The following is a 121193-nucleotide window of genomic DNA, read 5'->3' as shown; positions in this document are numbered from 1 at the left end:
CGGGCGTGCACGATTCCAATTCATTTTGGTGGGGGCGTCACTAAAATGCTTCTCTGGAGATGATGTAAATAATACCAAAGGTGTTTAGTCTGCCTGTTGGTTCTCTATACAGCAATGTGGGAGTGAGAGAGGGAAGAAGAGAGTAAAACAGACTGCACTTTGACAGCCCATTTCTCACCACTGCAGTGCCAAAAATATAACATTTCCTTCCCAACACCCAAACTGGTGATCAGCTGTTCAGAGAATATATGAATATTTGTCCACAAAAACAGTTGAGTTTACAATGCTTCATTTTAATGTAAACAGGATAGCTTTTTTGTTGTTGATGGGGTTTTTTTTGAGAGGAAAAGACATCAGTAAGATGTGTGAGAATGTGGTTGGACTCCAGGAAATAGCAATAAGCCAGAGGGGCTTAAGCTGATCACCAGTTTGGGTGTTGGGAAGGAAATTTAATATTTTTGGCACTGCAGTGAGAAATGGGCTGTCAAAGTGCAGTCTGTTTTACTCTCTTCTTCGCTCTCTCACTTCCACATTGCTGTATAGAGAACCAATAGGCAGACTTTTGGTACTATTTACATCATCTCCGGAGGGGGCCACCTCATATGGCCCGATGCTCGCATGACCATAGTAAGCGGACTGATATCCTGATAATATTCTCTCTCAGAATTTAAGGAACAGCACCCGGCCCCTGTTTGATGACGGTTTTCTGCTGTTCCATGAACGGCTGCAAAAGGATTGTTTGAGTCCTCAGGCTTACAGAATGTGGTTACCATTCATGCTTCCTCTGTCTTCCGGCACATCATCAATGTTTCGTTTCCCATTTTGACTACTTCGGACACCCTAATTACGTCTCAAGGGGAAGTTGTTCTTTTACCAATAGTTAGTTTCTCCCAAAGAACATAACACTGTCACGCAGCAACACGTGCATTATTTTTTAACTTTGGGGGAGTCGGGGGTCAGCACTTACCCCCCCCCCCTGCTCCACCTCCCCATTTTGACGCACAACTTTTTTTTTTTTCCCTGTCCAGCTCTTTACATGTGAGGCGGGAGCCTCGGGACCCTCATTAAGGTCCCAGGTCTCCTGCCTCACATTGACCACATTTGAATAAGTGTTATTTTTTCACAGCTGACCACCTTCTCGGTCGACCTTGATATTTGCATCGGATTGCCTATTCATGATCTTCTTTGCATGCATTTGCATTCTTAATGCATGCAAAGAAGGTCATTGTAATAGGGGAGGGTTGAAGGGTGGGGAGATGCAAAATATAGCGTATATCGTGCGTTAGAGCACTATCGTGGCTCCATGCGATCCCAGTTGCTTTCCCAACTCTGAAGGTAATTTTTGAAGGCGTTACACACTTAAATGTGACATACGGTACTATAGTAGCAATTTTCAAAAGCCATTTGCTCAAATAAAGTGTACTTAAATGCATAAAACTCAATTTTAAATGTGTAAATGCTTTTTTAAAAAATCAGGCCCTTTGAGTAAAGAATCCCTTCCACTAAAGGAGGTGAAATCTGTTATCTCCCTTAGGTGTCTGACAAAACCCAGGGACTGTGAAAAGAGGACACACAAAAATGCTTAATTTAAAACATTGTCCATGAAAAAAAAAAAAAGCTTTATTAATTCAGAAATTTGGGATTTCCTTCCACCCGTTCCTGGCACGCAGTTTACATTCACTGGAATAACCAGTTCATTGAGCTAGGCGTACAGAGTTGAGGGATTAGGGTGCACATGGCCATGTGTCCAAGTCCTGCTTCCGCTGGAAATCAACGGCAAAGAAGTTTTCAGGGGGTCCAAGGCAAGAGCTCCATCATCAGCTGAGCAGTGGGTGTGGGCTGGGCCGACTGGAGAGGCCATAATGGCCATGTTTCTGCCAATGCCGACGGCTAGCGCATTGAGTCTCTTCCTCTCTGGCAGTAAATTTACTTTGTATGGAAAGGCCCAAAATGGACCCCCTTCCGGCCACGGAGCACCGAAGCAGACTCGCCCAAAATGTGCGTCTGTGGCAGGGCTGAGAAACATCTGAGTCCAGTTAATGGCTCTTTTATGCGCACACAGAAAGAAGAAAAGAAAAATATATAGAATTGATTGTGCACCGTGTCACATGTCCTAAAGTTACCATTATGGATTCATGTTTGAAAAAGGAACTTTTTATTTTTTTTTTTTAAACAAAGTTTACATACGATGGTCCGAAAATTGTTTCCTTTAATTGGGGCTAAGTGGCTCCGATTGTTTTTGAAGTAGCCTCAGGAAGGGATCCTTTGTATTGGGTTTATTTTCTATCCTTCTGAGAATTGGACTCTCTCTCTTTTTTTTTTTTTTAATGTATACATTTATGTTTCTACTACCATCAAGCCAATCTCTTCCCCGCAGTACAGCCTCATGGGTCCTGCACCCACTGCCTCTGAGCTGAGTCCTCCCCACTACCACAAACTCACGGCCCCACACTCAATTCTTACTGAGACCCTCCTCAGTCCTGTGGCCACATGGATTCCGCACTCAGCATCACTGAGCTGAGCCCGCCCCGGTATTACAGATTCACAGGTCCCACACCCTCTGCCCCAAGCTGACCCCCCTTCCCCGCACTACAGTCCCATGGCTCCCACACTCACTAGGCACTGAGTTGAATTGTCTTTCTACGTTTCACTTCACGTCCAAACCCTATGTGTTCATTCTTTGACCTTCACGTCCAATTTTCTTACTGTAAAAATCCAAATAGCTTTAAGGGCAATATTGACTTCAGACTGAGCCCTCGAGACATCATCAGAACTTCTAATGGTCACGGTCTGATGCCATCATAGGAAAGTTTATGGGGGTCACAGCGTGATGGGAGAAGGACTGATGTGCATCCGATGAACAGAGGCACATCCAAGCAGCCACTCCTGAAAGCCTTGGTGTTGTCCCAGTATCGGGGGCAATCTATAAGCCATGTATATCCCAAAGAGATATGTGTGCCACCGCCTCAGGTCTCCTGCCCAGATAGGGATTATGGGAAGGGCCTGTCAGGTGGATGATTGAAACTGGCATCAAGGAATATAGCCAGGGTGCCCAGACTAGTGAATATGATGAAAGTCCAGAGGAAGAGGCGGTCAACCACCATGGCCACATATTGCCAGTCCTCCTTCAACTGTAAGCGCAGAGAAGAAAAATATCAAACGATTATGCTCCATAACCCAGCACCTCTCACTACTAGTCCCTCCTCTTTTCTTGTCATCACTCCCAGCCCCTCGCTTTACCCCTCCCTCTTTCCAGCGTTCCTCCCTCTCTTAGCCTTTACGTGTCCCAAAGCTCACCGCATCATAGTCTTCCTGGTCTTGCAGCTGCTGGGCCACGTACTTGACTGCATCCATGGCGGACTTCAGCTCCGGCGGGAGGGTCAGGCACTGGCTAGGGCCGTCAATGAACTTCTGAAGATCTGTACCAAAGGAGTCCCAGTGGTACCTGAAGGAACAGGAAGGTGAATGGAAGAGACAAATTCCTCGAGGAAACCACCGGACCTCTGGCTTCCACATTCTGCTCTCCTCTAGCAGGTCTGAGTCCCAGAATACTCATGCGATATTGATATTTGGATTATGAACATGTTAATTTGTGTATTTTGGTCCCCCTGTTGGGGGTTCTTGAGAATTGAATTTAGGGAACCACCGTAGTACACCGAGATGGACATAATTTACCTTAGAGTAACCATCTGACCCCAGGTCACCAGGGACAGGCTCAGCCTGGCTGATCTGGCCCTCTTGTCCTATGGACATGACTCCAATACCGAGGATAAGCTTGCCGTGTCTGATGCGAGGCCAAGCTTCTGCACTGTCCACTATTTTGGGGTGCATCTAACTTTAGGTACCCAACTGGATGGTTAAGATGCTCAACTCATGCCTTACAGAATATGCATGAGAGTGTCTTTATGCAATACTTTTTCCTGTTGGAGAGAGTGTGGTTAAACGAGCCATCCGTGGAGGCACTGACAGGGAGTTCATGGGTTGTACAGGAAATAGCCGATATTTTGGACATCCCAATTCATCTTAGGCCATTGCTGGGCCTCTTGGGGTGGAGGGATGCTTCCAAGGTTCTGGTGAAATTTAGAGCCTTGACTGGGCCGCTGCTATTAGCGGCTCGATTCACTATTGCCACCTTCTGGAAATGTAACCTTTATTTGGACTATTGGTTGTGCCCAGGTGCGTGATACAGCTGAACTGGAAAACATAAAATATCTTACGGGGGGGAGACTTTTAAATATGACAAGGCATGGGATCCTTATCACCGGTATTACAATCTTATATAAAACGTATTGCACCTTCTTTTTCTCTCTGTGTACAGTGAGTTAGACATATTTCATGTCTTCTGTTTATTTGTGGTTCTTTTTCATTCTTATGGCACTCTCGTTATTATTTGCACTGCTTTTGTCTGCTGTCAATGAATGATTGGTTGTTGTATGCCATGAAAATTCTAAGATAAAGAGTTAAAAAAAAAAAAGTATGATTGTCTAAATATTCCCCTTTCTGTTTAAGACGGTGAGGAAGGGCCACAAGTTATACAGAACCGAAGTCTAGAACAGGAATGGAAGACGGCTTTCGGGGCAAAGTAAAGAGTCTGCAGAGGATCGCTAGCCTCCCAGGACTCACCTGTCCTGCTTGAAGAAGGTGAACTCGCTGGCCGGCTTGCGAATGAAGTACTCATCGTTGGCGCGGGCCGTCTTCACTGCAAAGTTGTCGTGCTTGACTCGTGGGAGCACTTGTAGCGGGGGCTCCGGTTTGGGCCTCTGCAACCTCAGGTATCTGGGAAGCACGTGGATAAAAATCTGCGTCCCCCCCAGCGGAGAAAGGAAGGTGGGGGAGAAAGACAGACAAAGAGAGAGCGAGAGGAAACGTTATGAAAAAAACCAGAAATTTAACAAAAGGCCATCCATCATGCCATGACTAGACAATGATCCATCGAGATCAGCGGTGACGGGAAGGAGGCGAGAGCGCCTTTTGTCGCTACCTAAACACTGAAGATTTAAAAGGCCAGGATACGCAGGGGCTACATTTACAAATTTAGCCCAGACTCTCTGTTGGGCATGCAGGTCCTTCCTCACTGGGAGAGTTTAGGTTTCAAGGCCGGACCGTGCAGGTTGTGGACCTGCTAAACGCACTTCTCTTGAATTAATGTCACAGCAACACAGGTTGGTTGTTCCCCAAACTGTTCTCTTTACATGAAAGGATGATCAGAAGCAGAGTTTTACAGGAGAGAAAAAAAAAAACCTGTTTGTCCTGCTAGGTACCAGGCTTAGCCAGAGAAACCATGGGGTTTAAAATTCTGCCGGTCTGACTTCTTTGGACTTCGTCGGCTAACCTTTTATCTGCCTGAAAGGCTGGGCAAAGACTGAGGAGAGAAGAGAAACAAGGTAACCAGGAACACTGTGTTGCTGTAAGAAGGAACTGTTACTGCTGTAAAGAGAGAGTTTCTGGCCTGTAATTCTGTTTCATTTCTGTATGCACCTGAACTGTCATTGTGTTGGATTTGGAAGATTCTGCAGTATTACTGTTTATTTTTTGGAGCACAACTCGAGTCTGGAGAGTGCTTTGCTTGTGTGGAGTGTTCTCAGCCTGGCACTGGCCCTGCAGGATATCCTGTCCCCAGCTCACGCCCCCCCCCCCCCGAGACTTGATCCCCCGCCTCGGGATATTAACCCTAATGCTTCCCGAGGCTGCGAAGGTGACACCAGGTGTACAGGGGGTTACACTCAGGTCCTTCTTCTATCTGTGCGAAGAACACAGAGGCAGCTTCGTGGGTGCTTTACAAACAGCTCGGATATGTGGGGGAAAAAAAACAAAACATGCGTGCATCATACGGTCCCTTTACTGGGGATGTTTGACGCAAATTTACGTGCCTAAGCTTGCTTGGAAAACACTCGGGTAATTGGCCTGACGCGTTGCGTTGCAGGGGGTTACACCTGCTCTTCAGAAGCTGTAACTACGATGTAATTTACGTGCTATCCTCTTTAAATTAGAACAAGCGTGCTCTCTCAGTTACATCCTGGAACTAGCTCCTCCTCATGGCTCGCTCCCTCACTTTCTCCCCTTACTGGCACATCTCATGTGTGCACCCATCCCAGGGATGCACTGGACTTTTGCTAGGAATTTTCTTTATTCTAATGAGGCTATGAGCCTTGCAGATAAGTGCTTAGTTACTTGTCTTAAGCAAGATTTAATTAGGTACTCTCTTTGTGTGTGCTGTATTCCTGCTTTACATGTTGCACGACCGCATATGCTATTGGGAATTTAGTCTGTGCGATGTGCTCTGGCGGTTACTGTTTTGAAATGGGAGTGAGATTAACATTCCTGAGTTCTAATCTCAGCTCTACCATTGACTCTTGGGTTGCCTAATGCTCAAGGAGCCCCCATGTGGCCAAACCCATTAGATCTAATGAATGAACATTCTTAATTCACCGTCTGCATGTTCCTACGGACCTTCTCTCCACGCCCCCCCCCCACCCTCTTTGTCCATCCTGTTCCCCAGCCCTGTCCTCCACATCCCAATCCCCTTCTCACCAGGCGCACCCACTGTGGCATCTCGTGGGTGTTCGGTGAGCGGTGGTGCAGGTTCAGGACCACCACGCTGAGGATGACCGAGAAGGTCACCAGTATCATGGTGAACATCAGATAGTTGACGATGATGGGCACCGCCTGGGAGGTCTCTGGCACTTTGTCAGCAAGCAGCAGCAGGAAGACAGTCAGGGTGAGGAGTGCAAAGATGGAAAGGGTCATCTTCTCACCTGAAAGGCAGAAGCACGTGTTTCTGAGGTAATAGGAGTCCAGTGGGAAGAGTATCGAAGATTTCTTTCCAGCATCAGGCTGGGAGCAGAGACTCCTGTGCTGTCCTTGAGCACAGGGTAAGGCCGGGAAAGGAGGAAACCTCGAGTTTCTCATCGGCGTGGCTCCAAGAGTGAGACTTCCTGAGATTCCTTACCAATGTGTGGATGGCATTGGCAGCACTGGGCACACAATGGGATTCCTGTGGTTCCCTGGGCACAAGATAGGACTTGGGGATGGAGACCTCTGCGGGGTGTCCCTGAGAAGAAAATGATTCCTTACTCGCTAATTTTCGTTCCTGTAGTACCACGGATCAGTCCAGACAGTGGGTTGTGTCCCCCTTCCAGTAGGTGGAGTCAGAGCAAAACTCAAAGGGTGGCCTCTTATAAGCTGGAGCGCCCTCTCTGTCCCTTCAGTATTAAGAATATCAAAGCAAGAGAACACGTTTGGATGGATCAAGAAACCGTAATTAAGTACTAAACATACCAACTGTGTAAGTAAGTACTGAACGTATGAACAGTGTAATAAATTTTGAAAGAAACATGCCAACATGCAAAAACTTGCAACGTGAACCACCTGGCATTAACAGTAGTAACAGCAGTGAAGCATATAGGAAAACCTGTGCTTGTAAATAGATCTGCTATCCCAAAGCCATGATTCTTAGGGTGGGCGTCTGGACTGATCCGTGGTATTACAGGAACGAAAATTAGCGGGTTAGGAATCATTTTCTTTCCCTGTATGTACCTGGATCAGTCCAGACAGTGGGATGTCCCAAAGCTTCCCTACGTAGAGTGGGCCCCGGATAGCCCGGCTCGAATGACCTGATCGCAAAAGAGCCAAAACTAGGAGATTGTAGATTCAAGCGATAGTGCCGTGCAAAGGTATGCAACGATTTCCACGTAGCAGCTCTACATATCTCCTGCGGCGAGACAGATCGACTCTTAGCCCAGGAGGTTGCTTGAGCATTGAGCGAATGAGACTTGATGCCATCCAGACGGCGACGGCCAACCCCAATATACGCTGAGGCAATGGCATCCTTCAACCAGCGCGCGATCGTGGTTTTGGACGCCTGGTGTCCGCACCTGGGACCGCTCCACAGAACAAACAGGTGGTCCAATAAGCGAAACTCATTGGTGACCTCCAGATAACGAAGAAGAACCTGCTTGACATCAAGCCTTTGAAGTTTCTCTCTGATCCTCGGCAGCGAAGGATGGAAGTTCCACAGGCTGATTCATATGAAACGGCGAAACCACCTTAGGCAAAAAGGAGGGCACTGTGGACAGGGACACCCCGGAGTCCGTAAAACAGAGAAAAGGTTCTCTGCAGGAAAGAGCCTGCAACTCCGAGATTCTGCGCGCAGAACAAATGGACACAAGGAAGGCTGCCTTGAGGGTGAGCTCCTTGAGAGATGCGCTCCGCAAGGGCTCAAATGGCGGTCCAGCGAGCACTTGAACGACCAAGTTGAGACTCCACAAAGGACATAAGGAGTGGACCGGTAGCTTGACATACTTTACTCCTCTTAAGAATCGGACTATATCCGGATGTGTAGAAAGAGGAGCTGCCTCCTGATTTATTTATTTATTTATTTAAAAGTTTTTATATACCGCACAAAGGGTAAATATATATCCGTCTAGGCGGTTTACATGTGGTCAGACATACATAATTTAAAATACAAACAATTGTTAATAGATTAATTAAAACATAATATTGTTCAAATTATTTAGAAAGCTTGGATAAATAAGTACATTTTCAGCGATTTTTTAAAGTCTTTACGGTTAGAAGTTAGTCGGATATAGTCAGGTAAAGCGTTCCACAAGGTTGGGCCTGCAACTGAAAAGGCACGTTTACGGATCAAAGATAAGCTTACAGATTTTACATTGGGAATTTCTAATAAGCATTTGTCAAAAGAGCGTAACTGTCTGGAAGGTTTATAAATTCGTAGTAGAGAACATAGCCAGATTGAGTCATTGCTGTAGATCAGATTGTGTATAGTGGATAAAATTTTGTATGCTATGCGGTATGATATTGGGAGCCAATGTAGTTGTTGTAGAATTGGAGAAATATGTTCACTTCGACGAATATTATATAACATGCGGGCAGTCGCGTTTTGAATTAGTTGAGGTGGATGAATTGTTGATTGAGGTAAGCCAAGGTATAAAGCGTTGCAATAGTCTAATGAAGACAAGACAAGGGTTTGAGTGATCAGACGGAAGTCGTTTGGGAGAAGTAATGGTTTTAATTGCTTGAGCAGAGTAGCAGAGCTAGGGGCTCTGATCCGTCATCCTGATGACGGATCAGAGCCCCTAGCGCTGCTACTTTAACCCTTAAGGAATTGTATGCCAAGCCCTTGTCCAGACCGCGCTGTAAAATAGATAAAACATGTGCTATGGAAGCACAACGTGGAGGAATATCCATTGAAGCGCACCAAGACTCAAAAACTTTCCAGATCCGGACATAGGAAATGGAAGTGGCGTCTTTCGTGCCTTGAGGAGCATGGAAATGACCGCTTCTGGATAGCCTCGTTTCCTCAGCCTTTGCCATTCAAAAGCCATGCCGCAAGACAGAAGCAATCTGCCCGGTCGAAAAATACTGGACCTTGACGTAGAAGGTTCGGGAGGTGCCCGAGGTGGAGGGGACTGTCGACCGCTAGGTTGACTAGGTCTGCAAACCATGGTCTTCATGGCTATTCCGGGGCCACCAGAATTACTGGCCCTTGATGAATCTCTATTCTGCGCAGCACCTTGCACACCAGGGGCCACGGCTGGAATACATAGAGAAGGAGACTTCTGGCCAAGGAAGGACGAGCGCATCTACGCCCTCTGCGCCGTGTTCCCTTTGTCGGCTGAAGAAGCGAGGAGCCTTCGCTTTCCGGAAGGTCGCCATCAGGTCCAGGTGTGGAGTCCCCCATCTGTTGAAGAGGAGCATCACCGCTTCCTCGGAGAGCTCCCACTCCCCTGGATCTATGTGTTGTCGGCTTAGAAAATCCACCTGAATATTGTCTACCCCCGCTATGTGGGATGCTGCAAGGCGAGACAGGTGAAGCTCCGCCCACGCCATCAGCTTGTCCGCTTCCCACGCGGCATGTTGGCTCTTCATCCCCCCTTGGCGATTCCTATATGCCACTGTGGTTGCATTGTCGGAGAGAATCCGCACCGCTTGACAATGAACCAATGGAAGGAATTGCAACACCAGATGGACAGCTCTGTTCTCCAGTCGTTGATTGGCCATGAGGACTGGACCGCCGTCCATTGTCCCTGAGCCAACTGCCTCTGGCACACTGTGCCCCAGCCGGAGACACTTGCATCCGTGGTGACGATCACCCACTGTGGAACCTCCAGATCCACTCCCTTCATCAAGTGGTCGAGGCTTAGCCACCAGCTCAGGCTGTGTCTGGCTAGGTCTGGCAGCGGTAGGAGGGCTTGAAAATCCTGAGACACTGGGTTCCAGCGGGAAAGTATTGCTCTCTGAAGGGGACGCATATGCACAAAAGCTCATGGCACTAAATCTATAGTAGAAGCCATCATGCCTAGGACTTGGAGGTAGTCCCATGCTATGGGACGTTAGAGACTCCAAAAGCGTTGTACCTGCGTTACAAGGGACCGAGCCCGATCCTGGTGAAGGAAGACTTTTCCCGTGTTGGTATCGAAAATGTGCTCCTAAGAAGTCTAGTGTTTGAGAAGGAGTAAGGTTGCTCTTGGCCAAATTGACGACCCATCCGAGGGAGCGGAGAAGGTTCAGAACTCGTTCCACCACTCAATGACATAGTTCTTTTGACTTCGCCCGAATGAGCCAGTCATCCAGGTAGGGATGGACTAAGATCCCTTCCCTTCGTAGAGCAGCTGCCACCACTACCATTATCTTGGTGAAGGTGCAGGGGGCAGTTGCCAACCAGAACAGTAGGGCCTGGAACTGGAACGCAGGAAGCGTTGGTGTACCTTGAGGATGGGGATGTGGAGATAAGCCTCCGTCAGGTCCAAGGAGGCCAAGAACTCCCCACAGTGTACTGCTGCCATTACTGATTGTAAGGTCTCCATACGAAAGTGGGGCACCTTTAGAGCCTTGTTGACCATCTTGAGGTCCAGGATGGGACGGATGGAGCCTTCCTTTTTGGGAACTATGAAGTAGACGTAATAATGGCCTAGTCCTTGCTCCATCAATGGCACTGGTAGGATGGTCCCCAGGACCAAGAGGTGGTCAGGTGTCTGTTGAACCATAGCCTGCTTCTGAAGGCTTCCGCAGGGGGAGAAGAGGAACCTGTCCCATAAGGACTGAGCAAACTCTAAAGCATAGCCCCGTCTCAGAATATCTAAGACCCATTGATCTGAAGTGATCTTGACCCACTCCTCGTAAAAGAGAGACAGGCATCCACCTATTCTGGGAATGGAAGAGTGGGTCAGCAAGCTCTCATTGGGAAGACTTGGAAGATGCCCCTTGAGGGAGGTTGTCTCGGACTCTCTCCAGCCTCGAAAGGAATGAGACGACTGCGAGCATGAGGAAGGTGGTCTCTGAGCTGGCGGCCTTGTCTGACGAAACCTTCGTTGTCCTTGGAAGCGAGTTCTTGAAAAGCTGAAGGTCCTAAATATCCGTGGACGATCCTCGGGTAGCTTATGAACTTTGTTTTCCCCGAGAGACTTGATCAGTTGTTCCAAATCCTCGCCAAACAGCAATTTTCCTTTGAATGGAAGAGATCCCAATTGCGACTTGGAAGACGAATCTGCCGACTAGTTGTGAAGTCAAAGCAGACGTCTAGCTGAGACCACTGAAACCATGGATCTGGCAAGGACCCACAGAAGATCATAGAGAGCATCCGCCCCATACGCAATGACTGCTTCTAGGCACTCAGCTTGCTGAGCTTCCTCGGGCTGTAAATCCTGGATGCTGAGCATTTGTTGGACCCAACGGAGCCCTGCTCGCTGCATGAGAGAGCTGCAGACGGTTACCCTGACCCCCAGAGCAGACACCTCAAAAATCCGTTTGAGGTAGACTTCCAGCTTGCAGTCCTGCAGATCCTTTAGGGCCGTTCCACCAGTAACTGAAATCATAGTTTGTTTCGTAACCGCCGACACAGACGCAGTTACTCTTCAGCAAGGGGTATAGCTTATCCATAGCTCTGCCCACCTTGAGAGAAGACTCCGGCAAATCCCATTCCCTAGTCAACAGCTGTAGGAGCATAGGATGGAAAGGGAAGGTTCTAGAAGGTGGACGCAGACCAGCTAGGACTGGGTCGCCCTTACGTGATGATGTAGTTGAAGCAGGTGGTTCTGGTGGGGTCTCTATGTCCAGCTCGGCCAGGACGTAAGGAATGAGGGGGTCCAACTCATCCCTTTGAAAGAGACGCAGGACCCTTGGGTCATCCCCCTCCATTTGTACAGAAGAAGAGAGGTCATCCGTGTCTGGATCATCCTGAGCGACCTTATCCTGGGAACTGGCTGCTGTCCCCCTGCACCAAGTGGAGCCGGGGGCTGAGTGGCTCCTAAGGACCCCACAGGCTGCGGGACCTCAATGTTATCCTGGGAGCCAAAGGTTTGACCACTTCCAGGATCTGACAAAAGAATCACCTTGGGAGGCACAGGCCCCGCAGCAGCGTCCTGCTGCTGGCTTATGCTGGCCAAATATGCACTATGTAACAGTAGTACAAAATCAGTGGAAAATGGACCAGGCAGAGAACCCAATGGAGGAAACACCGGGGGGAGGGGGGGGGGGTCCCATGGGCTGCACTGGAGTAGGATGAGGCTCTGGGGGAGTCACTGGAGAAAGATTCTGTGCTGATTCGGGGTCAGAGTCGGCGTCTGGCTGTGCAGGAGCTATCGGCCGTGATTCCAAAATGGCCGCCGTTCCTGCACTAGGCGGGAACGAGGCCAGCCTTGCCAAAAGATGCACTTGCGAGCGCGAATTAAGACGCCCAGCCGCCCGTGAGGAACCCTCCCTGCTGGGGAGACATCTCACACAAATACCCTCCTGGGAAAACCGTGATCCCGGCTCTCCACAGGCGCAGCAATGAGTCGGGTGTGGTATGGATTATCGGCGGAGCCGGCAAGCTGCAGACTTCAGGCTGTCAGGAGCGGGTAAGAGAAAACGTCCGCTGACAAAAGAATGACAAGGCTTTGCAAAGCCTGGAATCAGAGGAATAATGCTTCTCTGGTAACACTGCCCCGAGGAAACGACCTCTCAGGGCAGGGCACTATGTTGTTGTGGCCGGAGAGAGGCTGGACCACCAGCATTCACCCCTGAGCCCTTAGAGTCACTCCAGAAGAAATCGTGACTTGCAAGTGATAAAAAGGAACAGCACTTACCCTCAAAAAGGTACCACGGGCTCTGCTTGCAAGTTTTAGAACACAGAGCCTGAAATCTGAGGGGGACTGTCCCTGAAATTTACTTTTAACTGAATTTATTATTTACATTTTTTTTTTTAATATCTTTAATTAAAGTGATCCATCCAAAGTAAAGAAATACTTCAAGTGAAAATAAGAAAGACAAGAAAAATCTATCCTTTCTAAACCGAGTTAGGGGACCGAAGGCTCTGCCACCTTCCATCTGCTGAAGTCAGAGAAATACTGAAGGGACAGAGAGGGCACTCCAAGCTTGTAAGAGGCCACCCTTCGAGTTTTGCTCTGACTCCACCTGCTGGAAGGGGGACATAACCCACTGTCTGGACTGATCGGGGGATGGTACAAGGAACATGCACGCCCGGTGTTCCTCACCAGCATCAGGCGGGAGGTAGAAGACGGTGATAGCCAGGATGGTGATGAGGATGCAGGGTATGATGATGTTGACGATGAAGAAGAGTGGCTTGCGGCGAATGATGAGGTAAAACGTGATATCTTCATACAGCTCGTCCTCCGGGTTTGTGTTCCGGCAGGACGGCTTGTGCCAGATGTCCCACTGCCCATTCTCTACAGGTGGAAGAGGGAAGACAGACAAGGAAGGATGAGGAGGAAAGGCGGAAGACACGAGGAGGGGAAGAGAGAGAATGAGGGAGGATAGGAGAAATGGATGAGGAGACAGGGGGAGGAAGGGAGGGTAGGAGAAGGAAGTAAAAGCAAGGGAAGGCAGAAGGAAGAGATGAAGATGGAATGAATGAAGGCAGTAGGAAGAAGAGATGAGGTGGGAGAGCAGGAAGAATTGATGGCGACAGAGAATGAAGAGAAAAGATGAAGGGAGAGATTATTTTTACTTATGTGCATGTGTTGAGTTTCATCCATGTGTGTTATGTTGTGTGTGTCACACACATCTCAATTGTACATTCTGCGTATGCCTTGTAAGCCTTACATGCATGCCACAAATCACGTGCGTCCTGTCAGGTATGTGTTATACACATATGTGTCACCTGTGTGTCATGCATACCCACTCACCCTCCCCCCCCCCCCCAGTGTGGGCTCACCCATAAAAGAATTCTGAAAAATGACCACTTCTTTCACCTCCTGGCCCTTCTCGTCCAGGGCGGGCAGGAGGGAGATCTCCGAGGCGTCGTACGTGTAGGAGCGGAAGACCATGGTGCAGTTCTGCCAATCAAAAGGAAAGTACCTGACCTGTGGAGAGAGGAGGCAAAACTGAAGGACCACCCATCCACCTCTGACCTTGCACCTGCCAAGCTGAGGAAGGGTCAGGGTCAAAGGTTAGAAAAGCAGAATAGAATGACCCCCCCCCCCAACACACACAGCCAGAAAATCAGTGGGTCCATCTCTCCTCTCTCTGTCCCCCCGTCCGTCCCCCCCCCACCCCTCACGCTCACCTCAATGCTGCAGCTGCTCCGATACAGTGCGGGTGGCTGCCAGCTGACCGTGCCTTCGTAGGTCACCAAGACGTCCACAGACAGGGCCACGTCAAAATTACCATCATTACTATTCGAAAAAGGAGAGCAGGATGGGGGGGAGATAGGGGAAAGGGAGAATGAGAGAGACACAAGGGGAAAGGAAGAGGGAAGGCGAGAGAGTGCAATGAGGACTGAATTTTCGGTTCTATAAATCCAGGTTTTTGTTTTTTTTTAGCAAAACAGAAAAGATACCAGAATGCAATTAGTACATTAATGAAAGCCTTCTAAAGTGCAGCTGTGATTGGTTGGAGAGGAATAAGCAGGCAGAGGCAGTCAGGGTCCTCCCAGTAGCTCAGCTAGGGATGCTGCTCCTTTGTCTTGGTGGTCGAGTGCCTGGTTTGGAGACACCTAACTCTGGACTTGCACTTTGTGAAACATAGAAATGATGGCAGAAAAGGACCAAACGGTCCATCCAGTCTGCCCAGCAAGCTTATGGTGGCATGAGCCGCGCCTTACAGGTCATCCCCATATTTAGTTCTCCAGACCGTCAAAGTCAGGGCCCTTGTGGTTGCTCTCTGAGTCCAATTCCCCGTCACCTCTCGCTGTTGAAGCAGAGAGCCATGATGGAGTTGCATCAACAGTATCAAGGCTTATTGGGTAAGGGTAATAACAGCCGCACCCAGCAACTTACCTCCCTCCCCCCATGCTTATTTGTTTCCCCAGACCGTGCAATTCAATGTCCTTCTTGGTTGCTGTCTGAATCTAATTCCCCTTTTCCTCTTTTCCCACTGCCGTTGAAGCGGAGAGCCATGATGGAGTTGCATCAACAGTATCAAGGCTTATTGGGTAAGGGTGGTAACCGGCACACCAGCAAGTTATGTTTTATTTAGGCATTTTATATACCATCATTCCATGTAAAGATCACAACTGTTTACAAAAATAACATTCATAGCTATAAATCAGCAAATAATGACAGGTTACAGAGGCAGTATTCATAAACATGATTTAACAACCATCAAATGAAGTATTCCAATACATATTAACTAAAGATCTAGGTCATGAGACGTGAAGTACATAAAATAAAATAACAAATTTCACATGTTAGTATGTTTTGGTGAGATTCTTACAATTTCTCATTAAATTTGTTCCTCATGCATCAATTAGTTTCTCTTGTCCTTCTTGTTATTGTAGAGCTCTACGTTCTGATGTTTTTAAGTTATTTTATATGCATTTTTGACTAGCCATGTTTTTAGCTCACATTTAAATCTCTTTGTATCCGGGATCAAACGTAACGTCTCGGGTAGGGAATTCCAAAGATTTGGGCCTGCTAGGGAAAACACACGATCTCTCACATGCGTCAGGTGTGTGCTCCGTATTGTGGGGACAGTCAGTAGTCCTTTATTTTGAGATCTTAGTGTTCGCTGGGGTGTGGAGGTTGTAATGTCACGCCTATCATACCCGTGTTCCTAGAATGAATGATTTTGAATATTAACGTTAATACCTTAAAGTAGATTCAGGGTGGTACTGGCAGCCAGTGCAGTGAAATCAGCGAGGGTGTAATGTGATCGAATTTCCTAGATCCTAACAAATCTTACCCCCCTGCACTCTGTTCCTCATTTCCATTCTCCAGCCTTTAGGGATTTGCAGTGTTTATCCCTTGCCCCTTTGAGATCTTTCACTGTTTTTGTCTTCACCTCCTGTGCCTGGCATTTTCTGCACAGGAGGACGAGGACGGGCTTGCTGCATTCAGCTACCAATAAAAAGCGCCCATTTGGGAGGTCTCTGAAGAGCATCTCGTTAGGAGTCTGGGGGTCAGAGGAAGCCCCTGAATGGCATTTTTCATGATTACTTGGATTTTTGCTTTCTTTTGTGGACGGTACCAAATAAAAAAAAGGGGATTTTTTTTTTTTTGTCACATCATTCTCATTCCACAGGTACCCCCGTACATTTTTATTCTGGGAAAACCCTGTGTGTTAATTTTTTTTTTTTTATGGAAGGTATCTGAGGAGTTCAAAGCCTCATGGGTCCTGAGGCAAATCTTCCTTCCTTTCGGAAGAACCTGGGGGCCCTCATGGGGGTACACGAATGTCCCCCCAGCTCTAAGCTGTGCCCTTGTGTCTGAATGGCAGGCAGAGGAAAGGTGACCTGTTATATACATGGATTGCTGGGTCTGCTAAATGCAGCAGCGCTCATGGAAGGGAACCCTTATGTTGCGTTCGTGGCTGCTATTCGCCCTCGCTCCACCCTCTCTACCTATGTGGCGACTCCCTCCAGGCCTGACGGACAGCTTGCTGCCGCGGCGTCTCTATGCCGCTTCTCCCCGGCGTCCCCGGGCCAGCTCGACGCTGTGGATCCGCCATGTTCCTGATGGCGTAGGGCGCACACGCATGCGTGCTCCAAAGTATGTACCAGCAAGGGCGCGAACCTCAGGGCGTCCCCTTGTATTGACGTCATCCACTTCCAACATAAAAGGTCTTTACTTTTGCTAACAGATTTGAGTTAGCAAGGATTGATTGCGGGGATTCATCTGTAACCCTCTTCTCTCTACGCAACTCTGCCTCCTCGGACTTACCAGGGGTACCCGCTCCTCAGGGGCCTCGCTCTCTTTTCTCTATTTCAGATTGCAGATAGGAACCGGTACTCGCTCCTCGAGGGCCCATGTTCCTAAACACTTTGAAGATTCTCTACTGTCTAGAAGCTATCGCAGGTACAGACTATTGTGAGTTACCACCGCTCTCTCAGAGCTTTCCCTGGAACCAGGTACTCGCTCCTCGGGGGCCTAACCCTTTCCAGCTACTGAGCTTTCTCAAGACCTTATGTGAGTTATCATCTAAGTACTGGCTATGTATAACAGCATACCCTGTCTCTTCACTGTCTACAGTCTCTTTACAGCTCAGCAACCCTGGGATCGCAGTTCTAGTATCTGAAGGACTTCAGCCCTGCCGGGCACATCAGCTCACTACTGCCACCTCTGCTGGTTCTACTTCCTGTCTAATAAAAGAACTATCTGTGTTTGTCTCCATACTCCATCCTAGCCAGTGGTCCCTCTCAGGATTCCCTCCTGGGGGCGCTGTCATCTGCCATCAGCCCAAGGATTCACCTATTTACGTTCCTGTCCAGCTGAGCACCCTCTCTAGCACTCCGCTGGTACAGATTGCCAACTCAGCAGTCTATATCATAACAGATTGCCAGCTCCCTAGCAGATCCATAACAGATTGCTAGCTCCTCCCTTCCGGAGGAGTAGATCCTATCAGATTGCTCCTCCCATCAGCATAGCAAATCACAACACCTTACCTCAAGAGCTCTGAAATCTTGGGGGTTTTAAACTCTTTCTTAGCTCAATAAAGGCGCCGTCTCCCCTCAGCTTGCTGGGCACGGGGACCCCCCATCACTCACTTGTTCATGAGGACGATGTCCGGCTGCCAAACTTTGTCTGAAGCAATGCGCAGCATCTCAACCCCCTGGTGGTCAGCTGGGTTCCAGGACAGGCGATAGTCTTTCCATATCTCTCAGGGAGGCGGAGGCGGAGGCAGAGAGAGAGAGCGTGCAGGGGAAGGGGGTGAGACAAACAAAAGACAGAGCTAAAGAGAGGGGTGAGACAGCAGCATGGAAACAGGGAGAGCAATGAGCCCTCTGCATGGCCCCGAGGGAGTCAGTACTAATCCCTGGCTCTGTCACCGAGTCTCTCTCTCTGTGATCACGAGAGAGTCACTTGATCTCCTGGTGCCTGTCACTGACCCTGTATGCAGGGCTGATGCAAGGGTATTAGGCACCCTAGGCGAACCTCTTGCCTTGAGACCCCCTCCCCCTTGCCTCCCCCCCCCCCCCCGACCCCGACCCCGACCCCATTCACCGAGAAGCCACTTATGGCCCATCGAGTGTGTGCTTTTCTCTGCCGCGAGCAGCATGGGTGCCGCTTGTGGCCCCACATGGCTGCTCTTTGGCGCCCCCTAATGGTTGGCACCCTAGGCGACCGCCTAGTTCACCTAATAGGATGCACCGGCCCTGTCTGCATGTGACCTTCAGCCAGGGGAAGGGGGAAGTCACTTTATCTCCCTATGCCCTCAGTCCTAATCCCTGGCTCTGCCACTAACTTTAAAATAATCACTGTGCCCCTTCTCCTCTCTCCCTCCTGAAGCTTTTATGCTTTCCAGGCACAATAAATGTCTGCAGACTATCCACTCAGGAGGTGACTGCATGTATGTTTCACTGTTATTAAATTGCAAAGCACATTGGGACCCTGTTTGGATGAAAGGCATCGTATTAATCCAAATTACTACTTTTTAACATCATCGCTGCTTTTATTTCTAATCATAAGCTTACCAAACTCATGTAGACCTTAGTAGTCAGCTCCTCGTCTTTCTCTGTCTGCGGCAAGAATTGATACCAATGAGACAAAAGTTCAGGCAAGAGAAAAGAGGTGGAGATAAAGTTCTTAATCCACAAATTTTATATTATTTGTGTTTGTATACATAAATTTCTCGTTTCCCTCATCATTCATCCCCAGAGATTTTAATGGCATTACTCCCTTAAATATCTCTTCTCCACGTCATCCACCCTCAGAAACTCCAATGATGTCACCCCCTTAAATATCCCTTCTCCATGTCATCCACCCCTAGAGATTCCAATGGCGTCACCCCCTTAAATCTCTCTTCTCCACGTCATCCACCCCTAGAGATTCTAATGGCGTCACCCCTTAAATATCTCTTCTCCATGTCATCCACCATCAGAATCTCCAATGGCATCACCCCCTTAAATATCTCTTCTGCATGTCATCCACCATCAGAAACTCCAATGGCGTCACCCCCTTAAATATCTCTTCTGCATGTCATCCACCATCAGAAACTCCAATGGCGTCACCCCCTTAAATATCTCTTCTGCATGTCATCCACCACCAGAAACTCCAATGGCATCACCCCCTTAAATATCTCTTCTGCATGTCATCCACCACCAGAAACTCCAATGGCGTCACCCCCTTAAATATCTCTTCTGCATGTCATCCACCATCAGAAACTCCAATGGCGTCACCCCCTTAAATATCTCTTCTGCATGTCATCCACCATCAGAAACTCCAATGGCGTCACCCCCTTAAATATCTCTTCTGCATGTCATCCACCATCAGAATCTCCAATGGCATCACCCCCTTAAATATCTCTTCTGCATGTCATCCACCATCAGAAACTCCAATGGCGTCACCCCCTTAAATATCTCTTCTGCATGTCATCCACTACCAGAAACTCCAATGGCATCACCCCCTTAAATATCTCTTCTGCATGTCATCCACCACCAGAAACTCCAATGGCATCACCCCCTTAAATATCTCTTCTGCATGTCATCCACTACCAGAAACTCCAATGGCATCACCCCCTTAAATATCTCTTCTGCATGTCATCCACCACCAGAATCTCCAATGGCATGTTCCTTCCTTTCATCTGTCTCACTGTTTTGGCTTCTCCTTACCAGGCTGATGAACTGGGACAGGGTCATGCCTATCCTGACCTGCACCTTATCACCTGCCATCTTTGCTGGCCGGACTATGGGGTTATAGTCTTTTAACAGCTTTGCCACCAGTTGCCCCTCGACCTCTGACAGCCATGATCCTACAACAAAGAAAAAAGATGACAGGGAAAGATCATTACTTTCCCAGGACTCCATTCAGTTAACATAGATTCAAATCAATCAGTGATCTGATTTCTGACAGCATCAGGATCATCCTGGTGAACGTTTGGTTTGACTCTAATAGGTCTTGACATTTCTGACATTTTCTACAAGAAAGAAAGTTCCCGGTCAAGGGGACATGCTATGAGGCTATTACTTCATGGAAAAGATGGTGGATGTATTGCACAGCCAGTGGAGGTGGGGGTAGAAAAATCAGCAAGAGACTCTCAGGAAAGCCTGAGACGGGCAGAAGGTATTCTTAGTTACGAGGATGAACAAAAGCCTTAGACCTTGTAGGTCTTAGGCAATGGAGCAGACAGGATGGGTCTTACAGTCCTTATCTGCCCTCCTGTTTTCTGTTTCTATGAGATAATAGGAGCACCCACGATGGAGTTAGGTTTAGTTGGGCGCACATACCTATGCCACTTTCACAAGATATTGCAAACCTCCCAGCCTCTCAAATCCACCATCTGGTCTTCTGTGCCCGTGGAGGCGAGATGCTGGCGAACAAGCAGGCAGACAAACGTAAAGGGAGCTAAATGAGCTATGGTCAGTAAACCAACAAACAATAGCGGTACAGAATACAAAAAAAAAAGATAGCTAAAAATGACCATAAACAAACTTTAGAACAATAAATGCATATTGATAAAATATATGGCAAATAAAAGACAAGTATTCCACTATTATTCGTTGGTTTGTTCAACAAGCCAACAGGACAGGCCACAGTGGGCCCATCAAGGAGGGGGCTGAGAGGAACCTGGTTGGGGTCAGGGGGATGAGAGAGGGGAGGGAGACTCCGGGGGGGGGGGGGGGGGGGAGTAGAGCCTATCCCATAGGTGCCAGCTCTGTGGGTGCTATGTGTGTTCAAGCATCCCCCCCCCCAGTATCAGATCTGCCTCCCGCATCCCCTCTTCAATCTCTCCTCTCGGCTGCTGAGATTCCAGGAGACTGAAGAGGGGAATGCGGGAGGCAGTTCAATTAGATAATGGGGCTTGCTCCCACCCCTAGTATCTCGGCCTCATCCCCTGGGAAGAAGCCTTTTTTTTTTTTTTTTTTGCCAACGAGACAATCAAAGACTTTAATCAACCAGCCAGCCAGAGGTCATCACCAATCAGCTAAAGGATGGCCTCCACGCCCCATACTGCTCACAGGATACTCTTAATTCTCTAAGAGGGTCAGTTATGATTTTAAGTGGATTCGTTTCCTGGGATAATTATTGTCCTGGAGGAATCAGATGGTTCCCTGCTGGAAGGAGGGGAGGGGAGGGGCAGGAAGGCTGAATTTCCTCTATTACTGCAGGACACAACCATTAGGAGGCCGTCTGGTCCGTTATGGCTTACCTTGCTGGGCAGGAGCAGGGAGGCCCCTGGGTGTAGGGGTGGTTGTCTGAGCACCTATAACCATGTCAGTAGGTGCCTTTACAGGAGGATGTAAGGTCCGCGCAAGGCATGTCGCAGTCATCCTGACCGGGATTTCCTTTGTGCCTCCTAACAGTTCAGTTCTGCTCGCGATCCATCCCCGGCTTTTGGGGCTGGCACCACCCAACTGCCAGGGGGTCACGGGGGTCAGGCCGCATGCACAGGCTGAGTAAGGAGGCAGGGGAAGGACTGAATGGACCGTAAGCTGTGTGAGTTATTAAATGCACCTACTTTGGCCTCCAGCCTCGGTCCTGACTTCTGAAACTCCCTGGGTCACTACAGGTGCCTTCGCCTTTAAGGTATCTCGCGGTGTTGTTGAAGGCTTCGCACCTCCCCTAGGTCAGTGCAGATGGGCTGATCCAGTCTTGGTTCGGCCCACTGCATGCAGGGAGCTGTAGTTCTCATTTCCTCAAGAAAATAGAAACCAGGTTGCCCCCACCCCTGCATGCAAAGGAGCAGAACCGGGATTGGATCAGGGCTGACCTGGATGAGAGTGCAATCTTCAATTGTACGTTTGTTTTGGGTTTTTTTTACATTTTGCGGCTGTCTGCATCTTCCATAGCACCGCTATGTGCGTGTGGCATTTGCGGGTGTCCGTGGGGGGGTGTTACGTGCCCGTCTCCGTCTCCCGGCGCAGGCAGCGCACACGCCTCACCGCCTCAGCTAATTAAAGCTAACCTGTCCCTTGGCAAGACTCCCCCCCCCCCCCACACACAAACATAACCTCCCAGCCCAAAGGAACCCGGCTCATCTCACGGAGGGAAACGCACGCCGAAAGCGGGCGCCAACCTTACCCGTGACAGTGGAGAAGCAGAAAGCCAGGAGGAGGTAGCGAAGTCCAGCCATAGCCCAGCAGCTGTTCTCTCCTTCTCCCTCAGAAGTTCACGCGGAGGTGGTGGGGGGGGGGGCCAGTGACCCTTCCAACCTATCCCTCCACCCTTTCCTGCCTTCACGCTCCCCCGCGGATTGGCTGGCTCAGACGGAAATGCGCGTCTTGGCGGCGGGGGGGGGGGGGGGTGGGGTTTGATAGGAAATCCTCGTTGCTGTCACTACAGAGCGGAGGGAGGGAGGGAGGGGGGCAGCGCATGGAGTTTGGGAGGGGGAGGAGATATTAGGTTACAGATGCCAGAGATGGCTCTGGCACCTGTTTCTGAGAACGGCAGACAAGCGAAGCATTTTAATAACTTGCTGCCTTCAGGCTTGAGCAATCCAGGGCCTTGCGCAGGAAGGGGGTGGTAGGGATTGCTGTACCGGCCAGTGCATGGCTGGCCTGGCCACGTTTAGTAACGAGAGGCCGGCAGGACCTCTAAACTGGCAATGTAAATGTTTCTATTCTGCTGGCTGCAGGCCTCCATAGCTGCTGCTCACTGCTCCCCTCCACCACAGACCTGTCCTCCTCAGGGCCGGGCTGGGAACTGGTGCGCCCCTCTGCTCCCAGATTCTTCCCACTTCTAGTTTCTGCACGGGAAGCAGAGACACACACGCCGGCTCAATCTTAGCCCCCCCCCCCCCCCCCCCCCCCCCCCCGTGCATCTTCACCAGGGCCGGCTTTGTGAGTGTGCGACCCGTGTGGCTGCACAGGGCTGCACGGTGAAAGGGGCACCACTGCCCTCGTCCTTCCCCCGCCCTTCCATATGATGTTGGTAAGCAGAAGGAGACTCGGGAGCACTGTGCAGGAGGAAGGAGGATGCCGTCCCTGGTGGTAGGTAAAGGATCAGCCTGAAGGAAGGAGGAAGAGGGAGGCAAGAAGAAAAAGAAGGCGGATGCTGCTGGGCAGGAAAAGGGAGAGCTGAGGATGCGGGCGGGGGAGAGGGTGGACAGGGAGAAAGAGAGCCGAGCAGAGAGGGTACCGGTGCTGGGCAGAAGGCGAGGGAGGGGAGGGGAACACAGGAGAGCCACTGCCAGTGATGGAGGAAGTGCTGTGCCAGAGCTGCCGTCCGTGGTCTTCATTAGTGAAGGCTGGGGAGGGCTCAGCTTGGTGAGGCTGTCGGACTGAGGAGGACCCAATTTGATGGCAGCAAAGTGTGGAAGTTAAGTGAGTCTAGGCCTGGGGGGGGGGCTTAGCTGCCTTAGGAAGGGCACAGACAGAAGGCACAAAATGACACGCCGCAGGCCAGCCTTAGAATCATAAGAAAGGTTTATTCAACGGTACAAATAAATACGGTTCTGTACAGATGGTTTATTGGAGAGGTGGTAAATTGTATTGTTCACTCATGCACGCACCTTCCCAGCATGGTCTTGGGGTACTTTTTTTTTTTTGCTTTCATTTCTGGGTGTGGTGGTGGGTGAAGTTCCATTATACTCCCTTCCCCAGACCAGCGGCGGCTGCTGAGATATTAAACCGGGTAGGCAGAGTACATTTCTGGGGAGGGAGTGGGGGTGAGATATGTCCCTTCTGTCGTCCCCCCCTCCCCCCCGGCAGCCACCCCTCCCAGCCTCGGATTGCGAGGACAGCTATCGGGCGAGCCTCGCCGTTGTTCCCAGCTGAGGCAGCCTGCGGGTAGGGTGCCCTGCTGCGCGAGCCCTTCCTGTGCAGGCAGTCACGGTGGCAGTGGCCTGCCTTGTGGGTGGACTTACAGCAGGGGAGCAGAAAGCTGGCGCCATGTTTGTAGCCAGAGATAACCCAGGGTTGTACAGAAACATTTTTTTTTTTTTACTGAATTTTTTTTTCCCACCCTAATTTGGGAACCCTCGACAGACAGAATTCAATTTCAGTCCTGCGGTACACGTGACTGGCCCAGGGTCCCCCCCGATACCCAATCATTTGCCCAGCCACCCCCAGCCTCCCCCGGCATAGCAAGAGAGGCTGAGCAGAACCTGCTCCTGTCCTCTAAAATCTCGCCGCTGTGATAAAGACGGAGGAAATTCCCTGGGACAGGCATGAGCCCGCCTGGGCCGGTTAAAGAGCTGTTTTCCTGTAACCCTGTGCCTGGGGGTGGGGGCCCCAGCCCAGGGAAGGCGGGAAACCAGTTAGAAATCAGAAGTGGTTCCCACCACGGGATGGTCAGGCGGCCTGGTCTCGGGTATTAAGGCTTTTTAAAGATTCGCGGCCCACGTTTCTTGGCTGCAGAAGTGAACGGGCCTGGGAGGTGATCTAGCGAGTGACAAAGGAGGCTTCTGCCTTCCTTGACCAGCCCTCTCCTTTCCTCTCCGGGGTGGTGGGAACCGCTGATGCCCCCAAGAAGGTACTTAATACCCCGATCCCAACCTGGCTCGGGTAAGATCAGGCAGACTTTTCTCTGGGCGGGCAATAGTTCGTGCCATGGGGCATTAGTCCAGGCAACGACATCTTCGGCTGGTTTTTTTTTTCCCCTTCGGCTTCTGTGGGCAACCTAGTTGAACGCTGTTGCGTCACCAGAGGGCAGTACTGTCATCGCCCCACCCTCAGCCTCTCAGGCTAGTCCTTGTAAGCATCCTGGGTGGGGGGGGGACGACAAAAGAAGAGGAAGTCATCACGGTCACTATTGCCCTGTTAGTGTCTAACATTGATGTCATGTGATCCCACCCACGCCAACAGGAACTGCCATCACAAACCCCATGCCTCCGAAGCTTGTTACACTATACATACACAGTGAGATATGTATTTTATATATATATTTATATATATATTATAGTTATATGCACAGTGATCTTATCAGCTATTATGCAGTTTGATAACAAAAAATATAGATACTTTATAATATAGGAAGACTTTTTTTGTAAGTAACTCTGGTATGAAGAGGACCAGCAGGAGGTCTGGGCTCCTAATCCCCACCCCCTGGTATCTAAGAGGCATCCTTCATGGTGCCTGCGCCATTAGCCATTTGCAAGAAAAGCTGGAGAAATTCTTTCAGGCCTGGTGGCTTATGGACTCCAGAACCTCTGCTGGCTGCGAGATTGGCAGACCTGTGTTGTACCTGTGTTGGCTCGGAGATGCCCAGAATGCACCTCCTTTGGCTATAAGTTTCCTACAATGCACCTGTATTGACTATAAAACTCCAGGAGCGCAGCTCTGCTGGCTACACCACTCCCAGAATGCACCTCAGTCGACTATAAGACTCCCAGAATGCACCTCTCTTGTTGGCACTCCTGGGATGAATTCCCAGTTACCATGAGATCCCCAGACTGCATCGCAGTTTGGCTGTAAAATTTCCTGGGATGCCCCTGAAAGTGAACCAAAAAAGCCGTCAGCAGTGGCTCAGCTCTACAGTACCGCGTCGGAGGAGGGAGTGGAGGGGGGGAAGTGTTTCTGAGGACCGCAGGCAGCCATCTTTAATAGAGATCCACAGCTAATGAGAACCTCGACTGGCGAAGAACAAAAAAAAACCCCCAAACAAACAATAATAAGACTATGGAACAAAATGAAAAAAAGTAATAAAACAGACTACAAGTGACACTAAGCTTTAGGGTGGGCCGAGCAGGGGCCTGGCCTTAACCCGCCGTTACGCTTCTGGGACTTGTACTCCCAGTGTCGCCATAAAAAAACCACAACAAAACTACAAACGGTAAAAAACAGAGCTGACTCAGCCAGTCCCTGGTGTCCTGGAGCTGACTGCCCACCCTAGCTAGCAGCGCACTGTGAGAATCCTGTTTCACCAGCTTGTGTAGCCAGAGGAGAAATAGTTGCATATCAGGCACGGGTGACATACATTATTTGCTGAGAATTGCTGTGCTATTGGAAAAGACAATAAAATGATTCCTGTCTGCTGCCTCTGGTGACAGGGGAAGGCCTGCCTGACGCAGCGCCCCTCTGTGCGCAGTCATCGCGTCCACAGCGGGCAGCCGGCACTGCTGGCAAAGGAAAGAAAAGAAAAAAAAAAAACCAGACAAACCCCCACATCCTGGGCTTTGGATTCCATTGCCACTCTGCAGTAAGGGAGGACGGAAAGAGAGAGAGAAAAAAAAAAAAAAAGGTGATTTTGAGCAGAGCTGGAAAGCCAGCAGGGCACGACCCCGGAAGGGGGAGGGGGCTTGGAGAAGAATGAAGCCCTCGCCAGCAAAACTCACAATCAACCCATGGATTGTCCGCGACCTCGCCGATGAAAACATAAGGATGGCCGGACCTCTCACACTCCAGAGTCACGCCCTGGAAAAAGGCAGATTGTATTTTGTAGGAAGGTAAAAGGATTGTTTTGTTTTTTTTCTTCCTCTCCACATCACCCGCTTTCACATTCCTCTTGTTCTCTGCAGAGGACCCCCCCCCCTTGGCTGTCCTTTCAGGCAGAAGGGAAGTGGTGGAGGGGGGGGGGGGGGGGGTGCGGAAGGTCGCTCCCCCCTCCACCCCCACGTTGGAGGTTCCCTGGCAGTGTCTCCGGCGGCGTGGAAGTCATTGGAGGCGGGAGGGGGAAGCTGCGATAAGGTCCTTTCTCCCCTCGGCTACGTGGCATCTGTCTTGACGGGCTCTTTGGCAGCAGGTGGGCGGGCGTTGGGTCCAGTAGATTTGGTGCCCTTCGCCGGGAGAGACTTGTCCACCACGTTGTGAAGAGAAGGGTCGCGGTACATGGCCACTGTGGACACAGAATGCTCTGTCACTCCTCTGACTCTTTCGCCCAGGCCGTGGCCTCCCCTCACCCCGCTTCCAGCCTCGGATGGTAATCGCCATGGACACACAGCATTCCAACCCTCCTCTGACCCTTGCGCCTGGCCCCTGACCCTTTCTCTGACCCCGAGTCTAACCTTAGAATGCAATCGCCACGGACACAAAACATTCCATCCCTCCTCTGGCCCTTCCTTAGGCCAGGTCAAGACCTCCCTCTGAACCCCGATCCCATTTTGAAGCTTAGTATAATCATCGCTCCTGGCCCTTGACCTCCATCGTGGCCCTTCCTCTGCCTGAAATACTAACACTGCAAACGAGGCACAGGACACGGGCCAAGACCCCACTCCCCTCCCCGAGAGTCCAATTCCAATTTTCAGCTCACGGAGGCAGGGACAAATTCCCTTGCCACAAGCCGGCCTTCCAGGAAACGCAAGCCCTGGCTTTCCCCCGGCCTGGCTGAGATCAATGGCCGGAAACCGAGCTGGCGGGGACTGGAGGGCGCCCTTGGAGCATCCCCTCCACCTCTTACCTTCCATGAGCTTGGGCAGGAAATGTGCAGCTGCTTTGGTCTTCTTCACCCGATTCCCCTTCATGGCCTGTCCCTCCCTGTTAATCCCCAGGTACCAGGAGCGTCCCGACTCGCGCTGGCGGTACAGCGTGGAGGAATAGACCACATAGTAGTTTTCATACACGGACTCCTTAAAGCGGCATTCGGCAGTAAAGTGTGCCTGAGAGAGAGAGAGAGAGACAATTTAAAGAGGGAACAGAGGAGCCTGCAGGAAAAACAGAGAACGCTGGAGCAACATGAGAGCAGGCAGGACATATTTGGTTACCCGTCGTCTTGTTGTGCACCGCAAGATGAACTGCTATCAAAATAAAACAAGTCACAAATTCAGAGAAGTGCAAAACCGTCCCTTTTGTTTGCATCCCATAATCCCCACCATAAACCTTCACATAAACAGCCCTCACCTGTGAAAGAAAACTGACGCCGATCCAACGCTTGTGACTTGTGCTCGGGATAAAACCTCAAATAAAGACTCCAAAAAAAAAAAAAAAAGCAGTTGTAGGTTTCTTTCTGAATGAAAGATTATTTATGTATTTGTTTCATTTAGTGGGATTTACTGGCTGCTTTTTCACAAGTATACTTCCACCCAAGGCGGCGTGCGGCAAGGAAGTACATATAACAGTGTATTAGAATTGTTCAATAGGTAGGTGAGGAGTTCATTCAAAGTGTGAAGGACATACAGAGAATCATAAGTTATATGGAATCGTGATTATAAAAAGTCAACTGTAGGAAAGGCGACGTTATAGGCAGAGCTCAAACTTCACTTATTTACAGTGATTTGATCCTATATAAGTAGCTGTAATGACTCCAAGTGAACTCCAACTGAACCGAGATAAACAGAGTTGGAGGAAAATCCCTAAATGCTCCCAATTTAACCGGGGAAGACGATGGAAAGCACAGTTGCTTACCTGAAACAGGTGTTCTCTGGGGATAATAGGATGTCAGTCCTCACCCATGGGTGACATCATCAGATGGAGCCCGGCACGGAAAACTTAGGTCAAAGATTTTAGAACTTTGACTGAGCCTCTCTGAGCATGCTCAGTATGCCATTATACCACGCATTCACAGGGGGTCCCTTCAGTCTCATAATATAGCATTCAGGAATAAGCCATGAAGTGGAACCCCAGCTCTGCGGGGTAGCAGGCAGGTTTCCTGAGGACAGTCACCCTGCCGTCCTCAGAGAACATCCGTTACAGGTAAGCAATTCTGATTTCTATGAGGGACAAGCAGGATGGCAGTCCTCACACACGGGTGAATTCCTAGCCACAGACTGTCTCGCAACAAAAGGAAGACCAACAAAACACCACAATAAGTGCCAACAAGTACAACAGTAAACAGTGTTTTTGGTAACAAGGAGGGCAGCCCGAACAAAAACAAAGGGCCCTAAAAGGGTTCAACACCTCAAACAAGTTCCAAAGGTCAGATTGGAAAAACTGCTGACGCATTGGCCAGCCCTATCCAGACAATAATGCGATGTGAATGAGAGGATGGAAGTCCGTATTGCAGCCTTGCAGATCTCCTCCGTGGGAACTGCTCGCAAGTAGGCCACTGTTGCTGGCATGGCTTGAACAGAGTGAGCCTTGACATGATCCACAAGATGCAGTGCCGCCTGGGCACAACAGAAGAAGATGCAGTCTGCTAGCCAATGGGAAAGCATCTGATAATGGCGATACCCAGCCTGTTCTGGTCAAAAGAAATAAAAAGGTGGGTGGACGGTCTATGGGCTTGTGTCCACTCCAGACAGAAGGCTAAGGCTCTTTTGCAGTCCCAACTGTGCAGTGCTCGTTTGCCTTGGTGAGAATGGGGCCTGGGAAAGAATGTTGGCAGGATGATGGATTGGTTAAGATGGAAGTCCAAGACCACCCTAGGCAGGAACTTAGGGTATATACATAAGACCAGCCTATCATAAAAGTATAACTGGATAAGTCACTAAAGCCTGGAGCTCATTGACTCTGTGTGCTGAAGTGACCGCCATCAAAAATATGACCTTCCAAGTCATGGGAATGCAGAGGCTCAAAAGGAGCTTTCATCAGCTGGGCCAGAACATATTGAGGTCCCAGGACACAGCAGAAGGCCTTGGGGTAGGCAGACCACTATAAGCTGTACAGAGATGGGCTTACCCTCTACACTGTGATGATACGGGCCAATCACCCTCAGGTGAACCCTCACAGAGTTGGTTTTAAGAGCAGCTGCTGAAAGGTGTAGAAGGTAGTCAAGCAGTTTGTGCGTCAGGTAGGAGAATGGATCTAAAGCTTTTTGCTCACACAACATGGAGCACCTCCTTCACTTCAGTTCATATGATTTTCTAGTAGAAGGCTTTCTGGAAACCATCAGGACATGAGACACATCCTCTGAAAAATTGAGAGGTTGGAGAGTCATCCTCTCAACACCCAAGCTGTGAGCAACAGTGCCTGAAGGTTGGGATTATGCAACTTGCCCTGATCCTGTGTATGAGATCTTGAGAAGTTCCCAGTCTGGTTGGTTTCTGGGTGAATGTCTCCTGTAAAAGTGGAAACCAGACCTATCTCGGCTAATGAGGGGCTATTAGAATCATAATCCCCCTGTCCTCGCAAAGCCTCAACAAATTCTTTGCTTCCAGTGGAGCTGGAGGATATGCGTACAGAAATACCTTGCCTCAATGCAAGGCAAAGACATCTGAGGCTAGCTTGCTGTGAGTCCTATAGAGGGAGAAGAACTGAGGAACTTTCCTGTTCCAAAGTGTTGCAAATATATCCCTGTCTGGGCTTCCCCAGAGGCGGAAGATCTGATTCGCCACAACCTGATCCAGAGACCACTTGTGGGACCTGAAGCGTGACTCTGCCTGTCGGATAGTCTAGCGCATGGATGCCTTGGCTCCTGCCCGAGAGATGCTCTTGACTAGCCAATTGTCCAGACAGGGGAAAACATGGACCCCCAGCTTGGACTCCCAGCTTGCGTAAGTGTGCCATCACCATTAGGGATGTGAATCGTTTTAGGACGATTAAAATTATCGTCCGATAATTTTAATATCGTCTTAAACCGTTATGGAACACAATACAATAGAGATTCTAACGATTTATCGTTATAAATCGTTAGAATCGTGAGCCGGCACACTAAAACCCCCTAAAACCCACCCCCGACCCTTTAAATTAAATCCCCCACCCTCCCGAACCCCCCCCAAATGAGTTAAATAACCTGCGGGTCCAGCGGCGGTCCGGAACGGCAGCGGTCCGGAACGGGCTCCTGCTCCTCAATCTTGTTGTCTTCAGCCGGCGCCATTTTCCAAAATGGCGGCGAAAAATGGCGGCGGCCATAGATGAACACGATTGGACGGCAGGAGGTCCTTCCGGACCCCCGCTGGACTTTTGGCAAGTCTCGTGGGGGTCAGGAGGCCCCCCACAAGCTGGCCAAAAGTTCCTGGAGGTCCAGCGGGGGTCAGGGAGCGATTTCCCGCCGCGAATCGTTTTCGTACGGAAAATGGCGCCGGCAGGAGATCGACTGCAGGAGGTCGTTCAGCGAGGGTTCCGGCGCCTCGCTGAACGACCTCCTGCAGTCGATCTCCTGCCGGCGCCATTTTCCGTACGAAAACGATTCGCGGCGGGAAATCGCTCCCTGACCCCCGCTGGACCTCCAGGAACTTTTGGCCAGCTTGTGGGGGGCCTCCTGACCCCCACGAGACTTGCCAAAAGTCCAGCGGGGGTCCGGAAGGACCTCCTGCCATCCAATCGTGTTCGTCTATGGCCGCCGCCATTTTTTGCCGCCATTTTGGAAAATGGCGCCGGCTGAAGACAACAAGATTGAGGAGCAGGAGCCCGTTCCGGACCGCTGCCGTTCCGGACCGCCGCTGGACCCGCAGGTTATTTAAGTCATTTGGGGGGGGGTTCGGGAGGGTGGGGGATTTAATTTAAAGGGTCGGGGGTGGGTTTTAGGGGGTTTTAATGTGCCGGTTTTGCGATTTTTAGATTTTTAGATTTTTCACGATTTTTCACGATATTTTACCCCCCCAAACGGCAACAATACGATTCCCTCCCCCTCCCAGCCGAAATCGATCGTTAAGACGATCGAGGACACGATTCACATCCCTATGGCTAGGCATTTTGTGAAGATCCATGGGGTGGACGCTAGCCCAAATGGCAGTACATGGTACTGGAAGTGCTGAGTTCCCACCACAAATCGGAAATACTTCCGATGACTGGGGAAGATCTCGATATGGGTGTATGCATCATTCATCGAGAGAGCATAGCCAGTCCCCGTTTTGTAAGAAAGGGATTATGGTGCCCAGGGAAACCATCTTGAACTTTTTCCTTTTTCATAAATTTGTTCAAGGCCCTTAGGTCTAGGATGGGATGGAGTCCCTCTGTTTTCTTTGGTATAAGGGAAATACTGGGAATAAAATCCACATCCTCTATCCCCTGGTAGGACGGGTTTGACCGGTCTGGCCATTAAGGGGGAGGAGAGCTCCTCTACATGTACCTTCTGATGAGCTACTGGTCCCAAAAGGGACTCGGGGGGGGGGGGGCAATTTGGTGGAGCACTCAATAGATTTAATTTGTACTCATTGCGTACGATGCAAGTGCCCACTGGTCCGCGGTTATACTGGACCAGGTTTGCACAGAACCACAGCTTGCCTCTGACCAGAAGATCCTTTGCCACAGGTACAGCAGATGTGGCTATGCTCCCTGCAATCTAGCAAAATCCCATTCCCAGAGTTGACTGAGGCTCTGCCTGGAACTTTGGGGGGGCCCTCTGTTGCCTGGGGGGACTGAGAGGGGCCTGTGATTGCTGACGGGGTCGAGATGAAGGAGGGTAGTATTTCTTCGGGCAGAAGAAAGACTTCTCCCAACCTCAAAGGCCTCCTAGATGATGAGGATGGGTCCTGAGTGCCAGCAGAAAGTTGCTTGAGTGTAGCATGGTGGTCCCAAATTTGAAGAGATTATTTCCTGTGCATAGCACGTCTGCAAGTCATTCCTGCACCTCTGGTCGGAAGTCCAAGGCCCGCAGCCAGGCAAGTCTACAAGTGCCGATCCCCGCTGCAGAGACTCTCAATGCTATTTAGAAAACATTGTAGGTCGACCAGACCCAGTGCTTCCTGCACGCCAAGCCCTTGTGCGCCAGCAACTGGAACGTATCTTGCTGCTGTTGAGGCAGCTCCTCAGTTGCTTCCTGCATATACTGACCCATATAGAGCTGGTAGGTCTCTATGCAGACACTAAGTATAACTCCTTGCAAGACCTTTCTCCCAAGTGCATCCATTGCCCTCTGATCCTTCCCCAGAGGCGCTGAAGAATGGGTCCAAAGATGCTTGACGTTCTTGAAAGTGGATTCGACGACCACAGATTGGTGTGGTAGCTGATGCTTGTCAAATTAGAGAGCCTTTTGGATGAGATAAACCATGTCCGCCTTCCTCTTTATAGGAGGCATTGAGAGGAGGTGTTCCCACATCTTCATCAGCTGCTCCACGATTTCCTTGGGAGGATCCACGTACCGGAGGATATCCAGCATCTTGTGCCAAGTATCCTCCTCTGTCTCTTACTAAAGAGGATGGCTTCCACCATCAACCTAACAAACTCTGGGAAGGAGAAATCCTCCAGTGGAGACTTCCTTCTATCAGCTGGAGGAGAGGGATCCAAGGGGAGACCATCTGATGCATTGATGCTGGAAGCAACTGTCATCCCCCAGGGGTCATAAGGGGCATCGTCATCACCAGCCTCGACAGGCAATAGACCCTGAGACTGCCCTTTTCTCCTGGGGATCTTCTCCCTCTGGGGAATTGGGAATGACCACCGGATTAGCAGATGGTACCTTTGATGTCTCGCCGGGCAACGAAGCCACCCCAGGCTCTGGCACAGGCTGTGTTGGTAGCATGCCGATGAGCGCATGTAGAGACTCAAGAAGGGGCTCAAAGTAGGTCTGGGCTGGCCCTGGTGCCATCAGGGCCCCGATGCTGAGACTCCACACTTCCTGCTCCACAGCTGCTTGCATGTGCTTCATGAACATCACTGATGCCCAGACCGACTTGAAGCCAGGAGGAGTGGCCACATCCTCTTCAGACCTGAAAGGAGGATAGATGGTGGACATCTGGACTGATGGATGCCATGGTGAGCCCCTGGGCATCATGGAGGATTGGCTGTCCTCCCCACAGGCTCATTTTGGAAGTATCACAGCATCCGCCAATGCATCCCCGTGCATCAATGGGGACTGATGCCCATCCTTCTTTGGATTCCCTCGATGCTCTGATCGGTCTCGCCCCAGTGCCAAGGTCAATAACAACGAACCTGACGTCTTCAACCTAGGTGAATACCTGTCTCCAGCACCCCTATCAGCCTTCGACGTTGCTGATGTCAAGGACTCGATGGGCATCAGTGCAGCTCTGAGGTCCCTTCTCCAGGGCCTTCTTTAGTGAACACAGAACTGAAGTATTTGTTTAATATTTCTGCCATTTCTTAATCTCTCTCTACACCTTGTTCCTTGTCACCTTTCTATTTCACTCTACCGCTTTGGGCCTCCCTCCTTTCTCTGATGTATCTGAAAAATGTTTTGTCACCTCTCTTTACCTCTTCGGCAATCCTTTTTTCCGGTCGACCTTTTGCTTTCCTGATCCATTCCTCATCTCCCTCAGATACTCTTCCCTGTGTTCCTCTTTTTGGGATCCTTTATACTTCCTGAACGCTGTTCTTTTTGCCTTTATTTTTTTCAGCCACCTCCTTTGTGAACCAAATTGGTTTCTTTTTCCTTGTACATTTGTTTACTTTCCTAACATATGGATTTGTGCCTTCGTAATAGCTCCTTTTAATCTGGACTATTGTTGTTCCAACTCACCCATTTTCTCCCAGTCTTCTAGTTCTTTCTCCAGGTACATCCCCTATTTTTGAAATTCAGAACTCTGCTCTTCATGCGACTTCTCTGTAGCTTGTTTGCGATATCAGACCGTACCGTCTGACCGCTGTTGTTCAGGCGGGCACCTGTCCAGACATTATCCCCATTAGTGAACACTAGGCTGAGTATCACACCCGCTCTCGTGGGTTCCATTACTATTTGGTTGGGCAGAGCTCCTTGAAGGGCATCCACTGTCTCTCAATTTCTTGTAGACTCCGCAGAAGAGATACTGTTATCCACGATTGGCAGATTAAAATGTCCAGCTATCAACACTTCTCTCTTCTTTCCCACCTTTGGATGTTTTTCACCAGATCTCAATCCAGATCTTCAGTTTGGGTTAGAAGCCTGTAGACTATGCCAGTGTAAATGGAAGAACCATCATCTTGTTTTAGGATAGCCCATAATGCTGTCTCCCTACCCAACCCAACATCCCTTGCCTTTTGGTTGCATTGATATTGTTTTTGACATGTGGCCGACTGTCGGCTCCAGAGTACTGGCAGGTGACACAGACATTTCACTGTCACAATGTCCTCTAGGGCCTGCTAGCCCTGGTCATTTGGAAGCTTGTGTCTGAGCAATAGCTCTACAGCCCCAGTTTCTGCGTCTTTGGGGGCACAGTGCCCCCACACATCACGGCCCAGAGTACTGCAACCAATGGGGCTGACAGACAGATAGGACAGATGGACGGACGAACACAACAAGGGCATACAACATTTTCATGCAGAAAGAATGCCTAATAACCGAAGACACCTGGAGCTCCATCGATAACTGGCAGTCCAAATGGACTCCTAACTATGTACCACGTCCTTGAGTTTGAGTTCTGTTTCCAGAACAGATGGAAAGACAGTAAATAGTCTGTTTTGCTGCCTACTCCCACAGCATCTCCAGTTTAGTTGGATTTGATTTTAAGACATGCAATTCAAGCCAATTCACCACTTCTCAAAGGCTTGAATTTAGTCCTGAGACTTGATCATCTGTGGCTGAAAGTCATCAAGGGTCAAATGACATTTCACATGCTGGATGGCAGTCCACAATTTAGATGTGCGGTGGTATCACTCTGCCTTGTTGGGTTTCAGCACAGAACAGAAAGCAGGTGACACAGATTATACTGGGGGAGTGAGAGGAGAGAACAAGAGTCCTTGGGTACGCGGTGGGAAGACAGTGGGTGTGACGCAGATGATGCCGAGGGACTGGAGGAGTGCGCCGTGTGCTCCGGCAGAGTGAGGGGAGACAGTAGGTACGACGCAGATTATACTGAGGGTGAGAGGAGAAAACAGTTTACTCCGGTATAGAGGGCTCAGTGTGTCCCAGAACAGAACCCAGAGACAGTGAGTGTGACAGATTACACGGAGAGGCTGGAGGAGAGCACAGTTTGCTGCAGCAGAGAGCGGACGGACGGAGAATTGCCTGCAGGCTGGCCATCAATCCTGTCCTCCTTTGCAGGAAATCCATCTCTGACACAGGCACCCTGGAGGATCTGTACCAACCTTTAGCAGGTGGCCATGACTTTCATCTCAGGCTTTTAACTTTGGAGGGTTTTCAGCTTTCTCTGACCTATTTATTTCCCTCCTCTTGTGCAATGAAGGTTGCCTGGGTTTAGGGGGAGAGAGAGAACACAAAGACAGAGAGACGCAGACAGAGGCGAAAGAATGAAAAGAGGGAGAGACAGATAAAGCAAGGAGACAGGAAGGCTGAGGAGAGAGACGGACACAGGGAAAGCAGAAACAGAAGGCAGACAGAAATGTAGGAGAAAGAGAGGAAGAGGGAAAACAGGCAGAGAGATGAGAGGAAAGAGCCACTGAGATAGCGCCACGTGCAAGGAAGACATAGCGTACGCCAGAAGGTTTGCAAGGGAAGCTAACGCGCCAGATATATCTACTGCAAATCCTGAGCTCTAAAGCAGAATCTGGAAAAGACAAAGATTATGATATGACTGTCTATGAAAAGAAGAAACAATTCTCCAACACATGAGCAAGAAGCCCATCACATCCTGCACTAGAATACGCATCGCTTGGCCTGACATTAAATGCATCTGGGAGTTTTAAATTGGCTATAAAGTTGCTACAAAAAAAAAGCTCTAAGAGCCCTATACGAGGTATGAAACAAACCCCTGGCCAATTACAATCCTCCAGTAAAATTACTATTAAAATTATTTGACAGCGTCATTCAACCAACCCTCTTATACGGGAGCGAGGCCTAGCATCTATCGTTAACCCCAGACCCACTGATAAAATCCCAGCACGTTCGGTCCTGCAAACAGACACGCCGCATGCACAGAAATTCCCCCCGAGAGCACGGCTAGGACGCTTCCCCTTACTACTGCCCGACGACATCAGCTTTTAATTTGCCTTTTGATTATGTTATTCATTCTTTCTTCTCATACCTGCACTCTCGTTGCCCACCAGTTGGCTTTGTTTTCCCCTCCCTTATCTCCTTGTTTTATTGTATTTTCCGCTCATTTTGTTAAAATGTGAACCGGCATGATGTTTCTCACTAATGCCGGTATATAAAAGCTATTAAATAAATAACTGAGAGCTGTGAAGCCCAGGATTAGATGAATGGAGAATAAACAGTGGAGTGGAAAGTCCCCCAAGAATACAGGAATTTGGTTAGATTGGCTAAAGAAGCTTATGTTAATGATAACATTGGGGCAGCTTGGCATAGGCCCGGAGAATTATTTGTCGCAGAAACCAGGGTTGTCGGCCAGCCCTAAAAATGGAGTTTTCTGAAAGTGCATGTGACAAGTTTGCAGAATATTTTCAAATAAAGGTTACCCAGTTGTGCAAAAAATTTTCCAAGGTGAGAGAGGGAGGCCTAGATCAAGAATAGGTTAAGAATCCGTGATGGGATGTCCGTTGGTACTGAGTCCCCTTATGGCGAGTCACTGAATGGTAACTGAGCATTCTTTACGTTTTATTGGCTATACTTCCAAATCTGATGTGGTGGTGGTTGAGGCAAAGAGAGGGAAATGTTTGGGAGGATTTTGAACTGTCAACAGAACAGTTATGCATTTTCTCTCCAGGAGGGAGAGAAAATGTGATCTGGATCCTTGTCCAGCAGTATTGATAAAAAGTAGTATCCGGGGGGGCTCTTGGCGAGGTTACATTCGATTATCAATAAATCCCTGTTAGAGTGAATTTTTCCTGAGGCATGGTTTAGACCACTGTCAAAGAAATCATTGTTCAAGTCAAACGATTAAAGACATTCCTGCCAGCCTCTAATTTAGCTTTTCCAGGTGAAACCTTAGAAAAGGTGGTATCTGTCCGATTACTGGAATCTTCGGAAGAACAAAATGTACGTGAACGTATTTCAGTCGGGATTTCGGAAACGTTACAGCACTGAAACTGTGCTGGTTTCTTTTTTTAGATGCACTGCACCGTGTACGTGACAGCAATGACATAATGGTGGCGATCTTTTTGGACTTATGGGCTGCCTTTGACAGTCAGCCATAACCTTTTGGTTGACCGGCCAATGTGGTTGAGTCCTACAATGGTTTATTTTCTTATGGGACATACTCAGTATGTAGATATGAGTCAATGTTGGGAGTTGGAGTACCTCACGGGGCGATATTATCTCCCTATTTGTTTAATCTATTCAGGACTCCCCTTTGTATGGCAGACCATATGTATGCGGATGATATTCAAAGTTTTGTGCAGTTAAGGAGGATTTGACTGAGAAATTTAAAACATTTTTTGCAAGGATTGGAACATGGGGCCAAGTGGCTTTATGGTCAAAAGCTGTGTTTAAATATAGGGAGAACGGAAACTCTGTGGATTGGACGGGGAACTCTGCCAAGTTTTCAACTAACAGGAGGCGGGGAGGCGATTCCATGTCGAGAATCTCTTTGAAATCTGGAGGTGTTGTTCGATACCGATTTGACTTTCAGTACCCAGATCACATCTGCCTTAAAGTCATCTTCTGGCCCTTTAAATTGAATCTGGCAGCGGAAACCTCTTTTATTGTGGACTGATTTGGCTACGGTAACTCAGAATAAGGATCTTATCAAGGTTTGATCACTGCAGTGCCCTTCAGGTGGGTTGCCACGGGTTGGGATTACTACGCTATGATTAGCACGGAACGTGGCATCGAAATTTATGGAGGGGCTTGGGGTACTTGGCTCCCAGTAGAGTTCTGATGCAATTTCAGATGCTGGGTGTTAGCATTTAAAGCCAATCATCACCACAGCCCTGCAAACTCAGTGGCCATTTTGCACGTTTACATTCCATCCAGGAGTTTGCACTCCGCACAAATGAGTTACTGTGAGCTCTGAACGTGAAGGATATAAGGGCTGCAGCGGACCAGGGCTTGCATGGTGGCTCCATTATATATGGAGCTTACTGCCAGAAAGGATTAGGGCACAGATAGATTCTCAGAGCGACTGTCAGGAAGTTAAAACCTAGATGCTTGTAAATGCATTTGAATTAAGGAACTGAATGATAATGAGGATAAGTAACCATGATTTAGTTTTGTGTCCGAACAGTTTTGCTGAATATATGTTTTATGGTGTTAGATTAGAGGGGAGGTACTCTGATTAATAAAGAGACTGTAATATTTATTGTAAGGGAAGGAATGTGGCTTTAATGGTTATATTGTGTTATATTTTAAGTCGTTGTCTGTGGATGTGCTGATGGATATTATATATTTTGTTGTGAACTGCTTTGAGCATTTTGTAGAAGTGATGAATAAATTTAAATAAATGAAAAATGAAATGCCAAAAGAATATTCAAATCCTTGTGTCACCTCAGCAACAGTGGCACAAACTTTTTCCATTGCCCAGGCACCTCCGAGACAATAATGAAAAACCCTCCAAAAAGACGTGCCATGCCGTAAGAGCACTAACTGCCAGGACCTGCACAGCAATGACCCTACCTAGGAACAGGCAGCACTGCCACCATTACAGCGAGCCCCGGAACACCAATACACCTCCTAGTGGGGAAAACTGCTACAGGTGGGACACAGGAGCTACTCGCCAGCAGAATCCCTCCCCTCGGTCACACACACAGAATGCAGGCAGACCCTCTCCCAGTACCAAAGAAGGGACCATAAATCAGAAACAGGAATGTGCACGCAACAGGTGAACTGGAAACCCCAGAAACCAGACTCTGCTTGCAGTGCCCTGGAGGCACAGACAGAAAGGCATGCATTTATTTATTTTATTTAAATGTATTACTACATCCTCTATCCTGAAAAGCCCTAGGTGGTGCACAGATCAAATTAATAACAATCACGTGTAAACGCGTCAACAAAATACATCTCGCCCCCAAATTACTATCATTGTCCTAATCAAACAAAATCTGTGACAACAGGTCCAACAGCAGAAAACTAAAACCATCCTCCTAGACATCAGATAAACAAAAGGATAGAAATCCAAGCTAAATAAATACAATTTTCAGGATGTGCAGAGTCTAATGTAGTTCAATCGCAAGTTTTTAGGGAGGGAATTCCACAAGGCCGGAGCTGCACCCGTAACTGCCCATGGTGGAGTTTTCCCTCCTGCACTGTGCAAATCCCCGAGGCAGGAGAGGCGCACATTTCCCAGAGGGCGGGAGAAAATGGAAGAGACTCAAACCTCCATCTAACCCCCGGGGGGGGCGAGGGCAGCGAAGGATGTCGTCTCCCGTCCTTACCCCCTACTCTGAGCAGAGGCAGTCCTGAGAAGCGCCATCATCCGGGACGCCTGCTTGTTACTGTCCCTTTCTGTACTCTCTAACCTTACCTTGCTGTTCGTAAGTAGTCCTAGCCTTCTTTCCTTCTCTCTCTCTCCCCCTTAGTTTTCCAGATCGCTCTGGGTAACTATTTATTTTGGCACAAATGGCCAAGCCAATACAATTTCCTGAGATCTGTATCTGTAAAACTGACTGAGGACAGGAGACAAAGTGGCTCCCCTGAGGTCACACCCAACCGGTGACAGAGCCGGGGTTTAGAACCCAAGCACAGGGAGGCAAGGCAACTCAGCCCAAAGCCATACAAAGAGTCTCGCTGACGGAGCCGGGGATTAGAACCCGGAAAGCCTGAGGCCCGTGAAGGTGCTACTCACCGACGTGTAGAGGTAGCCCTCCGAGTTCATGGCCACGTAGTGCCCAGACTTGTTGCTCTGGATGGCGACGATGCGCAGTCCAACAGGGATGAGGTTAAAGAGACCTGGGGAGGCAGCAGGGAGAAGGGGGAGGTTACGGACCGAGCAAGCAACTGCAGGTGGGAGCAAGGGGTAATAAGGCCGGGTCTGTCCGGCAGGCTGCAAGCACAGCGACAGCACAGCGGTCCTAGTGGAAACGCAGGCGCTCGCATGGCCGGCTCTGGCTGGCAGGCCACGTGCAACGTATGGCGACAAGATCTGTGCGGCAGGGTTCCTGCCCAGGAAGGCCAAGAGGGACCTGGAAGGCCAGATTTTCAGGTGACAGCCGCACTGGTGCTGGGAGCCGTTTGGATTATTCTGGGAAGGGGGTGCTGGGTATGAACCATAGATCCTCTTGTCCAGGAGTGTGGAGGAAAAAAAAACTGCCCTGGGTACGGAGTGATGTCGTGGACGGGACTGACTGGATGGGTCAGTTGGTCTTTTTCCGTGGTGTATTGTCAGGTGCAATAACAGAGAGAACGGGAGGGTACAGGGAGAGAGAGACCATTCATGGCGAGGTACTAGGAGAGAGCTAAGAAATGCTGTGTGCGATTCTGGAGACCGCACCGTCAAAAAGGACATAAACAGGATGGAGGCGGACCAGGGGACGGCTGCCAAAACGGCCAGCGGTCTTCGTTCTGAAGCACCTGGGGACAGAGTTAAAGATCTGAACATGAATGCCATGGAGGAACGACGGGACAGAGGAGCTAGGACACAGGCGTTTAAACACCCCCGAGATAGTGAATGCCCAGCAGGCAGGAAAGAGGCTCCTGGGATGAGAGGGGAAAGGGGGTAGGCTCAGCAGCAACTGAAGGAAATAGTTCTTTACAGAGAGGGTGGTGGAGGCATGGAAGGGTCTCCCGTGGACGTGGTGGGGGAGAAGGACAGCGTCTCCATTCAGAAAGCATGGGATAAGGCCAGGGGCTGGTGTGGATGGGCAGGCTCAGATAGGCCGTACAGTCTCTTTCTGCCTCGTGTTCTGATGTTTCTAAATGAAGAGGTAAATGGTGAGATCCGGAGATTTAGATGAGCTACAGGTGATTTAGGGTAAGACAGGCCATACAGCTGAGATACAGACTTGTCATGGAGAATGAAGGGAGATATGATGGGGAGATACATGATTATTCAGGACCGCCTTCCTGGAAACTACCTCAAAACCCATAACATATACTTATGCCTCATGGCTTTACGTAATTCGCCTTGGGCTTATCTTTAGGAGAAGGCAGAAATGCTTATAAATAAATAAATATTACCACTTTAAGCAAGTCAAAGACCCTGATCCAGACTCGCCCCTGGACAAACCCTAAGCCAAACACCGTAGCACACGTCGGGACCAGCTAATAATACCCCCTCCCTAATTTCCCCCAACCTGGCAACTACATTAGCTTCCTCCCCCTTAACCGCCCCTGCTTTAAATGCTACCCCTTTAGTAGCTGTGTTATGGCCCCACTTCTATGGACTCGCTGTCACCATTTGTACTCGGTACATGCACTATTGCTATTGCACCCGTGTCATGAACCCACCTTAACCCCACTGTCCCCGTTCCATGTACTCATTTCTATCCAATTGTCATTGTGCCGGTCCTTGCTGTATGCGGCCGAGCATGCGTTTGATGAAGTGGCATTTAAAAACAATACATGCCAGCAGGTTGCAGTGAGATACGGGTAAGATTATGGGCGTGACATGGTGAGATACAGGCGAGATACTGAACTGATGGACAGGGCTGGATTTAGGCATGTCCCAGGGTGTCAAATTTCGAAGGTGCCTGAAGGCTAGGACTCCCCTGCTGATCTCTTATTTTCAGGGGAAAATACCGCCACCCAGAGGTGCCCTAATTTTAAATCTGAGCCTATCTGATGAGATGTGGGTTTCGGAAGGGAGATACAGAGGAGATAGGGGTTTGATATGGTAAGACAAAGGTGACATACGGTGAGATCATCTGAATCTGACATGGAGAAGACGGAGGTTGAGATATGGAAATCTTCAAGGGGAGACGCAGTGAAGTGTGGGGTAGGCCACCTCGTGAAGCTGGAAGACGTAGGCTCCCTAGGCCAGACTCCGTCAGAAGGCAGCAGCCTGGCACGCTGCAGGGGTGATGGGAAGGAAGAGAGCAGAAACACCTTCTCCTTTTCCCAGCACTGGACCAACAGCTTTTGTGGCTACCATGAAAACGGATGTAGTCCACCTCTCATCAGAAGGTGGACATGTGATCACCATGTTCCAGAGGGGTTTTTACCGCTGTGGTTACCTTACGCAATCCCCACCCTCCACCCATTGCAAGATATAACCGAGCCATGCCGGAAGAGTGGGGGGAGAATACTCACTGAAAGCGTTGCTATCCTCCTTCGTACCATCGATACGGCCATCTGGGTGCATCTGCAGGTAGAAGCCCTGGCTGCAGAACAGCTTGGTCACAATACCCTTCAACTGGGGCTCTGGGGAGGAGAGGAGGCAAGGCGCAGGGTAAGAGAAATAGGATCAGGGTTTATAGGGTAAAACAAGGGGGTGAGATAACACAGCAATATCCATGCAACAGGCACACGCGCACGCATGCCGCGGAATACCTGGCGGTGCCAGCTTGGGGTGTGTCGGAAGAGCTACGTGTGCGGGAGGGTCTCCGTGCAGGGCTGCCGCAGGGCAGACGTGAGGAGCATTGGCAGGGCTATGTCTGGTGGTGGTGGTGGTGGGGGGGTTCTGTGGGTTAGGACTGCGGCGCATTGCCTGTCAGATTTCTGTGGCGGCTTAAGGCATAGAGGAGGCCGCAGGTCGCGGTTCTGAAATGCTGAATGAACTGTTCACGTCCCTCAGCCCTGGCCGCCTCACGACACCTTCCCCGGCAGCTGTCCAAACCATGTGTAGCAGGCAGGGGAGAAAACACCTCAATAAAATATTAAATGCTCTCTGGACAGCTCTAGCTTTAATGATAATAAAAGGCTTGGCATTTTTATTGGTAGTGTGGTCCATGGCATCTCGTTAATTAGTAAAAAAAAAGAAAAAAACAAGCCGGGCGGCTTTAATTGGGACACCGGCTGGGACCCTGGGTCCGGGCATGACAGACCAGCAGCTGGGGGGCAATACCTGCGCTCCCCTCCCTCTCCCCCCGCCTAGAACTGGTGCTAGGAGGCTCCAGAGCAGGGAAAAAACAATAAATTCACCTCCGGAAGGAAAGGGGAAACGCCATCAGCTGAAACAGCAAATAGCGCTGGTTCCTTTCCTTTCACAAAATCGGGGCAGGGCCACCACCCGCCGCCATCCTGGGCGGGGGTGGGTGGGGGGTGCAATTCTGGTTTGCGGCCTTGGCCAGGATGCGCCCATGGAGAATTGTCCACCGGCTGCGGCAGTAATAGGGTTTTCTCAGCATTACCGGGTGAGAAAAAAGCGCCACCCGTGGATTCCTGCGTCGCTCGCCCAACCTGCCTCACACAGGAGCCACCAGAGGGCTGATTAGCAGGCAGGAAAGGTGATTTTCCGCTGCATAAACCTCCTCCTTCCATCCATGACAGAGTCAGAAAAACTCGGCAGAGTACTATTGCCATTAGAACAGGCCCGGTGTTTTATTAATCGCTGGCTAAGATCCAGCGAGGGCTGATTCTCTCAGATTATTTCTCCTGCTGCCCTTGGCACTGCTATCTTGGGGGGTCTGTGTACAGCAAAAGGCCCAGGGTATTCCCCCTAATATCCAATAAACTCTTGGTTAGTATGAACCACTGAGGTTACAGTTGCAAGGTGCAGACTGTGTTGTATAGACACGAGGCAGAGAAAGTCCCTCCTGCCCCCTGGGCACTGCTACCTGCAGCCCGCCTACAGCACAAGGCCAGGAACACCCCCCCCCCCCCCATCAGGTTAATCAAGGCAAGAGAATGAAGGGTGGCTTGATCCGAAATACCCAAGGGATAAAGCAGCTGTTCTCATTTTCCATCTCTCCGTGTTCTCTTCCTGCCCACGGCTGACTGCACCCCCCCCCCTCCCCGTACCCTCATTCCCACATCTAGCAGCCCAGATGAGCTTCCTCGCTCTCCCAGTCTGGCTTTCTCTCTGCTCCTCTCATCCTCCCACAAAATTAAAAAAAAAAAAAAAAAAATTGAGAGCAGGGGAAGTCTCCATCTGAACAGGAGAAACAGCAGCAAAATGTGAAGCTTCTGGTGAATCCGAACCTGGAAGAAGGAGGATAATAAACCTGCATGTCCATTTCCAGAATGTGACCTCAATAAAAATAAAAAAAAAAACATATCCCAAGCTTGATGTGTATGAGGAAATTGGAAAAACACAGGAGCACCTGTATAGATATCATATTACCAGTAAAAGATATGCTGGCTGGGACCCTAAATAATCATAAACCCTGACAGCAGTCCTTGATTTATGCCTTAGAACTCTGGTGGGATTTTTATGGCTTTTTTTTTTTTAAACTTAATTTGTAAAATAAAAAAAAAAAAAAAAGCAAAACGCTATATATAAAAATTAAATCTGATGTAATACCTGACAGGATCATCCATATCACCTGCCTCGGGGCTCCATTTCAAGTGGTAGGGAATGTGGACGTGAATTCCCAAATTACGTTTTATGAAAAAAATAAATACCGGTAAATAAATCTTTTCAAGCCATAAATGACTTTTGTCTGGCATAGCATCTACAGCACAGGGCGGACAATTTTAAAAGCCGTTTTGCCCGGGTAAATCAGGGGTGACTTAAAATTACCCTCCTCTGTCCAGCTAAAAGTAGCTGCCGGGCTTCCGCGGCAGGCGTATGACTTGCAAGGAAGCCTTCCTCGGGACAGCATATTTGGGCTGGGGGAGAGATGAGTAACCGGGGAGCGCAGATTGAGCTTTCATATGAGCTTTGCGCCGTTTCCTGCACCGTTTTCAGGCGCGCGGCCTACACAGTGCCCACGAATCCCGCAGGCAGTTTTCAAAGGGGAAACTACACACACGCAATTTGCTGATCCACAGGGCTTTCTAAAAACTGCCTCCCCCCCACCTATCATTTTAGATATTTGCTCCTATGTTTTTGAAGCTACTTTCAAATTTACAAGCTCTGGATGTATTTTCCCAAGGCCACCTTTTGGAAATGTGCGTGATTTTTATCCCCCTCCCCCAGTTTTCGATGTATTTGAATTGTGGGTGCCTTTTATTCGATTCGTTTCAGTATCCTGCCCTGCCCTTCCCATTCGCCCCACCCCGACCAGAAGCATAACACCACTAGGAGACGCTCCTTGGAATTGTCTTTGCTATTTTCCTTCTGTACTTTGTATTTATTTCCTTTTCTCATTTTCTGGGATGTTCCTTGAATCTGGGTTTCCCGGTCTCACCCTGCCTCCTGCTCTCTTTCTCTCACCATCTGTCTCTTTTTCCCCACTACCCTTTCTTCTTCTCCCTCTCTTTTATTCCAAATACTCTTCTCCACATCCCTAGTGTTTCCCTCTCTCACCTTCTTTTGCTCCTCAGCTTTTTTCCTCCCCTCTACTCTTTTTCCTTCAGCTTTCTGACGTCTCCTGCCTTCCTCCAAGCTTTCTCCTTCTCACCCCATCTTTCTTCACCCCTCATTCATTCCTCAGCTTTCCTCCCTACTCCCCCTCCTCTTCCTCTCGCACACCTTCGCTCCTCAGCTTTCTCTCCCTGTTTTACCCCCTCAGCATTTCCCCATTGGTGCAGTTTGGGAGGGACATAAAAGACAAGGCTGCCCCCCCCCCCCCAAAATGCTCCAGCTCCAAGTGCTGAACTGAGTCCCCGCCTGACTTTCCCCCACCAATGTGTCCTCCCTACCCCTTGCCTCCCCCCAAACTAAGCAAACCACGCCAATATATTCCCCCTTTCCTTTCTTACCCTCCCCTCTCTCCTCACTTCCACTCCTCTTCTCTCCTTCACTCTTCAGCTTTCTCCCTCCCTCTTATCTCATCTCATTCCCTCCCTCCCCCTTCTCTGGTTTTAATTTCTTTGGCCACAGCGGGTTTTTTTTTATCAATTTCTCTTCCAAGCTCCATGGCTTTTGGTCTCATTTATGCATACTGCTTTCGTTATGCTTTAATTACAAGTATAATTATTATCTGGGGGGGGGGGGGGCAGCGTTCCAGAATCTGCTGATTTTTTTCTGCAATCCTTGCATTTATTGTGAGTCCATTAATGCGACAGTGATGTTTTCTGGGGTTGTTTTGTTTTTTTTTTTTAATTTGTTTTAATTTAAATATCTCCTGTCCAGCTGTCTTGGCTCTTATCTCTTTTTTTTTTTTCTACCTTCTACTGCAGATGTTAATGATGTCCCAGCTGCTTCAGCTACACACATAGTGGCCCTCTTATCTCTCTCTATCCCTTCCAGCAGGAGGTGCTGTTATGGGATGATAGTTTGGGGGGGAGGGGAGGGGGTGTTCATGCCCATGCAGCCCCTGCTTCTCTCAGCAGGAGGTGCTATAGGGGAATGATGCAAGAGTGCTGGTTGTGCATGGGGAGATGGGGAGGTAGGTAAGAGCTCACAGTGCCTGCAGTCCCTGCCTCCCCCAGCAGGAGGCGCTGTAGAATATGGTGCAGGTGTGCCGCTTGCAGGCCTGGTTGCATAAGTGCTTCTTTCTCCAGAAGCCAGGGATGGCTGCTGGGGAATACTCACATTTAGCAGTTAGTGAGCTCGGCAGGCAGCCAGCAGCGGAGAGGTTTAATTGGAGACCATAAAGGCTGGCAAAAAACCCATCCTCTCTCTCCCCACCACCCTCCGCCGTTATGAATGAGTTACGGCAGGCTGCTCAGCTAGTGCTACGCTTGTCAGTGCGGCGAGAGCCATCGATCAGGTGCAACCCGGGCGTGAACCCACGCTGCGCTCATCTCTGCCCGTACTCGTCTCTCACTTCATATTATTTATATAGAAATATTCTGTAATTTTCCACAGGCAGTCGTTCTTCAGGGACGCATAGGAGCCCACCTTATCAGCCTGACCTTCCTCTCTCGCCGAAAGAAATGTGAAAATTTGCTTTAAAAAAAAAGGGCCCCGTCAGCGCTTCCAAGCCTCTGCCAGAGCCATCCTGCGCGTTATCTGTGGTGTTCACGCAGCGGTCATGCCACCCCCCCCTCCCCCCCACCCTTACTGGCCTGAAGCTGCTTCAGAAAGGCCAGAGCTGGAGCACCAGAGATTCCTGCACTTTCGGAAGCTTCCTGGATGCACCGGAATTGGCCCCTAACGGGGCTACCGGGCTGTGAGCTTTCACTGGTTTTGCCCTTTTACCCTTACCCTTCTAGCCCACCCACAGCAGCAACAGTCCTCAGCCCAAGGGGGAGGACTGAAGGGGGGGGGGGAGACACAAGGCAGGGCCAAATTTACATCTCCTGCGCCCCCTAGGTAGAGGGATCTCCAGCCTCTCGTCTCCCCTACACGCAAGAACCACACAAGGGGGCTCGGTGGCCCCCAACACAACCCCCCCCCCGCCAAAAAACAACAATGGGGCTCGGTGGCCCCGATGTACCCCCCCCCCAACCAACATAAGAACAATGATGGCGCTTGGTGGCCCCTATCCCAAAAACACCTGAGCGACCTAGAACCCCAGGATCAAGGGGCCTCTGCCCTCCCATCCACTACCCCTTGCAAAGAGGAGCAAACGAGGAGCGGGGCAGGAGGCAGCAGGACTTCCTCGTCCCCCCCTCTGCAGGCAACCTAAAACATGGCACTAGGTGCCATCTCCCCCTCTGCCCCGTGTGACTGTGTCCCTTTCTGTCTCTCACCCCCCCCCCCCAACTCACCGTCTTTTCTCCTCTGCCGCATGCCTTCCTCTCCTCCTGCTGGCCTTGCATCCTCCTCCCTCTCTCTCTCTCACCACTTCCCAGCATCTCCCCTCTCTTCCACCACACAGCATCCCCGTTTCTCTCAGTAACACCCCTCTTTCTGTCTTCTGCCCAATATCCCCTTTCTCTGTCCCTCTCTGTTAATTGTCCTCTCCTGCTTTCTCTCTCCCCCGCCCTGTACCCTCTCTTCCCCGTCACCCCCAGGCCCTCTCCTGCTCTGCCTAGTATCCCCTCTCGTTCTCCTCCCCAACATCCCCCCTCTGTATCTTTTCTTCTCTGCCCAGCATCCCCCTTCCCCCCCCCTCTCTCTCACACCGCTTGCCCAGCAAGCTTCTTACTCTCTCTCCAGCACCACTACCCCCTCTCGTTCTCCCCACATTTCCTCTCCTTGGGCCCAGTAGCCCCATTTTCTCCTTTGGCCAGTATCCCCCCCTCTCTCTTCCCATCAGGCCAGCATCCCCATGGATCCCTGGTCTCTGTTTACCCAAGCGTCCCTCCTCCTCCTCTGTGAGAGGCTTCACTGTCCTGACCAGTAAAAAGAGCTCTTCCTGCACATGGCTGATGCCTTCTCCTAACCCTGTGCGACTGCCTCCCTCCGGGAGAAGGAAGGGGGTGACAGCAGAGGCTCGTCGTGGTCGCTCAGCCTCTATATGAAGCCTCTGGTCACAGGCTGGGGCGCAGGCTTCCCCGCAAGGCATGGCCGCACCTCGGCACTTGCCCACGTGGCCAATCCAGCCCTGGGCCACAGACCACATCTCCCCCTGGAATTGGGCACACCCCCCCCCCCCCCCCCCGTGTCTGGTCGTTGGCTATCGCCGCCGTGCAAGGGCTGAGACTCTCCCTCCTCCCCCATCTCACCCCCCCGAGGGTTGCAAACGCTACCTCCGCAGCAGCCCCAGCCAGGGACCTAACCCGCTGCAGGCAGCCTGGAGGCTTCCACCCATGCTGCGGAGTCTGTGGGCCGGCTTTAACGGGGTTTTTGGTGGCTAGCAGAATCATGATGGGTGGTCAAGACGGCCCTGGGGCCACAGGGGCCACCAGTGATTGCTGCTGGTTTCTTATCATGAGGCTGTCACCAGCTCCGCATCACTTGGTAAGACACCGTGTTCAACAAGGGGCTCCCCCGATCCCCCCCCCCCCCAAAGCTCTCGCCGGCACATTTCTAAGAGACAGGTGACGCTGGCACAGGTAACGGGGCACAGGTAGTGCGGTCAGAGCTGTGAACCGGGGAAGCTGCTCCTTGCGGCCTTGAGCAAATCACTTTCTCCCTCCACTGCCTCGGGCACAAACGTTTACTGAGGCTTCCCTCCCACTCCGGGTCTGCGGGGAAAATGCTTTAGTAAATGAGGCTCTCAGATTGCGAGCCCTCTGGGGACAGGGAAATACCTGCATTTACCTGAATGTTATCCGAGGCTGAAAAGCAGAATACACACAAATAAATAAATAACAGTAATAGGAGGAGGAGCAGGGAAGGGGCCCATACCAAGTCACAGGTAATGTAGAGACAGGTGACAAGCCACAGGTAACTGGGAAGAGGTGACATGGGGACAGGTAACAGGACACAGGTAACAGGAAACCAGGTAATGGGGCACATGAGCCATAGGTAACTCAGGGACAGGTAAAGGCCACAGGTAACATGAAAACAGGTAATGGGGCACATGAGCCATAGGTAACTCAGGGACAGGTAAAAGGCCACAGGTAACATGAAAACAGGTAATGGGGCACATGAGCCATAGGTAACTCAGGGACAGGTGAAAGGCCACAGGTAACATGAAAACAGGTAATGGGGCACATGAGCCATAGGTAACTCAGGGACAGGTAAAAGGACACAGGTAACATGAAAACAGGTAATGGGGCACATGAGCCATAGGTAACTCAGGGACAGGTAAAAGGACACAGGTAACATGAAAACAGGTAATGGGGCACATGAGCCATAGGTAACTCAGGGACAGGTAAAAGGAGACAGGTAACATGAAAACAGGTAATGGGGCACATGAGCCACAGGTAACTCAGGGACAGGTAAAAGGACACAGGTAACATGAAAACAGGTAATGGGGCACATGAGCCATAGGTAACTCAGGGACAGGTAAAAGGAGACAGGTAACATGAAAACAGGTAATGGGGCACATGAGCCATAGGTAACTCAGGGACAGGTAAAAGGCCACAGGTAACATGAAAACAGGTAATGGGGCACATGAGCCATAGGTAACTCAGGGACAGGTAAAAGGAGACAGGTAACATGAAAACAGGTAATGGGGCACATGAGCCACAGGTAACTCAGGGACAGGTAAAAGGAGACAGGTAACATGAAAACAGGTAATGGGGCACATGAGCCATAGGTAACTCAGGGACAGGTAAAAGGACACAGGTAACATGAAAACAGGTAATGGGGCACATGAGCCATAGGTAACTCAGGGACAGGTAAAAGGCCACAGGTAACATGAAAACAGGTAATGGGGCACATGAGCCATAGGTAACTCAGGGACAGGTGAAAGGAGACAGGTAACATGAAAACAGGTAATGGGGCACATGAGCCATAGGTAACTCAGGGACAGGTAAAAGGACACAGGTAACATGAAAACAGGTAATGGGGCACATGAGCCATAGGTAACTCAGGGACAGGTAAAAGGAGACAGGTAACATGAAAACAGGTAATGGGGCACATGAGCCATAGGTAACTCAGGGACAGGTAAAAGGAGACAGGTAACATGAAAACAGGTAATGGGGCACATGAGCCACAGGTAACTCAGGGACAGGTAAAAGGACACAGGTAACATGAAAACAGGTAATGGGGCACATGAGCCATAGGTAACTCAGGGGCAGGTAAAAGGCCACAGGTAACATGAAAACAGGTAATGGGGCACATGAGCCATAGGTAACTCAGGGACAGGTAAAAGGAGACAGGTAACATGAAAACAGGTAATGGGGCACATGAGCCATAGGTAACTCAGGGACAGGTAAAAGGCCACAGGTAACATGAAAACAGGTAATGGGGCACATGAGCCATAGGTAACTCAGGGACAGGTAAAAGGAGACAGGTAACATGAAAACAGGTAATGGGGCACATGAGCCACAGGTAACTCAGGGACAGGTAAAAGGAGACAGGTAACATGAAAACAGGTAATGGGGCACATGAGCCACAGGTAACTCAGGGACAGGTAAAAGGACACAGGTAACATGAAAACAGGTAATGGGGCACATGAGCCATAGGTAACTCAGGGACAGGTAAAAGGCCACAGGTAACATGAAAACAGGTAATGGGGCACATGAGCCATAGGTAACTCAGGGACAGGTAAAAGGCCACAGGTAACATGAAAACAGGTAATGGGGCACATGAGCCATAGGTAACTCAGGGACAGGTAAAAGGACACAGGTAACATGAAAACAGGTAATGGGGCACATGAGCCATAGGTAACTCAGGGGCAGGTAAAAGGAGACAGGTAACATGAAAACAGGTAATGGGGCACATGAGCCATAGGTAACTCAGGGACAGGTAAAAGGACACAGGTAACATGAAAACAGGTAATGGGGCACATGAGCCATAGGTAACTCAGGGACAGGTAAAAGGACACAGGTAACATGAAAACAGGTAATGGGGCACATGAGCCATAGGTAACTCAGGGACAGGTAAAAGGACACAGGTAACATGAAAACAGGTAATGGGGCACATGAGCCATAGGTAACTCAGGAACAGGTAAAAGGACACAGGTAACATGAAAACAGGTAATGGGGCACATGAGCCATAGGTAACTCAGGGACAGGTAAAAGGACACAGGTAACATGAAAACAGGTAATGGGGCACATGAGCCACAGGTAACTCAGGGACAGGTAAAAGGACACAGGTAACATGAAAACAGGTAATGGGGCACATGAGCCATAGGTAACTCAGGGGCAGGTAAAAGGCCACAGGTAACATGAAAACAGGTAATGGGGCACATGAGCCATAGGTAACTCAGGGACAGGTAAAAGGAGACAGGTAACATGAAAACAGGTAATGGGGCACATGAGCCATAGGTAACTCAGGGACAGGTGAAAGGAGACAGGTAACATGAAAACAGGTAATGGGGCACATGAGCCATAGGTAACTCAGGGACAGGTAAAAGGACACAGGTAACATGAAAACAGGTAATGGGGCACATGAGCCATAGGTAACTCAGGGACAGGTAAAAGGACACAGGTAACATGAAAACAGGTAATGGGGCACATGAGCCATAGGTAACTCAGGGACAGGTAAATGGAGACAGGTAACATGAAAACAGGTAATGGGGCACATGAGCCACAGGTAACTCAGGGACAGGTAAAAGGACACAGGTAACATGAAAACAGGTAATGGGGCACATGAGCCATAGGTAACTCAGGGGCAGGTAAAAGGCCACAGGTAACATGAAAACAGGTAATGGGGCACATGAGCCATAGGTAACTCAGGGACAGGTAAAAGGACACAGGTAACATGAAAACAGGTAATGGGGCACATGAGCCATAGGTAACTCAGGGACAGGTAAAAGGCCACAGGTAACATGAAAACAGGTAATGGGGCACATGAGCCATAGGTAACTCAGGGACAGGTAAAAGGCCACAGGTAACATGAAAACAGGTAATGGGGCACATGAGCCATAGGTAACTCAGGGGCAGGTAAAAGGACACAGGTAACATGAAAACAGGTAATGGGGCACATGAGCCATAGGTAACTCAGGGGCAGGTAAAAGGAGACAGGTAACATGAAAACAGGTAATGGGGCACATGAGCCATAGGTAACTCAGGGACAGGTAAAAGGACACAGGTAACATGAAAACAGGTAATGGGGCACATGAGCCATAGGTAACTCAGGGACAGGTAAAAGGCCACAGGTAACATGAAAACAGGTAATGGGGCACATGAGCCATAGGTAACTCAGGGACAGGTAAAAGGACACAGGTAACATGAAAACAGGTAATGGGGCACATGAGCCATAGGTAACTCAGGGACAGGTAAAAGGACACAGGTAACATGAAAACAGGTAATGGGGCACATGAGCCATAGGTAACTCAGGGACAGGTAAAAGGACACAGGTAACATGAAAACAGGTAATGGGGCACATGAGCCATAGGTAACTCAGGGACAGGTAAAAGGAGACAGGTAACATGAAAACAGGTAATGGGGCAATGAGCCATAGGTAACTCAGGGACAGGTAAAAGGACACAGGTAACATGAAAACAGGTAATGGGGCACATGAGCCCTAGGTAACTCAGGGACAGGTAAAAGGCCACAGGTAACATGAAAACAGGTAATGGGGCACATGAGCCACAGGTAACTCAGGGACAGGTAAAAGGACACAGGTAACATGAAAACAGGTAATGGGGCACATGAGCCATAGGTAACTCAGGGACAGGTAAAAGGAGACAGGTAACATGAAAACAGGTAATGGGGCACATGAGCCATAGGTAACTCAGGGACAGGTAAAAGGCCACAGGTAACATGAAAACAGGTAATGGGGCACATGAGCCATAGGTAACTCAGGGACAGGTAACATGGAGATGTAATGGGGCACAGGTCCTATGAGAATGGGACAGGTATTGGGACAGATGAAATACAGGCGATGAGTGAGAGGGACAGGTGAGGAAAGGTCGCGATTGCCCTCACCTGGAGTCTTGTCCAGCCGGCCCCGGCGGCCCCCGCACAGCCGGACCTTCGACACCAACAGCAGCAGCTGCGTCTGGCACAGAGACTTGGTGCCCCGGGGGCAGGCCTTTCTGGGTGGGGGCACGGGCCGGCTGACCACCTGCTCCCGGACCACCTCCCTCTTCTGCCGAATCAAGGAACTGGCGAGGGCTGCCATGGTCACTCCATCCGGGAAGCTGGGGTGGTCATTTGTTTCCCCACCAGGGAACGATGAAGAAGCCCCAGATCTGGAGGCCTCGCCGGAGTGGCTGGTGGCGGGAGGAGGGGATTACACGTGTCGTCCCCCCGTCCCCGTCCCCCCCTGCAGGCGGATGGTTTTTACAGTCTTTCTTTCCCAGAAAAATCTGTCTGCGCGAGCAAAACCGGTCGCCGTCCCGGCGTCCCCTGCCGTTCCAAAATCTGAGATGGAGAAGCCGACCTGACTTTCCCAGGCGCTGCCCGGTCTTCCTCGATTCCCGCCTTCAGATCCTGCAGGGTATTTTGGTTTTTTTTCTTCTTCTTCCTCCTCCTTTTTCCTGCTCTCCTTATTTGTCCTTCTGAGCACCGGTGTTGCTACTTGGCAGCGGGCCTCTGCCATCGACCTTGCCGGCGGAGATCCGCCACGTCCGACCGCCCCATCTGGAGCCGGGTGGGAGAATTCCCCCCTCTCCCCCCTTCTCCGGGAGGATGAGGGCCGTCGCCCCCCCCCCTCCCCCTCTCCGCCCGCACACGGCACGGAAGGCCCGGGAGAGGTGGGAAGGGCTCGGCTGCCCACTAAAATCTGCTGGGGGGTCGGAGAGGAAGGGAGCAAAAAAAATGGCGGGAGGTTCCGGAAAAGGCGCCAGGGACCTTGAGGAGGCGCTGGGTGGCCCTCGCCCTCCTCCGCGACTTTTTTTTTCCCTATGGCCGCAAAACAGGCTGCTGCCAATCCTCCTCCTCCATTCCTCAGCGCCTTCTGAACTTATTTCCTGGAAAAGGGGAAACAAAGCAACTGGCCTTAGTGACCCCGGATGGACCTTCTGTCTGGCTCAGTACTGAAATTAAGCTTTCAAAACTGTATTTTTGAGGTCTGGCGGCTTTCTCCCTGCTGTTTAGGGCTTCCAGCTGAATGGGAGCCTAAGGGTGCCATGAGCCTTCATTTGCGGCTACCCCCTCAGCCCCATTCCTGTTTTATAGCCCCGGCACGTAGCCTAGTCATTTCTTTGAGGGTCCTTAGCCAAGGGCTACATATAGCAGCTGCTTCTGGAGCCCGGCACCTGTGCATTCTACGTGCGGCCAGTTGGTGTCGCTGTTGCACAGTAACGTGGACGTCCTCTGCCTTCCCCTCCCCCCTCCCATGACTGGCTGTGAGTGCCACCTCCGCAGTATCCCCAGCCGAAGACCCGGCGTCGGGAGGGGAACCTGGGCTTAAGACAAATACTGCTTTTTTTCTAAGCAGCATAAACCCATCAAACTTCTGGATAAATACAGGTCAGGTGCCAGCTTTTTTACTGGGCTGTCTTCATACTCTTCTAGACTAGCTTTCGAGAGCTGTGGTTCACTTACTGCTTTATATTTCCTGGTAACCTCGTCTTTTGCTCAATCGAATGCTGACCCGAAGGAGGGAAATTTAGCTCTGGAAAGCTAGTCAAGAAATGTATTAAGTTAGTCCAATCCCGCCCCATGCTTTTTTTTTTTTTATTTTTAAAATGTTAACCTTTATTTCTGGGCAGACTAATTTCTGACATGGCACACCTGACACATGCCATCTCCTAGGGCCTCAATCCCACCCACCCAAAATTCTGCCCTATCCTTCTACGATGGACCCTATCCTTATCTCCGCCTGTCATCCTGCTGCCATTGAATAAAAGCCCTGGCTTCTTTGCAGGCTGCACTAGCTCCGATGGGACTGACCCAAGAATCCTCCCGAGACGATGCCGGTGAGTTTTCCCCCGCGGTCACAGCTGGAGAGGCCCCCCCCCCCCCGCGCCGCACTCACAGGCAGCGTCCTCTCCGGAGGATTCTCACGCCGGCATCCCCTGATAGGCAAAGCCTAGGGTTATTACATGCATAAGAGGGCTTGAGATGCTCGGCTGCAAGAATTCTGCTGGGAAGGACAGGTCAACAAACTCTCGCCAGCCCGAGCAGCTATCGCCCGCCTGGCACGTTTAATGTCACGGCATCCCCGGTGCCGGAGCGTGAGCGAACCACAGGGTGGGGGTCTGCAGTGCTGCGAGGCACACAGACACACAGAATGCCACACACACACCAGCACAGTCTCACACATGTAGAATGCCACACATTGGGACTGCCACATATACAGATTCACGCAATGACACATGATGACACAGACACACACACACACGCCATGAGGGCTGATGGATATCAAAGTTGAGCAGTGTTGCCCCCTCACCCTGTCCTGGATTCTGGGTGGGTCCCTCTCTCTCTCAGGGATGCCGCTCCTCAGCTGCTCACTTGGGTCCCCATGTCACTCGCAGCCTTGTGTATGTGTGTAGCTCTCCTTCCTCCTCTCCGGCAGGGATCAGCGTGTCCTTCAGTGCTCGCTGAGGGATGGAGAGCTAATCATCTTTGCAGAGAGAGAGAGAAGGGGGGGGGGGGAGAGATAGGGAGGGAGGGAGAGAGAGAGAGAGAAAAAAGACACAGAGAGGGGACAGCCCCTTCTCCTGCACTGTACGGAAGGAGATACCTTAAGCAAGACAGGAGCCTCCCAGCCGCAGCTGGGAAAGGAGCGCCTGCAGTGTCAGGGGAGGGGGGTGGGGGCAGGATGACTTTACAGGTATCCCCACCTGAGGAGTAGGGGAGCAGGGGCCCTCCTCCTGCCCCTTGGGATGGGTGTGCCTTCTCATCTGGGGGTTCAGGACAGATGTGGACCTTTCGATGCTTGCCGTTCCTTGAGCAACCCCTGGGCTTGGAATGAACATGCAGGGAGCCCTAGTCGTGCCTGTGTCTATGTGCATCCTGGTACTTATGCGATGCCTGTATATTTTCTTCCGGTGGGGGGGGGGGGGGGGGATGTGTGGTTATGTGTGTGCAGTCTTTGTGCAGGTATCAGCATATATACACAATGCATGTAATCCGGGGATCTGTATGCTTGCATACATGGGCTGGGATATGTCCCCACGTCGGCCTGTGCGTATGGTTGTGAGCTCTCTGCATGCATGTGTGATTTGGGCATGGTATAAATGCAGTTTGGGCACGTTTATGCATGCGTGTAATTACATGTGCTTGTAATCTGGCCATCTTGTGTAGATGTACTTGTGGCTGTAGCTGTTACATGTGTTTGCACTAGTGTAGCTGTGGTCTGTGCACCTGTCTGCCTGGCTGCAATTGTGCTTTACATATCTGTAGCTGCTTCACCCGTTTGCAGCTGTGGGACATGTTTGGAGCTGCTGCCCATATCTGCATGTATATGGCTGTCTGATGTGTTTGCAGCTGTGCTACACGTGTTTGCACCTGTGCTACGTTTCCAGCTGTGTTGCATGCATTTGTATATGATAGCATTGTTCACACCAGCAGCTCCTTTTTGCTCATTCACTTTCTTGTCAGCGGAAAACCAAACCCAGAGGGACCCGGAGATTTCCACTGGAGTTAATCACCGTTCCTTAAGCTTTTGGAGACGATTATCTTCTCCTTCCAAAGTGCTGAGCTGTTACTATTCCAGAGGGCAGGAAACCCACATTATCACGGCTGAAAGCATTTACACGCCACCACAGCTGGCAGGGATCAAAAACAACCCCGGCCACCAACAAATACCACCAGCCACTCACAGCCCTGATGCACCTCACTCCTGCCTTGCAGGCCCCCCTGCTATTCCAATAGAGACCCCCACCTTCCCCCACCACACTCAGCTCAGTCACTTCATCTGCTCTGCAGCACCCCGTATAGTATTCCAGTAAGGAGACCCCCTTACACATACACACCTCATTCCCGCCCCTACAGCACCTCTTGATATTCCAGTACTGAGACCCAATGCCCCCAGAATCGGCTCCCGTGCAAAACACTGAAATATGAGTTTCAGCTCCCCCCCCTCCCGTGACGGCAGCTCTGGCACAGCACTCCCTCCTCCAGCGATGGAAGTGACTCCGGCCCAGTATATACCCATCTCTCTCTCTCCCCCCCTGCCCGTGGTGCCCAGCACCCCTCATCTCCCCCAGCATCCTCTTCTCTCTCTCCCTTTCTTGCCCACCTGCAGCCTCCTCTTTTTCTCACCTCTATCCCGCAGGCTGATCCTTCACCTACCACCACAAGGAGAAGCCTCCGTCCTCCAGCACGGCAATCCCGAGGCTCCTGCCTGCAAAGTGCGGGAGGGAAGGGTGGGCAAATGTCACCCCCCCCCTTCAGACATGGTGCCCTCACGCCACAAAAGCCGGCTCTGAGTGCACTGCCCCATGCTATTCCAGGGCTCAAAATCCCCTACAGGCACAATGCACCTCCCTCCTGCTCTGCTGCTCTAAGCACCGAGATCCCCTACACACATACAATTCTGCCAGTGCACCTCAGTCCTGCCCTGGGGCACCCCTTGTTGTTCCTCCATCGCCACCGCCACCGCCACCCAAACACATATACACATAGTTACAGAAGCAGCTTGGTGATGGCCTTTATTCCGCATGTTTGCAGCTTAATACAGATGCCACATACTAACTCATGTGAGGCTTTTATCAATAAATGATAAATTTACAGAGATGACAAATCCCTTACCCCAGAGATTGAGGTTTTTCAGAAACAGCTGTCTGGTTTCTGATCTTCCATTGTGCAATTAAGGAATCTTACTATATGTGCCGGCAGGTAGAAGCCTCGCCGGAGAGCACAGGGACTGAAAATACAAGAGATTCCAACAAAATGTAGAAAGTGCAGGGACTGAAAATACCAGAGGAGACTCCAGCAAAAGCACAGAGCGCAGGGGCTGGGAATATCAGAGGCGACGCCAGCAAAATGCAGAGAGTGCAGGGGCTGAAAATACCAGGAGACGCCAGCAAAATGCAGAGAGCACAGGGGCTGAAAATATCAGAGGAGATGCCAGCAAAATGCAGAGAGTGCAGGGGCTGGAAACACCAGAGGAGACTCCAGCAAAATGCAGAGAGCGCAGGGGCTGAAAATACAAGAGGAGACTCCAGCAAAAGCAGAGCACAGGGGCTGGAAATACTAGAGGAGACGCCAGCAAAATGCAGAGAGCACAGGGGCTGGAAATACCAGAGGAGATGCCAGCAAAAGCAGAATGCAGGGGCTGGAAACATCAGAGGAGATGCCAACAAAATGCAGAGTGTGCAGGGGCTGAAAATACCAGAAGACGCCAGCAAAATGCAGAGAGCACAGGGGCTGGAAATATCAGAGGAGATGCCAGCAAAATGCAGAGAGCGCAGGGGCTGAAAATACAAGAGGAGACTCCAGCAAAAGCAGAGCACAGGGGCTGGAAATACCAGAGGAGATGCCAGCAAAAGCAGAGTGTAGGGGCTGGAAATACCAGAGGAGACGCCAGCAAAATGCAGAGAGCACAGGGGCTGGAAATACCAGAGGAGACGCCAGCAAAATGCAGAGAGTGTAGGGGCTGGAAACACCAGAGGAGATGCCAGCAAAAGCAGAGAGTGCAGGGGCTGGAAATACCAGAGTTGTCTCCAGCAAAATACAGAGAGCGCAGGGGCTGAAAATACAAGAGGAGACTCCAGCAAAAGCAGAGCGCAGGGGCTAGAAATAACAGAGGAGAGGGCAGGGGCTGGAAATGCCACAGGAGATGCCAGCAAAATGCAGAGAGTGCAGGGGCTGGAAATAGCAGAGGAGACTCCAGTAAAATGCAGAGAGGGCAGGGGCTGGAAATACGGAGGAGTTTCCAACAAACTGAAGAGAGCAGAGGGGCTGGAAATACCAGAAGAGACTCCAGCAAAATGCAGAGTGCAGGGGCTGGAAATAACAGAGGCGAATCCAACAAGATGCAGAGAGTGCAGAGGCTGGAAATGTAAAGATACTCCAGCAAAATGCAGAGTGCGGGGGCTGCAAATACCACAGGAGATTAAGTAACACTTGGTCCTGGACTGGTTACATGGGTGTTTATCACTGGTTTGGTCAGCGGTATTTTATGTTTTGAACGTCCTTGCCTTTAGCAGGATTCACAGGGTGGGTCTGATGCATTGGAAAAATGCAAGTTTGATCGAGAAGTGAGAAGAAAAAGTAGATTTGCAAGTCCGCCATGGGTCCCACGTAGGCCTCGATCCAGATCACGCCTAAATAAAGGACCTTTGTGGACTTGGAAGGTGAGATAACGCATAAGCTTTGGATATGGATGATTGCTGAGGTATTGCTGGATCAGGTTTAGGTACTTGTAAGCTCCTCATAGAATACGGTGTTGGTATTTTGCTTGAGTTTGTCTTATTTATATTTTATTCTTTTTATGGTCCACCGCTTTGGGTGCCCCGCATTGCTTGGTTAGGCAGTTTATTAATGATTTTAATAAATGATAAATAAAAAACAGTTCTTACGTTGGTCTAGTAACGGACATCGCTGCCTGCAATGCACCATGGGAGTTTCCACCCCATCTTGAAATCCAAGATGGCCACCCTTCTATCCTTGTTTCTTTTTTTTTTTTTTTTTTTAATTTGAATTTCTGAGTTGAGGTTTTCTCTTAGTGTCACAGCAGCCAGCAGAAAAGTTATCAAATCACACTTGACAGATCTCAAAAAGGGAAGGCAGAAGGGTATTTTTCATATTCAGGGTGTGCCGTTTCACAACAGTTCCATTACCTTTTTTGTTTATCATGTATTAGGGCAGGTTTTATTGTGCCTACTCATTTCTCAGTGGTCCAAAGGTCACATACAGCCAGTGGATAGGATTTGCATGGGGGTTAGGGAATCACTCTGGGTTCACACCACTGCCCCCAACCTCATTCCCTAGTGTGGCTCTTAGGAAGGAAAGATCAATCTTTAGGCTGTTGCCATGGTCAACTCCAGAAAAACGTTGCAGGGAAGTTTTAGAACTGAAGACTGAATGGACAGCTCTGGAGTTTATCAATGTCTTCCTCCCTTTCATGTTTTCCTGGAGACCTCAGGAGGGTGCTCAGATGTCCTGCTTTAGACAGGAAATGTAAAGATGATCTTGTTTTTGAATCTGGCCCTACATGGAAGAAGAATTTTGGCTGAATGCTATCCATGACACTCCCGGACAGATCTAAGAATTTAAAAGAGGGGAGCAGGGTGGAGCCTGCATTACTTCTCACTAGTCCCTCCCTCTCCACTCTGTTCTGTTCCACCTGTTTCCTCTCCCCCCCCCCCCATTTGTTCTCTCCCCGCCCTCCAGAATTTTTCCAACTTCCCCTCTCCATGGCCACTTCCGTTCATCTCCTCCCCTCTCCCACCAAGGTTCCTGTCCATCTCCCCTTGCCCTTGGATTCCTCTCTATTCCCCCACCCCTCCATTCTCTTAGCTTCCTCTCCCCCTTCTTCCTCGGATCCCTTTCTATTATCCCACTCCCGGGTTCCTCTCCATCTCCTCCTCCCCCCCCCCCAGCGTCCTCTTCATCTTCCCCCAGCCCAAAATTACTTTCTGCCTCTTCCCCAGGCTCCTTTCCAAGCTCCCACAAGTTTTTCTCACTCTCCTCCTTAGATTCCTCTATCACCCCCATGCCTAGGCCCTCCTCTCCTATCACCCCCTTCCCTTCGTCAGGCTCCTCTGAGTTTCTTGGGGCACAGTGCTATGGCAGATCAGCAGGGCGGGGACAGGGCCAGTATATGCTCCCCCCCCTATCCCGTGGCTGCTATTTCCCCACGATGCGTGCTTCCTTTGTAATCAGGACAGATGGAAGGAGGAGGAGGCTGGGAGCTGGTCCCCATGCTGACGGCCTGGAAGGAGGGGGAAACAGAGGAAGGCCGGCCTTTTAAACGTGGCAGTGTTTGATAGGACAGTTGGCAAGGGATCGTCGGGCCACCCTAACTGGTTAGAGAGACACTTAGCTAAGGAGACCCAAATTTATACAACACTAAATGGAAAACGTTTTTTTTCCTTCTAACTCAGTCCCATAAAAGGCGGCCGCCTGGAACTTGCTTGTCAAAGTTTATTTCTACACAAAAACAGGCCCGAGCTTATCAGCACTGGCAGCTTCTCAGCGGGGCCTGTTGCTCCGGTGTGCTTGATTCTCTCGTCCAGGCGCCAAAGCTGCCGCCCACGCCACCCACGCCACCCACACTGGTGCTGGTTTTGCACTGGCTGGAGGATTCGACAGCTTTTGATGAACTTGATGCCTACGGCCATTACCTCCCCGCGACCAGAGCTCGGGGTAGCGGTTAGGGGCAGCTGGAGAAGCAACCGAGGCAGGGAGACCCTGGCCTCGGCCCAGTGTGGTAGCTCTGTGATGTGGCAAGTCCCTGCCTTCACCAACGTCTGCTCCGTTTCATGGGTTGATGACATCTCCTCTGCTCCGTCCCCATGCACCCAGGGAGGCCTGGCAGCAGGGTGCAGTGACATAGCATCGAGGGCTGGCATGGCCTCACTTCATGCAAGGAAGATCCCTTTCCCCCCAGCCCCCTCACCACTCCTGCCACTCCTTCCCCCTCCGCTGCCAGCACAGATGGAAAGTCCCTTGCTCCCCCCTTTCTCCAGTGGTACGATCCATCACTCCTCCTCCCCTCTCCCCCCTGCAGGGGGAGAGCCAGCTGTGGTTCCCCAGCAAGAGAAATCCCTGTCTGTAAGAATAAAAAGATATGCAATGCCCAGCAGTGGGACCGGTTAAAGGCCCTGGGTGTTTTTTAGAATAAACGTCATATGAAGAAAACGGCCCTGCAAATGCCAAAGGGAATTAAAAAAAAAAAAAAAAAAAGCCCGGCAGATGTGTGCAGGAACTGAATCTTTATTAGTCAAGAATAACAAAAGTCTCTCTCCTCTCTGCTATTTCCAAGTGTCCTTCACCTGCCCTTGAAGGTCCTGATGCAAAGCTCTGGGGCTCCTTTCCAGCTTAGAACTGCAGGGGGAAACTGGTACACAACCAGGCCAGGGAGGGAGAAAGATGCACACAGGAGAAGGGCAGAGATGAGAGGGTGCCGGGGAAAGGGGCTGCAGCCTGGACTCCGCCGTGTCCTCCCAGACCGCGCGATGACCTTGTCGCTACAGCGGCTCTGGCAGGTGATAACGGTGAGGATTGCAGGAGGAGAGAGGACCCGGGGGGCACTGGATGACGCTCAAATCTTCACTGCGGCCTCCACTCCCCACCTCAGGGAAGCGAGCGAAGGGGCTGGGGGACCCCAGTAAGATGCAGAGCGTGCACACGTGCTCAGGGAAGTGAGGAAGAAAGAGACAGATACTGCTGGCCAGAAGGAGAACAACAAAGCGGCAGAGACAAACATCTCTGTCAGGGCCGAGTTAGTTTGCAGGGGAGTGAACAGCTGAGACAATAATTAATACAAGTCCATTAATGCACAAAGCTGCAGGGTTTTGCAAGGGAGAGAAACGTGAAATGCACGGTACAAAAATCCTTTTATCCAAGAGACAAAGCCACCGACAGAGGCAGAAACAAAAGCTGCACCTTGCTTTAAAAAACTGCCTTCAATTTCTGGATTGCTTTGGTTTCTTTCTTTTGTTATGTTAATCAGTCAATTGGTTATTGTATTCTCAGCAGCTAATCAATCTATCTGTAGCAAAATCACTCAACTTCTCGGGCTGCAGCCCCTGCACTCTCTAATTTTCTTGGAGTCTCCTCTGGTATTTTCAGCCCCTGCCCTCCCTGCCATCTCCTCTGGTATTTTCAGCCTCTGTGCTCTCTGCCTTTTGCTGGAGTCTCCTCTGTATTTCCAGCCCCTGCCCTCCCTGCCTTTTCCTGGAGTCTCCTCTGGTATTTTCAGCCCCTGCCCTCCCTGCCTTTTCCTGGAGTCTCCTCTGGTATTTTCAGCCCCTGCCCTCCCTGCCTTTTCCTAGAGTCTCCTCTGGTATTTTCAGCCCCTGCCCTCCCTGCCTTTTCCTAGAGTCTCCTCTGGTGTTTTCAGCCCCTGCCCTCCCTGCCTTTTCCTGGAGTCTCCTCTGGTATTTTCAGCCCCTGCCCTCCCTGCCATTTCCTGGAGTCTCCTCTGGTATTTTCAGCCCCTGCCCTCCCTGCAGTCTCCTCTGGTATTTTCAGCCCCTGCCCTCCCTTTTCCTAGAGTCTCCTTTGGTATTTTCAGCCCCTGCCCTCCCTGCCTCTTCCTAGAGTCTCCTTTGGTATTTTCAGCCCCTGCCCTCCCTGGAGTCTCCTCTGTATTTCCAGCCCCTGCCCTCCCTGCCTTTTCCTGGAGTCTCCTCTGGTATTTTCAGCCCCTGTGCTCTCTGCCATTTCCTGGAGTCTCCTCTGGTATTTTCAGCCCCTGCCCTCCCTGCCATTTCCTGGAGTCTCCTCTGGTATTTTCAGCCCCTGCCCTCCCTGCCTTTTCCTAGAGTCTCCTTTGGTATTTTCAGCCCCTGCCCTCCCTGCCTTTTCCTGGAGTCTCCTCTGGTATTTTCAGCCCCTGTGCTCTCTGCCATTTCCTGGAGTCTCCTCTGGTATTTTCAGCCCCTGCCCTCCCTGCCTTTTCCTGGAGTCTCCTCTGGTATTTTCAGCCCCTGCCCTCCCTGCCTTTTCCTGGAGTCTCCTCTGGTATTTTCAGCCCCTGTGCTCTCTGCCATTTCCTGGAGTCTCCTCTGGTATTTTCAGCCCCTGCCCTCCCTGCCTTTTCCTAGAGTCTCCTCTGGTATTTTCAGCCCCTGCCCTCCCTGCCTTTTCCTGGAGTCTCCTCTGGTATTTCCAGCCCCTGCCCTCCCTGCCTTTTCCTGGAGTCTCCTCTGGTATTTTCAGCCCCTGCCCTCTCTGCCATTTCCTGGAGTCTCCTCTGTATTTCCAGCCCCTGCACTCCCTGCATTTTGCTGGTATCCATAGATGCTGGATTCTCCTGTAATTTTTTCTCTCTCTCCCTTGGCCCCTCAAGACAACCTGTTTTTTTTGGGATTTTTGTTAAACCAGCCTGTTTTAAATTCCTTCGGCCCTGCAGCTTCTGAATCCACAGCCAGCATCCAGGCACTTCATTTCCCAATCCCTGGAGGGCCTCCCGCCGTCACTGCCTCATTGATATGGAGCTCCCTTTGTCGAGCTGAATGCAAGCCCTCCCGCCTCAGAGAGTGGTCCCCGGGTCCTGAGAAGGTCGAGCCATCAAAGCGAGAGGAAAAAAAAAGAGACAGGGCAAGGGGCAGAGGAAAGGTGCGTCGGCGCTGCGCAATCTCTCAAGCAAAGAAATGCTAATGTAGCCCCCAACAAATCCTGCCCTGCAGCACCTGCCATAAAGCAAACTATAAAAGGGGGAGCCATCCTGTGCCGCCGGCCCGTGGCCGCTCTGTACAACTGCAGGCTCCGCTTCACAGCTCGGCCAGAGAAGTCGCCTTTATCTGTCTCCCTGTGCCCGTCTCTTCTGATCCTGGGCCTTGGGGGGTGAGAGTCACTTTACCTGCCTGATACTTCCATCAAACGTCTGACTCTTCCAGTGCCAAACCACCTGACAGCCTAATCTGCCAGGACCTTGGTTACATCCAACACCAAAAATGTTAAAAAAAAAAAGTTAACATTTATGCACTGAGCAAAAAGGAATGGAGGCTTCAGTCAGAAAATATACAAATTTTTAATGCTCCGGATTTTTCCTCCATAAATACAGCCCCTCCCCAAATCTCTCCCGATTAGAAGACGTACCAACCCCCTACCCCCCCCCCAAATAAAACTCTACTGTATCGATCAATAACACATCCCAGCCTCGGCCTGCAGTGATGTCCGGGGGAGGGGAGGGGGAGGGGAGGGGGGCTCCCCAGTGGATGTTGCCAAAAGCGGGGAGCAGCTTTCCACTGCTCAGGCAGGGGGGTCCATGGATGAGGTAGCCCAGGGCTAGTTTGTGGGGGTCTCTCTCTCCCCCTCCCCGAGCCACAAGAGCTGATGTTTTGAACTACTCAGGGGGATGCTCCGGATTACGCAGCGACAAGGAAAGTCCACCAAGGGGAAACAAATAAAGGACTCCCTTTTCGTTGCTCTTCTAAGTGAAGTTTTGGCTTGAAGCAGAACCCCCCCTTGCACTGAGAAAGTTGAGGAGCAGGTTTCAAAAGGAAGGCCCCAGGTTCTCAGAAACGGGCTGAGCCGGTCCTGGTTTTACCCCCCCCCCCCCCCACCCCGATGCACTAAGGACTGGGTGGGCCTGTCCCCCACGACCTGGAGCCATCTGCTCTAATTCACAGGATATGGCACCCCTGGGAGCAAACTCGGCACGAGAGCCAGCAAGTGACGGGGAGCGGGGGGCAGAAGACAAGAGCCAGCACCATTTTGCTCCATCAAAACTCCCCCCACCATGGGTGTGAAGTCATTCGCAGTCCCCACCGATGTTTCACAGTCCTGCCGGCAGAGACCTCTCGCTCACCGCGCTGCGACCCAAGCAGCGCGGGCCAGGAGCGGCCCAAAAGCCAACTCTGCTAACTTTCCTGTCCTCTCCCCGCCCTCAGAAGAACTTCTGGTCCACCCGGAAGTGAGATTTGGAGACATCCTCCGGGCTCAGGTAGACAGAGATCGACTTGCCTTGGTTCTCCGTTACCAGCTGCTGGACCTTCTCAGCAAAGCGGCCCTCCTCCCCGTCCACCCTCCCTCCCTCGGCCGGCCCCGCCACCCCTTGCCCCTGACCCAGCTTCGCCGCGGCCTTGGCCTGCTCCACGGCCGCCCGCAAGTGTTCGGTCGGCTCGGCCCGGGCACAGGAGAGCCTGCGGGCGAGCAGCAGCGCGGCGCTGTCCTGCAGGGGCTCCAGCAGGTTGCAGCAGGGCAGGAAGTAGTTGGGGCAGGACCTGTTGATCAGGCAGTGCAGGAGGTCATCCAGGAGGCCCAGGAAGAGGTGGGCCGCGTTCTCCTCCCGCCCCAGGAAGCTGGCGGGCAGCCGGTCGCAGGCCCAGAGCATCGTGGTCCTGATGTGGTAGGGCCTCAGGGCCCGGGGGCGGGAGAGGAGGCGGAGCACGGCCTTGCAGGCCTGGAAAGCCTGCAGGAGAGGCTCCGGGATGCACCTCTTCAGCTGGACCTCGCTGCGGGAGAAGCACAGCCTCCACTCCCTCTCCGCGTCGCCTCTGCCCCCCCGAGAGCAAGCGGGGAGAAGGTAAAAGCCTCCAGCCGCCGCCGCCCCGGTCACTTTCCCGTCCCAGAAGTGGCTCCTGTTCGGCCAGGCCAGGGCCACCGCTGGCCACCCCTTGAAAGACACCACGGGGACAAGGTCATAGAGCACCCGGCAGCTCCCGGCCGTCAGCAGCACGGTGGTCAGGCTGCCGTTCCTGTCCACGCGCTCCACCCTGGGGAGGCCCCGCCGCGGGCGGCTCCCGATTTCCTCCATGGCCGCGGCCACCGCGCCGCAGAACCAGTCGGCCACCTTGGCTGGCGAGAGGTAGAGGCCGGCGTTCGTGTCGGCCAGGGGGTCTCCGGCGCAGCACAGCCCCCCCCACTTGGCCAGTACGGAGGAGTCGAAGAGGTGGAGGCCGAACCAGGTGTGGCCGGGGTCGCAGTGACGCATGTCAAGGGCCACAGGCTGGCCCCGCTCATGGAGTTTCAGGGCCGGCACCAGCAGAGTGAAGTCCAGGTCGTAGTCGGGGCCCCAGGCGTAGTCCCCCAGGTTGTCAGGATCCAGGTCAAGGGTCCCCTCGCGGGCGCCCCCCGAAAGCAGGAGGTACTCATTGGTGACGGGAAGGCGATGGTCTTGTTTCTGAACGAGGCCTGAAAAGGGGGGAGGGGGGGGGGGTAGACAGAGAGGGAGTGAGATAGGAGGGAAGGGAGAAAGATAGTAACTGTCTGTGCAAGATAACTGCTCCTCAGGCGCTTAATCACAGCCTTCCCACTGTAGGACCCCTGAGCTGGGAGCCGAGCGGAGATAAGCCCCCCACCCACCTCACCCATCCTGAGACAGCGACAACAGGGGGTCCTTTTCACCCCTAGACTCTGGGTGAATGGGCGGGGGGAGGGAAGCAGGAGCAATTCCTCCTAAAAATGATAGAAAAAAACTGAGCCAATTTTGTGTCTGCTACCATGGTGTCCGGCAGGCGCGCATGTATTTTTCCCCTCTAAATTAATACATTCCTGGTTTGTTTGGAGGGGGGGGGAGGGGGTGTGTGCGTGTTAAAAACAACCTGTCAGACACAGCTGGCTGTGAACCCCTCCCGCCACAGTCCTGGGGTGCGGAGGCTGCTGGAGGACGGGTACGCAGAGGGGCAAGGCCACGCCGCCTCGGCTTCTGCAGGAAGGGGGCTGCGAAACTGCTGTGGCAGATCCAGGCCACAGAATCCCCAGACTGGCTTACAAAAAAAAAAACCAAAAACCACCCAACACTGAGCCCATGAAAGCGTCCGAGTTGCCTCTTGGGACCAGTTCCTTCAACCGCTGGCTACAGCAAAAGAACTGGGCCTAATTTCCACAACCTTAGCAGGACTGTCACAGTAAACGTTCCCTCCTTCCTTAAAGCAGGCCCCGATTAGCCCAGTTTCAAAAGGATGGTAAACCGGATCGACTTTCCTTAGAAAACTAGAGACCAAACTTCCAATGTACCTTTTCTTTCTAAGATCATAGAGGGGGGAAAAAAAAAAAAAAGTTGTTTGTGATCAAGCTCGCTAACATTTTGACCCAAGCTCTCCATCCTACACCATCCGTCCGTAGGCCTGGCCTTTGCAGGGACGCGGCTTGGGTGGCCCTATCCCAGGAGATCGGGGGTGGGGCGGGCAGACCCAGGCCCGCAATCGTTCCTGATCCCACCCGGCACCAGCGCCGCCTTGGACTCTATTAAAAATCGTGTACCATCCCGGCGGCTCTGGGAAACGGCTCTGTTTTTATCCGGCAGATCGAGATACTCCAGCGGCGTGTCCCGCGAGCGTCGGTTTCGGTTTAAAACTTGTCTCTCTCCCCCCCCCCTCCCGGCACGGGATTTCAGCTTCACCGGGCACTCGCGTTACGGACGCCTCGCAGCGGTGGCTCGTTTCGTTTTGCGAGGAACCCACGACCGGTTTGCGCCGGGGGGGGGGGGTTCTGGTTAATCTGCTGGAGCATCTTGGTTTAAAGAGCACAAACTGAAACCTAATCCTTCCGGGACTGAGGATCAGTAGGGTCCAGTCCACTCTCTAGGTGTTTTTTCCCGAACGAACGGGCTTCCCTGCTCCATCCGCGCGGTGGCAGCTTTAGGAATTAAACCCATTCAAAATTCTCCGTGAAGCAACACGTTTTGGCAGGCGTGAAAAGACGTTTTGGGGGTTTTTTTCCCCCTACTTATGGTTTTTGCGCCAGATCTGATGTTATTTGAACAAGGATGGACCTGCAAACTCTGGGCCATTCATTTATCCCCCTCGAGGTTAGATTACTCAGTAATGCCCTTCACCAGAGCTGCACCACTCGCTCACCGAGTCGCTCACAGCGCATTCAAAGCGCCAAAAGGAATTGCTCGGGGCAAAGAAATCCCATTGCGTCGCTGCTTTTGATTGAGCTGCATTGCTTGCCCGTAACCTATCGGATTAAAATCTCACGCCCAGCTTTTAAAAGCACCGTCTGCAGGCAATCAAACAGTCCGCCAACCCTCTGTGACCCCCGTGAGCCAGCTCGCCTGCTGCGCTCTCCCCGCAGGATCCTGCTTTCACTTCCCTCCTCCCAGAGCCGCTCCCATCAACCGGAAATTCTTAGCCCACTGGTTTTGGGTTAGTTCTGATTTTGGTTTCTGCAATTGTTAAATATTGTAAACCATCTTGACGACACGGTATCGATTAGTAGCCAATCCAATTAAATAAATAATAATAAAATACTACTCATAATTATGCATCCCATGGAAGGAAGAGATTCGTAGCCCTACAGCACTCAGCGGGGGCTGGGGATTCAAGGCTCAGGATGATGAAAGGTTACCATGGGCCACTGCAGTGCTTAGGCCAAGGATGGGCACTCTCTGCTCCTCGGGGGGGGGGGGGGGGGGGGGCTGCAAACGGTTCAGGTTTTCAGGATATGCCCAACAAATACGGATGTGACAGATTTGCACACAGGGGAGGTAGCGTGCATGCACACGCATCTCATGAATATTCGTTAGAGATATCCTGAAAACCTGACCCGTGTGTGACCCTGGAGGACCAGAAGTGAAAACCACTGGCCCATGGATGTGAAAAAACAAAAATATGAAATCCGTCACAGGCTGCCAGAGAGAGCTGAATGCAGAAGGAAAGCACGGAGCCCCATCCCCAGAAAGAAGTCTCCACTGATAAGAGGTGTCCCTAAAGCAGAGAGAGAGAGAGAGAGAGAGCGCGCACGATGGCTCTCTCAAGCAAGCCACCCAAAGCTTACAGCAGATAAGGGTGCCAAGCCACGTACCACAGAGCGTTGATAAGCGTGCCAAGCCACGTACCACAGAGCGTTAAGCGTGCCAAGCCACGTGCCACAGAGCGTTGATAAGCGTGCCAAGCCACGTACCACAGAGCGTTGATAAGCGTGCCAAGCCACGTACCACAGAGCGTTGATAAGTGGGCCAGGTCATGTACCATAGATGTGACATTAGTAAGAGTGGATAACAAGCGAGCCGTACCATCTAACCAGACATTAGATAATAGCAGAACTGATAACAAGGGAACCATGTGACGTACCAGAGAGGCGATGTTAGCAACATTTGATAATAAGAGAGCCGTGCAGTGCACCAGAGATTTGACACTAGCATGAATTGATAATAACCGAGCCGTGCACCAGAGATTTGAGATTAGCAGAGTAGATAATAAGCGAGCTGTGCCGTTAGCAAAAGTTGATAAGTGGGCCGAGCAACCAGAAGATCTGGTGTCAGCAGTGTCGATAATAAGCAGAGCGTGCCACGTGCCGGGCATTTGATGTTGGCAGAGCCGAGAGCGGGTGCTTCTCTTACCCAGCATGGAGAAGATGAAGTCCTTGGCGCTGTGCACCTCCAGAGCCAGCCTGTCTCCATAATCCCGGGCTTCGTATTTCCCCAGCTCCTGGATCAGTTTGTTTATCTCCTCGATCCGGGCGGCCGAGCAGAAGTCCAGGTCAGTCAGGGGTCGGGCTGCCGAGGGCCGGAGGCCGGTGGGAGCTGCAGTGGATGCCATGACCCTTGCCCCCGCTGCTGTCTGGTCTTTCACACTTTCATCGTAGACTTGGGTGCAAATGGGGGGGGTGCTCAGCACCAGGTGGCCTTAAACACAGAGTCGGGATACAACTTTAATGGGACCATGGGGGGGGGGGGGGGGGCACTGCCCTGTTCTCTTCATCCAGCTCTCATCAAGATGCCAGGCCTCTCTCCTGACTCCCTCCCATCAGGGATCCCCCCACCAGGCCTCTCTCCTGACTCCCTCCCATCAGGGATCCCCCCCACCAGGCCTCTCTCCTGACTCCCTCCCATCAGGGATCCCCCCCACCAGGCCTCTCTCCTGACTCCCTCCCATCTGGCTCTCATCAGGGATCATTCCCCCTTGCCAGGCCTCTCTCCTGACTCCCTCCCATCAGGGATCCCCCCCCACCAGGCCTCTCTCCTGACTCCCTCCCATCAGGGATCCCCCCACCAGGCCTCTCTCCTGACTCCCTCCCATCTGGCTCTCATCAGGACTCCCTCCCATCTGGCTCTCATCAGGGATCACTCCCCCTTGCCAGGCCTCTCTCCTGACTCCCTCCCATCAGCGATCCCCCCACCAGGCCTCTCTCCTGACTCCCTCCCATCAGGGATCCCCCCCACCAGGCCTCTCTCCTGACTCCCTCCCATCAGGGATCCCCCCACCAGGCCTCTCTCCTGACTCCCTCCCATCAGGGATCCCCCCCACCAGGCCTCTCTCCTGACTCCCTCCCATCAGCTATCCCCCCACAAGGCCTCTCTCCTGACTCCCTCCCATCAGGGATCCCCCCACCAGGCCTCTCTCCTGACTCCCTCCCATCAGGGATCCCCCCCACCAGGCCTCTCTCCTGACTCCCTCCCATCAGGGATCCCCCCCCACCAGGCCTCTCTCCTGACTCCCTCCCATCTGGCTCTCATCAGGGATCACTCCCCCTTGCCAGGCCTCTCTCCTGACTCCCTCCCATCAGGGATCCCCCCCCACCAGGCCTCTCTCCTGACTCCCTCCCATCTGGCTCTCATCAGGACTCCCTCCCATCTGGCTCTCATCAGGGATCACTCCCCCTTGCCAGGCCTCTCTCCTGACTCCCTCCCATCAGGGATCCCCCCCACCAGGCCTCTCTCCTGACTCCCTCCCATCTGGCTCTCATCGGGGATCCCTCCCCCTTGCCAGGCCTCTCTCCTGACTCCCTCCCATCAGGGATCCCCCCACCAGGCCTCTCTCCTGACTCCCTCCCATCAGGGATCCCCCCACCAGGCCTCTCTCCTGACTCCCTCCCATCAGGGATCCCCCCCACCAGGCCTCTCTCCTGACTCCCTCCCATCTGGCTCTCATCGGGGATCCCTCCCCCTTGCCAGGCCTCTCTCCTGACTCCCTCCCATCAGGGATCCCCCACCAGGCCTCTCTCCTGACTCCCTCCCATCAGGGATCCCCCCACCAGGCCTCTCTCCTGCCTCCCTCCCATCAGGGATCCCCCCCACCAGGCCTCTCTCCTGACTCCCTCCCATCAGGGATCCCCCCCACCAGGCCTCTCTCCTGACTCCCTCCCATCAGGGATCCCCCCCACCAGGCCTCTCTCCTGACTCCCTCCCATCAGGGATCCCCCCCACCAGGCCTCTCTCCTGACTCCCTCCCATCTGGCTCTCATCGGGGATCCCTCCCCCTTGCCAGGCCTCTCTCCTGACTCCCTCCCATCAGGGATCCCCCCCACCAGGCCTCTCTCCTGACTCCCTCCCATCTGACTCTCATCGGGGATTCCCTCCCGATCTGGCTCCGATTCAAAATGAAATAAGGTCACTCAGGGCTCCTGCAGCAGTTTGCTCTGCCAGCCACCTGCACAGAAGGCCAGCAGTGCCTTTAACAATCAACAACAGGTAAAACAATTCAGGTGCGTGCGATTTCCTGTTACCTGGTCAGGTCCGAGGAGCAGCCGGCGTTGGAAGGGGTTTCGGGCAGTCTAAAGTTCAGGATCTCAGCTGAGAGATCAGGCGAAAGCAGCAGGCGCCGGAATCAGCTCCCACCCTCGGGGGGGGGGGGTAAGGTAAGGTATGGCTCTCGCACCCCTCCAGGAAGCGCTGGCTCCGGGTCACCGGAGGCGAGGCAGACCGAGCCAGCCCAGTCCTCTCTTCTGGCCCCGGCTGCGTGCCGTGCATGCAGTTCCTGGTTGTCATGCGGGCGGCGCCCTGCCACTCTCCCACCTCAGCACCTGAGGGTGTGGCAGCCCAGCCCCACCCCCTGCCGCCCAAGGGATCATGGGAAAGGAAGTTCGCTCTCCTCTGCCCTGCCTGCAGAAGCAAGCACATGCACTGCCAAGTAATTCATAAAGGGATTTTAAAAATAAAAAGGTTGAAAAAGAGTCGAGAAGCGTTCTTGGCCTGACATCTCTCTCTTTTCCTTAGCTCCGTCCATCATCCACTTGCCCGGACATTGCTCCTAGTTTATGAACCTGAAGATACTGACGACCTAGCTGAACTCTGCAGCACCAGATTCTATTTTGAGATTCAGTAATTGTTTGGAAGCAATTTCAAAATGGTTGGTTGATCATAACCAGCTTTGTGGATTTCCAGGCTAAAGCATCCCTTGCTGAAGCTGCTTAAAATTGCCAATGTTTTTCCAAAACCATTCCAAGATGGCTACTGTTTTGGATGTGAGGTTGGTGTCAATACATTTGCAAGTTGCAGCTGCACAGCGTTTACTTGTGTCATCTGCATGCTCTTCGTCAATCGCATCATGCTTTAGAAAGAAATGACCCGCGATGGCTTGTCCTGTGCTCCGATTGCCAGTCGTCTGGATTATTGTGATACTTTGAACCAGGGGCACACTGTGACTTTTTATTTATGTATTAGCTTTTTTTATACCGGTGTTCGTAAAGGTACATCACGCCGGTTCACATTATAACAAAAGTAGTGAAATTACATAATAACAGGGAAAAGGGATGGGGCAACATAGTGAAGCACAGAAGAACAGTTCAAAAGCAAGAACAAAACGTATCAAGAATATAACGAGGTGTAAATAACACAACTTTAGCAAAACGACTGAAGGAGCACAAATAGAAAGTAGTGACTAAGGTGCAAGATGCTGTATCAGACTAAATGACATTTCAAGAGAATATCTCAGTAATGAGGAAAAAAGTATTCCAGGCAGAGGGGCTGGTTTGAGCATTTTCAAAAATTAGGGCTGTAGAGAGAAGCAAAGAGTACCAGGGACTGAGCAGGATCGAGCAGGGAAAAGGGAATGGGAGGGCAGGGGTTCCTAAGGGTGGAGAAGTGGGAAAGGCAGGGATGGGGTTCTTGAGGGTGCAGAAGTGGGCATCATAGAGGCATAAAAGAGAGACTAGTCAGGAACGGCTTGCCGAAAGAGCCATGTCTTAAGTTTCTTTTTGAATTTAATTGAGCCGGATTCCAAACGGAGAGTCGTGGGCAAAGTGTTCCATTGTGTTGGGCCAGCGCGGTTTCTGGTAGAGGAGAGGTGTGCAATTTTTAGAGAAGGCACTTGCAATGTGCCTTTATGGACAGTTCTTGTGGGTCGGCTACGCTGAACAGCGCTAAAGGGTGTGTCGAGCCAAAGGGAATTATGAGCGTGAATACATTTGTGAATAGTGGTAAGAGTTTTTGTAAGTTATTCTATAGGGTATGGGGAGCCAGTGAAGGTCCTTAAGGATAGGGGTGATATGGTCTGATTTCCGGGCATTACAGATGATTCTGGCGGAAGCATTTTGCAAAATTTGCAAAGGTTTGATTGTGGCGTACGGGAGTCCTAGAAGGAGAGAGTTACAGTAGTCAAGCTTTGAAAGCAGGGCGCCTGGATCACAGTACGGAAATCTTGGGAGTGTAGTAGTGGCTTGAGTTTTTTCAGGGTATTGAGTTTGAAAAAGCCACTTTTAAGTATAGAGCTCACATATTTTTTCATGTTTAGCTGTTTTACTGAAACGTTTTCAAGCCTTACTGCATCCCAAAAAGGCAAGACTTCCCTTGGGTAAATCCATGTTGACTGTATTCCATTAAATCATGTCTTTCTATATGCTTTACAATTTTGTTCTTGAGAATAGTTTCCACTATTTTTCCCGGCACTGAAGTCAGGCTCACTGGTCTATAGTTACCCGGATCGCCCCTGGAGCCTTTTTTAAATATTGGGGTTACATTGGCCACCCTCCAGTCTTCAGGTACAATGGATGATTTTAATGATAGGTTACAAATTTTAACTAATAGATCAGAAATTTCATTTTTTAATTCCTTCAGAACCCTATTTGTGATGAAAAGGTCTGGTTTTACCTGATCCCATGGAATATCAGTTTTTCTTTGTGGGTCTATTTTTATTGTTAGTTTTATTTCTTGGATTGGGTTTGTATATTGAGGTTTCTGGTGCTCCCTTAATTTCAGTTAATTCCGCTTTATAATGGGCTAATTCTTTTCTCAGGACATTTAGTTACTACCATAAGAAGCTTGCTGGGCAGACTGGATGGGCCATTTGGTCTTTTTCTGCTGTCATTTCTATGTTACTATGTGGTTTTGTTTTTTCAATGTGGTTTCTTTTTTTTTTGTTTCAGTTTAACCTTGGAAGGGGTATTTCTATGGGCAAGGCCTGTTTTGTTGGCTTCACTTTTATTGTGTAGTAATTATAATTTGACTTAGGACTCGATCAGCCTCTCCAGGCTGCTTGGGTGAGGTGGGCACCCTAAGCAATATTTTCCCTGTGCTGCTGCTGCCAGTGCATTGAGGGATTTGTAGTCCCTGGCTCTTCAGTGGGTCTCACAATGCACCAGGGCAGGTGGTGGCAGGGAAGGAGGGGAAAGTCAGAATAGACATTTCTGGCTGTTCCTGTCTCCTCCCCAATCCTTTGGGGCATGCTGACATTCACAGTCCATCAGAATCAGCTGTTGTTCCTTATGTGTGGTTACCATGCTGGTGGAGGCTACCGGGATTAGTAAAAATGCATTTCCCATGGCATTTCTGGCTCCGCAGGTGCACACGAGGACAAAATATCTATATCTATATATATCTTCTGTCGCACAGACTCTGGTTTAATCTATTGGAAGTTGAGGCCTTTACTGTAAGAGACTCTGGTTAATTAAATCATGACAAAACTGAGTTTCTCTGGTACAAATGCCTACACTTGTGCTTTGACTGCCTCCTAAATTCAAATTGTGTCTCAGATTATTTCTGCCAGGGATGAAGTTAAAATCTTGGGTGTCTTTTTAGTTAAGGCCTGCTTTGTCTCTGACACTATTATATTAAATGTGCCACTCAAAGTAAACCATACAACGGTGGCCATCTGTGTTAAATGACTCTTATAATTCAAAGAGGATAATCTTGGGGACCTTCATATACGCCTACCACACACCATGCACTGTGATATGAGTGCCTTCACCACTCTGGTCCAATACTCATACATTTGTGTTTAAATGCAAATAAAATGCCCTCTACATATTGTGGCTTGATGTAACTCTTGGAAAAGGGAATGATGATTCATCCAAAATCCAAGCTTGTCCTGACACGGATCAGCATTTGGAAAAATAAATCTGCTTCAGGGTTTACTTTCTGCCGTTATGGGTCTCCCATAAAAGTGACAGCCCTTTTATACCATGCTGGACACCCTGACAGGGCCGCCCTAGGCGGTGGTGACATCACCCTCATTGCATCCCCTCTCTCCCCCCCCCCCCCCCAACCTCCGAACACGTCTGAGGACGTGCGCCTCTAGACCGTTCCAGCTCTCCGAGTTACCCCTCGCCCCGCCTTCCTCGCCATCCTGCTTCGCTTTCGAAAGTGCCACCCTCGTGCAGGACCTTGGTGCCCCGTGTGGCCCTTGCCCCTGAGGCACATTCGTTCCAAACACGGAGCCGCGTCAGGACAAGCTTGGACTTTGCATGAACCAAGATTCACATTTCCGTGATGAGCACTGGGCATTTTATTTGAATTGAAATAAAAGTATTGGGCACGAATGGACTTGGGGTGAAGGTACCTATCACTTTGTATGGTGTGTGGTAGCCAAGCATGAAGATCCCCATAATTATCATTTTTTACATTTTACATAGGGCTTCTAACTGTGGCGCATTTGATATCTCTTGTTGCTGCTTAGATGAATCTCTTACTCGCTTTAGTTCCAGCTCTGGTTTTAACATGTATTGACTATTGCAACGCCTTGCAGTTTATTCAAAATTCTGCAGCTCTGCTTAATTCCTAAAACCAAAAAGAATGATCATACATTTGTGTCTTGTTTTTTTTTTGTTTTTTTTTTATGAATGTTCTCATTGACCCCCGCCACTAACATTGAAGCGTGCGGGTTATAAATATTTATAAGTAAATGAAATATATTCAATCATTTTATACAATCCTTCACTGGCTGGCGTTCCCATAGCTCAACGAATTAACTTTAAAATATCGTTTCTGCTGTTTCGTAGTCTTCATGAGTCTGCTCCCAATTATGTCACAGACAGCGTTTGCCTAGGCTTTCCTGCTGGACAACGGATTTTGTTAAGGGCCCCAGGGAATATTGACATTTAATGGCAAAGAACATCTTCCTGTTTGGGTCCCTTGTTATGGACTCATTGCCTTATTCTCTTAAAATGATAAATGATCTGACTGCTTTCTGAAAGCAAAAGGTAAAGCATGGCTTTCTACCAAAGCATTTTATTAACATGTTGTGTCATTTTGTTGATACTTTTGTGCTGTTGATGTTTAATTTTATTTGTGGGGTTGTTTTTTTTTCCATCTTTATACCACCTTGAAGCCTTGTGGGAGAGGCAGCTAATACATTTTTTAAATAAATAAATGGTGGGTCCTTTTAGAAATGACTGGGAGATGAATCCTTTATTTCTTGAGACTGTATTTAATCCACTTAGAGATGAATCCTTTATTGTGGCAGACCGTGTAATCTATATGGAAGGTGAATCCTTTATTCCAGAAAACAATACTTAATCCTTTGGGAGTTTAGATTAGTCTGCACACCAAAAAAAAGATCATTGGAGAATCCTTTATTCTCACAGACTCTATTTATCCATTAAATCCTTTATTTGTGCAGACTATTTACTTCAATGGGAGAAGAATCCGTTACTATAATAATAAAATTTAACAGGGTCTGCTTTAAAGATGGCTGCATGGCTTTGAGCCCTGTTACTCTGCAGCCCCACCACCTTTTCCTTATTTTAACATGGGGCGTGGATTGCAATTGGTTGAAGGAGAGGGCAAGACAGAGGGAGGAGTCAGGCGACCTCAAAGGGTGCGACTCTGTGTACAAAATATCCCCCGTGATATCATCACTGGGTATTGTCCAAGTCAGGAGTGTGATCATGTGATACTGGGGGCCAAATCACAGCACTTGATTCTCTTATCAACCGGCACCAGCTCTTTTTCAGGATCCGCTGATCCACTCCTGGTTTGTACATATCTGCTTCCCCTCCCAAATGTCACATGCACCACCTGCTGGGACCTGCACTCCTGAGATCAGGGTTTGCAAATGCATGCATGCAATAAGGCAGGTAAAAATCATGAGAGGTCTAGAACGGGTAAATGTGAATCGGTTATTTAATCTGTTGGATAATAGAAAGACTAGGGGGCACTCCATGAAGTTAGCAAGTAGCACATTTAAAACTAATCAGAGAAAGTTCTTCACTCAACGCACAATTAAACTCTGGAATTTGTTGCCAGAGGATGTGGTTAGTGCAGTTAGTGTAGCTGGGTTTAAAAAAGGATTGGATAAGTTCTTGGAGGAGAAGTCCATTACCTGCTATTAATTAAGTTGACTTAGAAAATAGCCACTGCTATTAGTAGCAACAGTAACATGGGATAGACTTAGTGTTTGGGTACTTGCCAGGCTCTTGTGGCCTGGATTGGCCACTGTTGGAAGCAGGATGCTGGGCTTGATGGACCCTTGGTCTGACCCAATATGGCAATATCTTATGTTTCTTAGGACTGGATCAGCCATGTCCTGGAACTAAACAGAACCAGCTGCTTACCTGAGGTGAGAGATAACCACATAGCTCTAGGCTCCCAGGGACAGACTGAGCCAGGCCTGGCTCTACCACCCCCCACCTCCAGTGCATTGATTCTAGGGGGACACATAGTGTTCCTACTTTTTTTTTTTTTTTTTTTTGTAGGAAATCAGAACTGGTCCAGCCTTAGGGTCTCCCTCTCACCCCAGATCAACCGAACACCCGAGCCAGCTCCTGGATTTGCTCCACTGTGTGTTGGGAGCTGTAGTTCTGACTTCCGCTTAACCGGACCGGATCAGGCTGTTCAGTAGACCTGAGGTGAGGTAGTGATCTTGCTCTGCTAGGCACTGGTGGCCTGGGCTACTCATTCTGCAGTAACCTTGTTACTGCTGCTGTTGTTGTATTAAGCACTCACACAGGTCCGGGGCCTATTAGGATTTCTTTTATTGAATAGAACGATTAAACTTAGAACTTTGTACTTGGGGATAGTCAGTTGTCTGGGCCTGTACCCTGGGATTCTTGGAAATCTTCGCTCGGGGCATTTGCATGTGGTAGCGATTACTATTAATGGGAGGTGGGAGGTTAAAAGTCAGCTTGGCACTTCCATAGGGGAAGGTGTTCCTTCGGCCACAATTGCCTTCCCATCCTGAGGCTATCTCCTTAGCCAGGACTGACCTCAGGTTGTCAGACTGGCCCCAGTCTTCCTTCTCCTCCACTTCCTCTTTCACCTCCACTGGCCCCCTGGCCTGGCCATGTAAGGCCCGGGCATCATAGACCACCCGCCCTGAGAGTGGGTCATGGCTGGCGGCCAGTGGTGAGAGAGGGTGGTGCATGCTGTCCTGCTTTGAGGAAGTCTCTGCCCAGGGGTTGCTGGAGCAGCCATGTTTGGGGCTTGAATACTGGGAGTCCTTGGCCTGGAAACCTGGTCTGCACTGGCCCCTGGAGTCTTGGTGAGACTCCACGGGGCTTGGGGGTGACAGGTACTCTGGTATGAAATTGGGTGGTTTCTCCCAGCTCTGGTCATTGTGGTAACTGGTATGGTAAGGCCTACAGGTAGGGCTGGTGTACAACAAGGGGTTTGGGCACATTTCTTCTTCTTGAGTATCAGGAATCATTGGGGGAGCAGAGGTTGGAGACTGGTAGAGGTCACACTGGGCAGGGTCATCCAGTTCCCTGTAGTTGGATCGTGCCTGGGGCTGAGGCCCTGGATCTATAGGGCCTGGGGTTTGCGGCCGGAAGACAGGGGTGGTGGTGTAAGCCATCTCTGGGCTGTCAGGGCATTGAAACTGGTTGACAGAGTGGGCGGACTCATAGGACACTGCGATGGGCTTGGAGCGTGTATGGGGTTTCGAGTTGGTAGCATTGGGGTCCAGATCAGTCACGTTGGGGGACTGGCTCCCCGGCGTGCCAGGTCTAGAGCAAGGCTGCTCCACGGGGGGTGTGGAGTCCAGCCTGATCACCCGAGGCCTGGAGTGCGGCAGGACCTCCCTGTAGATCACGTCAGGCCTTACTCTCACATCCGCGCCCTGCAGCCTGCATTGCTCGGGCCCCTGTACTGCCATGGAGCCCCGGTGGTAGCCGGGGCTCAGGGACCCATCATAATTGGACCGGTGCGAGCATGTCCCTCCGGGCCTCTCACGTTCCCGGCAGTGGTGATCCTCCTGGATCCGGTGGTACCGGTACCGGCAGGCCTTCTCCTCGTCCGTGTCCCTCAGGTTCAGCGCGTGTTCTTCCATATGGTGGTCTGGGTACCGGGGTCTAACCCAGCAGCTCCTGTCCTCTTGCTCCCGGTGCCTGGTGCCCCGGCAACCATCTGCCATTGGCTTCACTGGCTGCATCCTGGCCTTGAATCTCGGGTCTGGCTTCTTCTCCCCTACATTGTCTACATTTACAAAAGGGAAAGAAGAAAGAACAGAAGGTCTTGTAAGCAGACACGCCAAGTTTGCAAAAATCACTTTGGGGAAACCGAAGGAGAAGCAAGCCCGGCAGCCTTCACTTTTTTCCCCCACAAAAAAAAATATTTTTTTTAAGAAAAATCACAAATATACCATTTCAGTTGTAAATATTAAGTACAGACCATAAAACGGGCATTGTCCCATGTTAATTCTTATACACAGAAAGCATTTCTCACCAGCTCTGCCGCCCTGTTTGCGTAACATTATCTAACCCTCCGTTCACAGAGCATACAAGTCATCCTTAAAGCCACCTTCTAGCCCCAAGATCCTGTGCAGGCTCTGCTTATCTGCTGGCGACTTAACTGAAGAGTTTACCCAAGACAATGTGTACAGGGCCTTCGGGACATCGCAGAAGGGCGAACCGGGGCAAATCAACTGCAATGGGGCCCTGGAACGCTGGCCCCAAGGAAACGATAAGTGTTTGGGATGGGTCTAGCGGGCCCCGTTCCCCCCCCCCCCCCCCCAGGACAGCACTGCCTCGCATGTCCCTTCTTCAGAGGCAAATGGATGTCTTTGACGTGACAGCCAACGAGGGGGAGCTAGATCTATTCTTACGTGGAACCATTAAAATCCTTCCCAGCCTGTGGAGAGAAATGGCCACCAGGATTGCCGCCATGCGGACTCCAGTCGCTCAACGGAAGCCGAAAGGCTTTTCTGGGCCTTTGGTCTTTGTTCGTGACAAGAGCTGGAGATATATTTTTACGGCCACCCACCTGGAGAGGAAAAAATCCACAGGTACTTCTTCAGGTAGAAGTGTATCCGGTGCAGGAGCTGTGGAGAGAAGAGAATGAGGTAAACACAGCAACGACCTGAACGGGACCTTCTGGGAGGCACTGAAGTCTTGTATGAGAGAAAGCAGAGCTGCTTGCCTGCAACCGGCATTCTCCGAGGACTGCAGGATGTCAGTCCTCACACACAGATGACATCATTGGATGCAGCCGCGCATGGAAAACATATGTCAGTTTCTAGAACTTTGACTGACCCTCATTGAGCATGCTCAGCATGCCATTATACTGCGCGTCTATGCGGGGGTCCCCTTCAGTCTGGTTAGGGTTCTTGGGTTTGGCTTGAGGTTAAGGGGGTTCCTTTTTAGATGGGTGGGGGTGAAAAGGCGTACGGGGTACAGGTCCTATCCATTTCTTCACATCTTGAATTTTGTAGGGGGGGGGGGGGACGACTCTGCCGAAAGAGTTGGCTTCTTTTTGCCTTTAGGTCCTGATAGGTATATTCTCTGCCGGTCTGTCGCTCTGGGAGTGGTAGTCCCCCAAATGCATTTTATTTCTGATACTTCTGGGACTGTGCCATGAATAACAGTGTTACATTCCTCTCTCTTAATGTTAGAGGAATTTCTTCCCCAATTAAACATAAGCGTATTTTACAGTTTGCCAGAAGAAATAAGGCTTCCATTGAGCTTTTGCAAGAGACGCACTTGACTAAGCAGGAACGTGAAAAGCTCAAGGTGGGCTGGGTTGGTGCAGATATCACTCCTCTTATAATTCCCGTAGCCGTGGGACCCGTATTCTTATAGATAAAAATGCACCTTTGCAGATGCACCGGTCATATTCAGATGTGGAGGGCCGCAGTTTTATTCTGGAATGCACATTATACTCTTCGACCTTTACGTTGGTGAACGTTCATGGCCCCAACGCTGAACAGCAAGCTTTTTATTTTTTCTCTATAGTTACAGATAGTGAAATTTTGCCTTGTACGATCTCTGACCACCAACTCCAATTTATCCCTCCACAGCCCTGGGGTTTTACATGGAGGTTAAATGCCTCTCTCCTGGATGATTAAGAATTTCCAAACTTGGTGGTAAAAGCAATTGTGGAGTTCAATGAGTTTAATCCTGCAGTAGATTATGAACCTAGCCTTCGTTGGGCAGCCCTTAAGGCTTTCTTGAAGGCAGAATTCTAGCATATGCAAGGCATCTCCAGAGACAGTGCTTCATGAAAGCGGCTGAGCTTGCTGCTGCCATTGAAAAGCATAAGGAGAGGTGCAAGCTGGATTGTTCCCCACATACATTGAGAAGATTGGACATGATCTTAAGTATTCTAGATTAAATTTTATGAACATGGGTACCTTACTGGCCAGGCTGGTTGGTCCCATATACTTTCCCTATGTGATTTGAGGGGTAGGGTCTCAGTAGACTGGGGGGACATGAAGCATCTGTTTGTGCAGTATTTTTCCAGTCTCTACTCCACACCTGACCTTCCTTCAGGTGACAATATAAAAATTTTTTTGCTGGATCTTAACTTGCCTAAATTGCGAACTGATCAGATAGGTAACCTTGCGGATTCTATTTCGCTGCTTGATATTCAGAGTGCTGTTAAAGCTTTACCAGGGGGGGGACTTGTCCAGGTCCAGATGGTTTTCCATTGGTGTTCTATAGGAAATTTCTCCCACAGGTCTCTTCTTTTCTTCTTTCATTGTTTCAGAAAGCTGGTGAGCTGGACACTGAATTGTATGATGTGGCTGATGCTACAATTACTTTAAGCCATAAGAAGGGGAACGATGCTACAGATTGCGGATCTTATAGGCTCATCTCCTTGTTGAATTCTGACCTGAAGATTTTAGCAAAAGTACTGCAGAAGCAGTTGGAGGTAGTCCTGCCTGACTTAGTTCATAGGGATCAGGCTGGTTTTGTAAAGGATAAGAGTCTTCACTGTGAATACAAGGTGCTTATTTAATATACTGCATATGGCCAAGAGGGAGGGAAGACTAGTGATGGTTATTTCCCTGGCCATTTCTGTTTCAGAATTTAGCTGCAGCTGGTTTCCCAGACTGGTTTCTTACCTGGGTTAGAGCCATATATCATCGACTGAGGGCGAGAATATTAATTAATGGATTGCTATCTGCTTATTTCGATATTGCTAAGGGTACGAGACAGGGTTGTCCCCTATTCCCCTTACTCTTTGATTTAGCCATAGAACCATTAACTGCTGCTGTCATGCAACATGCTGACATTCGTGGTATTAAGTTGGGTGGAAGGGAGAAGAAGATTTCACTCGATGCTGATGACATTTTAATTTACTTGTTGTTGCCCTCTATGTCGGGACCTGCTTTGTTAAGTCTGCTGGATAAGTATGGGACCCTCTCGGGATATAAAATTAACCTAGATAAATCAGATTTTCCCATTGACTGGAAAATGCCAATCCCAAATTGTTTTTTGAGCTTTCGAGTGCTAAGTCCATCCACATGAGCTCCCCAACCCAGGGTAGATGCATCTGTTTACCGTTTACCGACTCTACCATGTGGACTAACTCTAGTCTGGACTAACTCTAGTCTGGAATTTGTTATGTCTCCCTTTAACTTAACTTAATCTTTTTTCTTCCAGCTACCTAAGCTTCCAAGTTCACGGTCCTCGTTTAATGTAACTTTCTTTTTCCTTTACCTTAGTTATTTTACCCCTGTTCGATGTAAACCGACCTGATATGGTATTTAACCATGAAGGTTGGTATAGAAAAATGTTAAATAAAAATAAATCAATAAATAAATCCCTGGTTAGGGCAGTTTGGACAGGAGGACTTTGAAAGGAGATCCCTTAATACAGATTTGAAATTATCTGCCACCAGGACAAAAAGTCCCGGAGAGGCAAAGTGACTTGGATGCGATCCTGGAAGTTCTGTGTGGCCTGGCACCTCTGCAACTTCAGTGTCCATTGGGCCTTTCGAATGTAGAAACGTGCCAAGGAAGTGACATGAACTGTCATTTGCCAATCTGACACCTGCTGGCTCTGTTGAATCTCTGCTGCGATGGTCATCAGGTTGATGGCCCTTTGTCGGGACAGGAAGGCCTTGGCCTGAGCCGTATCTAGCAGGGATCCAATAAAGTCCAATTGAGGTGACAGGCTGAGATGGAACTTGGGGCAGTTAATAACAAACCCTAGTGTCTCCAACACCCAAATGGTCGAGTGCATAGACCTGTTGGCCCCTGCCCGAGAGATGCTCTTGACCAGCCAATCATTCAGATATGGGAAAACGTGAACTCTCAGTCAGCAAAGGTGCACCACCACCACAGCCAGGCATTTCATAAAGACAGGTGGGGCTGATGTGAGCCCAAACAGCAGCACATGATACTGGAAGTCCTGTTTTCCCACTACGAATCGGAGGTACTTTCGATAGTTGGGAAGATCTTGATGTGAGTGTACACGACCTTCAGATCGAGGGAGTATAGCCAGTCCCCTTTTTGCAAAAAGGGGATCAAGATGCCCTGGGAAACCATCTTGAATTTGTTCAAGGCCCTTAGGTCTAGCATGGGACTGAGTCCTCCTGTTTTCTTTGATATCAGGAAGTACCATGAGTAAAATGCCCACCCTCTTTTCCCTGATGGAACAGGTTTGACTGCTCTGGGAGGAAAGCTCCATTAGTAGTACCTCCTGATGTGCTACTGGGCTTCAAATGGGCTTGGGAAGCAATCTGGCAGGGCATCCAATAGGTTGAATTAATACCCTTGGCGGATGATGGACAGAATCCACTGGTGTGAGGAACAGACAGCCCTGCCGACGTCAATGGCTTGGTGTCCATCAGTGTGGCTCTGAGGTCTGATGCCGATGGCTTGGTCTTCTCTAGCCAGAAGAGGTGCTGCATCTTATTGAGCCAGATCTTACATCTCTTCAAGGCCATCTGGGCGCACCTGCTGCAACCCAGGATGTCATGAGAGCCCCAAGGTAGAGGACACATCTATAATGGCGGTCCCTGATAGACCTGGCCCTTGTGCACCGGGGGCATTGGTTAAATCCAGAGGTGGACATGTCACGAAATAAAAGAGATGTGATGTCGAAATTGATAACCACCAAAAATCCTATCTAGGACGCTCTACAGAAGAGACTGAAGAGTACCCCACGTAGACACATGATGTAATGCATGCTGAGCATGCTCAACGAGGCTCAAAGTTCTAGAAACTTTGACATACTGTAAGTTTTCCGTGCCATGTCACCCATGTGTGAGGACTACCATCCTGCTTGTCCTTGGTGAAACTTCAAGACGCAGTCAAGCACACCCTAATTTCAAGCTCCTCTTCCAAAATTGCTCTTCAGCTATTCATGCTGTATCCCTCCTTTATGTGTATTGCTGTGATGCCTGCATGAAGTTTCGTTTTTCATCTCTCTGTGCTGGATTCATGTTTTTCACGCTATCAGTGTGGAACTCAAAATATGAAATTGCAGGCCTACTACTGCTAGTCTGTAATTTGCCAATTTACCTGAAGCCTGTAGAGTGGGAGAAACTACAGAAGGGCGAGTCTATGCCAGATAAAATGGTGGAAGTTATTGCCAAGAACAAAATCACTAGCCATATGGATAGGCATGGCTTAACGGGGAAGTGTCAACATGGTTTTAGCAAAGGGACATCTTGCCTTATCAATCTATTAGAATTTTTTTTAAGGTGTACATGAACATGCGGATAAAGGTGAGCCAGTTGATATAGTGTATGTGGATTTTCAAAAGGCGTTTGATGAAGTCTCCCATGAACGACTGCTCAGGAAATTACGAAGTCAGGGGATAGGAGCCAATGTCCTATCGTGGACTGGTAACCGCTTAAAAGGCTGGAAACAGAAGGTAGGACTAAATGCTCAGCTTTTCCCAATGGAGAGAAGTAAACAGCGGGGTGCACCAGGGATCAGTATTGTTTAACATATTCAGAGAGATCTGGAAAAAGGAATGAGGGAGGTGATCAAATCTGCAGATGACACAATATTATTCAAAGTCGTCACAACACGAGTAGAGAGTAGCGTGGAAGGACCCTTATGGTGCTTGGGCGTCTCACTGGCAGATGAAATTTAATGTGGAAGAATGCACAGGAATGCGGGGCGGTGAAATAATCCCGGCCACCTGTGCCCAGTGCCGGGCTCCACATTAGAAGTCACCCTGAGCACTGTGCGCAGCTCTGGTCGCCCTTCTCTCATAAAAAGGCAGAGCGGAACTAGAAAAGGTACAGAGGAGGGGGACAAAAAAAGGTAAAAGGGAGAGGAATGGGTCTTCTATGATAAGAGGTTGCCCAGGCTGAGGCTCTTCTGCCTGAAGAGGTGACTGAGAGGGGATACGATACAGGTCTATAAAATCATAAGCGGCTGGAGCAGGTCAATCCTTTTCCTTAGTACTAGGCCTTGGGGGCACTCCATGAAAGGAACAGGTAGCAGATTTGTTGCCAGAGGATGCGATGTAAGTTTGAATAGCGTGGCTGGGTTAAAAAGAAAGCAAGGTTTGGACAAGTTTCTGAAGGCAGGGCCAGATTTACATGGTGGGCGCCTCTAGCCTGAGGGAGGGTGGGGGTCCCTCCTAGAACATAGGAGCACATGAGGGAAAGGGGTTGATGTGGCTGCCCCCCCCCCCCCCCCCCGAATATGCATCCAGCTGAAAGGTGCACCGCCTCCTCCTGCGGCCCCAGGGTGCTTTTCTGACCAGCGGTGTTTCATTGCACCTGCCCCCTCACAGGCACCAAGGTGGACTGGCAGTAATTCTGCTTTATCGTCCTAATGCCGCTGGCCCCTGCCTTTCAAGGGAGCGAGTCCAACGGGATAGCACTGCGCAAAGTGCTGGCAAGATTCACCAGGAGGGCCCCCCCTTTATAGCCCAGTGCTCCTAGGCAGCTGCCTCCGTTGCCTAGTGTAGTGGTTCCCAAACCTGTCCTGAGGGACACGCAGCCAGTCAGGTTTTCAGGATATCCACAATGAATAGGCATGAGATGAATTTGCATGCTGGGGCTCCATCAGGACAGGTTCGGGAACCAGTGGCAAATTTGGACCTGATTAGACGTCGGGTCCATTAACAATTAGCAACCAGGAAGACTCTGGCCTCTCCCCCCCCTTACTTCTAGGAGTGACAGGAAAGGGAGGTCTCCATTAGGATCTGCCAGCTACTTCCAAGTGATCCAGACTGGCCACTGCCCAGCAAGGCCCTTTTTAGAATCAGGATCAGTGACTTTTAGACCAGCGCCCGAGCCCACGCACGCACGCGTCAGCCCAGGGACGCACCTATTTTATAACTTACGCGCACATATGTGTGCGTTATAGCATAGCCTGGCCCCGCGCACGTGCACGCAAATTCTTGCTTCTACCGCATAAATCAGTGGATTTTAAAAGGGGATGGGCACAGACGCTAGTCCTGGTTTGTCCCCAGGTCGCCCAGTTGAACTAGTTCTTCCAAAGCTCCTTAGTTTAATAGCCTTCACTCCCTTGTTGTTAATTTTATTTTAGAAGATAAATGCAGACAGATAATTATGACTTTGACATTTTTCTGTAAGAGCATACTGGTTTCCACTAACCATACCGTCGGGAACAATCTGTGATTCATTTGTAAGCCACACAAATCTGCTGACCTTTTAGGGGGCTGAATACTTTTGCAAGCCACTGATCTGAGTGGGCCAGTGAGCCCCGTAGCAAACATTGTTGGTGGCGAGGGGCGTAAGATGATTCAATAAACCAATTAAAAAAAAAAAAAAAAAAAAATGGTATAATATATAGAAGAGAAAGTGGAATGGGAGCAGGTGTTTTCTCCGTACCATATACAACAAACTTGTCCATGGGGTAAGCGAGGAGAGCTAGCCCTACTACAGTTATGGGGTATAAGCCCCGTGTATGAGACAGGGAGGAGCGTGGGCATTTTGGACTTAATAGAAGGTTATTTAGAGGGTATGATAGAGGTGTAGGTTCTATGATAGAGCCTCGCCTTTGTGATGCTCCATCAGTCGTCTTGGCATGGCCACCTACTCACCAGTGTGATCAGGTTGACAGCAATGGTGAGAGCAATCATGAGTGCTAGGAGGAGCGCTACCGTGTCAGCAAGGGTCTGGCAGCGGTCATTGACGGGGAGGCAGAGCTGAACTCTCTCTTCCCCAGAAAGAGACATAGGGGAGTTGCTGGGCGTCCCTCCATCAGCGCAGCGTCTCTACTTCCATGGGACCACATTATGATGTCACACCCTGTGGGGGTTGGTTGACACAGCTGGGCGCTGCCACCTCACAATAGAGGCTCAACCACCCCTGCCTTCCATGACTCACAGCTTCCTGGGCCTCAGAATCCAGCTTCTCCTGGGTGGAGGGGAGCACCTAGGAGGCCCCCAGCAGTGTGGTTGGAGGGGAGAGCAGGGGGCCCCGCCTCCAAACCTGACATTTCTGTACCCTGCAGGCCTCATGGCGGCACGTGGGCAACACAAAATGGTTTCACTCACGGTAATCATTTGCAAGGGGGGGGGGGGCAGGGAAGGGGTGTCATGGCTCTTGTGGGCAAAAGGTGAAGGGTCACAGAGATTCAGCACACACGAACAAAGTTGGATGGCAGCAAGGCCCTAATTCAGACCCACATGCTCCTGGCTCCTACTTTTGGCCTATTACCTGCAGGGAGAAGAAGTTCTGATCATCCCCATGGTTTACCTTAAGAAAATCTAAACTACAACTCCCTGAATGCATTAGGGCAAAACCAGGGATGCATCCGCCTTTTTGGCTGCAAGAACCCCAGTGCCAGACAGATCACACAGAGACACATTATGTAAGATTCAACGATTACATTTATAAATTGATTGAATCGATAGGCTCCTACGGTGAGGAGTCTGCCATAGGAAATCAAAAACCTTTTTTTTTTAAATGCAATTCAGCTGGTGCTTACAATAAAATCCTTAGCAATGCCCCCTCTTTGGTTGTCATCAGTTACCCAAGGAGATCGTGTGGTTTAAGTTTTTCACACTCATCCTACTTGCCAACTTCCATTATTATGAATTGAGGTGGAGGGAGGAAAGATACAAGTGTACCTATTAGCAGAAGCCCTCTCCTCTCACGCAAATGCCATATTAATGCATGTAATGTATGAAGGCAGCAGCGAGGGCTGTAGAGAGAGTACTCTGGAAGCAGGCCCAGAGAGCCACATGAAGCACAAACAGCACCAGAGGCCTCACCTGTAGTGTCACTGGTCCAGCTCTACCAGCTCCGATAGCACAGGACAGGCAGAAGGTCACAAGGCAGTGCCAGACTCCCACTGCAGCACAGATCAGGTAGCTGCTGCCAAGGAAGGCGACAAAAACCCTGCCACAGGAGCCAAGACCCCCAACCTTCCCTCGTGCAGGTACGCTGACAGACGGAAGAAGAGGCAGAGCCACCACCCCTTAGCAGAGAGGAGAATCCAAGCCTTGCTCTGTCCACACACTCCTCAATAAGCTATGGCCCACGCCTGCACACAGCAGAAGTTGTTAGTCAGGGCTGTACTAGGACAAACAGGGGATAGAGCAGCCCTGCTAACTCATGGCCTTTAAACAGGGAGAAGGGGAGTGGAGCTCTGGTCAGGGCCTGATTTAAGACTCTCACGGCCCAGCAGTTTGAGCAGGTCCAGTTTTTAGCCCATACTCCTGCAGAGGTAAAGGGGGTAGGTAAGAGGCACACGGTGCACATTTAATTACCAAGTAGAAGTCACAGAGGGGCCTACACCACTGGCAACCCCTTTCTGACAGATCTTACATCCCATCTCATAAAAAAAACCAGGGCTACTGCTACTTCAAGACTGAAAAGGCAGGCACTACATCTAAGGTGAGCACCAGGAGATGACAGGACATCTTCTCAACTTTATGAGAAAAAGGAAGAGAGTTGATAAGATGGCTTGGCATCTTCAGGTGCTCCACTTCAATTAGATCCTGATTAGCCACACACACACAATGGATTTAGGAGGGGGAATCACCACAGCTGTTCCTATCCCTAGTGGGGAGCAGTATCCTTTAATTAAGCCTCTCTCCTCTCTGTCCCCCTCCCACCCAACTGGCATCATCATGCTCCTGTACAATCCAACACCCAGATGCATTATTTGGTTCAGGCGATGGAAGACCGGGAACAAAGCGAAGAGAGCAGACAGGCAGCGGTTGTGTTCGGCTGGTGTTTCAGCGAGGTGGCCCCAGCATCCGGTTCTCCTGCCTTCCCGGAGACGTCACAGCGCCATGGATGCCCAACCCAGGATCATCAAGCAGCCGCCCGTCGGCGCGATCTTGGCAGGCAGCGGTTCTCCAGTGAGCGCATAATAGTAGAAGGAGCCGCAGAACATCACCATGCCCGATGTCAGCAACGAGCCGACCTGGTGGGAGAAGCAGGAAAAGTTCAAGTGGCAAAAAAAGTCAACCACCCCTGCAAATGGCATTCCAGACATTCACACTCCTTGCCCTGCAAAACCCACTTCAGTATCTACCCCATCTCCCTCAGCCTCACACTACCACCCTTTATTCTGAAACCTTTCACCAAAAAGGGCTCCCACAGCTACTGCAGCTGGAGGCATCCAGCTTGTGATGACCACCCCAAACCCTTATTTTCCCCCACAAAGGGTTGGCATCATGCAGACATGTGCAAAATGGTCGCTCCCAGCAGGGGCAGAGAAAGCTGCCTCAGCTCTCAAGCCCTCCCAAGGCCACATGGCTGGGTTTCGCTCGCTGTTGAGGTGAGCACAGACCACCCACGATCTACCTACCAGCATTGGCTTACGGCAGTGGGGCACTGCTAGCAGGGCCAGGCTGTGCAGGAAGTGATATTCGTTTGCAGTCTTGTACAGCTAGGAGGAGGAAGGCAGACACAAGGTTAGGAGGAATTCACAGGAGGTGAGGGTACACGGTGTTCAGTGTATTCTCTCTCCCCCCTTCATTAAAAGTACACTGGAAGCCCATGCCAAGTTCTGAGAAGCTTTCAACCAAGGCTGTAAGCAGGAGGGTGCCAAGCACTCTGAGGGCAGAAAAATAACTGAAGGGAAAGCTGGGGCCAGCAACGGATGAAGAGTCAAGCAGAGTGCAGCTCTCCCCTCATCCAGCTTTGAAGGGTGGTGTTTAAGAGAGGGAAAGAGACTGGTAATTGAAGGGGGAGAAGAGCAGGAATCCAGGTGTGCAATAGACACTTGCACCAGGGCTCGCTCTAGTCTAGACGATGAGGGTTTGGATTCCAGGTGTTCCAGGAACAGAGCACCAAATAGGAGGGGGAAAAGCAATCCAAACCCCTATTAACTGAAAACCAAGTCCCACCTCCCCTCCACTGCTTAAAGGGACAGGGGTCGAGAGAGACATGCAGACGGTGAGTACAATCAAGACTGCTGCTAATTACCCAGCATCAACAACTCCAAAAACACATCTGAAAGCCCAGCGTACCTGGGCAAAAAATAAAACCCCTTAAAGAGTTTAGACATAATGATACGGCATTCCCCACAGGATTACTACATTTAGCCTCCATAATCCCCAAGGGTAGATACAGTTAAACTAAGCAGGGCTTCAGGGAGCAGATAAGGATTGCCAGAGCTGGGTCAGAGCAAGGTCTATCCAGGCCCGTCTCCTGCCTCTGGACAGTGGCCAGTCCAGGGCGTGAGTATCTGGCAGACCTAACTCTCCTGTTATTCGGTCCCAGGGATAGCATTCGATTGCTTTAGTCTGCCTGGCCGCTTCTCCAAACCTCTTTTAAACCTGGCCAAGCTAATCGCCTCAATCAAGTCCTCTGGCAACTGATCCCACTGCACTTCCCAAGACCTTGGAGCATCCCCTTATTTTAGTATCACTTGAAAGGGGAAAAACCCCTAAAAAGCCTGTCCTTCATTTACCCGTTCCACCCCACTCATGTTTTATAAACTTCTATCATGCCCGATCTCAGCCCCCTCTTTTCCAAAGCTGCCCCAAATCTCATATTCAGAAATTTCTTTAACGCTTCCTGCTGATCTGATGTTTAACCTTCATGTCCCCCTCCCTGATAGTTTCATCCCTCCAATAAAAGGACAATGTAGAACTCCTTGAATCTCTGCACTATCTTGATAGGATCATTTATTTGCCCTTCCCTTTTTTCCTTTGAAGTTGTGAACAAGTTACTTGTCTTTTCAGTTTAATTGCTAATAATCAAGAAGCCTTGTTCTCATGTTCAAGAGGTATGTTTGACCTGCAACATCTGGTGATTGACCATCTAAAGTCAAAGACTTCAGTTGTGCCTTTGTTCTCTATAATTGGTTAAGAATTCCTGGTGATCCCCCTGGCTTGTGCTTCCTTTCCAACTCAGCAATAATCTTCCTCAAATCCTCCATTTTTTAACCAAAGATGCTCACATAACGAGTTTACCCCACAAAACACATAACATGCCATACTGGGTCAGACCAAGGGTCCATCAAGCCCAGCATCCTGTTTCCAACAGTGGCCAATCCAGGCCATAAGAACCTGGCAAGTACCCAAAAACTAAGTCTATTCCATGTAACCATTGCTAATGGCAGTGGCTATTTTCTAAGTCAATTTAATTAATAGAAGGTAATGGACTTCTCCTCCAAGAACTTATCCAATCCTTTTTTAAACACAGCTTTACTAACTGCACGAACCACATCCTCTGGCAACAAATTCCAGAGCTTTATTGTGCGTTGAGTAAAAAAGAACTCTCTCAGATTAGTTTTAAATGTGCCCCATGCTAACTTCATGGAGTGCCCCCTAGTCTATTATCCGAAAGATTAAATAACCGATTCACATCTATCCGTTTTATACCTCATGATTTTAAACACCTCTATCATATCCCCCCTCAGCCGTCTCTTCTCCAAGCTGAACAGCCCTAACCTCTTTAGTCTTTCCTCATAGGGGAGCTGTTCCATTCCCCTTATTTTGGTTGCCCTTCTCTGTATCTTCTCCATCGCAACTATATCTTTTTTGAGATGCGACGACCAGAATTGTACACAGTATTCAAGGTGCGGTCTCACCATGGAGCGATACAGAGGCATTATGACATTTTCTGTTTTATTCACCATTCCCTTCCTAATAATTCCCAACATTCTGTTTGCTTTTTTGACTGCCGCAGCACACTGAACCAATAATTTCAATGTGTTATCCACTATGACGCCTAGATCTCTTTCTTGGGTTGTAGCTCCTAATATGGAACCCAACATTGTGTAATTATAGCATGGGTTATTTTTCCCTATATGCATCACCTTGCACTTATCCACATTAAATTTCATTTGCCATTTGGATGCCCAATTTTCCAGTCTCACAAGGTCTTCCTGCAATTTATCATAATCTGCTTGTGATTTAACTACTCTGAACAATTTTGTGTCATCTGCAAATTTGATTATCTCACTCATCGTATTTCTTTCCAGATCATTTATAAATATATTGAAAAGTAAGGGTCCCAGTACAGATCCCTGAGGCAGTCCACTGCCCACTCCCTTCCACTGAGAAAATTGTCCATTTAATCCTACTCTCTGTTTCCTGTCTTTTAGCCAGTTTGCAATCCACGAAAGGACATCGCCACCTATCCCATGACTTTTTTACTTTTCCTAGAAGCCTCTCATGAGGAACTTTGTCAAACGCCTTCTGAAATTTTATAGTTCAGGTATACCCTCCTGTATTTCTCTTACGCAATAGATATCGTGATGGAGATCACAAAACGAGCTCTTTAGTTCTACATGGGTGAGGGCTTGCTCTTCTGGATTCGTCCTTTCCGCCCGCCACCCTATCAGCTTCCGAGGCCTGAGATCTGCTTGTGCATTTCCCTCGCATGCTGATCGAATCACACATTTTTAGCTTCTGACATTTTATGGCAGCTACCCATCGTCTCAATCCACTCACCCGCAATTTATGTGCCTACTGATATTTGAGTGCTTGAGTCACTATGAAACATTATTTTTGTATTACATCTGATGGGAGCTCTCTCGTTACGCAGCCACTTGGGAGACGTTACTTCCACCCCTTTTGTCATATGTCACCGCTCTGCACCTTTTCTAGTTCCACTATGTCTGAGAAGAGACGACCAGAACTGCACGAAGTACTCAGGTTTGGATGCATCATGGATCGATACAGAGGCAATATATTTTCCATGTTATTCTGCGTTTTTTTGATCATTCTTATTTCCTTTTTTGACTGCCACCATGCACGGAGCAGAGGATTTCAAACATATCCTTTTCCAGAACTGTGACTCCCAATACAGAACCCAACAAAAGGAATAATAATGTTAACCTCAGGTGCACTACCTGAATCACTTTGCACGTTTCCACATTGACTTTCATCTGCCATTCAGTTGTCCAGTCTCCTAGTCTCAAGGTCCCTCTGCAGCTCCTCATAATACTCTGGGTTTTCTTTAAACCTTTGAATAATTGTGTCATCTGCAAATTTGATCTCACTTTTCGTTGCTTTTTTTTCAGATCATTTACCAATATGCTAAATGGCACAGGTCCCAATCCTTGTTGTACTACACTAACCACCTTTCTTCCATTTGGAAAACTGACCATTTAGTCCTACTCTCTGTTTCCAGCCTTTGAAGCAGTTACCAATCCACAACAGAACATCGCCTCCTATCCCATGGCTTTGTGATTTCCTGAAGTGTCTCACGGGGGACTGTGTCAAATGCCTTCTGAAAATCTCTCTGGCTCATCTTTATATGTTTATTTACACCTTCAAAAAGCTTCTAAAAAAAAACCCAAAACCTGATAAAACAAGACTTTCCTTAGCTACTGATGAAGCCTAGTATGATGGTTTCTCTCTATATGCACTGAAAATTGTGTTTCAAGTGGTGTATTTATTTCCACCTATGCTATACACATTTTGGGACATTGCTGTATATATCCCAATTGCTGACAAGCAAAACTTTTTTTTTTTAAACTTTTGTCTGATCTTATTTTTCTAATTGGTTGGTCCCAGTCTGTTCCCTTTGTATTTTCCTAATTCTTGTTTCAGGGTATTTTATTCTATTTCTTCTCTCTCTTATCTTTCCTTCATCTTTCATACACACAAGCTCTCACACAGGCTCCCAACTCATGAATGCTCTCTCACATACACAGGCTCCTACGTCCACACTCAAGCTCCTACTCTCATATGCAGACTCTCATGCAGGTTCCTACCCCCAGGCTCTCACTCTCACATGCTGTCTTTCAAACACAGGCTTTCATTCTCCCTCACATAAGCTCTCATTCTTACATTCTGTCTGACCCACAGGTTCACATTCCCACACAAACACATAGGCTCTCACCCACAGGGTCTCACTTTCACAAGCAGGCTGCCACTCCCACACAGAGGCTCCCATTCTTATGCTCTCTCATACACACACATAGGGTCTCACTCCCACATACACAGCTTCTCCACTCTTGTCTCTCCTACACAAACATACACCCCTCCGAGGCAGGCTCCTATTCACACCTCCCCCAGGAAACCTATTCACATCTCTACCCTACACCCTGACAGGCTCCCATTCACCCCTCCCTCCCAGGCTCACCCATGACTACGCCACTGGTTTCTATTTATGCTTTATGGTCATTCCACAGTAGAAATGTTTCCTCTTACCCTCTGACTACCAGAACTTTTTGATTATGTACACACAACTTCGGCCAGCAGTTGTCCAGTCCTACTTATTGGATTCTTACTACCTTGGCACTCTGTGCTTGCCTTACCATAGATGCATTTGTATTCTTGTACCAGTCTCTTTATTCTTACTGCCCAATTTGCAAAGCAGTCCCTTTATTATCTGCTATACACACTGCTACAACTTAGAAGACTACTGCAATCCACTTCATGTCTCTAACCATACCTGTATGTGTTCTGCCTCCATATTTAATATGCTAGATTTCATTGTAATCTGTGATGCAACTAACTTTTTCTATAAATTTTGATTGTAAGCTGTCTTGAGACTAATTTAGGAAAAGGTGGAATTTCAAATGCTTATAAATAACATGCATGTGGCATATCTATGACTGTGTATGAGCATCTACACGACTGTATGTGGATGTCCATGCAAAATTGTGCAATGGATGTCTGTGAGAGTGTCAGTAGGTTTATGTATGGTCACAATTGTGTATGTATGAGAGCATCTGGGGCAGCAAATTGTCACCCTACCTTTTTCAGGTACTTATCCCGGTCACTCAGCTGCAGTCCTGTGGGAGATTAACAAAACACACTGATGCATATATTAAAAAAAAACAACAAAAAACAAACAAAAAAAACCACCACAGATGTCCTATTTAAGCTCAAAGTAAAACCTGGAAAAGATGAAAACTGCTAAGCAATGGGAATCTTAAAACATTTCCTATGGCAGATTTCTTGGCTGGGGCTGCTGACAGCCTTCAAGTCTTCAGTATAAGTTGGGCCTAGGTTTACACATTGTGAATCTATTGGCTCATAGGTCTAGGGTTGCTAAGAAAAGCAGGAACCTCAAATCCTAGCATACACTGTGGGAAAGAGATAGGACTGGTGCAGCTCAGCTAAGGCTGGTGCTTTCATTAAGTAAACTAGGTGGTCATCTAGCGTGCCATATTTGTTTATTTAAGGTTTTTATTATACCGACATTCGTTAGACACATATCGGTTTACAATGAAAACATAACAGCAGAATTGCCTTACAGAGGAACCAAGATTGAAAACATTAATAGATAATATGGAGGAGGGGGGAAACAAAATTCCATTGTAGTTCCTGGCCACTGACAAACTCCATCCTACTATTAGTGGAGGAGTAGGGCAGACAGCAGAATCCATCCTGCTAGCAGCAGAGGAGAGATGGAGGAAGCAAGACCTAGGGCCGCCGGCAGATTAAGCTTAATATATAAGCCAGGGAGGAGAAAGGTGTGAATTGAAGGCTGCCTACAGCACTTTGTACCAGCCCTAAATGCAAGCCGGATTGGGGGGTGTTAGAGGAGGGCTGAATATTCTGGGAGTGGAGGCGATTCTAGTTGGCCTAGAACTCCTTTCTCAGCAGTCTCAAGCGAGAACGGGCTATGCCACAAACCTAGGACCATAGGATTAATGCGACCCGCCTCTTTCCTTTCCCCTCTCCTCTATAGTGCTCTAAGCCAGGGGTTGGCAACTTCGTTCCTGGTGTGCCACAAACCAGTCTGGCTTTCCGAATATCCGCAATGAGTATGCATACGATATATTTGCAGGCACTACCTGCACTGCATACAGCTACATCTCGGGCATGTTCACAGTAGATCGCCCATAAACCAGACCCGTTTGTGCAAGATTATGTTTAGCCGCCGCTAGCTTTACTCGATGTGCACCGACGGGAGTTGTAGTCCTGCTGTCGTAGGGAGGGGAGAAATTGAATCGAAGGCCTGTGAAGACTACATGTCCCGTTGTGCACCGGGAGAGCGCCACTCTCTCCCTCTTTACCTTTCCTCTACACCCAGGTTGAGAAAGGACTTACCGTGCGCCCCGTACGCTCCCGCAGCGACAGCCAATGCCCCCGAAACGGCCCCGAGGCGCAGGAAAAACCGCCTAGTGCGCGCGCCTCCCATGGCTCTACCTTTTAAGTCCGCCCACAAACTGGCCATACTTCCGCCCATCTTCCTCCTTCTCATACTTGACAACCCCGCCCCTTTTACATTTAACTCAAGTTGTTCATATAGTTTCTCGCCACGCCCCTCTCATTCATATTCATTGACTGTGCTATTTCCATATGATCTAACAGCTTCCTGCTAGCGCCGACCAATCGGGTAAGGCCTCCTCCCGTTCGATTATTACGCTTGAATCAACCCCTTTTGCCCGCCCACCTCGCCCTTTCCCCTACCTAAAGGGAAAGGGCGGTTGAGTCTTTCCTACCAATAAGGGAAGGGCTGTGAGAGAGGGTAATGGCCGAGGAAGCGACTGCCCCAGCGAGTGTTCACGTACATTCGATTTAGTCTTTCGATTGGCTCCTTGCTCACGTCAATCGAGGGTGGGGAAGGAAAGAGCAGGTCAAGGAGCGAAGAGGAGGAGGAGTCACGCTGGCCAATGGGAAGAGCTTCTCTGTTTTAGCTGGTGAAGGCGGGGGGAGATCTCTCTCCTTTATTGGTCTGCTAGTTCGCCCATGTATAAAGTGGTTAAAATAATAATGTCAAGGAAATAAAAGGGAAGAGAAGAATGATTCCCAGGTTTTGGCGCTGATCAAGATCAGTCCGCTTTTCTCTCTCTCTTTGGGAAACGTGCGTCTTTTCTATGGTTGAATTTTCACAATATAGGAGGAAATGCCAACTACGTTTTTTTGTCCTGGCTGCCAGTAGGAGTTGAAAAGCGTCTGCTTAGAAGCTGGTAACTTGTGAGGCTGCCAGTTTTAAACTGAGCGGCAGGGTGCACTGGTGGTACAGCCACAGCTCTAGCATTTGTAGGGGATGCATTTTTTATTTTGAAAAAACATAAGATCGGCCACGCTGGGGTCAGACAAAGTCACAAGTACCCAGCATATCTCATAAAGGAGATCTGTTTCTTGTTTCCTACTGTGTAGACAGATGGACTTAGGACCAGTGGGTTTATGCTCCCCTGCTAGCACAGGGAGATGGAGCAAGCTGACCTCACAGTATATATAACTCTACAATGACCCAAGCCTGCCAGTATTCTCCATCTCCAGCAGAAAGTGGATGTGCATCTCCCTATAGGGATTGCTTTGAGCTTTTTGAAAGGAGAAATTTAAAATTCTAACGAAAAAGAGAGAAAGTTTTACCTGAATCAGAGATAGAGGGGTTTCAGGGCTTCCTCTGGTCTCTGTTCTCGACGATCCCACTTTCCGGGATCTAGATCTAGATGCTGGCGACTGAGAAAATCCGCCTGAACGTTGTCGACCCCGGCTATGTGAGAAGCTGCTAGACGGACATTTACCGGTTCTAGACCTCTCATGATTTTGTACTCCTCTATCATATCCCCCCCTCAGTCATCTCTTCTCCAAGTTGAACAGCCCTAACTGGGGCGGATTGGCCTATCGGGGGATCTCTGATCCCCCGGTGGGCTGGTCGCTCTAGTCACGTGGTCTGCCGAGCGCGGCTGTGACAGAGCCGCGCTCGGCAGACCACATGGTATCTCCGGGGCTGGCCTGGGCGGCGAATTCCCAGGCCGGTCGTCATCGGGAATCCTCCCCTGGCCCTAACCTCTTTAATCTTTCCTCATAAGGGAGCTGTTCCATCCCCTTTATCATTTTGGTCGCCTTTCTCTGTACCTTCTCCAATGCAACTATATCTTTTTTGAGATGCTGTGACCAGAATTGTACACAGTATTCAAGGTGCAGTCTCACCATGGAGCGATACAGAGGCATTATGACATTTTCTGTTTTATTCACCATTCCCTTCCTAATAGTTCCTAAAATTCTGTTTGCTTTTTTGACTGCCACAGCACACTGAGCCAACAATTTCAATATATTATCCACTATGATGCCTAGATCTCTTTCTTGGGTGGTAGCGCCTAATATGGAACCTAACATTGTGTAACTATAGCATGGGTTATTTTTCCCTATATGCAACACCTTGCACTTGTCAACATTAAATTTCATCTGCCATTTGAATGCCCAGTCTTCCAGCCTCACAAAGTCCTCCTGCAGTTTATCACAGTCCGCTTGAGATTTAACTACTGTGCGTAATTTTGTGTCATCCACAAATTTGATCACCTTATTCATCGTACCCCTTTCCAGATCATTTATAAATTTATTAAAAAGCACTGGTCCAACAGATCCCTGAGGCACTCCACTGTTTACCCTTTTCCTCTGAGAAAATTGACCATTTAATCCTACTCTCTGTTTCCTTTCTTTTAACCAGTTTGTAATCCAAAAGGACATCACCTCCTATCCCATGACTTTTTTAGTTTTCTTAGAAGTCTTTCATGAGGGGCTTTGTCAAACACTTTCTGAAAATTCAAATACACTACGTCTACTGGTTCACCTTTGTTAACATGTTTATTCATCCCTTCAAAAAAATGCAGAAGATTTGTGAGGCAAGATTTTCCTGGGTAAATCCATGCTGGCTGTGTCCCATTAAACCATGTCTATCTAAATGTTCTGTGATTTTATTCTATATAACAGTTTCCACGATTTTTCCTGGCACTGAAGTCAGGCTCACCGGTCTATAGTTTCCCGGATTGCCCCTGGAGCCCTTTTTAAATATCGGGATTACATTGGCCACCTTCCAGACATCAGGTATAACAGATGATTTTAAAGATAGGTTACAGATTAATTGTAATAGGTCTGAAATTTCATTTTTAGTTCTTTCAGAACCCTGGGGCGTATACCATCCGGTCCAGGTGATTTGCTACTCTTCAATTTGTCAATCTGGCCTACTACATCTTCCAGGTTCACATGATTTGGTTCAGTTCATTTGAATTGTCACATTTGAAAACCATCTCTGGAACAGGTATCTCCCCAACATCCTCTTCAGTAAACATAGAAGCAAAGAATGTTTAGTTTTTCCGCAATGGCCTTATCTTCCTTAAGTGCCCCTTTAACCCGTCTATCATCTAACGATCCAACTGACTTCCTTGCAGGCTTTCTGCTTCAGATATATTTTTAAAAAGTTTTTATTATGAGTTTTTGCCTCTATGGCCATCATCTTTTCAAATTGTCGATTAGTCTGTCTTATCAGTGTCGTACATTTAACTTGCCAATGCTTATGCTTTATCTTGTTTTCTTCAGTTGGATCCTTCTTCCAATTTTTGAATGAAGATGTTTTGGCTAAAATAGCCTCTTTCGCCTCACTTTTTAATCATGCTGGCAATCGTTTGTCCTTCCTTCCACCTTTCGTAAAGCATGGAATACATTAAGAAAGCAAATTTGTCCTTCCTTGGTTCTTCACTTACCTCTCCTATTGTTCTTATTTATTTAAAACAGCTTATATTCCGCTACTTCTAAGCAAGCTATCCACAATGGATCACAATAAAAACAGGCATAAAAATACAAAAAACAAGGCAAATACAGCAATCATAAAATTAAACACAAATAAAATAAAAACATTAAACAGAAACATTTATTTAAAACAGCTTACATTCCACTTCTTCTTGTAGTGTATTCTCTGGTAGATCCTCCTTTGGCACTATCCAAAACACTGCTGGAGTGTGTTCTGTCTCTTTAACATCGCCCAAATCTGTCACGTTCTTTCCGAACACGCTACCAGAAACCTTATCCACTCTCTCATCCACTTACAGGTCGATGCAATACCGTGTGCTAGCCACTGCGCACGGCTTAACACTTGATCGGATGCGCGTCCATAACCCCCGATCCAATTCGGGGATTAGCTCATCGAAAACATGTGTCCTAATCACTGCGTAGCTAATAGCGCTCGCCACATGGAAATTCATGTAGATGAGGCTATTAGCTTACTCCCGCGATCCAATAGATTTTCTCCGCGGCCATTGCGCCCTTTGCAACGTGGCAAATTCTGCGCCAGCCTAGGGCTGGCGTAAAGTTACGCCACGTTCAAGAGCGCATTGAAAAAAAAAGAAAAATCCTGCTTTCAATGTACATACAAGATACATGGTCCAGGCTGTGTATCTTGTGCATGCCTATGCCGGTAGCGGGAGAAAGACACTTGGTAGATTGAACGTCCGTTTTCCCAGCCTGCTTGACAGCCACCTCTCCCGGGGACTGATGCTGAGGAGGCGCTACGGACGCACATTTGTCCCTAGCGCCTCCTTTTTAGCGCGACCCCTCGTTTAAATATTCGATTGCGCTCCCACTGAGCGTTCATTTTCTGCGCACATTTATTGGATTGTCCTGTTTTTGGTCCTCGTAGGCCTCCCCTATCTCTCTCCCCCCCCCAAGTCTATTCAAAGCTCGGCTGCATAACTTATCTCCCCGTATAAGCCCTCTTCCTAAATCACTGCGTTGGCTCCCCATCTTCCTTTTTACACCAGTGCTTCCCAGTCTTTTTCATGCCGTGTCAATACCATCACTTTCTCTCCGCTGGCATCATCAGCTTCCCCTCCCTGCGCCCTCACATTCCCTGGTATCATCACCACTGGCATGAACTGAGTGAGCAGCGTGGCTTTACCTGCTGCTACTTCCTCCTCCTCTGCTGGCTCCCTCGTCAAGTTGGAACAGAGCGGGGGGGGGGGGGGGGGGCCCTAGTCTCTCGAGAGCCACCCGCCCGCCCCACGCGGTTCCGGATTCAGAGAAAAGCTGGCGGAAGCGGATAAGAGGTCTGCTCGCTGGCTCCTCCTGCTGGTAGTGAAGGCTACAGCCCACGCCCATCTTTTCTCTGCAGGGCGGCTGCAGATATTTTCCAGCGCACCGAGCTTCCAATCCCCACCGCATGCCGGTTGGGTACCTCTATTCTGCACCCCCTCCTGTGCCATTCTCCTCTGATGCCAGCTCCTGACATCACGCTTTCCATCACATTGCGCCGGATGCCTGGAATAGACTTTTTTTGCTCCCTTTCTGGCTATATTCAAGCCCTGACTAAAACACTACCTTTTTGAGGTTGCTTTTAATTCTTGAGCTACTGGGTCTTCCTGATCACAGTTTTGTTGATTTTAACCAGATTTGCAGCAATACGCTTTCCTGAAACCTCTTGTCCGTGTCATAGCTAGGCTGTAAGCTCCACGGAGCAGGGACCATTGTGTGAACCTGCACAGAGCTGCGTACGTCAGGCAGTGCTATAGAAATAATATGCAGTTGTGGTGGTAGAACGAGATCCAAGCCAAGTGCCCTGGGGTCCCAAGAGGGCAGAGACTGGAGGGCAATCTGAAGGTCCTTGGAGGGGAGAGGGATGCAAATCGAGTGCCCTGAGGTTCTGGGAAGGGAGAGATCTGAGTCAGGTGCTCAGACAGGATGAGAGATCCAAATTGGGCACCCTGAGGCCCTGTAGGGGAGTCCCTGGATCCCCCCCCCCCCCCCCCCGCACCTCAGGGCTGATCACCGCCTTATATATGTTGCTATAATGAGTAAGATACGTGTGCAGAGAATTACATCCGCTTGGGTCTCATGCTTACTAACCGGGTTTACACTCCCCCCCCCCAGAGGATCAAAGATGACTTTAATGCAGTTGTAAATACCCAAGAGGTAAGGAAGGAACTTTGACTGAAATACTTATTTGGTGAGCAGAAAGACAAGGCCTACAGCTCCTCCTGCTGGGAGAGGTAGGGACTGCAAGAGCTGCAATCTCTCCGTTCCCCGCCCCACCCCTGGAAGCCAGTGCTCCTGCACCGTTCCCTTCAGCGCCTCCTGTTGGGAGAGGCTGTGCAGGCTCGTGAGTTTATTCCTGATGAGGAAGGCTGGCTCTCAGCTGACACTTCACTCTCACACCGTTGCAGAATTAATGATGTGCTCACCTCAGGTTTTTCTCCACCCCCCCACCTCTACTCTGAGTGTTAACAAGCTTCCGGATTTAGCCCCTGGTCCTCCAGCCAGAACCAGCCTCTTGACGTGTTTTTGGGAGCTGTGAAAAAGCCAAGCCGGTTGCTAGGATATACTCTTTTTGACCTAGAAAGTCAGAAGAATCATAAACGAATTTCTGGGTTGTTGATTTTATTTTATTTTTTTCATTATTTTGAAGAACCACTCGGCTTGGCTGTGATATGTGTTTTTATGAAGCTTGCTTACCGGGTCTTCTCCCATTCCAAAGCTATGGCTGTTTTAATGAAAGCCATTCATTTTGTCTTTGTGGCTTTTACAGTCTCTCCATTACTGGTTTTCTTTTTTTACGTGGTGGCTCCTGGGGTTTGGTTTATTGTGGTGGCGGTTGGTCTGAGAGTGAGCATTTTCCGCAGGGCGAGGGCCCTCTCACTGCTGGAAAAGGAAGAGGAGTGGGGATGAAGCCCTAGCTGGCCCAGCCCCTCACCTGCTTTAACCATGTGATGCCCAGGGAAGGGCGGGTGATGGCCGGCAGTGCCCGGTCCCATCCCTGCCTCGCCCGCCAGGGTCAGCTGAGCAGTCACTAAAGGGGAAAAGGTGGCTTTGCTTTCTAATGCAAGCAAAAAGTAAAGAGAGGATTCATACAGAAACCCTTCAGTGGAACCCAGTGGTTCTCAACAGGTGTGTCCCGAAGTCGTGGCCGGCGTGTGTGGCAGAGCCAGCAGAAGGCTGCTCTTTCCTCGTCAGTCTGGGCAGGAGTTGGCTGACTTCTCTCTTATTGGGTAGGACAGGAAGTTGCTCCTGCTTCCTTCTCCTCTTCCTGGCCCAGCGGGAGGTTGTTCCTTCCTCCTTCGACCAGATCAGACTGCGACATCATCAACTCCTGTCACATGGGCCCGGCAAGGGGACATGGCAAAATGTTATCCACTGCTAGAAATGGCACTGGAACTGCTGAAGTTACCTTGGTTTTAGCAGTGACAAAGACCACCACCACTGTGGTGGGGAGGACGTGCGGAGCTGCGGGATGCACAGGAATCACAAAATGGAACTGCCTGTGAAGAGGATGCTTGGGAATTCATGCAGCATTATGCAGTGGCTTTATGTCCTGAGCCTGTCTGTGCTGGATTCAGCAGCTTCCAGTTAGGACAGGGCACTTCTCGGTCGCCCGAAGGAGCAGGGGGTTTAGAGTCCAGCTTGGCTTTCAATAGCAGATGCTCTATATGATTTGCTATGCGCGTTGGCCAGAGATATGATGTCCGCTGTCTCCGCTAGGCATCTTCTCTGGCTATGTAACTGGTCCAAGTCACAGCTAAGCAGCTGGTGAAGCATGTGGGGCAATTCAAGGAACATAAGTTGCCCAAGGATAAACCCAAAGGGGCCAAGAAAACCTTTCCCAGTAGGCAGAATTATTGGGAAGTGAGACTTTGTCAGCCAGGCAAAAGGGGCCTTCAGCATCCGTTTTCTGGCAGGTCCCAGTCCTTTCAGGAGTCCAGAAAGCCTGCTTGAGAAAATTCGGGCTCTGGCTCCGGAGGTCCCAAGGGAGCGCAATGAGATGCAGCTGGCCCACTCTTCGAACATGAGCAGTGAGGATCATTTGACCCTGTTTTTCAGGGAGGGCCAAGGTAATGATGGGTCAGTGGGTCCTTTCTGCGATAAGAGACAACTGACTGCACTCCTAGATATTTCAGTGTCTCATAGAAGCAGAGAGCAATGATGGAGCTGCATCCAAAGTATCAGGCTTATTGGTTAAGGGTAGTAAAAGCCGCATCAGCAGTGGGTGCATTAGATTTTGTGCACCCACTGCTTTTACTACCCTTAACCAATAAGCCTGATACTTTGGATGCAGCTCCATCATTGCTCTCTGCTTCTATGACAAGAGTAAAGGGAAACGATTCAACTGCAACCAAAGCGGGCCCCGATTTTTACGGTTTGGGAACAAGTAAACATGGGGGTAACTTACTGATGCGGCAGATATTAGCATACATTTACTGGGCCCACTGGATAGATTTTTTGGTCATTTTCTGCCATCATTCCTATGTTTCTATATTAAGTCTTCATGGTCTCTCTGTGTGCCTCCAAGGTCAAGTGGTCCCTGGTCCAGGCCACACTACAGTGACTCCTACAGTTGGATACAGTGCTTTCTGTGCTCATGGAGGAGCGAGGGCAAGGAAGATATTCCATCTATTTTGTGGTTCCCAAAAAGGAAGGCACTTTTTGGCCCATCCTAGATCTCAAGCAGGTGTATGCTTCCTTATGGGTGCCTCGCTTTTGCATGGAGACGCTGTGCTCGGTCATCTTTGTGGTTAGAAAGGGGGAATTTGTTTCATCCCAGATCTCATGGAAGCTTATCTGAATAATCCCATTCAGGAAGCACTTCACAGGTTCCTCAGGTTTGCGGTGTTGGGTAAATATTATCAGTTTCAAACTCTTCCTTTTGGTCTCGCCACGGCGCCTCGCACAGTTATCAAGGTGATGGTAGTCATGGCGGCAGTCTTCTGCAAGGATGGCATTCTGGTTCACCCTTATCTGGATAACCAGCTTATTTAGGCAAAATGAAGGGAGGTTTGCCAGCAGTTGGTGCAGCAGGTGTTACAATCCCTGGGGTAAGTTGTAAATATGGTGAAGAGTCACCCCATTCCCTCTCACACTGAAATACCTAGGAGTGCATGTGGAGACCATGGAGGGTAGAGTGTTTTGCACTTTAAAGAGGATAATCAAGAAATGAACAAAGGCGGAGAAAAGAAATGAACAAAGGTGGAGAAAAAAACCCTCCACCTCGACGCAAGCTACCTTCAAATCCCTCCTCAACAAATACAGAAACGCCATCCTCAGAACAAAGAAAGATTTTTACTCAAAAAAAATCCACAACTTCATCTTTGATTCTAAGGCACTATTTTCTTATGTCTCAACACTCACCAAACCATCCCCTCCCACCTTCCCAGACAACCTTGTGCTTAACAAAGCCAGTGAATTGGCCAAGTACTTCAAGAAAAAAATCACCATCCTGACCGACCCTCTTTCAACTCTCAATCACAAACGCCTATCTCTGCATTTGTGATTCTGCCTCAAACAACCACAAGTCTGGAATCCTTTGAGCCCACTTCCTCTCTAGAGATAGAAAATCTCCTCAAACCTTCCTCTCACCCCTCTGACCCTTTACCTATGAACCTTCTCATCTCCATCCCGAACATTATTTCTAAACCTATCGCAGAAATCATAAATATCTCACTAACCCAGGGCTCAGTACCAAACCAGCTTAAGCTTGCAATTCTTAAACCTCTTTTAAAAAAAACCAAACCTGCCACCCACGGACCCAGCTAACTTTCGCCCCATAGCCAACTTACCTCTGCTTGCCAAACTGATGGAGAAAATAGTTAACAAACAGCTCTCGGAATACCTGGAAGAAAACAACATACTCGCTCCGACCCAGTACGGATTCCGGAAATCTTTGAACACAGAATCCCTCCTGTTATCACTCACAGACACCATTCTCGTGAATCTGGAAAAGAGTCAATCCTACCTTCTAGTCCTATTGGACTTATCCGCAGCTTTTGATACGGTAAAACACGCAATCCTCTTAGAACGACTAGCAAACATAGGCCTCAAGGGATCTGCCCTCAGCTGGTTTAAGTCCTTAGACAACAGGTTCTTTAAAGTTAGGATAAACAATAAAGACTCTCCACCTGTCCTTTCCGACCAGGGAGTCCCCCAAGGTTCTTCCCTCTCGCCCACTCTTTTCAATATATATCTTCTCCCGCTATGCCAGTTACTCACTAACCTTAAGCTAACTCACTACCTCTACACGGATGATGTGCAAATTCTCATCCCGATCACAGATTCCCTCCATAAAACGTTGTCCCACTGGAATGTTTGTCTTCAGTCAATCAACAACCTACTCTCCAGTCTCAACCTAGTTCTCAATTCCAATAAAACAGAGATGCTCATCATCTCTCATGACGACACTTACATCCTGCTCAACCCTCCAAGCTCTTCTCAACCCACAACACCTAACCTAAACCTTTCTTCATCGGTCAAGGACCTAGGAACCTGGCTAGACAACCAGCTAAACCTAAAAAAATTTATAAATAACACCACAAAGGAATGCTTCTACAAATTGCAAGTCCTCAGGAAGCTTAAACCACTCCTTCACTTCAATGATTTCCGTCTGGTGCTACAATCCATCATTCTATCTAAGATTGATTATTGTAACTCCCTCTTACTCGGTCTCCCTGCCAACTCCATCAAACCACTACAGATGGTACAGAATGCCGCCGCCGCCAGGATCCTCACCAACTCCAACAAAAGAGTCCACATCACCCCAATCTTACGTTCCCTTCATTGGCTGCCCGTCAAATACAGGATACTCTTCAAAGTGCTTTCAATTATACACAAAGCGACGCACAACCTTGCTCCACTCATCTTAAGCACCCAACTGAGACCACATACGTCATCCAGACCCATCAGAAGTGCATACAAAGCCACACTGTATGTCCCCCCCAGCGAAAACATCAAGAAAGAAGCGGGCTCTATCCACAGCAGGCCCTTACCAATGGAATGCTCTCCCTCCAGACCTATGCCTTGAATCATGCCACACGACTTTCAAAAAAAAACATAGGACTTGGCTCTTCATCCAAGCTTTCACTGACACTTAATACCTGCCCTGGTCTCAATTTACAGTCTCGCCCTTCCCCAGTGTTCCCTACTTCCTCTTTGTGCCCTTAACACAAATCCCTTCCTATTCCTTAACGCCATTCCCCTCCTACTCCAAAATAACATACCTATTTCACTTGCATATGTCTGTTGCTTGTTGATTGTATATTCCCGCCTAACTATGCTTCGAGGCGGTCTGTTTCCTGTTGATTGTATATTCCCGCCTATCTATGCTTCGAGGCGGTCCTCTGGACTGGTTTTTCAGTTGTCCACTGTTCATTACATCCTACCCTTATGCCTGCTCCCAGTTTGGTTCCCACTTGTTTATATACCTTTTATTCCAGTTCTAATACTCCACTGTATTAGTTGCACCAGTTACACCAGTTGCTCCAGTTGTACCAGTTTTTAGTTTGTTTCTACTATTTTTCCAGTGTTCCATGTACTGCCTTTGAGCGAAGTTTACTGTTTACTGTAAACCAAGGTGATCTGTATCTCATACAGATACAGATCACCATATAAAAATCAAAAAATAAAATAAAATAATAATCAAATTGCAGAACCAGTTTCAGCAGTTGCCATGCCTCTGGAATTCCAGGATCTGGAACTACTGCAGGTGTTTGGTTCCATGGAATCTACCCTGAATCTGGGCATTCACGCATATACAGCTGTTGCAGGGGGTGCTGCTGTCATGCTGGAATCCCCAGTCAGAGGATTTTGGGCTCTGTTTACCTTTTCCTGGTCAGGTTGAGTTTGTCCTGGCTGCTGTTATGGGACAATTTGGAGAGGGGTGTGGGGCTGGAGATTCCAAATTGAGTGGTAGTAATGACAGATGCCAGTCTGAAAGGATGAGGGGAGCCATCTGTCAGGGTCAAATAGCTCAGGAACTGTGGTCATCGGCCAAAATGTCCTGGTCCATCAACCATCTTGGAAACCAGAGCAATCCTGAAAGTGTTGCTCTTCTTTCTACTGTTAGTTCGTGGTGAAGTGGTGAAGGTTCTCTCTGATAATGCAACGGCAATAGCCTACATCAATCGGCAAGGTGGCACTAGGAGCCAGGCGGTTTCCATGAAGGAGGGCAGAGTGGCACATTCTGGTTCTATCAGCATCTCATAGCTGGCGTGAAGAACGTGCAGGCGGATTTTCTCAACAGGCACACTCTGAACCCCGGAGAGTGGGAGCTGTCGAGCGAGGCAAAGTCTCTTATCCACGTGAAATGGGGTGTTCCTCAGGTGGACTTGATGGCGTTGAGGGCAAACACCAAAACTTGGCGATTCTTCAGCCGCAGACAGGAGGTAGGCCACTAATAAGCGGAGCCCTCAGGCAGATAGAGTCACACTGCGGAAAAATAATTTTGATAGTCCCAGAATGGCCTTGGACACCATTGTTTGCAGACCTGATAAACCTGATGGTGGACAGTCTGCTGTGGTTCCTGCGTCAAGGTCCAATTTTCTTGGATCAGGTGGATTGCTTCTGTTTTGCAGCTTGGCTTTTGAGCGGAGCCATTTGAGATTGAGGGGTTACTTGGATGAGGTTATTGCAACTCTGCTTCAGGCAAGAAAATCTTTTACATCTTTAGTTTACGAATGGGTGTGGAAGGTGTTTGAGGCCTGGTGTCTTGAGGAAGGGGATTGCCCCTCTACAAGCCTCCATTCCTTGGACTGTCTCCTTTTGCTTTCAGAAAGAGTTAGCCTAAGTTATCTTTGGATACAAGTGGCAGCATTGGTCTGTTTCTGGGGGCAAGTCCACAAATCCTCTCTCGTGTCTCACCTGGAGATTGTGAGTTTTTTTAAAAGGGGTGAAGCATTTGCGTCTGCCAGTTAAGCAGGTGGTGCCTCCATGAAATCTTAATTTGGCCCTGAGGGCGTTGTGTAAACTGCCTTTTCAATAGAGGGCGTCAAAGGACCTCACACTGAAATCGCTCTTATTGGTAGTGATCTGTTCAGCATGGCATATTTCGGAGCTATCCGCTTTGTCTTGCGGGGACCCATTCTTTCAGTTTTTGGAGGTTGGGGAATCTCTGAACACAGTTCTCTCTTTTTTTGCAAAAAGTTGTCTTCACTTTTCATTTAAGTCTGACCATGGAAATGCCTTCTTTTGGGGATTTGGAGTCATCTTCTCCACATGTCCGGGAGCTTCGTTTGTTGGATGTGTGTAGGGTTCTCATGCGCTATTTGAAAGTCATTAACAGTTTTCAAGAGGACGGATCATCTGTTTGTGCTCTTTGTGGAATGATACAAGGTGGAGAAGACATCGAAAGCAACCAGCTCCCATTGGCTAAAGGAGACTTTTGCCATTGCTATTGCTTTCATAGGCAAAAGGATCCTGATTCCTGAGGGATTTCGGGCTCATCCCACTAGTGCGCAGGCTGTGTCCTGGGCTGAATGTCAGCTGGTGTCGTCATAAGAGATTTGTCAAGCGGCAATGGGTCCTCGTTGCACACTTTTACCAGGCATTATTGGCTGGATGTTCGATCGCCAGACTCAGCCTGGTTTGGGGAGTGTGTGTTGCATGCGGGTCTTTCGGGTGTCTGCCCAGTTTAGGGGAGCTTGGGTACATCCCATACATCAGGACTGATCTAGAGGATGATAAGGAAAGGGAAATTGGTTCTTACCTGCAAATTTTCGTTCCTAAGTCCCACAGATCAGTGCTAGAGCCCCTCACCCTGGATTATTTAAGACTGCTCTGTTCTGTTTGTACATAGGTCAGTTGTTGGTTTTTGGTTCTGATATTCAACTTTCCATATATAAACCTATTCTCCTGTTTGAGGATCTCTCTCCTCTGCTCATTTGGGAGGTGAAGGATTGTAATTACAATTAGTGTTTAGGTTTAGGTACAGGTCATGCTGAGCGACTGCGGATGGCCCACTATCTAATGTACTACTGATACAGTAAAAGCTTTTCTTCTCTGTCTCCATCTGCTGGTAGGGGAGAAAAATTCATGCGTCCAGACTAATCTGTGGGACTCCAGGAATGAAAACTGGCAGGTAAGAACCAATTTTCCTTTACAATTTTCTTCCTTCAAAAATATATGATTAGCTGAAACATAGAGACAGGCTTTCTCCATAGTAGGCCTGGTATTATGGAATGCCTTGCCCCCCCGAATTCACCTTATTTCTGATGTTAAATTGTTTTGGAAGCAGCTGAAAGCAATAGTATTTTGGAAGGCGTTTGGCTATAGTAATGAGATTGTTGCACACGAGTTGTAATTTAATTTGCTTGTTTTAAAGATAGTGTTAACTTGTCATTTTAGTTGAATTATGTTTTATTTAAAATGTATTCTTGTTTTATGTTTGTTTATTTCATTTTTGCTGTTTATGTAATATTGTATGCCGCTTGGAACAGGTTCTGCTATTTGCAGTTTATAAATGTTTTTAAGAAAGACAGAAATCTGCAGATCTTGGTATCTACTGTGTGCTGACTCAGCGTGTGTGCCTGAGTGTGGCTTTATGTGGGCTGAAGTGGCAGATCCTGTCGTGGGGGGGGGGGGGGGGGGGGGGGGAATGCCAGCTCTGCTGTGCCTTTGGGTTTTCTTCCTTTACTGTGCTGGCACCGAGTGAACCTGCCACAAATTTCTCCCCCCCCGCATTTCAGTGCTCTCATTAATGGAAGAGCCATTCCAGATTTACTTGTAAATCATCTTTCCTTCCCCCCGTGTCTCTTTGAAATTCCTTGTTAATCTGTTCCGCCAGCTGAGCTCTCGTCCTCTCTCTTAAAACTAACTGTAGCTGTTTTATGTGGGTCAGAACTCTCTCTCTCCATCTCTGAATGGTACAGCAGGAAAGTCATTTGCAAATTGTTCTGGATGAAAGGGAAATGGGAAGTTCATTGTCTTTTGTGATGTCTGTGTTTTGTTTGGTTCTATCTGAAGAGGAAAACCTTGTTTCGTTTCTTTACTTTTTGCCAACCAGTTTGTCTTTTTTTTTTTTTTTTTAATTGCTCTTCAATCTTTTCTGCTGGCTTTCTATTTTGACCTCAGCCCTTAGAATAAGGTTCGTCCTTAAGATAAGAAGCTAAAAAAGACGGTGGCAGACTTTTCTGTTTAATTTGCTTAAAAAAAAAAAAAAAGAAGTAACTAGAACAGAGAGCTTTATCCCCTTCTGTGTGAATTAATAAAAGTAACTCATTGCAGAGAAAGAAACGGGGCAGGAAGTAGGCGTTTTCTGCCTTAACCGTTCAGAAATGAAGATGATCTAATTAGCTAAACTGTTTATGGTTGTTTTTTTTACCTGGTGATTTCATTTTAAACAATCTAATTATCCTTTTTTAATGTGAGAATTTGTGTTACAGAAAGAAAGATGATGTTTGCCTGTTTGTTTTTTTTCATGGTAGCTGAAGTACCTGAGAAGTTTATTTTATTTATTTAAAGAGTTATAATCCAGAGCTTCCAAACATAAAACATGCAGCGCAGAGAACAATAAAAGAGAATTTGAAGGGGTTTTTTTTGAAATCTTGTTATTGATTTTTCCACAAATAATTTTGCAGTTTTCTTTTGCATTTTTTCCGCTTCCTTTTTCCCTCTTTGGGGGGGTTTTATGTACTGCCTTGTATTTATATGAACCCCTGTAGCATGGGGTTTGTGGAGAGGGAGGGGGAACCAGGATGAGTTAGAGCAATGGGGGGAAGGCATGAACACACTTAGCTTGGCTTTTTTTTCATACGGATATCACTCTCAGACATTTGGGTTAACAGGTTGGGAAATAAATAAAAAGGGCCACGCACAAATAGAATTTAGGCAGTTATAAATGTAAGTGTAAAGTGCTCAGTAAGTTCACAAAAAACCTCCTGGTAAGGGAAGAAAAGCACTAATGGATCGGGTACATAGGCAACATTGCAAACTTAAAAGATTACTTTATTAACATATTCCAAACAATGAAATAAAATAAACGAGAATGTATATATATAAAAAAAAAAAAGCACAAGTCTAAATCACATGGAATTTTATATCAACAAGAAAACAATTCCTAGCTTAAATAACTAAGGGGGCCGCAGCGTCGGCCCCGGAAGAGGAGACCGGGGCCGACGCTGCGGACACATCGCTGGCGGCGAAAGGTAAGGGCCCTTATCGCCGCCAGTTTCGCGCCGAATAACTACACCTTTTATGGTGTAATTATTCGATGCGAAAGCCGGCAGCCAGCGCACCGCAGTGGCGCGATGATCTGCCGGCTTTCACAGGCCCCCGCCCCCGTAACCGGTGGATTTTCTAAGGTCTGCGACCTTAGAAAATCCAGGCCTAAGACACTTAACCAGTGAGGTTTGAAACTCAAGTGCAGCAATGATGTGTTACAATGCAAGAGTTCAACAATGAATCTGGCATAATGAATTCGGCTTTGCATATAGTTACAACAATGGAAAGTGACAAAGTGTTCTAGCTGATGAACAATGTATAATAACAGAAAGCTGCGCTGCCACTTATCCTCTAAATAGTCTTGAACATCAAACAAAATATATATATATATATATGTATTGCAGCTGCTTCTGTGACTGACACATGTCAGTGATGCTCCTCTGGGTGCTGGAACGTTGGGCCTGACCAGCTCAGAACAGGTTACGCTATTTCTCATAGGGCCGCAGAGTCCCTCGTCCCTGACAAGTTTAGCTGCTTTTATGAACAACAATTACATAAGTATCGCTGAAAGAGAGAGAGAAAAAAAAAAGGGGGAACACAGAATTGTGGAACATTCCTTAACCTGTAGAAAATACTCTCATACTGTAGAGGTAGACTTGATTTAAGAAACCGTTATTTTATGTTTAAATTTCTTTATTAATAAAGCAAGCATCAAACGAGTACAACTTTGCATGACATGCATTTAGCTCCGATGCCCTCCATGCCCACATCCAAACCAAGAGAATTCTTGCCAATTTACCAATTAGCATCCTCCCTCCTGCCCCGACTCCCATGTGACGACTGAATGCAGTGATTGTCAATGACGCTCAGTCATCATTTAGGACCATACCGCGTGCTCTGTGTGGTAATGAAGATATGTAGGGCACCAATAGTTCCCAAACGTTCTCCTCCTCCTCCGGCGGTCCCGCCTTGCCTGAAAATAACCCCGTTATTGTGTGCACTGTTTCGTCGGTCCATAACAGAAGGTAGATCCTCCTGTCAAACCTTACGAGTCCCTAATTTCTGCAAGCTGCCTCCCGTTTCTGTCGAAGGTAAGACCCCAGACAGGGCCACCTTAGCATCAGATGGGATCCTCAGGATAAGCGCTTGCTCCACTTATTTATCTATCTGATTTATGCTCTGCTTTCCAGCACTTCGAAGCAGATGACATTCAGGTACGGTAGATTTTTACTGAGATACATGCTTCCGAAAACTTGAATCTTCGCACGTGACCAGAAGGAAGGGCTCAGATTACCAACTCCTGATTTGCATTAATACACATATCAAAGTCCACAATTTTAGCCAAGAATGCCTGTCTTTGGAAAAACAGGATCTCATTAATGGTTCATATTGTGTTTCTTGCATTTGTATATTGTTTATGGTTTTATGTATTTTACCAAAACAAAATCAACAAAAGCTTTAACAGAGAGACATCTGTGCCTGTGATTCTTGTGACTATTTATCCCATGGTACAGCAAAGCTCCTCTCCTTGTTAAACACTTCTAGGGACTTATAAAAAGCAAGGGGAATTTTACAGAGTTCCTCCAGGTCAAACCATCCCTTAAGAATACCCTAATTTGTATCTGTATTCAGAGAAGATCCTTGGGGTCTTGCCTGAAAATGGCTTAAAAAAATCTCGGCCTAGAATTCCGAAGAGTTGCTGCAACTCCCCAAATGACAGAATAGTCCCCTTTTCATCTAAGATGTGATGCAAAAATCACTATTCCATTTTGAAACCATCTATCAAAAGGACTAGGACCCTTCCCAGGACTAAAATCATTGTTGCCTTTCAAAGGTTAAAAAAAAAAGGAGAGGTCTTATAGTTTAACTACACTCCAGAAGTAATCCGCCTCCACGTTTTCTTCCTGCTATTTCCTTTTCAGTAGGCTGCCCGCCTGAGATCTCCAAAGTCCAAACAAAACAGGAAACCGGCGCTCAACAACGGCAACAGCAACTCCCAAGTCCAAGCCAACCTCAGAACTCAGGAGCTCAGAAAAACCCCAAGCATGCTGAACCCCAGAATATAAAGGGGAGCACTGACCAAACCCCAAAAGCAGGAGGAAGGGCCATCACCTGCAAAAATCTCCCAGCCCCGATGAGAAGGGGAAAATCTTGGCAAGAGGCTGACGCCACCGCTACAGTTAGTTTTGATGCCGAGAAGGCTTTTGCTCGGGTAAACTTTTACTACCACAGCGTGATCCTTAAAATGCACAGGGAGCTGGCATGTAAGACAAAGCACAAATGAAGGGGGAAATGCACAGCAAAAATCAAGCTCTAAGGCAGAGCAATAACCGGTGTGCACCGCCCGGTGGAATAACTGGTGTATATATTTTACCTGACTGTGCAATAGGGCTCCTGTATTGAAGGTCTGGCAGTCTGTATCTCCCAAGGATACGCAATAATACATTTATATTTGCCTCAATTAAATTCCTTGTGGTATCCTTGTGCCCTGTAGCAGAGAAGCACCATTTGCACAGTCAGGTAAAATATATACAGTGTGCACCGCCCGGTGGAATAACCGGTGTGCACCCTCCGGTGGAATAACTGGTGTGCACCGCCCGGTGGAATAACCGGTGTGCACCCCCCGGTGGAATAACCGGTGTGCACCTCCTGGTGGAATAACTGGTGTGCACCCCCCGGTGGAATAACCGGTGTGCACCCTCCGGTGGAATAACTAGTGTGCACCGCCTGGTGGAATAACCGGTGTGCACCCTCCGGTGGAATAACCGGTGTGCACCGCCCGGTGGAATAACCGGTGTGCACCACCCGGTGGAAAATTCTAATGTCCAGGAATCCCAACCCCCCTCTTTCTCCGAGGTCTCTTAACTGCATTAGCGGTATATGAGACTTCATCCCTCATTATCCGCCTCCAATCCCTTATCATAAAAATATCTGAAAACTGTAGGATTTCTGTCTCCTCAAAATAAAAAATATGCAGAACAAGATGAATGGCATCACACTGTACAATGCAATGGGCCCCCTCCCCATTCAGTCCATGGCTTCTAAAAGAGTTCAAAAACAAAAAAAAAGAAAAATATAACAGGAAAGAAAAAAGGAAATCTGCAAACTGCGATGAGACAAAACAGATGCTGCTTCTGTAAAACTGAAGATCCATCCTACTGTGCCCCAAGGGAATCAAAGGAAAATAAATCTTTCCAGTGATTTAACTTTTTAAGCAACAAAACTCATCTCGGAGCGCAGTCTCCACATGCAAATGTTAATTCCAGTTTCAACCATTGCCCAGATTCTGCAGAAAGGATCTTGCTTCCTTTGCAGAGTTCAGGAACAGAGAATTTTGCGATACAAAGTGTCAGCGGATCCACACTCCGTGGGCATCACAAATGTGGGAAATGTTCTATAATGTGACTGCCTTGCAGATTAAAGAATTTCGTAATCCACGTTTTGCAACAATTCACTATCTGTACATCGGAATATGTGATTTACGCAATCAGTGTCCGTACCTGTTTCTATACATTGGGAAGACCATAAGGACATTCAGTGTTCGTTTAACACAGGCAAAAAATGGAGGCACCAATTACAAGCCATTGTTTGGAGCACAATCATGATTTTAATAGTTTGAGATGCTTTGCAATTGATCAGCTGAAAAAGCATATCAGGGGAGGAGATCTAGAAAAATTATTAATGCAGTTGGAACAGCGACGGATACATCGATTACAAAATGTTTGGAACCTGTCGGGTTAAAAGCTGCCATTGAATGGGGTTCTTTGTTTATAAATTATGGCTGATAAATCTTTTCCATTTGAATTTGCCTGTTGTATCACATACAAAGCATCAATACATTTTTTCAAGAAACAAGGGATTTTCAACAACTGGCGTGTTGACGTATGGTACTTACAAATAGGGGCAGATCTTTAAACCTGCGTGCGGGCGTAGATTTGTTCGCGCAACCCGGCGCGAACAAATCTATGCCCGATTTTATAACATGCGCGAGCTGCCGCGCGCATGTTATAAAATCCAGGGTCAGCGCATGCAAGGGGGTGCACAATTGTGCAACTTGCGTGTTCCGAGCCACGCAGCCTTCCTTCCTTCCCTCCAAGGCCGCTCCGAAATCGGAGCGACCCCAGAGGAAACTTTCCTTCCGCCCCCCCCCCCCGCACCTTCCCCTATCTAACCCGCCCCCCCCCAGCCCTATCTAAAACCCCCTCCTTACCTTTATCGGGAAAGTTACGCCTGCCTCTGGGCAGGGGCAGCTTTTAAGGGGTTACGCCCCATAGTGAATAACAAAAATTGATTGAGCAAAAGAGTTTAAACATGACAGACCGATTATATTTAGTTTTTCAGAAAAGTGAATTGGAAGATGTATATTAGAAACTATTTGTGATTGAATAAACAGGCTAATTAAATGAGCCAATAAGTTTTTTTTGTAAAACACTTTGTTTCCTCATTATCCAAGATGGTCTTGTGCAGAATTTTCTAACCCTTGACAAAGTTAAAAACACTGCACATGCGCTGGTGTCTTATGTCAAATAAGTCAAAGGGAGAGGACGTGAGTAAAAAGTTGATTTTTAATTTATAAGTGTGCTTTAGTATTAAGGAAACAAGTGATATAACAAAGAATTTATTTTAGATGTATGCCTTGACGAAGTCTTGTCAGCAAAATGCTTGGCCAATGTTGGCGGCATATAACTATAATTTGAGGAGCACAATGGACAATGAACAAAGGGGCAGATTTTCAAAGGCTAAGCGCGTAACCCGAGAAAATCTGCCCCTGCGCGTGCCCCGGGACGCGCATATGTCCCGGAGCTTTTGAAAATAGGCAGTCCAGGGGCGGGGGGCGTGGTGGTGGTACGGGGGCGGTCTGGAGGCGGGGCTGAGGGCATGGAGGCGGGGCCGGGGGCATTCCCAAGTCCTCCGGCACAGCGGCCTTGGAGGGAACGGGGAAAGCCATCGGGGCTCCCCTCGGGCTCGGTGCACGCCGAGCCTGGATTTTATAACATGTGCGCGGGTGTAGATTTGTTTGCGCGAACAAATCTATGCCCGCGCGTAGATTTTAAGATCTGGCCCATAAGTTTTATATATATCTACAAAAAAACAAAATTTGTGAATAAATAAAATTGAGGAAGGTTGGAGGTTTTTATGACCAGTGATTGAATGATACAGAGGATACAGAGAGGAAGGTTGGAGGTTTTTATGACCAGTGATTGAATGATACAGAGGATACAGAGAGGAAGGTTGGAGGTTTTTATGACCAGTGATTGAATGATACAGAGGATACAGAGAGGAAGGTTGGAGGTTTTTATGACCGGTGATTGAATGATACAGAGGATACAGAGAGGAAGGTTGGAGGTTTTTATGACCGATGATTGAATGATACAGAGGATACAGAGAGGAAGGTTGGAGGTTTTTATGACCGATGATTGAATGATACAGAGGATACAGAGAGGAAGGTTGGAGGTTTTTATGACCAGTGATTGAATGATACAGAGGATACAGAGAGGAAGGTTGGAGGTTTTTATGACCAGTGATTGAATGATACAGAGGATACAGAGAGGAAGGTTGGAGGTTTTTATGACCAGTGATTGAATGATACAGAGGATACAGAGAGGAAGGTTGGAGGTTTTTTATGACCGATGATTGAATGATACAGAGGATACAGAGAGGAAGGTTGGAGGTTTTTATGACCAGTGATTGAATGATACAGAGGATACAGAGAGGAAGGTTGGAGGTTTTTATGACCAGTGATTGAATGATACAGAGGATACAGAGAGGAAGGTTGGAGGTTTTTATGACCGATGATTGAATGATACAGAGGATACAGAGAGGAAGGTTGGAGGTTTTTATGACCGATGATTGAATGATACAGAGGATACAGAGAGGAAGGTTGGAGGTTTTTATGACCAGTGATTGAATGATACAGAGGATACAGAGAGGAAGGTTGGAGGTTTTTATGACCAGTGATTGAATGATACAGAGGATACAGAGAGGAAGGTTGGAGGTTTTTATGACCGATGATTGAATGATACAGAGGTTACAGAGAGGAAGGTTGGAGGTTTTTATGACCAGTGATTGAATGATACAGAGGATACAGAGAGGAAGGTTGGAGGTTTTTATGACCAGTGATTGAATGATACAGAGGATACAGAGAGGAAGGTTGGAGGTTTTTATGACCGATGATTGAATGATACAGAGGATACAGAGAGGAAGGTTGGAGGTTTTTATGACCAGTGATTGAATGATACAGAGGATACAGAGAGGAAGGTTGGAGGTTTTTATGACCAGTGATTGAATGATACAGAGGATACAGAGAGGAAGGTTGGAGGTTTTTATGACCGATGATTGAATGATACAGAGGATACAGAGAGGAAGGTTGGAGGTTTTTATGACCGATGATTGAATGATACAGAGGATACAGAGAGGAAGGTTGGAGGTTTTTATGACCAGTGATTGAATGATACAGAGGATACAGAGAGGAAGGTTGGAGGTTTTTATGACCGATGATTGAATGATACAGAGGATACAGAGAGGATACAGAGAGGAAGGTTGGAGGTTTTTATGACCGATGATTGAATGATACAGAGGATACAGAGAGGAAGGTTGGAGGTTTTTATGACCGATGATTGAATGATACAGAGGATACAGAGAGGAAGGTTGGAGGTTTTTATGACCGATGATTGAATGATACAGAGGATACAGAGAGGAAGGTTGGAGGTTTTTATGACCAGTGATTGAATGATACAGAGGATACAGAGAGGAAGGTTGGAGGTTTTTATGACCGATGATTGAATGATACAGAGGATACAGAGAGGAAGGTTGGAGGTTTTTATGACCGATGATTGAATGATACAGAGGATACAGAGAGGAAGGTTGGAGGTTTTTATGACCAGTGATTGAATGATACAGAGGATACAGAGAGGAAGGTTGGAGGTTTTTATGACCAGTGATTGAATGATACAGAGGATACAGAGAGGAAGGTTGGAGGTTTTTATGACCGATGATTGAATGATACAGAGGATACAGAGAGGAAGGTTGGAGGTTTTTATGACCAGTGATTGAATGATACAGAGGATACAGAGAGGAAGGTTGGAGGTTTTTATGACCGATGATTGAATGATACAGAGGATACAGAGAGGAAGGTTGGAGGTTTTTATGACCAGTGATTGAATGATACAGAGGATACAGAGAGGAAGGTTGGAGGTTTTTATGACCAGTGATTGAATGATACAGAGGATACAGAGAGGATACAGAGAGGAAGGTTGGAGGTTTTTATGACCGATGATTGAATGATACAGAGGATACAGAGAGGAAGGTTGGAGGTTTTTATGACCGATGATTGAATGATACAGAGGATACAGAGAGGAAGGTTGGAGGTTTTTATGACCGATGATTGAATGATACAGAGGATACAGAGAGGAAGGTTGGAGGTTTTTATGACCGATGATTGAATGATACAGAGGATACAGAGAGGAAGGTTGGAGGTTTTTATGACCGATGATTGAATGATACAGAGGATACAGAGAG

General features: G+C 49.1%; 5 protein-coding genes and 1 long non-coding RNA gene across 7 annotated transcripts; 1 reads left to right on the top strand and 5 right to left on the bottom strand.

The window, feature by feature from the left end:
* Positions 1 to 1601: 1601 nt before the first annotated feature.
* On the bottom strand, positions 1602 to 22586 carry CHRNB1 (cholinergic receptor nicotinic beta 1 subunit). 2 transcript variants are annotated; one of them, XM_029579421.1, is made up of 11 exons: positions 22416 to 22586; positions 20006 to 20145; positions 18869 to 18913; positions 17942 to 18051; positions 14525 to 14633; positions 14174 to 14321; positions 13494 to 13685; positions 6532 to 6755; positions 4624 to 4799; positions 3298 to 3445; positions 1602 to 2045 (listed from the first exon to the last, which is right to left on the bottom strand). In XM_029579421.1, the coding sequence occupies exons 1-11, from the start codon at positions 22465 to 22467 to the stop codon at positions 2037 to 2039; spliced, it is 1353 nt and encodes a 450-aa protein (XP_029435281.1). In that variant the 5' UTR covers positions 22468 to 22586; the 3' UTR covers positions 1602 to 2036. The 2 variants fall into 2 exon arrangements, with proteins under 2 accessions (XP_029435281.1, XP_029435280.1); XM_029579420.1 differs by lacking the exon at positions 1602 to 2045 and adding an exon at positions 2241 to 3131 and having other exon boundaries at positions 22416 to 22584.
* Positions 22587 to 23847: 1261 nt separating this feature from the next.
* On the bottom strand, positions 23848 to 54720 carry FGF11 (fibroblast growth factor 11). Its single transcript, XM_029579426.1, has 5 exons — positions 54051 to 54720; positions 42999 to 43109; positions 40597 to 40700; positions 27669 to 27867; positions 23848 to 27107 (listed from the first exon to the last, which is right to left on the bottom strand). Exons 1-5 carry the CDS (start codon positions 54244 to 54246, stop codon positions 26977 to 26979), a joined length of 741 nt encoding a protein of 246 aa, XP_029435286.1. The 5' UTR covers positions 54247 to 54720; the 3' UTR covers positions 23848 to 26976.
* Positions 54721 to 65642: 10922 nt separating this feature from the next.
* Positions 65643 to 73162, bottom strand: TMEM102 (transmembrane protein 102). Its single transcript, XM_029579422.1, has 3 exons — positions 73026 to 73162; positions 70921 to 71205; positions 65643 to 67766 (listed from the first exon to the last, which is right to left on the bottom strand). Exons 2-3 carry the CDS (start codon positions 71117 to 71119, stop codon positions 66520 to 66522), a joined length of 1446 nt encoding a protein of 481 aa, XP_029435282.1. The 5' UTR covers positions 71120 to 71205; positions 73026 to 73162; the 3' UTR covers positions 65643 to 66519.
* A 169-nt stretch (positions 73163 to 73331) lies between these two features.
* On the top strand, positions 73332 to 75016 carry LOC115077176. Its single transcript, XR_003852970.1, has 2 exons — positions 73332 to 73429; positions 73516 to 75016. It is a non-coding gene; the product is annotated as an uncharacterized LOC115077176 (long non-coding RNA).
* A 4168-nt stretch (positions 75017 to 79184) lies between these two features.
* LOC115077168 lies at positions 79185 to 89292 on the bottom strand. The gene is made up of 3 exons (XM_029579418.1): positions 88707 to 89292; positions 81712 to 81769; positions 79185 to 80925 (listed from the first exon to the last, which is right to left on the bottom strand). Exons 1-3 carry the CDS (start codon positions 88839 to 88841, stop codon positions 79487 to 79489), a joined length of 1632 nt encoding a protein of 543 aa, XP_029435278.1. The 5' UTR covers positions 88842 to 89292; the 3' UTR covers positions 79185 to 79486.
* Positions 89293 to 89519: 227 nt separating this feature from the next.
* TMEM256 (transmembrane protein 256) lies at positions 89520 to 98321 on the bottom strand. Its single transcript, XM_029579429.1, has 4 exons — positions 98085 to 98321; positions 96783 to 96820; positions 91430 to 91510; positions 89520 to 91042 (listed from the first exon to the last, which is right to left on the bottom strand). The coding sequence occupies exons 1-4, from the start codon at positions 98236 to 98238 to the stop codon at positions 90899 to 90901; spliced, it is 417 nt and encodes a 138-aa protein (XP_029435289.1). The 5' UTR covers positions 98239 to 98321; the 3' UTR covers positions 89520 to 90898.
* Between the last annotated feature and the right edge of the window lie 22872 nt (positions 98322 to 121193).

This window comes from Rhinatrema bivittatum, chromosome 16 (genome assembly GCF_901001135.1).
Source record: "Rhinatrema bivittatum chromosome 16, aRhiBiv1.1, whole genome shotgun sequence".
In the NCBI taxonomy this organism is placed as follows: domain Eukaryota; kingdom Metazoa; phylum Chordata; class Amphibia; order Gymnophiona; family Rhinatrematidae; genus Rhinatrema; species Rhinatrema bivittatum.
This window is presented reverse-complemented; position numbering and strand designations above follow the sequence as displayed.

Coding starts and splice junctions, on each gene's coding strand:
- CHRNB1 (XM_029579420.1), bottom strand. CDS start 22,467: ATGGCTGGACTTCGCTACCTCCTCCTGGCTTTCTGCTTCTCCACTGTC. Junction 14,634..17,941: donor GACATCGTCCTCATGAACAA/GTGAGTGATGGG, acceptor TTTTTCGAATAG/TAATGATGGTAATTTTGACG. Junction 4,800..6,531: donor TGCCACAGTGGGTGCGCCTG/GTGAGAAGGGGA, acceptor GGGGGGACGCAG/ATTTTTATCCACGTGCTTCC.
- FGF11 (XM_029579426.1), bottom strand. CDS start 54,246: ATGGCAGCCCTCGCCAGTTCCTTGATTCGGCAGAAGAGGGAGGTGGTC. Junction 40,701..42,998: donor GGAGGATAGCAACGCTTTCA/GTGAGTATTCTC, acceptor CTGCCTCCCCAG/GTCTCTTTAACCTCATCCCT. Junction 27,108..27,668: donor CCTGCCCAAGCTCATGGAAG/GTAAGAGGTGGA, acceptor CTGTGTCCACAG/TGGCCATGTACCGCGACCCT.
- TMEM102 (XM_029579422.1), bottom strand. CDS start 71,119: ATGGCATCCACTGCAGCTCCCACCGGCCTCCGGCCCTCGGCAGCCCGA. Junction 67,767..70,920: donor CTTCATCTTCTCCATGCTGG/GTAAGAGAAGCA, acceptor CCCCCTTTTCAG/GCCTCGTTCAGAAACAAGAC.
- LOC115077168 (XM_029579418.1), bottom strand. CDS start 88,841: ATGTCTCTTTCTGGGGAAGAGAGAGTTCAGCTCTGCCTCCCCGTCAAT. Junction 81,770..88,706: donor CTGTCAACCTGATCACACTG/GTGAGTAGGTGG, acceptor TTCTCTCCACAG/CTCCTGCACCGGATACACTT. Junction 80,926..81,711: donor GTGGATTTTTTCCTCTCCAG/GTGGGTGGCCGT, acceptor TTGTAAATGTAG/ACAATGTAGGGGAGAAGAAG.
- TMEM256 (XM_029579429.1), bottom strand. CDS start 98,238: ATGAGAAGGAGGAAGATGGGCGGAAGTATGGCCAGTTTGTGGGCGGAC. Junction 96,821..98,084: donor GGGAGCGTACGGGGCGCACG/GTAAGTCCTTTC, acceptor AATCTCCCACAG/GACTGCAGCTGAGTGACCGG. Junction 91,043..91,429: donor ACTGCCGTAAGCCAATGCTG/GTAGGTAGATCG, acceptor TTCTCCCACCAG/GTCGGCTCGTTGCTGACATC.